We start from the raw sequence: 144179 nt of genomic DNA, 5'->3' as shown, positions 1-144179 counted from the left end.
TTGACCTCTCCATTCTGGACCTTTTTCTGGGTCTCTCAAGCTTCTAGTGCCCAGCATGTTTATAAGCTTTCCCCCATAAAAATCCATTCTTGAGAAATGGTGAAATGTACAGACTCATACTAAGATGTAAAGTATCAAAAAGTGTTGAAAGCATCAGCCCTCCTGAAGATGCCTACATGTTATAGGGACTTAAAAGCTTATGCTAAAGGGATGAAGTGGTGTATCAGTAGTCATCTACTGAGGAGAAACATTAGAGGTTGGGGACACCTAGGTGCACTCAAATCATACCACATCACCAGGAAGTAAGTTTTCCTTGAACTGTCACTTGACCCAATTAGAAAGTTAGAGGGTTTTTTGTTTTGTTTTGTTTTGCTCTGATTTGTTTTTTAATTAGGCCAATGGTTTAACCCCTGTGGTCTTCAACTTCCCCATAATAGAAAAAACAAAAAAACACAGAGGCAGTAATCAGACAACTCTTCTTGGTGATGCCTGTGGGCTGAGATGTTTGGGAGTACGTTTCTAAAGAGTTAGTAGTAAAGCAAACCAAATATATACTTCAATTGCCTCATTCTCTTCCCCAAGGAAAATCTAAGTTGTGCACCTGGCAATCCCCCAGTGTAAACTGGTTCCTCTGTCCACTCGCAGAAGGTACTAGCTCCATTCAGACTAGCCAATCTTGGGATAGGAAAAGTTGCTGATGAGTACACTTTTGAATGGAATGAGAATGGCATAAGAAAAAGGATGGACAAAATAAAAAGAGGATTTTTTTTTCTTAAAAAACAGTGAGGGAGAAATCACTCTTCCTGCTGTTAAGGCCTACTACATAGCTACAACAATCAAGACAGCTACATATGTGATGAAATTACATAAAACTATACACACACACACACACACACACACACACTAGAACACACACAAATGAGTACAACTATAACTGGTGAAATCTGAAAGAGTTCTGTGGATTGTACCAATGTCAATTTCATGGTTTTGCAAGATGATAACATTGGGGAAGGAGGGGTGAATACTGCATTGGACCTCCCTGTATATTTTTTGCAGCTTATTGAGAATCTATACATATTTCAAAATTTTTAATGTAAGGTGAAACCCCAATTTCAATACGGGGTGCTGCTGCCTTCCACTGTAGTATCCTGCCTTCTAAGCTCCAAGAAGTGTAAGACTGGCTACAGCAAGCATTAAGAAGACAAGTCCCTTTGCAGAGACCTGACCCTGGCCTCTCCCTAGGGGCTAGATGCTAACAGCAGGAGCTAGTCCTGGCCTTGGACTTTTTTCTTGCCTCTGCTAATGCTTTAGATCAGGGCCAAAAGCAATTGAATATAGGGGATTGAGCCTGATTTCCTTGGAGTCCTTGAAACAAGGAACCTGTCAGTGAGAGGAAAAATAGTAGATCTCCCAGAATACTGTGAGTGCTAAGAGCAGAATGAAAATGGATCTTGGGGGCAGGCAACAGGATGCCTCCCTGAAGAGAATCATAGCATTTGGCCATTGCCCTTTTCAAAGACCAAATTAAGAAAGGGGACAGAAGGAGCCTATCTTACTAAGTTGCTTTTAGACTGCAAAATTTTATGCCTGGTTGTTCTACTTGCTAGTTTTCTCTCCTGTGATGTGAAGAAGGAATGAGTTTTTGCTTCACTGAAGATTCTACTTCTAAGTTGTGTCCTTAAGGTATTACATGTTAACAAAATGTTGACAGATCAGACAGCATTTTTAAATGCTTCTTTTTTTAACTAAGATTTTTTTTCTTAAGCAGAAGTACTGCTAGCAGCACCTTCAGTGTTCATTTCATCAAATGACTCTCTAAACATATCGTATATTTATTGCATCTTTGGGAGTAATAATTTTCTTTCCAGCTTTCAAATTACTACATATTTGTTATTGCACCGCTGAGGGAGGAGATCATTTGTTATTAGTTCCTTGTCTGATGTGAAACATTTAATTTGAACTGAAACTACCACACAAGAAAATAAACAGTGCATTTCATATGCAAAGTGTCTGCTTCCCTCACTAGGAAGCAGTGGGAATCATTTTGACCGTATGGTGGGTATTTATCGTCTGATGGCTCATAAGCGGCTCTGCTGTCTGCCTCCCTTTTTCCCTCAGACCTGGGCACTGGCTCTTTTTCAAGAGCAAGTGTGGTCAGCTTGATCTTAGACAGAGATTCTAAACCCTGGGAGCTCATCAGAATCCTCAGGGGAGATTTTTTAAAATACCGATGACCAGGCCACATCACTCTCAGGTATGTTGCAAGGGTGGGACAGGTTGTGAAGTGGTTACTCTCTTGGGCTCTAAAGCCAGATTGCTTGAGTATGACACCTTTGCCACTTAAGACTGTGAGTTGGTAGGCAAGTTATTTAGTATCTCTGGGCCTCAGTTGCCTCAAATGAAAATGGAGGTAATAATATTACCTACATCACAGAGTTACAGTGAGAGAATTCATGTAAAGTGATTAAAACAAAGCCTGGTTCACAGGAAGTACCTGATAATGTTGGCTATGTCCTTTACTGATGAGCACCATGATTCTTTTTTTTTTTATTGAAGTATAGTTGATTTACAATGTTGTGTTTAATTTCTACTGTACAGCAAAGGGACTCAGTTATACATATATATATATATTCTTTTTCATATTTTTTTCCATTATGGTTCATCACAGGATATTGAATATAGTTTCCTGTGCTATACAGTAGGACCTTGTTGTTTATCTATCCTATATATACTAGTTTGCATCTGCTAATCCCAAACCCCCAGTCCTTCCCTCCCCCACCCACCTCCCCCTTGGCAACCACCAGTCTGTTCTCTATGTCTGTGATTCCATTTCTGTTTCATAGATAGGTTCATTTGTGTCATATTTTAGGTTCCACATATAAGTGATATCATATGGTATTTGCCTCTCTGACTTACTTCACTTAGTATGATAATATCTAGGTCCATCCATGTTGCTGCAAATGGCATTATTTCATTCTTTTTTATGGCTGAGTAGTATTCCATTGTGTATATGTACCACATCTTCTTTAACCATTCATCTGTGGATGGACATTTAGGTTGCTTCCATGTCTTGGCTATTGTAAATAGTGCTTCAGTGAACATTGGGATGCATGTATCTTTTCGATTTAGAGTTTTGTCTGGGTATATGCCCAGGAGTGGAATTGCTGGATCATATGGCAACCTTATTTTTAGTTTGTTGAGGAACCTTCATACTGTTTTCCATAGTGGTTGCACCAATTTACATTCCCACCAACAGTGTAAGAGAGTTCCCTTTCCAGCATTTACTATTTGTAGACATTTTAATGATGGCAATTCTAACTGAACACCACCATTCTTAACCTATAATAAGAAAGCTAGGATTTATCCTCCTATAAGTTGTTCTTACCCACTGAGTTTCTCCCCCAGATGCTTCACACACAAACATGCACGTGCACATGTGTGCGCACACACACACACACACACACACACACACATTCTACACAAGAAAGGGAAAAGCCCAGAGCCAGTTTCAAAGTAGGCCCGGTGCAAGGCAGATTGGATCCTTTGTTTTGCTTAGAATCAGAAATGTCAAAAACGGTGACAAAGCGATAAAGAGGCATGGACATATATACACTACCAAAAGTAAGGTAGTTAGCTAGTGGGAAGCAGCCGCATAGCACAGGGAGATCAGCTCGGTGCTTTGTGACCGCCTGGAGGGGTGGGATAGGGAGGGTGGGAGGGAGGGAGATGCAAGCGGGAAGAGATATGGGAATATATGTATATATATAACTGATTCATTTTGTTGTGAAGCTGAAACTAACATACCATTGTAAAGCAATTATACTCCAATAAAGATGTTTAAAAAAAAATGAGTGAAAAGAATCCTTTGAAGAAACCTGATGCTTTCTATTCAAAAAAAATTTAATACACACACACGTAAAATGCCAAAAAGCTTTGATATTCCAAACTTTATGTCTAAATATCTTTTACCATCTACACATTACTAAAATATCATGTACCAAGTGGGAGAAAAAAGACTCTATCACACAAATGATTAGAGCATTAAGTTATGAGACCATAGACACCTGAAAGAATACAGCAAACACCATAGCATCCCTTCTTATACTCAAACTCAGATCTGATAACTCTGGTTATTATGCATCTAGAAACTCACACACATTGCATTTCTGATGTCTTCTAGTCTTAGCCCTATAGGATGAGTCAGAGTCACAGGAGTGCTATTGTCTTGAAACATGTCCTTTGGGCTTCATAATTACATTCAGAGTTATGTGGCTCTTTAGGTTAAAATAATGTTTCTGTAAAGCAGTCTCTTTAGTCTGCCTTGATATTGCAGACTGCCACATGTTAATGAATTGTCAAAAATATAAAATATAAAGAGGATGTGAAGAAGAAGCATATTGGACACGGCTCTGAGGGCTGTCATTTTACGTGTAAGTTAATTATAAGCGCATTTTTTCTTCCCATAGCACCTAGCAGTGCTTTCCACAGAGTAGGTGGTCAATCAAGATTTTGTGGCTTTTGAGTAATATAAAATTTTCTGTACCTCCTGGAGCGTTTACATGTATTTAAGGTACAATGTGTAGTATTATTGTCAATCCCCTTGTTTTACTTTTTATTGCTTAAAAAATAAAAGTTAAAAATGTCTTCTTTCCAGAGACACGAAATGGGGAGTGATGAAACATCTTTTACTTACAGTAAGTTTGGATCTCTTCTGGTGATTGTTTATTTTTTTTCACCACTCATATTCATCTTCTTTTATTGATGCTCAGCTACAAATCATAGCACTGTATTTATCATGGCTTATTCATAACTCAGAATGAACCAGCATTTGATAAGCGGGCATGAATCACTAGCCTCTCTTATCTAAGTCTATCCCTCTACATATTTCTAGTGTCCATTAGCCTATCAGCCATAGGTACAAAGCTAAATATATTAAATATATTACCCTTCCCTGTTAGAGATAAGAATGACACTTTGGCACAAAGTTTAAGGACCCCCAAATCACATTTTTACAGTCATTTTCAAAATATGAATATATTGTATTAAATTTAACCCTCAGAATACATGACTTCAAGTGAAGCTGTTAAAGAAACTAGTTGTATTGTTAAAAGGCTCTGCTTTTTCCACTTCTGGGCACAATAGGAAGTTAACATAATGGAAAGTTACTAACACACAATATTCTTTTAGCACAACCCTCATATTATAATAAGGTTTTACTTTTAGATCTTTAAGCAATTTAACACAGTATGGATCTCATTATCTTAAGAGAACTATTGACCAAAAAAGAAGGTGGGGAGAGGAAAGGAAAAAAAAGCATATTACAATCAGGAGGCTAATGGCCTTATGTGAAAGGGAATTTTGCTAATGCTTTTCCTTTAAAGTGAAATTGGACAAAGGCCAGACTGATTGTTGAGGGAACAGTGCTGCCATGGTTAGGAGGAAGTGAGCTAATTGACCTGATAGGTTCTTTCCATATGTGATAGCCGTGATTCTATCATTCAATTCTTATGAATACATCCACAGACAAATGAACTGTGGTCTTTCCATGTGTACGGTACAAGGAAACATGTAACTATCTGAGCCTTGGGTCTCTCAACAAAAGAGTAATGCTGAAATTGACACATAGGAAGGTCTTTTTACTCAGAAGACAATGTGTACTCATTTGGCCTTTGCAGGTTCAAAGCCGCTAGACAAGAAACTATCCAGGAAGCAGTCTGGTGAGGTGACAAACTTCAGTCTCCAGTGCTCTGTTAATTTCCAGTCCATGCCACTTCCATCTGCTAAAAGCATAGCAGCCCCAGCTATGGCCCCCACACTCCACACTCCACATTAAGAGTTCTCTCTGGAAACAGGTTTCCCTTTTAAAGATGATCCATCAGACTCCATTATAATCTTCTCTCCTGTCATTTACTTTGTTACACTTTTTGTGCCAACAGATTGTGAGGCACCAAACATTTTAAGCAAAGCTCTGTAAAATTGCTAACATCTAGCAATAAATATTAATGCCTAACTGTTATATAACTAGAGGTGGATATAAAGTTGGCTAACATTTGACAATAGTGGCAAATCATTATCTGATATTCACTTTAACAAATGTGATCAAGAGTGAACTCATTACTAGGATAGGCATGAAATACAGTTTTATGAGTGATTCTATTATATTTTCCTTTCTAAAGGGAAAATTATAAAAGATGGCTGAATGAATAGCAAAGATACTTTATTATATTGTAGTTAGTTGGGCTGGAGAGATTGGGGACAGGGAGACTGAGTCTATACTTTCACACTCACAGGCACACACACACACACACACACACACACAGGGCACTGAAAAAATAAGTATTTCTCCTAATCCTTCAATATAGACTTTTCCCTCCTCTTACAGCCTCTAGAAGAATTTGTTTTTAGTGCCAGGAAACTAAGGTACAGAAAGATTAAGTAACTTGCCAAGCCTGAAATAGGCAGTAGACTGGATTTAAACTCTAGGCTGCATGAATCTAGAGATGACAGATTTAGCCACTATGCCATGCTGTTTCTTCCGCCAGGACAGAGTACCAGTTTTGAAAGGCTCTACAAAATGCTACTATGAAAGCAGCCTGCAGCACCAACACAAACTTAGCAGACCTTCTAGAGACATCAGGCCAGCAACATCTAAGAAACTGAGCAGCTAACTTAGGTGGCTTTCAGAGACCCTCACAGAGAAGCACATAGGTCCTGCAGTATGAACAAGCTACCAAATATCATAAAATGATATTAGCTGTTTGAAAGTAGCAAAAACAAAGGCTGGGAGTGGGAAGGTTACAACTTTGTTATTCTGTAAGATGGACTGTGTTCATGTACTTGGGTAATGTATTTTAAATACTTATTTGGAGAGCACTACATTACTGTAGCTAAGGACATGGGATGTGGAACCCTACAGTTGTTTCATCTGTAAGATGGGGTTTGTAATGTAATCTATCCTTTAGGGTTGTTAGAAAGGTGAAATGAAAGAAAATATGTCAAACTCTTAACACAAAGACTGGAACAGAGTAAGCACTCAATAACTGTCAACTCCTGCTGTTTTTGTTGTCTTACAGTTGATAATTTTTCTGTCTGTGCCTCCAGTTAGTCCATGAGTCTTTGAATGCAAAGACTCTTATTCCTCTTTGAAAGGCAGTAGAATGCAATAATTGAAAGAAGTCTTAGGAACCATACTACCTGGGTGTAAACCTGTCTCTGCACTTCCTGCCAATGAGATCTTGAACAGGTTATTAATCTCTCTGTGTCTTGGCTTCCTTACCTATAAAATGGACTTAAAGATAGAATTAACCTCATAAATGTGTCAGAAGGATAGAGTATAAGTTCCATGAGGACATTAATTTTTGTCTGTTTTGTTCAACCATATAAGCCCAGTGCCCAGAACATACCTGGCACACAATAAGTGCTCAGCACAAATATGCTGAAAGGTTAGACAAAATTCACCTCGAACAGATCCTGTACAGATATATAAAGGTTAGCTATTATTTACATCTCTACCATTGGAGCCTAGTATAATGCTTTGCACAGTTTAAGCCTTCAAGAAGTATTAGCAGAGTGAATGAATGAATGTTGTCCTTCTAGTCTGGGGCAGCCCTCTCTCATGAGAAACTGTGAAGTTATTGAAGTTTGACCTTTCATGCCCCTGGCCTCCTTTACCTACATCATATACATACATGTGTAAATACTTATAGTAATTAAGAAAAATTTCTGTGGAGCAAATGAAATAGAACGTTAGACATGTAAGAGAACTCAGATCTATAATTCAAGCCTTCCATTTTGCTGATTTATTTTATATTCACTCAATATTATTTTATTGAGTGCCTACAATGGTAAGCAAAATACTTAAGATCCCTGCCCTCGTAGAGCTATGGATCTTATAGCCTCATCATTTCCCTTCTCTGCAGTTCATTTTCCTCATCTGTAAAATTAGGGAGTTGAATGATCACTAAGGTACCTTTCAGCTAGGAAATAAAATGTAACATGCTGGTTAAAATCACAGGTTTTCAGATAAGGTTACTAGTATTTGAATCTCACTTCTGGTACTTGATAGCTGTTTGAACCTGAATCAAGTAAATGCTCTCCAAGCCTCAGTTTCCTCATCTGCAAAATGGGAATGATGATAATAGTAACTATCTTGCTATCGTGTAAGGTGGACTAAATGAGAATATATATATTTCATTTTGATGGTGCCTGGCACATAGTAAATACTCAACAAGTGGTGGTTAATATTATTCTATAATGTGCAATCTCTGAGGCCCCATGTGAGAAGCTGCTCCCTGTAAGGCTAGCTGTGTCTATAGAGGTCAGATAGGGCCAATTTGCATATAAGGACTCTTTTTTGAGATGTCTTTGGATTTCACCTACTTTTGATTATCAGATAAAACAATGAAAGCCCTCAGCCCCTGCAATGCTTTCTTACCTGTGTCACATTACCAGGCAGCATCTGTATAGTGGGTCAGATTGTGATAAATTATAAGAAAAATCAGGCAGGGAAAGGGGATAGTAAATGTCTAGGATGTTACTGAAATTTTAGTTAGGGCAGCCAGGGAAGGCCTCACTGGGAAGTGCCACCACAACTAAGTGGCAACCCAAGAATGTGTGTCTATTTCCTTGAGGTTTCCAAATGTGGGATTCTCATTCTTAAAGTGTCCCGGAAAGGAAGGTTTTCTGGTGCTCACTGCCTTCTGACTGAGGCTGCTTTTCTAATCACATGACTCTTTGGTTTATCAAAGCCAGATGCAGCTCCCTGACAAAGTGTTGGGAGAGACTTAAAACATCTTCAGCTGCCTTTGGAAACCTCAGAAGGGATTGATCCAGGCCAAATATTTGACCTATCATCTGAAAATAGTAAGTGAAAAACTACCATATGCTCAGATCAAGCAGCACCCAGGTGCCGTTTCTGGAGCCCAGCCCAGTCCTCAACATCACTCCCCACAGGGCCAGCCTGTTGCCAATGAGCATGACCCTCCCATATAGAACCTCACTAGTGAGTACTTTGTGCCAAACTGGCTATTTTTTTTCTATTTAAAATAACTTTTTTAAACCATCTTTATTGGAGTATAATTGCTTTACAACAAAGTGAAACAGCTATACATATACATATATCCCCATATCTCTTCCCTCTTGCATCTCCCTCCTTCCCACCCTCCCTACCCCACCCCTCTAGGTGGTCACCAGGCACCAAGCTGATCTCCCTGTGCTATGCGGCTGCTTCCCACTAGCTATTTTACATTTGGTAGTGTATATATAAGTCCATGCCACTCTCTCACTTCATCCCAGCTTACCCTTCACCCTCCCATGTCCTCAAGTCCATTCTCTACGTCTGTGTCTTTATTCCTGTCCTGCCCCTAGGTTCTTCAGAAACATTTTTTTTTTTTAGATTCCATACACATGTGTCAGCATACGGTGTTTGTTGTTCTCTTTCTGACGTATTTCACTCTGTATGACAGACTCTAGGTCCATCCGCCTCAATACAAATAACTCAATCTCATTTCTTTTTATGGCTGAGTAATATTCCATTGTATATATGTACCACATCTTCTTTATCCATTCATCTGTTAGTGGACACTTAGGTTGCTTCCATGTCCTGGCTATTGTAAATAGAGCTGCAATGAACATTGGGGTACACGACTCTTTATGAATTATGGTTTTCTCAGGGAATATGCACAGTAGTGGGAATGCTGGGTTATATGGTAGTTCTATTTTTAGTTTTTAAAAGAACCTCCATACTGTTCTGAATAGTGGCTGGATCAATTTACGTTCCCACTAACAGTGCAGGAGGGTTCTCTTTTCTCCACACCCCCTCCAGACTTTATCGTTTGCAGATTCTTTGAGGATGGCCATTCTGACTGGTGTGTGATGATACCTCATTGTAGATTTCATTTGCATTACTCTAATAATTAGTGATCTGGAGCATCCTTCCATGTGTTTGTTGGCAATCTGTATATCTTCTTTGGAGAAATGTCGATTTAGGTATTCTGCCCATTTGTGGATTGGGTTCTCTAATTTTTGATATTGAGCTGCATGAGCTGCTTGTAAATTTTGGAGATTAATCCTTTGTCAGATGCTTCATTTGCAAATATATTCTCCCATTATGACAGTGGCCTTTTCATCTTGTTTATGGTATCCTTTGCTGTGCAAGTTTTTAAGTTTCATTAGGTCCCATTTGTTTATTTTTGTTTTCATTTCCCTTTCTCTAGGAGGTGTGTCAAGAAGGATCTTGCTGTGATTTATATCATAGAGTGTTCTGCCTATGTTTGCCTCTAAGAGTTTTATAGTGTCTGGCATTATATTTAGGTCTTTAATCCATTTGGAGTTTATTTTTGTGTATGGTGTTACGAAGTGTTCTAATTTCATTCTTGTACATGTAGCTCTCCAGTTTTTCCAGCGCCACTTATTGAAGAGGCTATTCTCCATTGTGTATTCTTGCCTCCTTTATCAAAAATATGGTGACCAGATGTGCATGGGTTTATCCCTGGCCTTTCTATCCTGTTCCATTGATCTATATTTCTGTGTTTGTACCAGTACCATACTGTCTTGATTACTTTAGCTCTGTACTATAGTCTGGAGTCTGGGAGCCTCATTCCTCCAGCTCCGCTTTTCTTGCTCAAGATTGGTCTGGCTATTCGGAGTCTTATGTGTTTCCATACAAATTGTGAAATTTTTTGTTCTACTTCTGTGAAAAATGCCATTGGTAGTTTGATAGGGATTGCATTGAATCTGTAGATTCATTGGGTAGTATAGTCATTTTCACAATGTTGATTCTTCCAATCCAAAAACATGGCATACCTCTCCATCTGTTTGTATCCTCTTTAATTTCTTTCACCACTGTCTTATAGTTTTCTGCATACAGGTCTTTTGTCTCCTTAGGTAGGTTTATTCCTAGGTATTTTATGCTTTTTGCAGCAGTGGTAAATGGGAGTGTTTCCTTAATTGCTCTTTCAGATTTTTCATCACTAGTGTATAAGAATGCAAGAGAGTTCTCTGCATTAACTTTGTATTCTGCTACTTTACCAAATTCATTGATTAGCTCTAGTAGTTTTCTGGAAGCATCTTTAGGATTCTCTACGTATAGTATCATGTCATCTGCAAACAGTGACATCTTTACTTCTTTTCCGATTTGAATTCATTTTCTTTCTTTTTGTTCTCTGATTGCTGTGGCTAAAACTTCCAAAACTATGTTGAAAAATAGTGGTGAGAGTGGACAACCTTGTCTTGTTCCTGACCTTAGAGGAAATGGTTTCAGTTTTTCACCATTGAGAACGATGTTGGCTGTGGGTTTTTCATATATGGCCTTTATTATGTTGAGGAAAGTTCCCTCTATGCCTACTTTCTGGAGGGTTTTTATTATAAATGGTGCTGAATTTTGTCGAAAGATTTTTCTGCATCTACTGAGATGATCATATGGCTTTTCTCCTTCAATTTGTTAATACGGTTTATCACATTGATTGGTTTGCATATATTAAAGAATCCTTGCATTCCTGGGATAAACTCCACATGATCAGGGTGTATGATCCTTTTAATGTGTTGTTGGATTCTGTTTGCTAGTATTTTGTTGAGGACTTTTGCATCTATGTTCATCAGTGATATTGGTCTGTAGTTTTGTTTCTTTGTGACATCTTTGTCTGGTTTTTATATCAGGGTGATGGTGGCCTCATAGAAAGAGTTTGGGAGTGTTCCTCCCTCTGTTATATTTTGGAAGAGTTTGAGAAGGATAGGTGTTATCTCTTCCCTAATTTTTGATGGAATTCGCCTGTGAAGCCATCTGGTCCTGGGCTGTTGTTTGTAGGAAGATTTTTAATCACATTCTCAATTTCAGTGCTTGTGATTGGTTGGTTTATATTTTCTATTTCTTCCTGGTTCAGTCACAGAAGGTTGTGCTTTTCTCAGAATGTGTCCATTTCTTCCAGGTTGTCCATTTTATTGGCATATAGTTGCTTGTAGTAATCTCTCATGATCCTTTGTATTTCTGCACTGTCAGTTGTTACTTATCCTTTTTCATTTCTAATTCTATTGATTTGAGTCTTCTCCCTTTTTTTCTTGATGAGTCTAGCTAATAGCTTATCAATTTTTTTTTATCTTCTCAAAGAACCAGTTTTTAGCTTTACTGAACTTTGCTATCATTTTCTTCATTTCTTTTTCATTTATTTCTGACCTGATCTTTATGATTTCTTTCCTTCTTTTAACTTTGGGTTTTTTTGTTCTCCTTTCTCCAATTGCTCTAGGTGTAAGGTTAGGTTGTTTACTTGAGATGTTTCTTCTTTCTTGAGGCAGAATTGTATTGCTATAAACTTCCCTCTTAGAACTGCTTTTGCTGCATCCCATAGGTTTTGGGTCATCGTGTTTTCATTATCATTTGTTTCTAGGTATTTTTGATTTCCTTTTTGATTTCTTCAGTGATCCCTTGGTTATTTAGCAGTGTATTGTTTTGCCTTCATATGTTTGTATTTTTTCAGATTTTTTCCTGTAATTGATAGCTAGTCTCATAGCGTTGTGGTCAGAAAAGATACTTGATATGATTTCAATTTTCTTAAATTTACCAAGGCTTGATTTGTGACCCAAGATATGATCTATCCTGGAGAGTGTTCCATGGGCACTTGAGAAGAAAGTGTATTTTGTTGTTTTTGGATGGAATGTCCTATAAATATCAATTAAATCCATCTCATTTAATGTATCATTTAAAGTCTGTGTTTCCTTATTTATTTTGATTTTTGATGATCTGTCCATTGGTGAAAGTGGGGTGTTAAAGTCCCCTACAATGCTTGTGTTACTGTCAATTTACCATTTTATGGCTGTTAGCATTTTCCTTATGTCTTGAGGTGCTCCTAATTTGGGTGCATAAATATTTACAATTGTTATATCTTCTTCTTGGATCGATCCCTTGATCATTATGTATTGTCCTTCTTTGTCACTTGTAATAGTCTTTATTTAAAAGTTTATTTTTTCTGATATGAGAATTGCTCCTCCAGCTTTCTTTTCATTTCCATTTGCATGGAATGTCTTTTTCCATCTCCTCACTTCTGGTCTGTATGTGTCTCTAGGTCTGAAGTGGATCTTTTGTAGAGAGCATATATACGGGTCTTGTTTTTGTACCCATTTAGCCAGTCTATGTCTTTTGGTAGGAGCATTTAATGCATTTATATTTAAGGTAGTTATATGTATGTTCCTATTACCATTTTCTTTAATTGTTTTGGGTTTGTTATTGTAGGTCTTTTCCTTCTCTTGTGTTTCCTGCCTAGAGTAGTTCCTGTAGCATTTGTTGTAAAGCTGGTTTGATGGTGATGATTTCTCTTAGCTTTTGCTTGTCTGTAATGGTTTCAATTTCTCCATCGAATCTGAATGAGATCCTTGCTGGGCAGAGTAATCTTGGTTGTAGGTTTTTCCCTTTCATCACTTTAAATATGTCCTGCCACTCCCTTCTGGCTTGCTGAGTTTCTGCTGAAAAATCAGCTGTTATCCTTATGGGGATTCCCTTGTATGTTATTTGTTGTTTTTCCCTTGCTGCTTTATTTTTCTTTGTATTTAATTTTTTATAGTTTGGTTAGTATGTGTCTTGCTGTTTTTCCCCCTGGATTTATCCTCTGTGGGACTCTCTGTGCTTCCTGGACTTGACTGACTATTTCCTTTCCCATATTAGGGAAGTTTTCAACTATAATCTCTTCAAATACTTTCTCAGTCCCTTTGTTTTTCTCTTCTTCTTCTGAGACCCCCATAATTCCAATGTTGGTGTGCTTAATGTTGTCCCAGAGGTCTCGGAGACTGTCCTCAATTCTTTTCATTCTTTTTTCTTTATTCTTCTCTGCGGTAGTTAATTCCACTATCTTATCTTCCAGATCACTTATCTGTTCTTCTGTCTCAGTTATTCTGCTATTGATTCCTTCTAGAGAATTTTTAATTTCATTTATCATTTTGTTCATCATTGTTTTTTGCTCTTTAGTTCTTCTGTGTCCTTGATAAATGTTTCTTGTATTTTCTCCATTCTATTTCCAAGATTTTGGATCATCTTTACTATCATTACTCTGAATTCTTTTTCAGGTAGACTGCCTATTTCCTCTTCATTTGTTTGGTCTGGTGGGTTTTTACCTTACTCCTTCATCTGCTGTGTATTTGTCTTTCTTCTCATTTTTCTTAACTTAACTGTTTTTGGGGGTCTCCTTTTCCGAGGCTTCAGGTTCATAGTTCCCGTTGCTTTTGATGTCTGCCCTCAGTGGATAAGCTTGGTTCAGTGGGTTGTGTAGGCTTCCTGTTGGAGGGGACTGGTGCCTGTGTTCTGGTGGATGAGGCTGGATCTTGTCTTTCTGGTGGGCAGGACCCCATCTGCTGGTGTGTTTATGGTGTATGTTACCTTATTATGATTTTAGGCAGCTTCTCTGCTAATGGGTGAGGTTGTATTCCTGTCTTGCTAGTTGCTTGGCATAGGATGTTCAGCACGGTAGCTTGCTGGTCGTTGAGTGGAGCTGGGTCTTAGTACTGAGATGGAGATCTCTGGGAGAGATTTCGCCTTTTGATATTATGCAGAGACAGTAGGTACCTGGTGGACCAATATCCTGAGCTCAGCTCTCCCACCTCAGAGGCATAGGCCTGACACCCGGTCAGAGCACCAAGACCCTGTCAGGCACATGGCTCAGAAGAAAAGGGAGAAAAAAAGAAAGAAAGAATGAAGAGAGAAGGAGAGAAAGAAAAGAAAAGAAAGTTATTAAAATAATTTTTTAATTATTAAAAATAAAAAAATTAACAGGTAATTTAAAAAAAGGAAAGAAGGGAGCAACCAAACCCCAAAACAAATCCACCAATGATAACAAGCACTAAAAACGATACAAAAAAAAATGGGCAGACAGAGCCCAGGACAAATGGTAAAAGCAGAGCTATACAGACAAAATCACACAAAGAAGCATACACATACACACTCATGAAAAGAGAAAAAGGAAAATATATATATATATAAACAAAAGGAAGAGACCAACCAAATCAATTAACAAGTCTACCAATGGTAATAAACTGTAAATATTAAACTAAGATAAACATAAAACCAGAAACAAATTAGATGCAGAAAGCAAACTCCAAGTGTACAGTTGCTCCCAAAGTTCACCGCCTCAATTTTGGGATGATTCCTTGTCTATTCAGGTATTCCAGAGATGCAGGGTACATCAAGTTGATTTTGAAGATTTAATCCGCTGCTCCTGAGGCTGCTGGGGGAGATTTCCCTTTCTCTTCTTTGTTCGCACAGCTCCTGGGGTTCAGCTTTGGATTTGGCCCCGCCTCTGCATGTAGGTCACCTGAGAGCATCTGTTCTCGGCTCAGACAGGATGGGGTTAAAGGAGCAGCTGATTAAGGGGCTCTGCCTCACTCAAGCCAGGGGGAGGGAGGGGTACAGAATGCAGGGCGAGCCTGCAGTGGCAGAGGCTGGCGTGATGTTGCACCAGCCTGAGGCACGCCGTGTGTCCTCCTGGGGAAGTTGTCCCTGGATCATGGGACCCTGGCAGTGGCGGGCTGCACAGGTACCTGGGAGGGGAGGTATGGATAGTGATCCACAGGTTTCTTGGTGGCTTCAGCAGCAGTCAGCGTTTCATGCCTGCCTCTGGTGTCCACACTGATAGCTGAGGCTCACGCCCATCTCTGGAGCTCGTTTAGGCAGTGCTCTGAAGCCCCTCTCCTCACACACCCCAAAACAATGGTATCTTGCCTCTTCAGCAGCTGCAGACTTTTCCTGGACTCCCTCCCAGCTAGCCGTGGTGCACTATCCCCCTGCAGGCTGTGTTCATGCCGCCAACCCCAGTCCTCTCCCTGCGCTCCTACGGAAGCCCGAGCCTCAGCTCCCAGCCCCGCCCACCCCGGCGGGTGAGCAGATAAGCCTCTCGGGCTGGTGAGTGCTTGTCGGCACTGATCCTCTGTGCGGGAATCTCTCCACTTTGCCCTCCGCACCCTTGTTGCTGTGCTCTCCTCCGTGGCTCTGAAGCTTTCCCCCTCCACCACCCACTGTCTCCCACCCATGAAGGGGCTTCCTAGTGTGTGGAAACCTTTCCTCCTTCACAGCGCCCTCCCACTGCTGCAGGTCCCATCCCTATTCTTTTGTCTCTGTTTTTTCTTTTCTCTTTTGCCCTACCCAGGTATGTGGGGAGTTTCTTGCTTTTGGGGAAGTCTGAGGTCTTCTGCCAGCATTCAGTAGGTGTTCTGTAGGAGTTGTTCCACATGTAGATGTATTTCTGATGTATATGTGGGATGGACGGTCCTCTCCTCGTCTTACTCCTCCGCCATCTTGAAGGTCTCTCTAAACTGGCTATTTTGTAAGCCAAAGTATAACAGTGTTATCAGTTGGATCACTCTTTGGCAACAATTACTTATCAAAAGAAAGTAAACTTTTGTAGTTACTCCACCCTTCACTTACCCCATCCTAGAACCATCTAAGCACACTTCTCCAAACACACACACTCACATAATTATACTCACACACAAACACACAAATACACATATACACAGCTTTTTTGTCTCCAATGCAATCAAGTTTCAGGGATAAGAAAACTGAAGATGGTACAAAGTTAATTGTGACATTTTTTCCTATGAGAAGGCACTACTGTAAACTGTAAGGACCTTACATCTTTCAACAAAAAAAAGAGCTTGAACTTTTTTGTGTGTGTGTGGTACGCGGGCCTCTAACTGTTGTGGCCTCTCCCATTGCGGAGCACAGGCTCCAGACGCGCAGGCTCAGCGGCCATGGCTCACGGGCCCAGCCCCTCCGCGGCATGTGGGATCTTCCCAGACCGGGGCATGAATCCGTGTCCCCTGCATCGGCAGGCGGACTCTCAATCACTGCGCCACCAGGGAAGCCCAAGAGCTTAAACTTTTAAAAGTCAACATGCTGCAAAAAAAAAAGTGGTGAGTGAAAAACAACTACTTGCAAAGTAAATTACTTTTCCTATGGATTTTTACTGCTGAAATATAACAATGATCTCATGCTTCATCAAAAGAAAAAGAGGAAACACCCCAAGTAGAATGACTAAACTGAGCTGAAAACTTTGGGAAGAGAAAAGTTAACCATTAGATGCCAACCTCGTAACCTCTAGAGGGTTACACTCCACCAGCAGCTCAGGGCTTTGTACTTTTCCTTAGTAGATTTTTTCCTAATTCTAAAAGTTATCATTTTCCTTCTCTCTGCCCCTCGATGTTCTTCAGTCTGCAAAACTTGGAGATGTCTCCTATTTCTGGACCAGACTATACTCTGAATCTTCTGATTGCAGGGAAATTAAAATGTCAGCATTCCAAAAGACACAGTCTACCCAGGGTTCCAATTCTCCTTTATTCTCTGTGAAATATAAAGCTCAAGTGTACTGACAAGTATTCTCCTCAAAACTTGTGAAGTGTATAGGTAACATCATCTGAAAATTCAAGCTAATGTGCTATGAAACAAGAGTGTCTCTTTCTTCCTCTGAGTTGTGTTCTTTGAAAAGATTCATTTTGTGAAGTTGGCTTGGAGATTGAATTTATGTTAAACTGTGCTTTACCTGTCGTGTATATGTATGTACTTATTTTCATACATAGATGTGACCATTGTATATATTGAGAAAGAAAAAGAGAGAAAGAGATAGAATTTGTTTTGATTGATTGGGGTTTTTTCTCTCTTTAGTGATCGTGAAAATTATTTTCTAGCTCATTGCTTGCTAATCGAGGTTAGATAAACACTTCAGTTGTACTACGAGGGGAAGAAATGTAGAAAATAAGAAGTATGACATATAAAGGGGACACTGGTATGGAGCTTCTCAAGATCTGGGCCTATGGGTAAGGCACTGTATGATATGGAAATATCTCTAGTTAGAGCGCTTACTACTCGGGATTGGGGATGAGTTGCTCTGCATGTGAAAACTGGGGGATCTTTGGGGAATGCACAAAGTCCTGGGAATTGTAAACAGAAGTCTTGTACACACCACTACAACAGTAAAGTTTAGTAGTTGCAACAGAGATCATCCAGCCTACAAAGCCTAAAATATATACCATATGTTCCTTTACAGAAGAAGTTTGCTGATCATTGGCATACAGAGTTGAATAGAAAATATCTGAGTGCATTGCAGGTAACAAGGATAATTGTTTGTGGAATGCTTGTTTTAGTTATGTGTGTGTGTGATACTGAGTCATCATGCAAAATGCATTTCTTACTATGCGGAGCAATCCCCCCAGATTGAAAAGCACTCTTGTCCATATTAAGGAGTTTGGACTTCATCTTAAGAAAATCATTGACAGGTTTTAAGCAGAGTTGTGACTTAACCAGCATTTTGTTTTAGCACTGTCTTTCTGGCTACAGTGTGAAGAATGTGATAAATAGAGGCAGGGTGGATGAGAGGAGGCAAACTAGGAGACTATTTCAGCCATTCAGATGAGGGATGCTGTGGCCTGGATCACAGTGGTGGCAGAGGAAAGCTTATCAGATATTTGGGGAAAAGTTCCTCTGTATTAATTTGGGGACATAAAATGCCTCTGTCTTGGTCTCTGACACTCCATATTTTTCTGCTAAAAGGAAAAAAAATGAATGCTAGAACAGTGTTGGTAAAACATCTCCATGCATAGCATTCCCTGTAACTCAATTCTGACATCCTAAATCCTAAAGGACTATGTCCCAGACTAAGTTCTGGACCACTGAGGCAAACTGGACAAGATCATTTCAATAACAGGAATTTTAAAATAGGTTTGTCTTTAAATTCTTTATATCAAGGCCTCCTTTTGGGGAACCTGGTATATTCATTACCAGAAACTTCATGCATGTAATTGGGATCATTCCTCTCCTCCCTTCCCATTTTTCTTTGTCTGGCTTCACTTCCTAGTTTAGCTCCGTGTTAAGGCCCTTGCTGACTAAGAAGGACCAGATAAAGGGCCTTTGGGGGCCTATCAACACCTCTTCGACCCCACTTGAACAATGAGGCAGGCATGGGAACAAATTCCTAGGCCTCTGGTGGCCAAGTGTTCACAACTAGTGCAGCCACTTTTCTCAGCTAATTTTTTTGACTCCTTGACATCTTTCTTTGCAATAGCCTGGGTTTCAATTTCTTTTCAAGCATGCCACCCATCCCCACCCTCACTACCACCCTGTTTTAGCCTTCAACCTACCTCACTTTCAATCAACGTTTTGGACCTAAAAAAGTCACCAAGGCCTGTTGTGAACATATATTGGGATCGACTCCAGCTGTGCTGACCTGTAACACACATGAATACATCCTTGACAGATTGCTTGAAACCCAGAGAGACAGATGAACATAGGGTTACCAGACCTTCATTTCATGGGCTGTTTACTAGCTAGTGTGCACAGACTCTAAAAGGAGCCATAGTTGTGTCGTGCATGACTAATGCAACTTGAAAGGCAGGTACTGGCTATAGAAGGAGTAGGGAGTTGCCTATGAGGCTGATCAAAAGCCCCCAGCTTAAAAATCCCACTGCTGCAATCACTTCTTTGGACCATGACACTGAGTTCACAAAAATCTCAGTTAAAATGTCAATATGTTTTTCAGATGGATAAATGCCTTAAGATATTAGCATCCATTGTTATTACTCTAGTAAGGAAGAACTTACCAGGTTGATTATTTGTCCCTTAAGAGTAGTTGAGAAGAGTAATAATTTCTAAGTAGATAGACATGGTTTTGAATTGTAGCTATGCTACTTAGTAATTGTGTGACATTGGGGAAGTCTCCTAAGCTCTCTAAGCCTCAATTTATTTGTGTATAAAATGGAGATAGCATCATCTACTACATAAAGTTACTGTGAGGATAAAATGAGATGATGTTTGTAAAACATCTGATACATAATAGGTGCTCAATAAACATTTGACTCCCTTAAACACTAGCAGAAAAAAACCGTAGAAGAGATGGGATTCAGATAAATTTTAGAGATAAAGTAGAGAGGGAAGTAGGGAGACCCTTACAAGAGAGATGAGACCTCTGGTTGGGGAGATGGGGTATACTGGAAAACCTAGAGAGCTAAAAGAAATTCAGGCTTTGGGCACCTGAGGAAAGTCAAGACGCAAAAACACACAGAAAAGGAGAGTAGGGAAGTGTTGGGACCATTAGCCCAGCTCCCGCCTCACTTCTGGGCAGAAACAGCAGGTGTTCCTAACAGGGCCCAAAGGACTCCCTGCAGTGCACTGAGCCTTGAGAGAGTGGGATGGGGTTACGGCCAGTGAGCCAGGAATTGCATGTAATGGAGAGAATCTTGTATCACTTCCCACCTATCCTCCTTCTCCACCTCAAAAACACATGAAAGAATGCTCAACATCATTAATCATTAGGGAAATGCAAATCAAAACTACAATGAGATATCATCTCACACCAGTCAGAATGGCCATCATCAAAAAATCTAGAAACAATAAATTCTAGAGAGGGTGTGGAGAAAACGGAGCACTCCTGCACTGCTGGTGGGAATGTGAATTGGTGCAGCCATTATGGAGAACAGTATGGAGGTTCCTTAAAAACCTACAAATAGAACTACCATATGACCCAGCAATCCCACTACTGGGCATATACCCTGAGAAAACCAAAATTCAAAAAGAGTCATGTACCAAAATATTCATTGCAGCTCTATATACAATAGCTCGGTGATGGAAACAACCTAAGTGCCCACCATTGGATGAATGGATAAAGAAGATGTGGCACATATATACAATGGAATATTACTCAGCCATAAAAAGAAACGAAATTGAGCTATTTGTAATGAGATGGATAGACCTAGAGTCTGTCATACAGAGTGAAGTAAGTCAGAAAGAGACACACAAATACCGTATGCTAAGACATATATATGGAATTTAAGAAAAAAAATGTCATGAAGAACCTAGGGGTAAGACAGGACTAAAGACACAGACCTACTGGAGAACAGACTTGAGGATATGGGGAGGGGGAAGGGTGAGCTGTGACAAAGCGAGAGAGAGGCATGGACATATATACACTACCAAACGTAAGGTAGATAGCTAGTGGGAAGCAGCCGCATAGCACAGGTATATCAGCTCGGTGCTTTGTGACCGCCTGGAGGGGTGGGATAGGGAGGATGGGAGGGAGGGAGACGCAAGAGGGAAGAGATATGGGAACATATGTGTATGTATAACTGATTCACTTTGTTATAAAGCAGAAACTAACACGCCATTGTAAAGCAATTATACCCCAATAAAGATGTTAAGAAAAAAAAAAGCAGTACAAGAATGCAGTGTCAGACATGTGCAACTAGGTCATTTGCCAACATGAAGGAAGGTTAAGGACACAAAACTCTAAGAGGACACCTCTCTGCTTCCATCCTGGAGAATTTTGTTTTGGGGGTTAAGGGTCTGATCCACTTACAAGCCTTGGCAGTGCATCCAAGATGCTCCTCTCTCAGGCATATCTCTACCCCCAAACCAAAATAGTAAAAATGGTTAGTGCTATCTTTGTTCCTGGAGCAGCTGTCACCTCCTATCAGAAAACACCCTCTTAGGCATCAATTCCCAACATGATTTCTTGACTCCCAACACAGCAAACCAGTGACACATTTGAGGTAAGTCAAAAACACTCTGTTAACCAAAATGAAGAGGGGATTATTTTAATGATTTGTTTTATTGTGCTTTATAAATTTGAATAGTTTTGAGGTTACGCCTCTAATCTGGTCACTCTCCCATGTTAGGTAGAGGTACATAGTAGCGGTCCATGACCTTGGATATACCTATGTTGCATATGTGAATGCCCTTCATTACATGAGAATTTATTTACTTATTTATTTATTGCTCATTCTTTGAAGGATCTAATTTTAAAGGAGGAGTTTCCATTTCTTTGGGGACCAAAAAACAAAAGGTAGACGAAAGAGAGTCAAAAGATTTTTCTTTGCCCTCTTAGTGTGGACTAACCCAGAAGCACTCATAATGGCATTCTAAGACATAATGTCCTCCAAGCAAGTGACAGACCAGCCTCCCTCCAATACACGTTTATGAACATCTGTGAGTCTGTGTGAACATCTGCACCTATACCAGTGTATGTGATTTGCGTGTCCCCCCATGTCCATGTTTGCTTTCTGATGTAACACCTGCTAAACTGCAGCACCAAATAGCTGGCTATTGCAGCTTTAGGGCTAATTCTGGGAAATAAGATGCAATCTCAATTTAATACATGTTGGTAGCGATAACAGGAAGATGGAGATCCGGGGAAGCAGTGGATTTCCTTGAGATCATTTTTTTTTAATTGTCCAGAGATAGTAGGTCATGCTGAAGCAGCTTAGCCTTTAACCACTAAAGGCAGTATTTGGAAATGGTCTGCCATGCTCCCTTTTTTTCCTCTACTCTGATTTTTTTTTCCTGCCAGTTGCAGCCAGAATGAATACTTACAGCGCAAGTGCTAAATCTCAGAGAATAATAGTTTGGATAAAGAAAGCTTGTCAGGGCTTTCACTGCAGCCTTGTTATGTGGAAAGTCAAAGTCTCTCCTGTTGCTTCTTTCAAACCTGAAGGCATCAAAGGGGCAGCCAGGTCATCTTTGTTTTAAACTCTTTTTTCCCCCCTGCTGTCAGCCTCTACTATTTCTCACCTTTTTTAAAATTAATTCTTCAGAGAAGACCCACTGTGGAGTTGGCCTGAAATGGTTTATTTTAAAGAAGAGTTTTAGTGCTCTTGTGTAAAGTACCACCCAGGAAAGTTGTTTACCACTCTGGATATGAATGGGTCTCCCTCCTCAGAAAAAGGTATTGACTGGGGTGGGAAGGAGAGAGGTACTAAGGAAATGACTGGAGCCTGGCTGAAGGAAGAATCTCCTCTTAGTTGGAGAATTGGTGATCATGTGAAATGAAAAAGGCAAAAGAAATCCTTTGGGTCTGAACATCAGTGAGCCCACCAAGGGCTGGTTCCCTCCTGGGCCTTATAGTCACCCTCACACCCTAGCCAACCAACACCCTCCGAGACAGATTTCACCAAACAATCATTTTTCCATAATAGTCTTTAATACTAAAATGCATTAAATTTTTGAAGCAGAGAAAACACATTAAGGGGAAAACAGAGAACCACCAGATAAAAGGAAACAATGTGGCAGATAACACTGTCTAAAACATAACTGTAATAATTTAATAAAGCTGCTTTATCATCTTCATAAAATAGAGTGGTGATTCTTTTTTGTCTTTTTTCTTTTTACAATGATTCAATCACTGTGAAAATGTACATAACATACAGATCAGCATATACAACAATTTCATCTTCATATAGTCAGCAACAGAGACTGCTTAATGAGACATACTGTACTTGCATCCCTCTAAATTTCCACCCTGGTTTGACACGTAAACAGTAATAGTGTCATCAGGCTCATTCCCCTCACTAGAGGAGCGAAGGCGTAAGCCTTTTGCAACTAATACCTTAGCATTCAAATAGCACAGGAGGTATTTGTTGCTGAATTTCTAGCTCGAGCTAGTCTGGCTCTTGGTCATTAAAGTCTGTATCCTAGCCTTCCTCAGATGAACGCCAGCCAGTGCCAGTAAAAATCTACTTAACCAGTGCTGTAATGGTGTTAGCTGGTTTGTTTGCTAAGGTTGACAGCAACTTTCAGTTAGTAACAAGGTCATCTTTAATTGCCAACACAGCTGGAGCAACAATCAGCATCATCAGTTTTCCCTAATGACCTACAGTGCTTTCCAATCAAGATCAAGTTTTTGTGGGTTGTTCTTTACCAAGAGCGCCTTACGATATATATTTCAGACAAGGTGGTTGATTTTCTTTGTTTTACAAAAGCAATATGAGTTCTATTGGAAATTAATTCACTTTGCACAACATGTGACCCACAGGCCAATTCCAGCCTCACAAGAAAACAAAGAGAGCTGCAATAACTTCATTAGGACAATGTGTTTTGCTCTGGAATATTTCATATCAATATAAAGCCACCCAGTCCCAGCCCCACCCCCACACATCCCCTTTGAATATTACTTTGTTACATACTTAAACTAAAGAACAACATCTCAATACACTTCAGTGTCAGCAGATACAATTTGACTCATGAAATGACATCCCTAAATGTAATTTTACCAAGAAGGCAAACACTAGGACTGTATACAATGGACTTCTTAAGCTCATTTATGCCAGTTTTTCAAAGGCAGGTTCTTATTACCCTGGGTAAAGAGCCAAGTGGACCATACTTGTCAGGATGCTTTGGGGAACATTCAACATCAAAATGATCCCCATAAAGTGAATTGGAATCCCAGCCAGAACTTCTATTATGTACAATAATAATCCTTTTCCCACCCTGAATGCACAGTCAAGCTATCGCTACACCCTTGCCTCTCCCAGAACTGCCCTTTATCCTTGCTGCTTCAAGTGAACTGCTTTTGTTTTGCTTGTTAACACGATAGAGCTATACGAAAAGTTCAGCTGAATTCCCTTCAGACAATCAGTTGTATGCTGAAGTAACACTATTGGGATGACACTCTGGGTGGTTCCAATTTTCAGAGTTCTAAGTTGTATTCCTTTAATATTTTTGATTAGTGGTGAGAGGGTCACCGACTAATCAGTTTAAATGGGCACCTTAGGTGCAATTAGCTCTATTAGGCAGGTTCACACTGGAGCAGTGATACTCAAAGTGTGGTCCCTGGACCAGCTGCATCAGCATCACCTGGGAATTTTGAAATCAGCAAAGACTCAGGCCCCATTCCAGACCTACTGAACCAGAAACTCTAAGTGCGGGGCCCATCAACCCGTGCTTTAACTAGTCCTCAACCTTTAGTGGGCATCTGATCCATATGGATTGCTAGGTCCCACCTCCAGAGGTTCTGCTTCAGTTGGTCTGCGTGAGGATGGAGAGTTACCATTTCTAACAAGTTCCCAAGTGATGTTGGTGCTGCTGGTCCAGGGACTACACTTTGAAAATCAGGAACTGCGGGGTCCCTTGGCCCATTACCTATTTGGGCAATAAGGTGGGCCATAATTTACTCTGCTGGCTTTAAGAGAATCGAAGGGATGGTAAGTTTCCTTCTGAACAGGTTCATAGATTAGTCAGTATAGGGAAAAGAAAAAAGAGACTCCACACAGCATGGCTCCCTTCTTCCTATTCCTTGTATGTAGTGTATTCCCATATTTGGGGAGAAGCAATCAATCAATGCAAACTAAAACCTTCATATTGCATGAAGATGTTCATCTGCTCAGGGACGTGCCCAAAACAGTTATTAGTAAAGCAAGTCACGTCTCAACACCAACTCCTCCCCAAAAGGGGCATCAGAATAAATGGAATAGAACTCCCTACGATTTAGGAACTGAAATTGCTGCCTCATATTTAAATGTGTAACATGTTTAGAGAGGAAAAGAAGAGAATATTTGGCCCTCTGGCCTTTGTGGCTTTTCATCAGACATGCTCAAAAGAAGGGGAGAAAAACATGAGCCAAAAGAGAAATTTAGGATCCTTGCACAAAATTCCTATTTGCAGCCACAGCCTGCCTATAAAACCAGCTTACAAAGCCCTCCTAGGATGCACTTGTGCTTCTGGGAGGATGTATACATCAAACAACTGTAGAGGAGAAAAAAAAAGATATTTTCTTAATGAAGGGAATTCTCTGAACATGCTCAATAAAGGGTTTGGAAGCCAAAAAAAATGTCTGACTGCCCATTGTGAACAAGTATTTTGAGAAGGAAAAAGGATTGGTCTATCACTTAAAACTGAATTCTGGAAAAAAAATTGGAGGAAAATAAACACAAGAGAAAAGCAGAATCAATGTCACCCCTACACTAACATTTTAAACTTGGCTGGTTTAAAATGGTTAGTGTAAAGACATGGCAGCCAGTGGCCCCTCTGGCTCAATAGTCACATAACATTGAATGTTCCCACTTGCCACAATCTTTTCAGCTCCCTCATTCTGACTGAGCATAATAAGAAATACACCTATACAAAAACTGTCAAATCTGACTTGAAAGCGACCTTGAGGTGGTAGCCAACAACATGATATCAGGATGGATCAGGTGAGGAACAGTCTAAATTCTACAGGCAGCCATCATAACTTAAATGGAAAAAAATTAATTTTTAATGTGTTAATCAAATAGTCTATTCACTTGCAAACAGAAATAAATACCTAATTCAAAATCTACTACTAAAATGAAATGAATCAAAGGGGAAAAAAGCAAGAGAATAAAATGAGCCAAAATGAAGATGCTATGGTAATTGATTTCTAATTGTGTCAGTTTCAGAGGGAAATTTGCAGCCACACCAATATTTTGCATGAGGTAGTATTCATCACTGAATAAGAAATAAGGATGAATTTGTAGCTTCATTATAACTTCTTTTTCAGAAATATTCTCCCCTACGTAACCCCATCCCCACTGCCTTACCCACCCTCCCCAAAACCATCCCTCCTGCAAAAGAAAATATTCCTAGTAATGTATAAAGCCAGGAACTCAGGCAAAAAATAACTAAAACATTTAAAAGATCAGACTTATCTACCTAAATTTAAGAAAATAAATCCTCTTTTGCATTCTTAGTGCTCTAACCTCTAAGCCTTTTTTTGCTGGATACTCTTGAATTTCAAAAAATGAAACAAATGAGAACATAACCACAAAACTTGTTTCTCTAGAAACAACTCTTTTAAGACCAAGGCAGAGCAAAGGTGACATATTTGTCTATTTTTAAATAATGAACTCTTAGGCTGCAAGAATACTATGTTGGCTAGTGAATATTAATAGACAGTAAATAAACGGGAGTTCGAGGAATGTTAAACAAACAAAAAAAGAATGTGTGTAACAAACTTGTTAATAAAAAAGATGTATTCCTAGCCTACAGCAAAGAGTTAGCTAAATGTAATGCATTTTTGATAGTTTCCTGTTCACATTTTTAATTTAAAAAAAAGTGTTAGTCATAAAAAGACGAGTTCAAGTGTCCAAGTGTCTCCATTTAGAAGGCACAGTAATTGAATTAATGATGCTGTTACCTGTTACCTGTCTTTTCCTAAATGTACACTTTGTACTGCTTACTCTATCCCTATTTATAATCCTACGATACAGAGCAACATGGAGTTCTCAATTCCAGCCCATGACATGCTTTGCAGTCTAATTCTAATCATGACGGGGAAACACTGAATCAGGAAGTGTGTGTCTGAAAAGATGCTTATTTAGAACTCAAAATAGATTCAGTCTTTTTGAGTTTTAGATGATTGGAGATAAGGAATTTCTAAGCCTGGAAACTGATAACTTCAGGAGCAGCTTTCCTGTTCAGGGCCTGAAAATCAGAAAAATTGATCTCATAAAATTTTCAGCACAGTATTTCTGACAGCTGCAAATTAGATAGCAGAATATCCAAGAATGTCTTTCTGCAATGATCTATCATGGATCTGGGCAGAAGACTGAAAGTCAGGAAAAATACCCTGCAACGTGGTGAGCAACCACTCCGTGGGTAGACTCTGTGAGTGAGTATCCTCCAAGTACTCAATCTATATGTGTGGTGTTACTCATTCACTTGTTGTCTCAGTTGTTTGCACTTTGTTTTTATCTGTAGTTTTATTTTAGTTTTTTAAGAAAAAAACACCAACTTCTAAAAGCCTTTTGCCATCACCACACACGTAGCAATTTGCAATATCAAATATGACAATAGCACAGCTAGCAAAAGGGTTCTTAAAGCAGGGATGTCCACAGCAAAGTAGTGGCATTGGAAAGTACTCGAGCTTCAGAAACAACCATTTGGGGGCTTGATTTCACATCACTGAATCAATGAATAGTACACAATAAATGACCATTAACTTGTCTACACTACAAAACAGTGGCGAGCCTATTAAAGGTGTCCAGAGCTTTTTTTTTTTTGCTTTTTTAAAATGTAATCCTCCACAAACAATGGTAATTTTTATTATAATTTTGACATACAAAAATATATAAATCCAAACACTTAATACATAATACTTTTCACAACTGAATTTGTCTCTGCTTCCCCAACATCAAGGCCCCATGAACAACTCAAGCCAAAGCTAATTTGCTCCAACGGAACACCCCTGCTGCCTGTTGAAACGAGAGGGATTGTCACAGAATGATAGTCACTTATAAACAATACATTTAGGGAAAGCTCTGAAATACAGCCACTCAAGAACCAACCATTGGTGAGCAATTAAAACGATCAGCTCCTGCTTCTTTGCTAGCCAGCATGGTTTCTCTCTCTTCTTCCCCAAGACTGATTTAGAGAATGATATCCTTCAGACGCTTCACGCCAGGAGACTCTTTGTCTCGACCTTCCTTCAGAATAGGGCTGACCTCATGCACGACTTTCTCGCCATCAGCTCCACGGGGTTCAGCTTCAGAGGGACGAGAAGGGCCATTGTTGACATACTGCTCTAGATCGCGGGCCGGGGGCGCCAGGGCAACGGTGTAAGACACAGAAGGCTTAGTAGGCAGAGGGCTCTTGAGGTGCAGAGGGGAGGTGACAGGGCTAATAGCCTCACAGCCATTGCCTGCCTCCCGGATAGCGCCGTTGACTTTGGGGCTGCAGATGGTCACATCAACAGTCCTCCTGCCTTTCAGGGTGGGCCTCTCCTCAGCTGGGTGGTCGCTGACATCCTTTCCAAAGGTTGCAAAAGTCCGCTTGGTGGGGCCGCAGTCATCATAAGCTTCAACATCGGCAGCAGTAGCTTCAATGGACAGTGCAATGATGTTCCTCACATGCTCAGGGGACTTGGAGCGGGTGGGCATGGGGTTCCGGGGCATCCAGCACCTGTCAGAGTGGCCAAGAATCCGGCATTCTTCCCTGCAATGAAATCCTTCATTCTGATCTGTTTGGAGAAAATAAAATGTCAATTTCATCAGCTTTTCCCAGGAATCATTGTTAGTCCCCAGTGTTCTGGTTTCTTAGGTACCCACAGGCCCTTTTGGGAAATGATACTTTTAGATAGTCCTTTATTGCCTTTTGGAACAAGTGTGAAGAATTGGATTTTTAAAAAGCTGCAGATCTCTCCCTCAATACTCTCCCCTTCTTTTTTATTTTTATTTTTGTTGCTGTTCCCACTGCTGACAAAACTAAAAACCTAAAGGAAAACACAGTGTGATGAAAAAATATATTTTTAAGAAGTTTATCCTGACTGCAGAGGTGCTGAGAGTCAGCAATTTTATCAACAACTCCTGTTAAAAATCAACTGTGTTTGAAACTGGTTCCAGCAGAAGAGGGAGTGGAGGCAGAGCAGGGAATCCAACAGTCAGTATATCTGAGAAGTCTTGGCCATGTTTTTGAGCAGTATCACTGTCAACCACATTCCCACCCTACCTGTTAATGATATGCAACGCTTAATTTTAGATTAGTAACATGCTTTCTTTGAAAACCCAATCACGTCACTTCTTTTTGACCACCAGTCCCACCAGCCAATCTCCTCACTAAACCATTTACATAATTTCATTTCCCATCAGAAGGAATATATTGAGATCTCTTCCTTACATGTGACCCAGAAGGTTCAATTGGCCTTATGCACACATCACTCATAGATTGAACATCATTTAATTATACCCAACTAGCCATCCCTCCTTATCTTTCTTATCTGCAGTTTCATTAGGGTCATATTTCTTAAAATAATTCTTTCTTGGATTACCTTAACCCTATCATAGAAGATCTCAGCAAATAGAATTCATAATTATTGGCAAGACATGCTTTGCTCTTTTCATATCGGTTCATTTAGAGTTAAGGTTTTAATTTGGCTCTCAGAAAGGCTTTCTACAGGGGCTTCACTAAAGCATGGACCCAGGGTTAACATCTACCTGTCCACTGGAAAACTATTAATGTCTGGTTTACAGCTCTAGTTTTCCAGATCAATTTATATTTGTTACATTCTTGCATGAGGATGACCTAATGAAGGTTTTCATAACATTGCACAATGCATCAAAATATTAGCAGCTTAACATTTATAGAAATCTTTGGGGCAGGATCAGAGGAGGTGGGGAGACCACAAGAGATCGCAAGGACAAAAAAGTACATGTTAAAAAAAAGTTATAAATATGCGCTGTGACTGCTTTTTTTTTTTTGCAGGAAGAAGTCTGCAATTCAGGGTCTTGCCTGATATTAGTCTATATATAACACACTTTCCTTATACAATTGTATTTCTGTGTTTTAGTCTGTTTCTTGATTTTTTTAAAGAGTAAATGACGGAGCAAAGAGGCACTGCTCTGCCTCAATCATCAAAAGTTATTTTGGTAAAGGGGCAATTGGGAGGGGGCTCAAGAAATAATGGTTGAATTCGGTGTATACTTCATCATTTGGAGAAAAAGTGTTAGAAGCAGCTAAACATCAAGGCCTAATCCAGGCTGAGTCTAGATTTCAACACAACTCTGGAAATGGCCTTTAACCTAGTCTAAAGTATGGAAAGGCTAACCAAAGGTAAGATCTCCTTCAATGCACCTGGACACAATTTGCCGACTTATCTTTAAGATGGCCATTTTAAGCCCCCTTTCAGTACTGAAGAATGAAACTTTCAGAATTTTGCAGAGGTGCAACCAAATAGCAAATGAGCATTATCACCAAGAAGATAAGTGCCTTCCCCATACACAGGACAATGCTTCTGCAATCTCCAGCACAGTTCCATGTCAAGGTTGCCTGGCCACCTCTGCAAAATGAGGGTTTGTCAAAAGCCCTTTCTCTGCCTCTTCCCTGAAAACTCTCAGTGTTGCCATCTGATAACTTATCATTATTCAAAACACATATGTTCTTAGAGAGTGAAGTAAGTCAGAAAGAGAAAAACAAGTATTGCATATTAATGCATATATGTGGAATCTGAAAAAATGGTATAGACAATCTTATTTACAAAGCAGAAATAGAGCCACAGACGTAGAGAATAAATATATGGATACTAAAGGGGAAAGGGGGGGTGGGACAAATTGGGAGATTGGGACTGACATGTAAACATTATTGATACTATGTATAAAATAGATAACCTAATGAGAACCTACTGTGTAGCACAGGGAACTCTACTCAATGCTCTGTGGTGACCTAAATGGGAAGGAAATCCGAAAAAGAGGGGATATATGTATATGTATAGCTGATTCACTTTGCTGTACAGTAGAAACTAACACAACATTGTAAAGCAACTATACCCCAACAAATTTTTTTTTAAAAAAATACACATATGTTCCTGGGAGGCAGAAAGTATGAAAGTATGGGAAACATGTTGGGATATACTTGGGAAACACTTTGTGTAGACCCAAACATTATGAGTGGAAGAGTCTATAGATGATCCACCCACATTCAATTTCATCCAAATCTAGTGGATGACCCCAGTATCCCTCCAGTAGGACAGAGTTTCACACCTTCAGAGTTTCCCCAAAAGATGCTTCTTCCTCAACATTTCCTCTGAGGCTTATCTCATAACTCTCTAAGCAATAGCTCTAAAGAATTAGTTTGAGTGTTTGTTTGGAGGTGGGGAGTAAGGAGGTGCAAGTGGGGGAACAGTTCAATAACTAACTTCCATTTCTATAACTGAGTGAGCTCCCTGGAAGTCAGAAAAAAAAAGAAAAGAAAAAAATGTCTGGAAGGCTGTGGGATCCCTGTCCTTTTTGTCCACAATTTAGGGCACAGAGGCATAGAGGCCTTAACCTTTGAGCCATGGAACCACAGCCATATGACCAGCTATGAAGAGGAAATCCCAGCTGACCTTCAGACTGATATTACAGGTCACTTGCTCATATGCCCAGAGCAGAACAGTGATGAATGACAATCTAGTAGAATCTTCTCAATAGGCTCAACATAAAGCTCTCAAGTTTCTTTTAAGTTTTTAGTTTCAAGTAGCTATCTTAAAATTTGAAGAGGTACTTCTTTTCTCAACACAATTCATTAAGAGAACACCATTCATGTGTCACCCCAAATCCACATACAGTGCTCCTTCCCTATGGTAGGCTGCTTCAAATGAACAACATAAGGAGACATGGATCCCCAGCATACACAGAGGGCAGAGACCCCAGAGGTAGATACCTCTAAGATCTTATGAATTGACAAAGACCAGAGCAGGGAACTCAATCATCTCAGAAGCTTCTCTGCAAAGACAGTGCTTGCTTTCAGCTTTCAGCTTACCCACTGCCTAAGTGAATAGATCACTCTCTGGGAAGAGAAAAAGGTAAACTCACTCAGCACCCCCAGGAACGCAATCGGTCTAAGCCTACACACCAATCTCACTAAGCCCACCTCATTTACTCACAATGTCTCACTCCTGGTTTAGATCTGATCTCTTTATTTCCTTAAACCCTTAACAAGGGCAGTGACTTGCTGCTTATCATTTTAGTATCAAACAACACTCAGTGACATTTGTGTCCATACTATTGAAACAAAATCTAACCTAGCTTTAGTGTTTATAGACATATAAAATATGAAAGAAAATATGGAGAATATAGATGGACAGAAAGAATGTCTTCCCAGCCCAAGGTAACCTACATTCATAAATGCAATGCAGATGAATTACCTTTAAAAATCAAAACTTCAGTTTAGTAAGGAAACTAAGTGTGCTTTAAAAGTGAGAGGGGGGAACTTCAAGAAAGCGGAGGACTAAGACATGGAGATCACCTTCCTCCACACAAATACATCAAAAATATATCTACATGTGGAACAACTCTTACAGAACACCTACTAAATGCTGGCAGAAGACCTCAGACTTCCCAAAATGCAAGAAACTCCCCACGTACCTGGGTAGGGCAAAAGAGAAAAGGAAAAACAGGGCTTCCCTGGTGGCGCAGTGGTTGGGAGTCCGCCTGCCGATGCAGGGTACATAGGTTCGTGCCCCGGTCTGGGAAGATCCCACATGCCGCGGAGCGGCTGGGCCCGTGAGCCATGGCCGCTGAGCCTGCGCGTCCGGAGCCTGTGCTCCGCAACGGGAGAGGCCACAACAGTGAGAGGCCCACGTACTTCAAAAAAGGAAAAAAAAAAAAAAAGGAAAAACAGAGACAATAGAATAGGGATGGGACCTGCACCAGTGGGAGGGAGACAGGGGGGTGGGCAGATTCCCACACAGAGGATCCGTGCCCACCAGCACTCATCAGCCTGAGCAGGTTGTCTGTTCACCCGCTGGGGAAGGTGGGGGCTGCGAGCTGAGGCTCAGGTTTCAGAGGTCAGATCCCAGGGAGACGACCGGGGTTGGCTGTGTGAACACAGCCTGAAGGAGGCTAGAGCACCACAGCTAGCCGGGAGGGAGTCTGGGGAAAAGTCTGGACCTGACTAAGAAGCAAGAGACCATTGTTTCAGGGTGTGCGAGGAGAGGGGATTCAGAGCACCACCTAAATGAGCTCCAGAGGCAGGCGAGAGCCGCAGCTAACAGTGCGGACACCAGAGACGGGCATGAGGTGCTAAAGCTGCTGTTGCAACCACCAAGAAACCTGTGTACAAGCACAGACCACTATCCACACCTCCCTTCCCAGGAGGCTGTGCAGCCTGCCATCGCCAGGGTCCCGTGATACAGGGACAACTTCCTCAGGAGAACACACGGCGCGCCTCAGGCTGATGCAACATCATGCCGGCCTCTGCCAACACAGGTACGCCCCACATTCCATACCCCTCCCTCCCCCCGGCCTCAGTGAGCCAGAGCCCCCTAATCAGATGCTCCTTTAACCCCGTCCTGTCTGGGCAAAGAACAGACGCCCTCAGGTGACCTACATGCAGAGGTGGGGCCAAATCCAAAGCTGAACCCCAGGAGCTGTGCGAACAAAGAAGAGAAAGGGAAATTTCTCCCAGCAGCCTCAGGAGCAGTGGATTAAATCCCCACAATCAACTTGATGTACCCTGCATCTGTGGAATACCTGAAGAGACAACAAATCATCCCAAAATTGATGTTGTGGACTTTGGGAACAACTGTAAACTAGGGTTTTGCATTCTGCATCTAATTTGTATCTGGTTTTATGTTTATCTTAGTTTAGTATTTAGAGCTTATTATCATTGGTAGATTTGTTTATTGATTTGGTTTCTCTCTTCCTTTTTTTTGATGTGTGTGTGTGTGTGTGTGTGTGTGTGTGTGTGTGTGTGTGTGTGTATGTTTTCCTTTTCCTCTTTTTGTGGGTGTTTATGTGTATGCTTCCTGGTGTGAATTTGTCTGTATAGCTTTGCTTTTACCATTTGCCCTAGGGTTATTTCTGTCCAGATTTTGTTGGTTGGGTTTGTTTTGTTTTGGATTTTTTTTTTAGTATAGTTTTTAGCACTTGTTATCATGGGTGGAATTGTTTATTGGCTTGGTTGCTCTCTTCTTTCTTTCTTTCTTTTTTAATTACTTTTTAAAAATTTTTAATTTAATTTTTTATTGTAATAACTTTATTGCATTTTCTTTCTTTCCTTCTTTTTCTCTCTCTCTCTCTCTCTTTCTTTCTATCTTTCTTTCTTTCTTCCTTTTTCTCCCTTTTCTTCTGAGTCATGTGGCTGACAAGGCCTTGTTGCTCCAGCTGGCTGTCAGGCCTGAGCCTCTAAGATGGAAGAGCCGAGCTCAAGACATTGCTCCACCAGAGACCTCCCAGCCCCATGGAATATCAAATGGTGAAAGCTCTCCCAAAGATCTCCATCTCAACTTTATGACCCAGCTCCAATCAACGACCAGCAAGCTACAGTGCTGCACACACTATGCCAAAAAACTAGCAAGACAGGAACACAACCCCACCCATAAGCAAAGAGGCTGCCTAAAATCATAAGGTCACAGACACCCCAAAATGCAACACCATACATGGTCCTGCCCACCAGAAAGACAAGATCCAGCCTCATCCACCAGAACACAGGCACCAGTTCCCTCTGTCAGGAAGCCTACACAGCCCAATGAACCAAGCTTACCCACTGTGGGCAGACAGCAAAAACAACAGGAACTATGAACCTGAAGCCTGTGAAAAGGAAACCACAAACACAATAAGTTAAGCAAAAAGAGAAGACAGAGAAATTCACAGCAGATGATGGAGCAAGCTAAAAACCCAACAGACCAAGGAAATGAAGAGGAAACAGGCAGTTTACCTGAAAAAGAATTCAGAGGAATGATAGTACAGATGATTCAAAATCTTGGAAATACAATGGATAAAATACAAGAAACATTTAACAAGGACCTAGAAGAATGAAAGAGCAAGCAAAGAATGATGAACAACAAAATAAATGAAATTTAAAATTCTCTAGAAAGAATCAATAGCAGAATAACTGAGCCAGAAGAACAGATAAGAGACCTGGAAGATAAAATAGTGGAAATAACTACCACAGAGCAGAATAAAGAAAAAAGAATGAAAAGAATTGAGGACAGTTTCAGAGACCTCTGGGACAATATTAAACACACCAACATTTGACACAAAAACAAGACCCGTATATATGCTATCTACAAGAGAACCACTTCAGACCTAGGGACACATACAGACTGAAAGTGAGGGGATGGAAAAAGATATTCCATGCAAATGGAAATCAAAAGCAAGCAGGAGTAGCAATTCTCATATCAGAAAAAATAGACTTTAAAATAAAGACTATTACAAGAAACAAAGAAGGACAATACATAATGATCAAGGGATCAATCCAAGAAGAAGATATACGAATTGTAAGTATTTATGCACCCAACAAGGGAGCACATCAATACATAAGGCAAATGCTAACAGCCATAAAATGGGAAATCGACAGTAACACAATCACAGTAGGGGACTATAACACCCCACATTCACCAATGGACAGATCATCCAAAATGAAAATAAAAAACGAAATACAAGCTTTAAATGACACATTAAACAAGATGGACTTTATTGATATTTATAGGACACTCCATTCAAAAACAACAGAATACACTTTATTCTCAAGTGTTAATGGAACACCCTCCAGGATAGTTCATATCTTGGGTCACAAATCAAGCCTTGGTAAATTTAAGAAAATTGAAATTGTATCAAGTATCTTTTCCGAACACAACGCTATGAGACTAGATATCAATTACAGGAAAAGATCTGTAAAAAATACAAACACATGGAGGCTAAACAATTCACTACTTAATAACCAAGAGATCACTAAAGAAGTCAAAGAGGAAATCATAAAATACGTAGAAATAAATGACAATGAAAACACGACAATCCAAAACTCATGGGATGCAGCAAAAGTAGTTCTAAGAGGGAAGTTTATAACAATACAATCCTACCTCAAGAAACAAGAAACATCACAAATAAACAACCTAACATTACACCTAAAGCAATTAGAGAAAGAAGAACAAAAAAACCCCCAAAGTTAGCAGAAGGAAAGAAATCATAAAGATCAGATCAGAAATAAATGAAAAAGAAATGAAGGAAATGATAGCAAAGTTCAGTAAAGATAAAAGCTGATCCTTTGAGAAGATAAACAAAATTGATAAGCCATTAGCCAGACTCATCAAGAAAAAAAGGGAGAAGACTCAAATCAGTAGAATTAGAAATGAAAAAGAAGTAACAACTAACACTGCAGAAATACAAAGGATCATGAGAGATTACTACAAGCAACTATATGCCAATAAAATGGACAACCTGGAAGAAATGGACACATTCTTAGAAAATCACAAACTTATGAGTCTGAACCAGTAAGAAATAGAAAATATAAACAGAACAATCACAAGCACTAAATTTGAAACTGTGATTAAAAACATTCCAACAAACAAAAGCCCAGGACCAGATGGCTTCACAGGAAAATTCTACAAAACATTTAGAGAAAACCTAACACCTATCCTTCTCAAACTCCTCCAAAATATAGCAGAGGGAGGAACACTCCAAAACTCATTCTATGAGGCCAACATCACCCTGATACTAAAACCAGAAAAAGATGTCACAAAGAAAGAAAAGTACAGACCAATATCACGTATGAACATAGAAGCAAAAATCCTCAACAAAATACTAGCAAAGGAAATCCAACAACACATGAAAAGGATCATACACCATGATCAAGTGGGGTGTATCCCAGGAATGCAATGATTCTTCAATATATGAAAATCAATCAATGTGATACACCATATCAACAAATTGAAGGAGAAACCATATGGTCATCTCAAAAATGCACAGAGAGCTTTCGACAAAATTCAACACCCATTTATGATAAAAAAAAAAAACACCAGAAAGTAGGCATAGAGGGAACTTTCTTCAACATAATAAAGGCCATATATGACAAACCCACAGCCAAAATCGTCCTCAATGGTGAAAAACTGAAACCATTGCCACGAAGATCAGAAACAAGACAAGTTTGCCCACTCTTACCACTATTATTCAACACTGTTTTGGAAGTTTTAGCCACAGGAATCAGAGAAGAAAAGGAACCCAAATCAGAAAAGAAGTAAAGCTGTCACTGGTTGCAGATGACATGATACTATACATAGAATCCTAAAGATGCTACCAGAAAACTACTAGAGCTAATCAATGAATTTCATAAAGTAGCAGGATACAAAATTAATGCACAGAAATATCTTGCATTCCTATACACTAATGTTGAGAACTCTGAAAGTGAAGTTAAGAAAACACTCCTATTTACCACTGCAAGAAAAAGAATAAAATATCTAGGAAAAAACCTACCTAAGGTGACAAAACACCTGTATGCAGAAAATTATGAGACACTGATGAAAGAAATTAAAGATGATATAAATAGATGGAGAGATATACCATGTTATTGGATTGGAAGAATCAACAATGTGAAAATGACTCTACTACCCAAAGACTCTATCTACAGATTCAGAGCAATCCCTATCAAACTACCACTGGCACTTTTCACAGAACTAGAGCAAAAAATCTCACAATTTGTATGGAAACAAAAAAGACCCTGAATATCCAAAGAAATCTTGAGAAAGAAAAACGGAGCTGGAGGTATCAGTCTCCCTGATTTCAGACTATGCTTCAAAGCTACAGTAATCAAGACAGTATGATACTGGCACAGAAACAGAAATATAGATCAATGGAACAGGATAGAAAGCCCAGAGATAAACCCATGCACATATGGTCACCTTATCTTTGATAAAGGAGGCAGGAATATACAATGGATAAAAGACAGCCTCTTCAATAAGTGTTTCTGGGAAAACTGGACAGCTAAATGTAAAAGAATGAAATTAGAACACTTCCTAATCAACACACAAAGAGAAACTCAAAATGGATTAAAGACCTGAATTTAAGGCCAGACACTGTCAAACACTTAGAGGAAAACATAGGCAGAACACTCTATGACATAAATCACAGCAAGATCCTTTTTGATCCACCTCCTAGAGAAATGGAAATAAAAACAAAAATAAACAAATGGGACCTAATGAAACCTAAAAGCTTTTGCACAGCAAAGGAAACCATAAACAAGACCAAAAGACAACCCTCAGAATGGGAGAAAATATTTGCAAATGAAGCAACTGACAAAGGATTAATATCTAAAACTGACAAGCAGCTCATGCAGCTAAATATCAAAAAAACAAAAAACCCAATCCAAACATGGGCAGAAGACCTAAATAGACATTTCTCCAAAGAAGATACACAGATTGCCAACAAACACATGAAACAGTGCTCAACATCATTAATCATTAGAGAAATGCAAATCAAAACTACAATGAGATACCATCTCACAGCACTTAGAATGGCCATCATCAAAAAGTCTACAAACAATAAATGCTGGAAAGGATGTAGAGAAAAGGGAACCCTCTTGCACTGTTGGTAGGAATGTAAATTGATATAGCCACTATAGAGAACAGTATGGAGTTTCCTTAAAAAAACTAAAAATAGAACTACCATACGACCCAGCAAACCCACTACTAGACATATACCCTGAGAAAACCATAATTCAAAAAGAGTCATGTACCACAATGTTCATTGCAGCTCTATTTACAATAGCCAGGTCATGGAAGCAACCTAAGTGTCCATCAACAGATGAATGGATAAAGAAGATGGGGCACATATATACAATGGAATATTACTCAGCCATAAAAGGAAACGAAATTGAGTTATTTGTAGTGAGGTGGATGGACCTAGAGTCTGTCATACAGAGTGAAGTAAGTCAGAAAGAGAAAAGAAAATATCATATGCTAACACATATATATGGAATCTAAAAAAAAAAAGAAAAAAAAGGTCAGGAAGAACCTAGGTGCAGGACAGGAGTAAAGATGCAGAGCTACTAGAGAATGGTCTTGAGGATATGGGAGGGGGAAGGTAAGCTGGGACAAAGTGAGAGAGTGGCATGGACATATATACACTACCAAACATAAATAGATAGCTAGTGGGAAGCAGCCGCATAGCACAGGGAGATCAGCTTGGTGCTTTGTGACCACCTAGAGAGGTGAGATAGGGAGGGTGGGAGGGAGGGAGACACAAGAGGGAAGAGATATCGGGATATATGTATATGTATAACTGATTCACTTTGCTATAAAGCAGAAACTAACACACCATTGTAAAGCAATTATACTCTAATAAAGATGTTAAAAAAAGACACTGATGAAAGAAATTAAAGATGATGCAAACAGATGGAGAGATATACCATGTTCTTGGATTGGAAGAATCAACATTGTGAAAATGACTATACTACCCAAAGCAATCTACAGATTCAATGCAATTGCTACCGAACTACCAACGGCATTTTTCACAGAAGTAGAACAAAACATTTCACAATTGTATGGAACACAAAAGACCCTGAATAGCCAAAGCAATCTTGAGAATAAAAAACGGAGCTGGAGGAATCAGGCTCCCTGACTTCAGACTATACTGCAAAGCTACAGTAATCAAGGCAGTATGGTACTGGCACAAAAAACAGAAATATTGATCAATGGAATAGGATAGAAAGCCCAGAGGTAAACCCACACACATATGGTCACCTTATTTTTGATAAAGGAGGCAAGAATATACAATGGAGCAAAGACAGCCTCTTCAATAAGTGGTGCTGGGAAAACTGGACAGCTACATGTAAAATAATGAAATTAGAACACTCCCTAACACCATATACAAAAATAAACTCAAAATGGATTAAAGTCCTAAATAAAGGCCAGACACTATAAATCTCTTAGAGGAAAACATAGGCAGAACACTCTATGATATAAATCACAGCAAGATACTTCTTGACCCACCTCCTAGAGAAAGGGAAATAAAAACAAATATAAACAAATGGGACCTAATGAAACTTCAAAGCTTTTGTACAACAAAGGAAACCATAAACAAGACCAAAAGACAACCCTCAGAATGGGAGAAAATATTTGCCAACGAAGCAACTGACAAAGGATTAATTTCCAAAATATACAAGCAGCTCATGCAGCTCAATATCAGAAAAACAAACAACCCAATCCAAAAATGGGCAGAAGACCTAAATCGACATTTCTCCAAAGAAGATAGATTGCCAACAAACACATGAAAGGATGCTCAACATCATTAATCATTAGAGAAATGCAAATCAAAACTACAATGAGGTATCACCTTACACAAGTCAGAATGGCCATCATCAAAAAATGTACAAACAATAAATGCTGGAGACAGTGTGGAGAAAAGGGAACCCTCTTGCACTGTTGGTGGGAATGTAAGTTGATACAGCCACTATGGAGAACAGTGTGGATGTTCCTTAAAAATCTAAAAATAGAACTAGCATACTATCCAGCAATCCCACGACTGGGCATATATCCTGAGAATACTATAATTCAAAAAGAGTCATGTACCCCAATGTTCAGTGCTGCTCTATTTACAATAACCAGGAGATGGAAACAACCTAAGTGTCCACATCGGATGAATGGATAAAGAAGATGTGGCACATATATACAATGGAATATTACTCAGCCATAAAAAGAAACAAAATTGAGTTATTCGTAGTGAGGTGGATGGACCTAGAGTCTGTCATACAGAGTGAAGTAAGTCAGAAAGAGAAAAACAAATACCGTATGCTAACACATATATATGAATCTTAAAACAAAAAATGGTTCTGAAGAACCTAGGGGCAGGACGGGAATACAGATGCAGATGTAGAGAATGGACTTGAGGATACGGGGAGGGGGAAGGGTAAGCTGGGCCGAAGTGAGAGAGTGGCATCGACATATATACACTACCAAATGTAAAATAGCTAGCTAGTGGGAAGCAGCTGCATAGCACAGGGAGATCAGCTCGGTGCTTTGTGACCACCTAGAGGGGTGGGATAGGGAGGGTGGGAGGGAGGTTCAAGGGGGAGGGTATATGGGGATATATGTGTACATAAAGCTGATTCACTTTGTTATACAGCAGAAACTAACACAACACTGTAAAGCAATTATACTCCAATAAAGATGTTAAAAAAAAAACAAATGTTAGAAAGTCACAACACAAAGTCCCTTAAGAATAGCAATGATGACAAACCAGATGTAAAAAAGTAGAGACGACTTGTGGAATTGCCTAGAACTGTTAGAGATTATGTGCCTGCCATCATGTAGTTCTGTGGCTGGGGATGGAGCTATGCGACTAGACAGGAATCATTTTGTACTGTCACAAATTAACTGTCAAGATTCTGGCTCCAGCTGAAATAGAGGTAAGCTAACAATTCACTAATTCCCGGCTAAGATTCCTCTTATGAGCCTATCTGTGACTCTATACCTTGCTACATCTTTCTCTGAAAGCATTACCCTGAGACTAGGCAAAGCAAAATGTTAAGACTAAAATCCACACAAAGTTGTGGAAATTTAAACACACTAACATGTACAGATGAATAAAAGCAGGTGTCTTTAATTCAAATACACACATGATTACGGGTGAATGATGAATTTGCAAATTGGTTTTCCCTGCTTCTGAACTTGTTCCTAGGATTTGCAAATAAATAAATAAATAAATAAATGAAGAGAGTGCATGAGTTTGGAAGAGGACACAAATCTTGAGGCCATGGAACTCCTTAGTTCAAAACAGATCAGATTATTTTAGACAAAAAAATAAATAAAATATAGAGAAAAAATAAAGCTTCTTCAATCTAGGTAGTAATAAATATATTTTTGGTCACAATCTGTCATTAGGGACTTTTGTAAGAGACTCCCAAAACCTCTGGCCAAAAGAAAAATTAAATAAATCTTAATGCATCAGTCTTATGAGAACATGGGAGGCATAAGAGGCTGCAACGCCTAAGTCATGATGGATAAGGAAGTAATTCAAATAGAAAAAGAACAGAATATGTTACTTTGTGCAGATAATAGCAAAACTTTTTGCAGCAATTACTACCCTCCTCAGGACGTGAAACTGCTGTCTCTTCAGATGTGGGCAAACAATATGTTTCCACACACTAGAAAGAGCCTACCCAAGGTCCCAACCAAAGTAAAAAAAGAAAATGATGAAAACACCATCTCAGGCTTTGCTAAAACTTTCAAAGTCTTGGTATAATAGAAGGGTTGAGAGGCTCTGTTGGGTTTGTATAGATGTTCAGCCACAATGGATGTGTTCAATAATGCTGGCAGTTCTTTACCATGATTCAGAGTTTGGTGTATTAACTCAAAGATCCCAATGATCAGAGACAAAACTCCAACACTAAAATAGTTCAAGGTAAGAATTACAAGAGCAATGTGTTACCTCCTCAGAAGTGATCTGCAATCAATGAGGCAGAAAGGGAAAGTTAAAATGAGTTCCAGTTCCTGAGAGCTCAAGTAGTTAGCTACATCTAAGTAGCAGCAGTAACATAACTTAGATGCAAGTGATGTGTAAATCAGAAAAGCTTCCTGGATTGTACTCATATATATCCACTTAGCTTACCCTGCGTCATCCCATAAACAAAATAATCTAAGACCAAAGTGGGGCCATTTTTTGTAAGATACAATAGAAGGGATTGTGGCAAAGATTATGAAGAGGTTAAATGCTGTTAAAATTGATCACATGCACCTAATCAATAAAACATAATTGTCGAGAAGTGTCCCCTCTTGACTTAGCTAACTCCTACTCATCTGAAGCAGAAAAAACAAACTGCCTACCAAAATCCATATCTATTTTTTAACATCTTTATTGGAATATAATTGCTTTACAATGGTGTATTAGTTTCTGCTTTATAACAAAGTGAATCATTTAGAAACAGAACCCTGCTTCTGTTAGGACTGGCAATGTGCCAGCTAAAAAACTACATTTTCTAGTCTTTATAGATAGGAGTGGCCATGTAACTAAGAGTGGGTCAATGTTATGGAGGTAGGATGTCAAGAAATCTCCTTAAAAGAGGTGAGCTGACTTAACTGGGGGACCTTTGTCCTTATTTCTCCCTGCTTTGTCCTGTCTGGAATGGAGACATAATAGATGGAGCCACAGCATCCATCTTACTACCATGAGGCAACTCTGAGGATGGAAGCCATGTGCCTATGAATAGCAGAGTAAAAAAATATAAGGACTTTGGGATACTGAAGATATTGTAAACCTACCTCACTAGACATGAACTTTTTTTAAATAAGAGGAAAACTAAGCTTCTCTCTTATTTCATTCAGTGATTTATTTCCCTTAGTGAGGGAAGGGGATGTTTATTACCAGCAGTTTAACACTATTCATATCTGATACATTATCCCTAAAGTCTCAACTTAAATGTAACTTCCTCAGGGAATCCTTGCCTGATTCCTTAGATTAAGGTAGGTCCCATACCACCTCCTATATAGCACTCATCATACTTGTAGTTACTTGTTTAATATCTATATTCAATGCCAGCTTGTAAACTCTAAATGAGCAAAGATTATATCTGTTTTGTTCCCTCCCATGTCCACAGAACCTAGCAAAGGGCCCAGCAGAAAGCAGGTACTCAATAACAGTTTAATTTAACTGAATGAAAAAGGTACCCAAAAAAGTGATGGCAACAGAACAAAGAATCTTGGTCAACACACCAGATACTGTGCCACTAATACAACTCCTAAAAGTGGAAATAACTAGTATATTCTATTTAGTAGAAACACTAAGGAAACCTGCAAAGAAAACTATGTAGCTTTGCTGAAGGCAATAAAGTAAATGAACACTTGAGAAACATTGAAGTCAAACGTCATCTTGGCCTCTGAGTGGTTTCCTGCACACTATATACAGATCTTAAAGAGATCTATTATGCTCTGATGTCCAGTCGAAAATACATTTGCCATGTACCTTGGAGTTTTTAATTCTAACAATAGTTAATGGGGCCTGTACTCATAAGTTAACAACACGATAAGCAGAAGCGTCTGTTTTATGAAATTAATCTGTTGTCCAAATACCCACCACAGATGCTGACTCTTCCTGGCAAAACTAATTTAAATACCCATCAAGAGACTACTTCTCAAGTCAAATATGCCTGGGAATTACCAAAGGAAAGAATTATCCTGGAAATAATTCTTAAAAGCATTTTAAGGCCTGCAAAGAGTCAGGAGAAAGAACATCCATCCGTTATCTGTAACTTAACAATGCAAACGAGTAGCAATGGGCTCAGTGGAAAAGGGAGGGAGGGAAGGAAGAGGGAAGAAAGGAAAGAGAGCAGGAAGCACTATCTAGGCTTCAGATATTCCATCTTAGTTTTGATCTGATTGACATATTAAGGGCTAAGCTTCTTTTGGGTATTTAGATACCATTTGAGTATCTAGCAAAAATTCAATAAGGGCTCAGGACTTTGTAAAATCACAACTTCCCAAAGCCTTCCCCTCTTCCAGCTGTAATTCTGGGAGGAATTTACACTCACTTCCTAAAGGACCCAAAGTTTCAGCAAGTAAAGATTGAGTTCCATTTGTAAAATATTCAAGAGCGCACCAGTGAAGGCTGGGACATTTCTAGAGACTCGTGAACCAATGACACCAGGCTATTCTGCACCCATTCCAGTGTGACAAGAAGTAAATCACAAATTATGTACACTACAAACAGCTCCTTGTCTCTCATTCTCTTCTTCTCTTTCTTGCAGCATCTTCTGCCATTTTGGTTTCTCCTTCTTTCTGTTCTCCTGTTCCTTAGCATCCTGCTAGTTAGCAGCCCTACCTACAGCACTATGGCCAGGCAGACAACATGCAGAAGGGGTAGGACCAAAAACTGTGATTGGCATTCAAAACGCTTATGTGACAGATGCCAAAGAAGAAGTATACAAAAACCAACACTTGTAACGTGGAGAGAAATTCCCACATTTTTCATTCATCTGGATACAGGTATTAAAAGTCCCTGTTAAAATAAGAGGATCCACTATCAAACTGATATCAACAGATTTCCTTTGGTCATAGAGCAAAGCCCTGGGTAAAGGGTACCAGGAGAGGAGAGTTTGATGGGGGTAAGAAAGACTAGAAATGTCTGGAGGCAGAGATACCTCAGGAAAGGCAAGGTGGGGGATAGGATATAGGAACAGCGTTCCTGAGACTGCCAAAGGTATGTTGCCAAAAGAGAGGAGACAGAGAGAGAGAAAAGTCAGCCTTGATCAGCATAGGTTGGCATTTTCAGGATGGCTAACTAGTTAAACAGCAAGAATTCTGTGAAGTTTAGCTTTAGCTTGCAATAAAGAGGATGGCTGAAAAGACTGATGAATCCCAACCTTGTCCTAGACAATTTGACAGATCAGCATCAGTTAGCAAGTGCCACCCGATATTGGGCCTCTGTGATGCCAAATGGCACAAAGGTCTCTCCCCTCATTCATGGTCTATGCACGTGAAATTCACTTACTCCTGGTGCAACATGAAAATAGATTAAAAAGATGCCTCTTCCTGGGCTTCCCTGGTGGCGCAGTGGTTGAGAGTCCGCCTGCCGATGCAGGGGACACAGGTTCGTGCCCCGGTCCTGGAGGATCCCACATGCCACGGAGCGGCTGGGCCCGTGAGCCATGGCCGCTGAGCCTGTGCGTCCGGAGCCTGTGCTCTGCAACGGGAGAGGCCACAACAGTGAGAGGCCCGCGTACCAAAAAAAAAAGAAAAAAAAAAAGATGCCCCTTCCAGAATGCAAAGCAGTTGAATTATTTTCAATGGAATCTTCAGTGCTGAGTTGGTCGAAAAGATAAAGTTAAAACATATTAAAGTATAAGTGGTTGAGAATTTAATATTTATGATAGATGAGAGTATAGCGTGTACAGTCATACAATCTAAGTTGCAATTTGGGCAATCACAATAGTTCCTGGAGTTTTCATTTTTGTACTGGGGCTCAATTCAATTCAATCCATAAAGAAGAGATTTCAAGATGTTTATAAGTATAAATCATTTGTGCTGATGCATGGGGAGTAAAGAAATGAAGCTGGGGTTGCCTGGAAAATTGAGACTGATAAATAAGAGGCACTGACAGTGACTGAGATAAGCAGAGATTGGCTAGACTAGAATCTTTGTATTTTGGCTTCTATGTGGAGCAAATTACCTGACAAAGTTCTGGACTTCATAGAGGTGCTTCGAAACCATTTGAAAAAGCTTTACAACTAAACTATGAGGTGTCACAGAAGGCCACTGAACTATTCCCCCAAAGGAGGAACATTGAGATACTGCAACTCTGAGAAAAGAGAGTTTCATTCTACAATGTCCACAGAATTAAGTCCTTTAGCCTACATCCATTGGACACCTACAACACCTCATCACTTCTGTGAAGAGTTCGAACCAGCTGTTTAATTTTGTGTAGATGAAAAACAGACAGACCGTTTCACACATTCTACAGGTAGTTGTACCGCTGTGAAGACAAAGGCTTTAGATGATGCTTGCAAGTAGCACTGAACTTAATGTTATTGCCAATTTAGTTTCACTCTTTCCTTGAAACTAAGGAAATTGCTGACATATCATTAGCATGAGAAAAAAAGCCACTTTTATGCTGGTCATAAGTTTCTGGGTATTGGACATAATACGTAGTGAGGATGTCACAAATAAGGCTGGTATGGAAAGCAGGAGGGGCAGGGCACGTTAGCCAAGAAAAAAACCTTCCCTTTTTGAGTGAAAATTTAATGTTGGTGGGGAAAAAAAGGCGCACAGCAGCTGGTGTTCTTCTTAACAGGAACTGACACTTCCTTCACTCAAGTCCCAGGACATTCAGTTTTGTGGAACAGGCAATGCCATACATGAGTCAATGAAAAATGTTGCAGCTGTAACTTCTAAATTCTTTAAAGATTCTCGACTGCCAAAATGTTCTTGTTACTGGGTGGGGAGGCTAAGAAACAACATTAGTAATTCTCCAATCACTTACTTCCCATTTGAAAAATAAAGTGTTCAGTAAACCAATCACTGTTTCTTGCAATGATTCAAAAAGATAGTGTGTGTCATGTCATCAGATAGGTAAGAATCACTAGAAATAGTCACTGGAAGCAAATGAGTGTCGGAGGGATTAATATCTATTAACTACCTTAGGTTGGACTATTCATTACCAACAAAAGCCTCATAGAAAAGTCTAGCATTATCTTGATATTTCAGCATAACTTCAGCAACCATCTGGAATACTGTAATTGCAATGACACTGCTTCTGGGTACAGCAAACAGCACAATCATTAAAAAATATTCATTTCAAATATCTTCCTGGAAGCTAATAAATTTTACAGCAGTTTCAATCCTTCCACATAGCAACAAAGAAAAGCTTCGTTCCAGACAAATTAAAAGTAAATTGATTGCCTTAGGGGAATCTATTCAAATATCACTTTTCCATGTTAGAAATCTTTTTTCCTAAAACATTAGAGAGAGAGAGAGAGAGGCAGAGAGAGATAATGAATCTTGGACGGGGGAGTGAGATGGATGATGGAGATAGTGTGAAAGGGATAGAAGCCAGTATATGAAAAAGACAAAATTGCAGCAGAGGGAGAGTGAGAAATAACCATAATCATTAAATCCTTGTTTGCAAAACCAGGTAGAAATCAACTTAAAATAAATGCAAATATGTCACTGAGGTGCAGGCCTAACATTTGTGCTGGAATTTATGAATCATAACTATGAATAATGAATACCAAAATTGAAGGGATCAAACGCCACCTTCTATGTTTACTTGTCATTATCCATCTTTCACGGACAATGCTTAATTTTATTCTTTTGCTCTTTTCCTTAGAATTACTTAGAATTATTCTTTTTCCAGTTGTCCACTTAATCATACTAGTAGGAGAAAACAAGCTGTATTTTTCAGGGTGTTGCCTCAAAAGCAATTAGACAAATTCAGAAGCAAAGCCAATATGGGAGGTCAGCTTCTTTGAGGAAGCTTGATCATTTGAAAGCATGAGACGCTAGTTCTGCTGCTCATTTTAGGAAGAAAAAAATCCTTTACACCTTTAGCACATGGTGGTTCCAGTATGACCGCCTGACCTTCAGCTTGTCCAACTCTACTTGGAAAGAAAGAATGGCTGCTCCATCTGAAGCATTGAGGAAGTCTTAGAAACTCTTTGGGCCACAGCTGTGAGGGCTTTCTCTGAGTTGGCTTGAACTCTGAATACAGAAGTAGCAGAAGCTTTTCGGTTGAGATGACCTGAGTTCAGACATCCTGACATGGCTCTAGAAAAATCTATGTAAGAGCTGATGCATATTAATCCTAAATTATGGCCATAAAAAAAACTATCATGGACACACACACACTCACCAGCACCCCTATCAGTCCTCATCATCCTGAATACTCATCTCCATTCACAAGTTAAAACAATGGAGCATTATATATCAATCATATCTCAATAAAGCTGGAAAAAATCAAATGGAACAAATCAAAAGATTACTAAAAACCAGTCTGGTAAATTTAAATGCTCTGTCCATTTTGTACAGATCATGTATCTTTACACCCTTGGAATAATCTGTTTTTCCAAAACGTTGCCTCTTCTGAACTCCAATTTTATTGCATTTGCCCCTTGTTGGTTAATATGCCAATCTTTCATGACTGGGTCTGTGAAACATGGGGCTAATGAAGGAATGCCATGCTGTGGCTTAAGAAGCCCTGAGGAGTCTAGTTCTATGTTCAGAAAACAAGACAGCACTGGGAGTAGCGAATTTGATGCTTCAGCCAAGCCTGCATGATTTCTATTCTCTGAGATTCCAATTTGGCAGTTATAGAGAAGGAGGGTGTAGACTTGTTTAATATAAGATGTTGGACTCTAGCATAAAAATATTCTAAGAGTAAATTGAAATAATTAAAGAAAAAGACTTCTTTGGCCCTAGAGCTTTCTTATCCCCTTAATTCCACTTTGCAATCTTTTTTTCTTTGCTTCCCTCAGTTAGTGAACAGCAAATAATCTAGCTTGTTATTAAAACTGCAGATAAAATAATCAGCTTTGGCAAAATGCAAACGGTGACTAGCTGAAGAGCTAAGGATCATCATCTGCTCACATATGAAGACGTGACACAATTCTTTTAACTACCCTAATGGTCCTGGATTGGGGGCAGGGTTTAGAAAAGGGTTGGAAAGGAGAAAAGAACGGGGCAGATGCAGAATTATATTTTAATACTTCCTGCTGGCAATCAATGAGCTCTCTGCTGTTACTAATCACACACACATATACACACAACACAGAATTGTAATGCTGACATAGCTTCCTGGATGAGATACTTATAGGACAGTAACAAAGACATTGACACATGGTTTTATTCTCCTGAGGAATCTTTGTCCCCCTTCTTCCAGAGTTTATGCAAACTGAAAGGTTTATATGTTTAACACCCTGTTATCCATTCCAATATGGGAGGTCAGCGGTATTTCAACAAAGAAACCACTCATGAGTAATGATTTTACGGAGACAAGAGTGGGAAAACGAACGGTTTGAAATGAGTCTAATTCCTTGTGTGATGGCTAATAAAAAGAAACATGTGAACACAGTGCTTGAGAAGCATTTTTGTACTGTTCAACAGACTGAAAATAATAGCCGTTTTTCTGGTCTGCATTACCATTAATAACAGCCTTCCCTTCTGGTCATCTGTGTTTACAGAGGGAATAAAGATTGATACAAGAGCTCGCCTTTCTTCTGCACCACCCAACTAGACACAGACTGTCCAGATGATTTTTTTTAAAACACAAACCAAGTTTTATTTTCAAAAGTAACACTAATCAGGGTACCCAAGTGTTTCAGAAATTACTTAGGAACTGTGCGGAAGCCAAAGAATTGCCAAGATGGTTCTCAGAAAGGTTGTTTGGAGAGTAAAAGGGGACGTTGACATCTCGCCTTTGTTTAAAGAAGCTCTTGAACTGTCCTGAGAGGAAATCTTTCATCTGTTCTATTTACTTTCTTCTGACCACACCCCAAAGACTGTCCAAGGCAGGGAAAGAGTAGATTGATTATGCACCAGATAGAATATTCCAAGGTAGGTTGTCGGTTCCCCCATTGCATTTAAGATGGAATTGCCTTCACAAAATTTCTAACATATTCACAGGCATTACATAAAGGAAGGTTCCCCTGGAGTTCAATGGACCTTTTATTTCCACCTATAAATAATAAGTGCTCTCATGAATTAATTCTCATTCCTCTTTTCTCATCTCATTTCCTTTGTCTCCATTCCATAGTATTCAACACATCTCTGCCCTGCCCAAAACATCCTCTTTCTTACCATTCTGCTCAGACTTCATTTCTCTTCCTTTAGCTTTGTAGCCTTTCCTCATCACATCAAATCTTTCTGCCTAGAAACTCACACCTCCAGGGAAGCTACAGGGAGGCAATCAGAAATAACAGCAGTGGCCAAATCTCTGACAGAAAATCCCCCAATATGAAAAAGGCCTGTTCCCTGGGACATTTCCCACTTCCCACCAAGGAACCTTCAGAGTAAGCCTGATGGTTCTGTGGGGGCCCCTCCGAATATTAGAAACAGCTGTGTCTGGAAATTCCTTAGCCAGATATGTTACCAGAACCCCTTACAAGAAAAACTTGAGGAGAGGAATATTATCTGTACAACTACATAGTCTGCACACCCTATAAAAGAGCCCACATTTCCCTATTAGGAGAGTGAATGGTTAACATTTATTGTAAAACAAAATTTTAAGACAATTCCCTCAAATTCTAAAAAAGTTGCCGTGAATTTTATGTCTGCCAAAAAAAATCAGAAGGGTATTCAGTAAACCACTCAACTATTTGCTCACTGGAAACACAGTCTAATTTAACACTGGCCCTCTCCTGTCCTTCACGTTAGTATCACTGGGCCATCGGCCAAGGCCTAGAGAAGTGGTAAGCTTCATCTTGGTGAATTGGAATCTCTAGTGTCAGATATAGTCAGTCTGACTAAGGGGAACTACAGCTTGCCAAAATCTACAGTCTCCCTGTCTGTTCCACCCATCAAATATGCTTAGAAGTCCCAAGACCCAAGCCCAGCAGCCTACAGATCCCAATCAACTATCAATAGCTTAAGTGTAAGTGACTGTAGATGAAGTACAAGCCAAATGTGTTTCCTTTTTAGCTTCAGGAATTCCAGTGCTATTATGGCACCCATAATTCTCATACCTAATGATTCAGACACGTATCCAGGAGCTAAGTTTTATGGGATGCTCTGCGCATGCTACAATTACAGCATTCAGCATAACACTAATAGGCATCCCAGTCTCGAGTTCCAAGGGCACCACATGCACAGTATTGACAGGATTACCCCTCCCATCCCTGGTTAAATATGATGGAAGATGTAGGGGTTCTCATATGCCCTGCTGCTAGTCTGGAGGCCTGTTTCTGCCTCTTCAGACTCCCACAGCTAGTGAACAAAGGAATGCATGTGTATATGTTATAGCCTAGAACTCTCTAGTGGGTCTCTTATTTCCCTAACATCCTAATATTGCATCAAATGTTAATTTATTGAATTTTCCTTCCCTTTCTATTCTTGAACACTACCCATATGATTCAAACTCAATGCTCTATCAAATTATCTTTTCTTCTCAAACCAGAGGCTTCCCATCCTATAAAAGAATATTCCATCTCAGAGACACTACTTCAAAGTGAGCTGCTCAGGAAAACAGTTTTTCAATAGCTAGTTGTATCAGGAGTGAATCTAACTGAGTTATCCCTAAATGCAGCAGCATCCCAGTGCATTTAAAGGGTGCTGCTTTATTTTCTTCCTTGATCAGGACCATATCTTGACATTCATATCCAGAGGAAAGCCAACTGCCTTGTGTTAACTATCATTGACCCTCCTCCAAGAATAACCTGGAAAATCCAAGGCATGGAAACCTGGCATCTCTTCAGAAAGTCCATACCTTGGGGCTCAGGTATATGCATGCCCATGTGCCTCTTTAGAGGGATAGAACAATTACTAGGTCCCAGACTCTATTGAACTGAGCAGAGCCAACTTTGTACATAATTGTGGGTGGAGGGTGGGAATGGAAAAGTTGGATAATCCATAATATTTGTATTTGCTATGGGGAAACCACAGTTCCTTTCACAATAATAGTGATCATATATTAAAAGTCTTTAGCATTATTGAGCTAGTCATTATTTAAACAAATCTCAGGAATAAAACTGAGTCCAGATATCATAACAAATCAGTCCTTTCCAAAGGCAGTATTCTTCTGCCTTTGCTTCCAGTGAACATGGAGAGAATCAAACTGAATATAAATGCAGCTACAATTTCACTAGATATTTTCTTTTCACTGTCATATTTAATCTTTGAGGGTTCCTTATTTTGTCCAACATCTTCCATTTCTTTGTTTCCTAGCACCATAACTGGAACATATTTGAGGATGTGTCTTTAGATTTTCCTAACCTTTGCCTAGTTTTTATCTCCTACTGATAAGAAGCTATAAGACAATATAATTAACACCAGCTGCCCCATCTTCGCTTCTGACTCTAGGAGCTGAGCAAGCCAACCTCACAGGGTGTGGACTAGAGTGGGTAGAAAAATGTCTGGCTCCAGCCCAGCCATGGTGGGCCTCTCCCAAATTGCAATCCTCCTCTATTAGATAATACCTAAGTTCTTCAATCATGTTTACACAGCTGGAACTGTGCAGACCCTGAAAATCATGCAAAATGCAGACTGCTTAAGACTGCTGCCTGCTTCATTCTAGATTTAATCCTGTTTATCCAAAGAAGAATAAATGCATGTATTAAATTCCCAGCACTGGGGTAACGGCTACCAGGAAAGAAAACTCCCCTTCCTGCAGCATCCCACAGGTGTGAGGCTTTATGTCTGCTAGTAAGTAAGCAGCAGCCAATACAAGTTCAGTCCAGTAGGAAAAGCAGTAATAACAGGAAACACAATCATTCACATCAGAAAACAATTCACTGTGTGACTACACTGAAAAACTACTTCTAGTGGAGAGACTGGCACTACCTTAGTGAGGCACGGTTTCTAGCCATTCCGGCCCTTGAGAGTATGGGTGAGTCTGCTCTCCCCTTCACAGAGCCCCCACCCTGAGTTTGTCATGTTCCTGCTGGTCAACACCAAGGAAAACCCTCCACACAGCTCCATCAGCTCCAAAAGTAGAGAACAGATAGAGTGTAAGTTTGGTCCTAGGCATTTGACAACCATTCCTGCTGAGGACCTAAAGTCATAGGGACTGGTGAAGAAAATTTTTAGCATTGCTAATTTTGGGGTTACAGAAAAGCAAAGGCAAACCATGCTGATGCAGCAGTGTGTCCAAAGGCAAGCTTCTCTCCAGATAGAATGAGGTGTATGTAAGTCAGATCTACTGGAGCAACTCAAGACTTAATCTGCTCCTTGCCAAAGGGAAGCTTATCACCCTGCAGCACACCTGAAGCCAGCTTCTCTCAGTGAAGTGTGCATTTGAAAAAGGCACCATCCCTCTCTCCCAGAGGCAGTGTAGCATAGAGTGTAGACTGTAGGCTCTGGAGCAAGACTGCCTGGTTCAAGTCCCAGCTCTACCACTTAATAGCCCTATCGGGAAATTACTTAAAATTATTCTCTGTGTCTTAGTTTTTTTTCTTCTATCTGTAAAATAGGAATAACCCCACTGACCTCCTGGGGTTGTTGGGATGGTTAAAAGTAAAAATGCATGTAAACCAAGCTAAAGAGTACCTGGCACAAAGGAAGAACTCCATACATGTTTAGGTCAAGAAGCTCTAACTCTTTGGGATAGATGGAGTCCAAGCTGGCCTTATCCTTAGAACATGTAGCCATGTTCTACTGGTGGGATATAAAGGAAGGGATGCTGGGAAAGATCCCATGTTAAAGAGATCACCCTCATCAGGCTGCCTTGGTGGCCCAAATGCCACCATTAATTATTCCCTTGTATTATCATCACATTAAGATATCAAATGCTATATGGAAAGAGAGACCAATGAGTTTAGCAGATCCCTTGGAATAATTAGGACCTTGGGGAAATGGAACGTGAAACAGATAAGTTTATATGTGGGAAGTAGGAAACAAAGCCTGAGAATGCAGGGCCCTGAGTGGTGACAGAAACTAAGAAAACCCAAGGGGAATATTAGATGCCAGTGTTCCCAAATGGAGGGGAAGGAGAAGACAGATATAGTGGCACGATAGACACAATTTTGCCAAGGGCTCGCCCTCACATACTCCTTCTGAGAATGTGAGCAATGCTCTTTCCCTCTGTGCTTTTTTTTCCTCCTAGGCACAGAGCTAATTCTGACTCTCTGCTGCAGTAGAGCTCATCACTTAAGGGGAAAAAAAAAAACCACACACGCAGAATGCATTCAAATTTAAAAAATAGACCTCAGAAAGGAAATATTGACAAGATGCCTAATATGCTAAGTATGAGGAATTAAATTGAATGAGGCACTTGGGGCGGGAAAGCAAAAACAGGCTGCACCACACACATTTGGAACGACAGTACTAAACCGACAATACAAAACGCTTTCAGTTGATTAACAGGGAACATAATATGAGAGGGAAGATGGAGTGGAGTGGAGAAGCTGACTTGATATCTTAGATGTAAGGGCAAGCTATGATAAGTGCAATTCCCAACAGTTAACAGTGGAAGTGAGTCATCATAAAATTAAAGGCCAGAGGGGCAGATAACATCAAAGCACCTAGGGAAAAACAGCAATTCTTTCTAAAATACAGGTGTACATAAAAGTAAAACAAAAAAAACAATGGGCAAGAAGGTTTCTTAGGAATTGAAGTGGAGAATCTGTGAAATGGACAAATGAGAGCCATTTAATTCAGGGGAAAAGTATATTTAGGATCTTTCTTACCCTCTGTTTCTCCATCAAAACCACATTAGAGACATTGGCCTAGGTTCTCCTCATAGATGAATCAGTGTCTCAAAAGGCTGAACAACAGAATCACTGGAGATAATGAGGCAAATGGAGCTCTGAAAGATTACTAAATTCCCCATTTCATGTGAATTAAGACCCCCAAAGATTGAAAGGCACCAAAGGGAACAACTCTGGTCATCAGATTTGGGAGTTCCATCACCAGGAGATGGGCTAGTAGTCCTGAACTAATGAACAGCTAAGAAATTGAAAGAAAGAGCTAATCATTACATTTTGGGAAAGGCAGAGGCAGCTGCCAAAGCATCAGAGAGGGAACAGCTGTGTTCTTCAGTTAGGGGAAAGACCTAATTAAGTTGAAAATTGCAAACTATTCAGAAATCGATGATTCAGTAAGGGACAAGGAAGATGAGAACATGAATCGGGTGTAAAAAGGAAAGGAGGACCATTTTCACAAAAATGCACGCACTTGAAAGCAGAGTTAAGCTAAACACATGCAAGCAAAAGTCAAAGACAAGGAAGAAACTCAGAATGTTTAATACAAGCTATCTTCACCAATGTTTCACCCTAATTTCACTTGCCACGATGGAAGGATTTTTACAACCCAAAGTCCCATGACTGAGTCATATTTCCCATCCTGGCTTGGTCTTTAGAAATACAAAGGAAAATTCAGCCAACATGCCTTCTACTTCCCCAATAATCGTTTCATACTAAATGAAAATTAAAGAGTCATAAAATATCAGCAATAATGAGCCCTACAAATCATTCCAGTCCAAACTCTTCATTTACAGATGAGGAAACTGGGGCCCAAAATGAGGAAGTAAGTCACTTAAGATCATAAATGGAGTTAGTAACAGATCCAGGACTTGAATTCAGATGCCTGAATCAGGGCTTTTCCCCAAACAACAAAAACCACAATAAAAAGAAAAAAAATAGAAAACACCTTAATAAATACTGGGAAGTCCTCAAGTCCATTCTCTATGTCTGCATCTTTATTCCTGTCCTGCCCCTAGGTTCATTAGAACCTTTTTGTTTTTTTTTAGATTCCATATATATGTGTTAGCATATGGTATTTGTTTTTCTCTTTCTGACTTACTTCACTCTGTATGACAGACTCTAGTGAAGAATGATCACAGGGTGTTTTAACAATGTGGAAAATATTTTTTAAGTCATCTTTGAGAAATGACTGTCACCAAAATGCCCATACAGTATCACAAAGAACAAGCCAATCTAGAATGATTGGATCTCAGCAAGTTTGCAGTCCAATAAGTGAAAAAGAATGAAACCATATGATAAAACTTAGGACATTTATCTTAATGAAAACATTTGACCCAAAATAGCCCAGATCAGAGGAAATGATGAGGGGAACAGAAGCTAAAGATTTGAATTTCATCAGGCATTTTTTCAAGCCCCAATATGAGCAAGAAATCATCAAGGTCAGAGGGAAGGAAACTTCAAGAAGACTCAAGCTGTGATTCAATTGAAGTGTTGTGGTCAATGGAATTGCCAGTGAAACAGATTACACAGCAGACCAACTCAAAGAGTAAAATGTAAGAAACAAAGTGAAAGGCCAATATCTATATAGATATACTGTAGACACACCCAGGTACTATCAAACATGCCCCCTGGGCTAGTTAGGCACATTTCTTTCCTCCCATCTCATAGTAATGCTTCTAACTCCCTGATCTTTCTGGCTTCACTGCCATATTCGCTGCAATTTCCCTAAGCAACATATCTTCTAAACTGGAGGAGGTAGCCCTTTAATAACAGGAATGAAAATTTCCTGCCAGCCCAATAGCCTTTGAGATTTCAAATGGAAAAACAGAACAATGCCCTGGAGTCACATAACAAGTCCAGGAAACACAAACTCTCTTCTGATCCTTGCACTGTCTTAGAGTAAATCATTTCATCTCCGGCATCTGTAGAAAGGGGTGGATGAGAACTGCCCTGGGGATCAAACATTGGTGGCTGGCATCTGTTGTTTGGTAGTGTTCAGAGCAATGAACTAATCAACATTTGTTCACTAAGGGTCTTCTCTAGTCATAGGAGAGTGCTATGAGCTGTGTGGGAGGAGGGGAAAAGTAATAAAGAAGGCAACTCTACTAAATGAAAAGAAGCCATAAAAATCTCCCACAAAGGAACACTGAACCACTACAACCAAAAAAATTCTTACTCGATGTCATTGAAAACATCTCTGTTTTTCATAAAAATATAATGGTGAAAGAGAAGCTGCCCCTAGAAGAAAAGAGGATGGAATTAGGCTGAGTTTAAAAGGGGGAGGGTTGGAGAAAGAACTAAATAAGAAACATCAAAGGAAAAAGATGGGGGAGGGAAGAGGAGGAGGGGAAGGGAAAGGCTACAGTAAAGTGAGCAGTTTACAACTGACCCCATAGAAGAAAGTACACCAGATTTGGCTTAGAGTATTAGATTTTAAGAACAACAGATTGACTGTGAGAGGTGTGACATGGTAGCCAAGGAGGAGGAGTCTTAAACATTGTTTAAGGAAAATGAAGACAGTTATCAACTAGATATAGCCAACTTGCTTAGGAAAAGAGGAATGAACAGACATTCTAAGTTCATTGTGTCCTTAGACTTATTTGGCCTCTAATATTAGGGTGAAAAGCCCCTCCCTTGGTAGAACTTCACTGTTCCTTACTTTTTAACTGTAATTTTTCCTAAAATAGACAAGTGACCTGTTACTTCAGTTTGATTTTCACTCCATGCTTCATGACATTGCCATTGAGCAGTTTCTAAGAAAGGAACGCCAAAGGGAGAAAATTAAGATGAAAGAGCAATTACCCCTCAAAGCAAGCACACCATACCGTCTGTTAACTTGAGTATGGCACTCATTACAGATCCATTGGCAAATGGCTGTGTGCTCAGGAATCTAAAAAGATTGTGCCCAGAACCCAAAATGCAGAATAAAAAGAGCTTGGAAGTTGAAAGGTCCTAACAATTACCAACCCCCTCATTTTACATTTTAAAAAAATAGGTAAAATGCAAATTAATGTGATATAAACTGTGTATATAGTTGTTGAAGAGGTACTAAGTAAAGGAGAGATCAGTCAAGAATGGCTTCTTATAGGACTTAAATTTTACCCAAGAGGATTTTAAAGTAAGAAAGAGATATGGATAAGTGAAGAGGGGAAGTAAGCCAAGAAGGAGAATGATTTCATTAGCTTCATCTTACCACCATGATTCTTTGTGTGTCTACTATAAGAAAGGTACTTATCTAAGATTTTTACATGCATTATCTCATTTAATCCTTACAATCACCCTATAAGGTAGGTACTACCAATAGCCTCTGTTCTACAGATGAGAAACCCAAAGACTGGACAGGACAAGTAACTTGCATACAGTTGCACAGCTACGAATTTGTGGAATATAACGAGAACCAAAATCCCCTGACTCTCAGGTCAGTGTTTATCTGCTAAACTAGATTGTGCTGATAGTAAAGTGCTCAGGTCAAAAGGTCAAGCAGGAGACGGGCAGAGAAAAAAAATAGCTGATCACAATTATACTGTACCAAGAAAAAGTATTATACACATATAAATAGCACTTTGGTTATTGATCCTAGCAACATTATTGCAACATTGCTCATCAGCCTCTCTATAAATATATGAATTAAGATTTTGAGAGGTTAGTGACTTACCCAGGGCTCTGTGATGAATAAATAATAGAGTGAAAACTATAATTCTCTTTCCCCTGGGCAACATAGTATTAAATCATTTTAGGGCTATAATGATCTTTTTAGCATTTTGCAATATCATGTGGATTTGGATTTTTATAAAGGCAAAAATTATGCCCTTCCAGTTACACTGATCATAGAATGTTATGTTCAAGCTAGGGAAGTTTGGTTTTCTTTTTCAGAATCTGCCTTTTTTAAACACAGTGCGTGTTCCTGTGTTATAAGTCTTTTTTGCATATCCCTAATTCCACACTAGTCTCTGTATGTGTTCTCCCTCTCTCCCTCTCTCATTCTTTCTGTCTTTCTTGCTCTCTCCATCTCCATTTATTGGCAAACACAAGCATAAGGTCCCTTACAAGCCAAAGCATTTTATGTCACAAAACCACAGCCTGCCAGCTAAATTCAACACACTATAACCAGTGAAGATGAGCTACCTGACTTACCTTAATATAAGACAAACAGCTCTAAGCCAAGGCATGAGGAAAAAGAAAAAGAAAATTCATTTATCAACTGTGTATTTGAGTGGCTCTCTCCTGGCATTTATATAGAGAGGATTTTATAAGGGGCTTTGGCTGAGTATTTTTCTATCATTAACAAATTCATTTTTTTCATTACAAAAAAGAGGCAGAAATCCAAAGGCACATAAATTCCCATCATTGCTCAGATGACATTGTCCCCATGGACCTGCTGTGAGCTCATTCATATGACAAGGAGATATGACCTTTCAGGTAGGAGCTGGGCATTTTTCAGTCCATTGGCAGAAAAAAAGAATAGAAATGATCCTTTGCAGGGTGACTTCTAGAGGAGAACTAGAAATGAAAAATGTACCTCCTCATTTATTTTTTAATGAAAGTCTGGGCATGAGGTAGAAACAAACAAACAAAAAAGAATCAAAATGATGGCCCATTAGCCATTTAAGAGCAGTGAGGCAAGAGAAGGAGAGCAGGGAAGGATAAAGCCCCTGGGGGTTGGAACATGCACATTTTTGCAGAGGGAAAGCAAAGCAGAGTCAATGCCAACAGAAAAGAACTAGAACTTTGCTTGCCTCACCACAGGTGTTCAAGAATATGTGCATTTTGTAACATAGATTAACATGGACCTCTCTTTCAAATTCCACAATGAAACCAAGCAGGACACTGTGGGGCTCCTGGGCACAGCAGCCTTTCCATGTCCCCCATTTCTTGTTTGTAGGGAATAGAATCCAGCCTCCATGACCTTCCCTGAGTTTCAAAGGGCAGATTCTAACAGTTGCTAATCAGGGAAGGGAGGGGATGCAGAGACAAAGGAGGAGCAGCCAAGAAACAATAGTGCAGCCTTACGGCAGGGTCCTGGTTCCGCCTCAAGGATACACATAACAATATCTTTGAGCTCTGTAAAGAAATAAAACCCCCAACAAATGGAAGATTTTAGCATTCTTCATTCCAGAGAAGATCACAGTTTGAATATCTAGAGAAACTCATCAGGAGACCACCTGAAACCAGATTAAAGGAGTGCAGGCCCTGCACGCACCCTGATCCTCATCAGCAACCCCACTGTTGAACCATTGCTATAAAACTCCTCACCAAATCCTCCTGGGTTGGGACACACAGTTTTTGAGGCACGAGTCTGCTGTGTCCCCCTTTGCCTGGCAAAGCAACAAAGATATTCTTTTCTACTTCACCCAAAACTCTGTCTCGAAGATTCTATTTGGCACCTGTGCACCGAGGCCAAGATTTCAGCATGGATAAGAACCTTTAGTGGACATCCTTTAATTTCTCAAACCAAAGTCTGGGCTAATTCAGAAACATGATGTGATAGTGAAGGCAGCTTTTCAGCATTCAGATATTTCACAGCGAGTAAATCAAATAATTATCCAGCATTCATTTGGACATTGATAGCTGTGGGTGAACTCATGAGGTTGTCATCTTTGGCACTCCTTTTCTGTGCTTCCCTCCACCTGCTGAGACTCAGTCTTCAATATTCTAGAAACCACACACACACACACACACACACCAAATTCCAAACTTAGAAACAATCTAATAGTAGTCATTTACAACTTAGTGTGAATTTGAATAAATGCATTCCCTCTTCCCATGGGCTGCTTGAAATTTGAGCTATAATTGTAAAATGAAATGCCTGACCCTCTGTTAAAGGTATCATAGATAGCAGCAAGCAGATGAGAGGCTCTGGACAGTGGTGTCCCTGAAATCATGGAAAGTAGATATTTCACTGACTGAATCTCTGTAGTAATAACAGCACTTTTTATTCTTGAGCACTTACTATGTGCCAGGAAGTAACACTAAGTGCTTTACCTGGATTATCTCACAACCATCCTGATAAGTAATTTCTATGTTTACTCCTATTTCATAGATGAGAATATTGAGGGTTCCAAAAAATAAGTAATTTGAGTAAGGTTAATAGCTATTAAGAAGCAAAGATAAGCATGGAACTTAGATCTGTCTTATTCCAAAGTCTGTAGTCACTATGATGCTATGCTTGCCTTCAGATTTACAGGCAGACTAGTGGTGTCGATCTTGAAGAGAATGGAACAGGGTAGAAGTTGGACTTGCTTATACTAGTTGGAGCCTGAATTGATGGGACACTGTCTGTCTGGAAAACTCTAATGACAATTAGCATTCTCCGGTTTACCTATGAGGATTAGCTAGATAGTCTGTCTGGACTATGCCTCTCCTGTCCCTGCCAACCTTACTTTCAACCACAGATATTTGTATCTTATTTCATTTCTCTCAACTCTTCATTCTAACCTTGTCTACCTTTCTTAATCAGCTAAGATTCTGATTTTGAGTCTCATTTTAAATGGCTGTCACTCCTCTGTTAACTTTTTAAAATTCTACACTTGTCTTCCTCTCAGGGTTGCTGTAATAGATAAATGATATAACATGAACTCCCTTTCACGATGATTTTGGGGACTTTTCAGGACTTCAAACATTCTATGTTAAGTGGAAAATTAAGATACCAAAGGGGCCTCTAAGTAATGCTGCAGGTAGAATATTAGGTTCTGTGTCTGCATTTCTGGTATAGGTATTTTAATCTCTAAAGGATCCTACATAATTAACATTAGGCTTCTGGAAAAAGTACCACTTTTCTAAATTAAATAAAACAATGTCTAACTTTGCAAATCTCACTTATTTAATAGACAGCCAATTCCTCATCTAAAGGTTCTGTCCCCTAGGATCATGTAAGTTGTTCATTTTAGATAATTTTTCTTTACGACAATGAGAGAGAAATGAGGCAGTTAAAGGTGCTGTAGATGGATAAACAAAAGCACAGGATGAAGACATGAGTCCAATAGGTTTTGAACGCTTATCTCACAATGCTCCTTCCTCAGTGACACTTATTTCTGAGTGTGGAAACTATCAACAAGGCAGTGGGATGGGGGACAATAGCAGAAAGGAATGCTGCTCCTTCATCTTCATCATGCAGATGTAATCGTTTGAATGTTGGGTAGGCTCAGTTGATAACTATCATTTTTACTTAAACAGCTCTTTACATATAGAAGACTTCCCCCCTCCCGACAGTACAATTCTCATTCCTTGGCTCATCATCCTGCAGAAAATAAGCAAAACACACCTCTAACACCCTTAGGCAATCAAGAGGAATTTAGCTCAACGCAGAAGGCAGACGGGGAGTCTGGCAGACAGGGTTACAGCCTGGGAATGGGTACCTTCAGACCATCAACCTATAATGTTGGTAGAAACATCTGCCACCCACTTCAATACCACCAGAATCTGGAGAGCATTATAAATTATACCAACTACAGAAGCAACTTTTTCTGGCATTTTAATTGCTGGAACATTAGAGATTAATTAAGCAAACTTTACTTAAATGGCAAGTCAGTCATTTTCCTCCATGAGGGGCACCATACTAATGGAAGCCTTAAAGTAGACTGTGTTTCTTTGAAAACTGGATTTTAAACCAAAGATACAAAGCAGATTGTTTTATGAGTCTCTAATTAGCATCACAAAGGAAACACCAAAAGGTTAATAAGAGATGGTTAGTTTGGAATTGTGGTTTCCTGGTGCCAGCTCCAGCAGCTCAGTCTGTTTGCAAACTCATTAGCTGCCTAGATTGATTATCAGCTGAATTCAGGAAGTGCTCACTTGCTGTGTTAGCAGAAAGCTAGTGTGATTCGATACACCTACCCTACAGCTAACTAGGGCCCAACAGTAAGGTAACATTTTCTGCAGTCAAATAAGGCAGGTTTTCTTTGCCTTCAACTTCAGTTGACATCAATTATAAATCTGAAAGTGTTTGGTGAAGCTCTGAGAGGCATAATGAAACCTTCTAAGTTGACAGTTGGCACAAACAAAGGTCTGGCTCCAGGTCTTTAATATCCAATTTGTGCATCGACACCATATTTCTGAATTCTCATTTTGCTGCTAAGCAAAATCATCCAGTGTAAGAAAACCCAAACTTAATAGAGTACTCACAGATAATCACTCAACTTCTAAAATGTACAGTTTGATGGGCAGTGAGTCAAGCAAAAGAATTTGCACTTTGGGTTTCACTCTGGACTTTGCCATTGATTTGTGTTCTGATGTGAATAAAGTTTTCAAATTCTTGGGGCATCAGTTTTTCTTCCAGAAAAAAAATGGAACAGATATTTATACGAAGCATGTCTCTGCAATAAAATGGGTCCTTGAATTAAACGGACTAAATTTTCTAGCTAGTGATGATAATAATAATAGCTCCCCCAATTTAAAATAGTTCACATTTGCATATGAATCATGGTTCAGCTTCTGCATCTGACTTACTTTAGTTTATCAACAGTGGGCAACCTGACTCTTACAAGCTGGAGGCATTTTTTTTCCAATAAGCTGATTTTTAAATTAAATTAAAATCAAAACCATTCTTTTTGTTCACCTCCCAGATTAGAGCAACTGACAGCCTCATTAATGATTAAAAACAGCAGGTGGTGATGTCTTAGAACAGTTTGACCAGTCTGAGTATCTTGGAACCTCTACCATTCCTCTTTTCCCCCTTTTACACGTATTAAAAAGGAAAGATTCTATTGTTCACACAGGTTGGAAACTCCACAGGGTGAAAGAGGAGGGAAGAAAGCAAGTGGTCAAACATCTATTATTATGCAACCTAAGGACAGAAAGGAGAGACTATATGAGCTTAGAAGTGGCAAAAGCGGCCACACATTGGAAAAATGTATCTCTGACACTGGATTTGAATTTGCAAACTCATGGCTGGGAAGCTGCCTTGCTGTAATCAACTAAGATTACCAAGTTTCTCCAGGTGATTATAGTAGTGTTTGTTTACAGATATCTATTCAAAGGGAAGCAGTATAATAGGTTATGCTTTTATTTTAAACTAGATTACAATTGCACTCCTGCATGACTTAGAGTCTAGTTACTAAACCACAAATTAGAAAGAATCTAAGGCTTAGCTAACTGGGGTAGGGGGAGATGAATGTGTTTTTAAGGTTTATAACTTCTTCCAAACTGAAAATCTCCCCGTTCAACTAAGAAAGGAACATAAAGAGTCTCATTTGCCATGAAAATGGATATTAAAGATTTAAAAGAACTAACAATAAGATGGTGTCGTCTATTATTTCAGATTTAACAGTTTATAAGTTTGTTGTCTACACTGTTGTGAAGAATAATGGAGTAGAATTATTATTTCTGATAACAAGGAACCCACAAAAGACAAAGTGTCTCTCATGAGGCCACCTCAATGAGACAAAACTTTGAATGAATTCATCCAGAGTTCATTTTATGACAAACTCCTTTGGCCCCTTCTGAATTCAGTGCCTTTCAAATCACATCTGCTACCTACCATCTCACCTATTCCTCTAACTACAAGAGTAGATCTTTGGGGTGCACGTTTTGGGGTGAAGTCCAGTGTTCATCATAAAATCTAAAATCCCACAACACCCTTCTGACTTTGTCACTTGCACACAAATGTCTAGTCCCAAAGGATTTGCTCCAAAACAACTCTAGAGACTGGTATCTCACTGATAAACTTTATGAGAAGCCGTGGGGAACTGCTTTGTATTCTCTCTGCATGGCAGAATAACTAGTTGGCAGGGAGGGGGTTCCATTCTGCCCAATTGCAAAAGCATCTGTTTTGTCTACCCACTTTAAGCTGTGTGTAAGTCTCTAAAAAGTAACTTTTCTGATGGCTCTAAAGGCCAGTTCAAACCTTTTCCAATTTGGTGCCTGGTGATTTTTCCATGGTTGAAGTTTTATTGGGGGTAAGCCTTGGGGTAGGAATAGAAATTGAAAAGACTTTCTTGTCAAGCCACATTTCAAAAGTGGATGTGTCAAATTAGCTTTCCTTGGCCCAAAATGAACAAACAGGCAATGAGCCATCTGGTGAAGACAGAGACCAAAATACCTGGGGCAAAGACCTGATCCTGGATGACAAAAAGCATCTACAGTAAGAAAGGAAAGCCATCTCAGTATGTTGCCTACAGTGCAATAAAGGAATAATACATGATTTTGGTATTCTTGAAATTGCTTTTTAAATTATGACTCAATTCTTCATATTTATTTCATAATAAAAGGGTTAAAGGGAAGATGACAGAAAAAATACTTCATAAATATTTGAACAGAAAGTTCAGATTTATGTTTTCCCATCCTGATGGAGTTTATTTATGGTCCTTAACCACCTTATGATAGGACAGAAATAATGTTAAATAGATTGAGAGACCCAGAGAAAATAATGATCTTGACATTTCAATGGACTTTTTGAGTATGTGAATCAACCATATGATCTAGCCCTATACAACAACTTGATTTGCTTCTCATCTGTTGTCCTATTGGCAATGTCCCTACTTATCATGGCCTATAGAACTTGCTTCATCATGAAGCAATTGGGAAAAAATTCACCTAGCAAATCACATAGAGCATAATTTTATCTTGCATACTATGTCAGGGCCTGGCTTCCACTCTTCCTCCAAAGGGATCCCATTACACCAAACTGTCCTTTGAAATGCACTTTGCTTTCCAGCTCAAATAATCTTAATTAATTTCTTCACTGATCCTATGCAGTCTATTCCATACTGGACCATTTGTGCTATTGGATCATAAACTCCTAGAGAATGAAACTGCTAATTGTTCAGTGTGCTCCCTTTATATAGCCTCCATCCTCCAATGCTTTCCAAGTGTTCAGAAATATAGAAATTCTTAGTGCCAACCAGTAAAGAAAGCCCTTGGCATTTACTCTCGTGATGAGTAATGAATCCCATACTACAGGTAATTATTAATAATAATAAATTTTAAAATAGACAATGACTATGAGACAACTAAAAGTTCCAAGTGTATCAGGAAAACATTATTATATTAAGAAAAGGAATAGTGCAGATGAACAGAGCTGTCCTAAAAGAATTCTCTGACCAAAAGGCCCAGGCCAAAATAATGCTAGTAAACAACTGCTAAGAGCATGGATGTTTCCATTAGTTAAGGACAACATTTTATTCTAGCGGCTACCTTGCCAATAAAATGTAAATAATGCTTTGGAAGGAGTTCCATTATCTGGTGCAGCAATGTAGTTGAAATAAATAAAAGCATCCACCTGTCACTTCTCTTCCCACCTACCCAGCCATTGCTGAGACTGAGAACGGATAAAGGTCCTGGATGTCAGAATGAAAGGGAGACTGGGTATTGAGTATCACTGAGTACCTCTTAACCAGCAAGGTAACTGGGCATGTCAGAGATTAAACCAACCATCTTACAATGACAGTAACTAAAAGTAAGCAGGAAGTTCAATCTCAGAGTAGATGGATTTAAAAAGAAAATGTTTAATATTGTGACACTGTTCAAATTAGAACATCAAGAACCTTTCGTGATACTCTTACTAAAAATAAGATCTTGAGTGTAACAGTCTTCTTTTATTGTTTCTTTTGCTTTATTGGCACAATATTAAGAGTCCCAGGCTCTATTCTTATGATGATTTCTAAAATCAGAAAGAATTATTCATTTCATCATTGAGCTGACCTTGGTCACCCCAGTAAAACCCGGATAAGCATAGCTAAAAAGATAACTTTCACAGTCAATAACAGAAGTAGTTGACACATTCCCAGAGCCAGACATATAGTGGGCACTCCAAAATATTGCTGAATGAATGAATAATATATATCTGTGCATGGATTGTTCCTGTCTGGTTAGAATGCTGTATACCTAAGGCAAGATGAAAAAAACCTGCAAGTCATATATATAGAAACACTGTATACATATACATTACTGTGTTCAAGTAATTAAACATTTTACCTGGTATATTTTCAAGAGGCTAAACACACCTTTAAAAGATTCTATATGAGCAAAACCAGGGGAGAAATAACCACATGAATTGCAAAACAGTATATCTAGCCTGAAAGATGCTAATTCGGGTCCAGGGGGAGCTAATCAACCTCTTTGTTGAAGTAAAGATAAAACTTTTTGACAGCAAATGCTATTCTGATAAAATGGAATTTTCAATTACTCTATGAACATCTGGTTCATGCTACCATTTCTGGAGCCCAGCAGCACACTGCTTTGCAATGTCACAAAATATTCTCCATTGAGAACTCCCTATTTTGCTAAGAGATTAATTTAAATGAGTGTTTGGAAATTTAGTGAGGTGAGAGGTGAGTCGGGGGATAGGTAAGAGGATAAGGAAAGGATGTTTAGTCACTGAATCATAATTTCCTTAAAAGCCTAGAGGAAATTAAATTACACATTGTTGGTAGAGTGTTGAAAGTGTAAACGTCTTAATACACCTGTGGTTGAAACTAGAATATGCATAGTATGCAGTCTACAGAACATTTTCATGGCTAATTTGCAACAGTGGTTACATTAGACACAGATCAAGTTCTTCAAATCCATGTTTTACACAACAAACATGTTAAATGATATTCAGGCGATGAAACTAGCAAATAAACAAGTTTAGGAACATGCAGAAGAACCTACACTCCGAGAAATAAAGCAATCATTATATTGCATTTTGGTGATTTTAGATGTCAAAATCAGCTAGATGTTATCACAAATTTCTGTATGTTGCTTCCATTTGGTATCAATTAGCATGGGAGGGGAAACCAATTCAGTGTTGTAGTGAACTCCAAATTAGGTGCATATTACAGCAATTAGAGTCATCTTTTCAGCTGATGAATTTATAATCAATAATTAAAATCATAAGGTAAGAGATTGAGTGTGATTTGAAACAAATTAGTTGGGCTTGGGACTAGTATGTACGGTTCTAAGACATGAACCTATAAACTCTAATTTCATATCAGGACTACACATTTGAGTATGCATAATGGGATATCCAAGTCATCACAAATGGGCATGCAAAGAAGCAAGGAGACAAAAGCCTCTTAACCCAGCACTATTCAATCCAAAAATAACCCTGACAGGAAGAGATTCAAGCCCAGTGAAACCCCCAATTGTGCAACAAACCCATGAGCCTCTGGCATCTCTGACCACCCTACTTTTTGGCTATTCTTCTTAGAGATTGTCTGCAGAAATTGCATAGGGAGAAATTTTTGTCCCTGCCAGAAGGTGGTAATTTTACCAAATAACTCAAATTCACGGAGGGAAAACAATGGTTAAAAGATTTGAGTGCGACTCCCCAGCTCAGCTCCAAATCACATCAGGAACCAGATCAGGTGGTAAAATCTGCTGAGTGATAACACTTACTTGTTCTCAAGGCACTCTGAGAGCTATAGAGAGATAGCATTGCAAAAAAGTGCCATATGCCAGTAGAAGTACAGGATAAAGAATGTTCCATCACCTTCTTTTCTGGGAAGCCATGACAAGAGCTACAGTATGGGGGACAAGCTGAGACATATTAATTCAAAGGCACTGCAGATGATAAATGTAATTCAGTCACCTGGCAACCAGGAAATTCAGCTCAGCCAGTTCATCAACCCACTGACCTGGTTTTAGCCTTGTCGAGAGTGATACCAGGATTGATAATAATCCAGAAAGAAGAGATTCCTGCCATTCCATCATATCTCCACCCTGACCCAGCTCACAGATGTGTTTGGTTGGGGCAATCAAAATGCAATCAGTGATTGTCTTTCAACCACTGTGCCTTAGGATAAAATGAAAAACATTTATTATATGAATCCAAGTTTGAGAAAATGCTAGAAAATGTTAATTTTTGAATCATTGCTATTGTTTGAGGTAGCAATATTCAACCCAAGTAAACTGGAGACACCACCTATGTGGCTAGCCTAGAGTTGATTGGGGATACAATTAAGTACCATTATGGAAAGCTCAGTAGTACTGGGATATCATAAGGTAGAGCCAGAGATGTAAACAAGGCCTGAATTCCCTTTGTAACTAAACTTTAATGACTCAACCAAATTGAAAAGAACAAACTCGAGGGTTGGTTCAAGGTTTAGCCACTGCTAGAATAATGGAAAAAATGAAGATACATAGATAAGAATCGAATATTGAGAAACAAAATGTAAAAGTGTTGCCAAAACAGAAGAGCAAAAAACTGTGTGTGTGTGTGTGTGTGTGTGTGTGTGTGTGTGTGTGTGTGTGTGTAATCCCCATCTTAAACATAGGAGAGTCTTGGGATAATGCCACACATTTGCTTTAGAAGTCTCATTATTACAAATCTACAGTATCTATACACAATACATCCCTTTTGTAAGAAACACTCAGAAAAATTAGCTGCAGTCCACTGGTACTATTTTCCTAGAGACATGTGACAAAAAACTAAAACAAATGTTGTTCTAGCCAGGCACAAAGTGAGAATCAATTATGACTATTTCTTTTCCTGGAGTCATTTCATTTTAGAGAGCATCTAACTAAAACCCTTCCTGATACAAATGAAAAAGCATTTCTTTGAGACACAAGACTAGTAAATGATACATATCAGTCTGTATCCTGTGACACGCTGCTAATCCTCTGGGAATCAAATAGCCTCTGTTTCAGTTATATAAATGTTTGATTTTTTTCATCTTTAGTCTTAGTAAGATTACCCAGAAAGTATAGTATCTCTGCGGATGGCACCACTCACCAATGAGAGAAGGCAGCAGTGCATAATCGGTAGTGACATATATATTATAGACTTTGACACTTGGATCTGCTGGGGAGGGGATGGACTAAACAATTTAATAGAATCTACAGTGACTAACTTTTTCTCCATAGAAAACATTTTATTTTGTGGATCTTACATTTTTTTCCCCTTTGGATTCATTTACAAGACCAAAACAAAAGCATTTAATGATGTTTACAGTGAAATGAAACAGCTGAAGACCAGCACATAATCACCATATTTTGTTTTCTCATCTTTAAGTCTTTTAGCAGTGGGGCTTCCAGCTGAGCTTGCGTCTAGCTTCTCTCAAGACATAGCCAAGCATTCTGAACCTTCACTGAGCCTAAACACCAAGCTGAATTCATAGTTCTTAATTGAAAAAGACAGGCTGTTTGTCCAACATGTTTGCATCAGTAAAACACTGAAAATGACATTTGTGCTCAAGTCCATCTGAACATTCTGCCTTAGCTGAACTCTGCTAATGTTTTTATACCCTGGTTTATGCTTGGCTCCTCTTGCTAAAGCATGTGTGGCTGAGTTCCCAAAAATAGACTCTTCTTCATACATGAGGATGCCGTTCCTGACTTGTGCTTTGAGGCATTTTTGACATGCACAGAATGTTACATTAAGTCAGCCATGTTTTCTTACCCTGGTCTCTCCTATGAACAATGGCATGCATTTGCATGGTAGCTAGTGGGATTTGGCATCACAGCCCCATAGACAAAATGGGAAGTTTTGTACTCTCTCCTCAGTAAAGATTATGCAATCTGTGGTCAGAGAACAGAGTCTCTTTCTGGGTAAAGTTAACCAACTTGATATGGAAATAAAACTCACCCCTTTGGTGTCATAAGTGCTGTGCTCTCTGCAACTCAACTGATCAGTCCAATTCATGTACTAAAGCAAAAAGAGGCATTTATTCCTAGTGAGAAGGCATCTGTTAATTTCCTATGTGTGCAGTGCAGTTATGATCGATGAGTATGTATACAATATGTATAGGTAGTTGGCTTTTTAAATGCCTGAACGTTATATGATCATACGGGATCCACTCATGGAGGGTGAAGAAGAGTCTGGACAGGTGTCAGGACATCTCAAAACCCTGTAGGAAAATACACTCATTACAGTAAAGTAATGCAGTGAGCCTCCAAACATCCTGGGTTCTTTGGAATCTATGGTTGCAACTTACAGCCGATCAGCCCTTACCATGGTCAGGCATCTGAGATCCCATGGAGGTCACGCTGGTGTTCAGCACATCATTGACAGCAGTGTCACAATACAGGCTTCGCTGGACATCATGCTCACTGTCGGTCTGGTCACTCTCCTCATGGCCGCTATCCTTCAGGCTGTTGCCCTCTAAGTCCTTGAAGGTGGAGCTGCTGGGTTAAAGAAAGAATGATAATTTATAACTGTGATAGACCTGATTTTTAAAACTCTTTCAGAGCCAGGATGATGTCAGCTCTGTGGTGAGGCCAACAGCAACTGGATTGTCCAACAGGGCAGGAGGAAGAGAAATTTCTGTTTAAAGATCACGGAACTTAACATTGTAGAGAGGTTCCCACTACTGGATGCTGATGCAGCTAATACTTTCATTCACTTATCTTCATTGCATCATTACTGGCGAGGCGGAAGAAGCTACAACTCTGAAACAACCACCTGCAAAAAATATCATCATTTCAGAAGGTTTTTTTCTCTTCTTACATAATCAAATTAAAATAATAACAGCTAATGTTTACTGAGGGATTACTGTGCATGAGGCACTGTTCTAAGTGCTTGACATGAGTTAACTATTTTAATAATCACAACTCTATAAGAGACAGGTGCTATTAATATTCACATTTACAGGTGAAGAAAAGAGAGGCACATGGAAGTTAAATAACTTGTCCAAGGTCACATAGCTGGTTAAAATGTAGCAGATCTAAGACCAAACCCAGGCAGTCTAGCTGCAGAGCCTGGACCCTTAAACACTATGTATACTACCCCTCCAAAGATATCTACTAACCAACTGTGAAAATGAAAGTGGAAGAAATTGAGGTAATGCAATTCAAATAGAAAGGGTTATCAGGATCAGAGAACTCAGGTCAGTTTTAACTGAGAAAGGTTGAGGGACAGAGTCAAAGAAAAAGAGGAGAGGTAAGAGCTGAGAAGAAGATAGCCTTCGTGCATGGAAAGTAAGACAAAAGTGAGAACCAGAGAGTGAACTCTAAGGAAACTGTGAGTGTAGCTATGCTAAGAACATGGCAACTTGCAGCTCAAGACTTTGTGTGTAAATTTTTCTTGCACCTATTAAATCAATCCACCATTCAATGCACTAAGCATACTACCCAAAATCCCCACACCATTTCTCACGAAATAGAGAACAATACATTAGGTACATCCATAGAGACCCCATCTGCTATTTCTAATACTTTGTGTGTCCTGACAGAATCTGCAGCTGTGCTCCACCATGGACCATACATTATGCATCTGAAATACCTAGTGAATGGGGAATCCATTCCCTAGTCAGTGAGGAAGCTGCAAAGGCATACTCAAGAAAATGTGTTGTTGTCTCAACAAGGGAGAGTGGCACACTTGTGAATTAGGACAAGTCTCAACAGACCTACTCTATCTCTGAAAAGGGAGCCCTGTGGAGATGACACTGCAAACTCGCTTGATCTGCTCAACCTTGAACATCCACAGGCCTGGCTCTCTGAAGCTTTGATAAGAACATTCAGTACATACGATGAAGAGCTATGTCATGGACACAATGGCTACATTGTCAATCTCCACACTTGGTCAAAAGGAAATCACAGCAGATTTTTAACATATGACCAACCTAGATGTAGAATGCTTGCTGCCCTGAATATGAAAAGGAAAGGACCAAAAGGGCAGTAACTGGAAAGCCATAATTGTCAGAAAATGAAGGGCAGAAGGGGGTGAAGCATTGACCTGTTTGCTAATTATTTTCAGAAAGAATAACTGAGCATCAACTGTATTAAAACTAAAATCACTCAATAGGCCAACTCACTCAGCTCCTCCAAATTATGTCATGCAGCTACTCAGCCCTATGGACCCACCAGGATGCAGTCCTATTCAAAAATCAATCATCTTATGAGTCTTTTATGGTCATTAAGACCAAATGGAAACACATGCTTTAAAGTGTGTCACCACCTCTAGTTTTATGGCACAGATTTGGAGGCTTCCTGTAAATACTAATCACACAGCATGAACAGATTTAAAGTTTGTTTTTTAGAAAAAAATCTGGTCCTGCCCACATACACCCCTGCACCTCAGGAGAAAGGAAACCTGCCTGGATGGTATTACTAGTTCTTACATTTTTATAACAAATAATTTTTTGACCTGCATTTCTGCTATCTGAAGCATGTGAAAATTTCTTTAATCCACAATGCAAAATTGTTACCTTAAACCACAGAATTCAACCCTGAATTGACTGCATTTCAGCAGTTGCTAAAACTTGCTTGAGACATACGATGGTGAGGGGTGTAGAATAAGGACAATGCAATTAACCATTCCTTAGAGCAAGGTTCTCAACCTCGGCACCATTGATATTTTGGGATGCATAATTCTTGTTGTGGGTTGGGGGGGTGTCCTGTGCATTGTAGGATATTTAGCAGCATCCCTGGCCTCTACCCACTAGATGCCAGTAGTGCCCCTCCCAGAAGTTACAACCAAAAATGTCTCCAGACTTTGCCAAATCACTCCCAGGTGAGAACCACTGCTCTAGGTTCTTTAAACTCTATTCCTGTAGCATATTAGATTTCCTGACTGTAGTGAAAAGAGCATTGAACTTGGAGTCATTAGAACAAGTGATAATCCATAATCTGCCACTTCATCTATGGGAACCTGGGCCTGATAGCTAATGTCTTGGTGCCTAGACTTCCTTGTCTGTAAAATGCATTTGCTGGGAATTCCCTGGCGGTCCAGTGGTTAGGATTCCATGCTTTCACTGCCAAGGGCCCAGGTTCAATCCCTTGTTGGGAAACTAAGTACATCATTGTTAATCAACTATACTCCAATTTAAAAAGAAAAAACTTAAAAAAATAAAATAATAAAATGCATTTGCTAAAACCTCTTTCAAGAGGCCATTTTGAGGACTCAATGAGATAGTTCACATGAAGTACCAGGTATACACAAATGCTCAGTAAATGGTTATTGTTTAATATGATCATTACTCCCATATATGGTAATGCTTTCATTGAGTTACTATTAAATATTATGTCCATAGTCTTTTTATAGGATTGATATAGGAAATGTATATATAAATAATGTTTCTATATCTTCTATAAACTATAGTCAGACATTGTCCACTATGTTAATTTCTTCTAAAATTCAGGGACAGGAAAAAAATTCTCCTGTCAAATGTGTATCCTTCCTTTATTAAAAAATGAGAATGGCACGCTCTGGTATACTTACCTTTCTGTCTTGGCTTCTCAAAAGCTTCAAGGAAAATATAATGTTTAATTGCAGTGAGTTACATGCCAGGGATCTCTATTTAGCTTCTTGTAATTGGTTTTGGATCTGTCTTTTAAATTTTTGATCATCGTTTTTATATGCATCTAAATATTATAAACCACCTCGGAGCTTTTGATTTTTTAGGTAGAAAGAAGAGAAATAATAAAATAGTGAAGAATTGGCTACTAGGACTTAAGGGACTGGTAAGGAGAGAATAAGTCATATATTCTCTAAAGAAAAAGCAAAGAGTATTAACCCCCTCCCCCAAACCTTAGAATAGTTAACTTGTTTAAAGCTCAGTTTGCCCATCTGACAAACTAAGTACCACTTACTCTCTAAGTACCACTTTCTCTCTCTCATCCTGTAAGGACATTTAGTGGCTTAATGAATGGATTTCTGTAAGGCAGTTTAAGACAGTAAGTAAGATGCCGCAAATTGTAAAACAGCCTGGTAAATGGCCACTCACCCAAAACAAATAACAATTTATGCCAGGCATAAAAAATGCTGATTCCACTTGCTTTATTACCTGTGTACTTCTTGGTAGATGAACGACTTGTAAACCAACTTTTGTGGGACAATAAATTAGGGTTCTTTTTGCAATGGTATTGTAAATACAAATGTTTCTATTACTTGCTCTGGTGGCCAACAGAGGGACAAGTTTGTCTGAGAAAACTTAGAACAAGATTCTGCACACAATAATTACTCATAAAATTCTTGATGAATGATCATTAATAACATTCTGACCCGTATTTACCCTTTAAAATATTAGAAATCTTTCCAAAAGACAAAAAAAATCTGAAAGGAAACAGGTCTTATCTTCCTAGTAGGTCACACCACATACCCAGGAAATACCTTCTGAGAATGAGAAAAGAGTGAAAGTCAAAAGAGAAGGGAAACTATATTTAAGAAACATAAGGAAGATCCCAGAGTGGTTCCTAGACCACCTGTATCACAATCACCTTGGAAACCTGTGAAAACTGGAGATTCTCCAGGGATGGAGCTAGAGACTCTGCATTTAACAAGCCTCCCAGGAGATTCTAATGCACATAAAAGGACAGAAATTGCAGGTTTAAGGGAACATTTAATGCTAGTTTTCAATGGAAAAATGCTGAGGCGTTTTTTTCAACTTTTTCCCTCCATTCCTTCAATAAACATGTACCAGCATTTGTTATAGACAAGGCACCATACCAGGTGCTGCAAAACCCCAGGACAATTTGGGTGGAAAAGGAAAGCACTACGCATGGTTTAGGAGCCAATGCTCATTTTTTTCCCGACACTGCTTCAGTACCATGTTCATTTCCTGTTTTATTTTCTTTGAGCTATAGCCACATGCACTGCTTGATATTGCTCAAAAAGCACTGCAGAAGCAGGTATCAGACAGCAGCACAGAAAACTGGCATGAGGAAAGAGTGTTGCAGGAGGGACAAAGTAGCACTGCTGGCTTTCCTTGCTGAGATGACAGCAAGGAAACAAACATAGCAGGAAGGAAATCTATCCAGAAAAAAATCCTAACTGTCTTGGCTTGTTAATCTGGACTCTGACATAAACCTTGGGTATACCTGCAGGTTACAGGTGACGTTCTGAAAAAAAAAAACTACAGAAATATATTGCTAGATTACTCAGTGCAGAAGATTATGGGCAAATGTGCCATATATCTTCCGTTACCCTTCCAGATCTACTCTTCACCCTTCTCAACCTTGATTTGTGCTAGGAGAACCCCCTTGCCCTCTGGCTTTCCTTTGGTTTACCCTAGGTAGACAGATGAGAGAATAAAAGAAGTCTGAGTGTAAGACAGTTAACAACTGCTGGAGAATGCTAAAAAGAAGGGTCCAAGAAGCATCCTTGGATGGGTAGAAAGTGAATAGAGGAAGAAAAAATGGATAGGAAAAGAAGTTCTCAAGGTTGGCCTGAAATTGGATTGGCATTTAAAGAAACAAGGACTTGATAATAAAGTTAAACCTGATAATCAGATTCAGAATGTCCTGGTCAGGAGCTTTTTCCATGCATGTAAATGGATCCTCAAGAAACCACATACAGCGAAACGCCTTTCAAACATCACTGTGAGCTATTTGAACATGGTTTGTGTGGTTTTATCACCTAGTCACTACTCTCTTAACATTTTCCACACATTTTACATTTAAAATAGTCCCCCCAAAAGGCATAGCACACAAGATTCCCTGTGTCTTTCCAGGTATTGTGCTTTGTCTAAATTCAATTGATCCTATAAATTCCAAGGCCTTTGTGGTTTTCTAAAGCCCTCAGGGTTCCAAAAACAGAACCTGGCAAAAATGCATGTGTCCCTGAGCTTTCAGATGTTTCCTCTTAATCAAGGTTGTCCCTGGTAAAAAGCCACTATCTTTGATTTCAGGCAACATCAGGAGATTTTTCCACCGAGATCCTATTGAGTCCAGGTTGTGCCTTTTGTGTGTCTGTGTGTGCAAACAAAAACATATAAAGTAATTAATCAAAATCAGAAGTTCAAGTGAGTCCCAAAGCTGCTGTGGAAATGCATGTGTCCCGACAGCTAAATGTTCGAACATAAGTTTTCATCTCATCAGTTTGCCTTGTGTATTGGATATTCAGGTCTGACCTAAGACGGTGAGGGTCCCCAGGAGTCTTAGCTTTCTGCCATGCTATGAAAATCCGGCTTATGCTATTAGTTTAACCTGGTCGTAGAATCCCCGGGTACCCAGAGCTAGCCCAAGGGATCTATGAGGATAAGGTAAGTCACTGTTTTTACCAGAAGTTTAAAAAAGGAGCTATGAAATAACAGTTCTGAAGCAGAAAGAAAGCAAATTTCTGCTGTGGTTACTCTAATAAGTGCACAAAAAAGAGGGCTTTTTCCCTCCTAATAGATCAGTCGGATAATTTTGAATTCCTCCCCTTCTGCTTTTATTCTGTAGGCCAAGAAAATATTCAAAATGGATTCCTCCCAACCCCTCAAAAACTTCCAAACAATGCTATGACTGTTAATACTGGGCTATCCATTTTCAGATAATTAACGATCGACACTTAAGGTCACAAGCGATTCCAGACCAATACAGATAAACCTAGCATGTTTTCAGGGTTACTGCAGCATCGTGAATTAAATTAGATCTGAATTAAAGTTGTTTGTACAACAAACTAGTTTATTCCTCGAATCCTACACTTCTGGTGATGTAAATTTATGGAATTAGAGCCAGCAAATAATAGAATTTTCAGATCTTCTCTACTGCAGCTCTAACATACCCTGCTTGCTTCTCTATTTCATTTCTATTATTTTAACAATCACACACAGAGTTCAATTTTAGCTGCAGAATAACCACTGGACCATTCAAGAGGATATCTGCATCAAACAGTAATAAAGGCATCATCTGAATGGTCAGTACCAATTTTTCTGCACAAGTTCTCTCCTTAGAGGACTCCCTGAACCCCTTGTCTTGCCTGCCTTGGGCACCTCAGTGCCCACCGCACCAGATAGAAATCTTCCTTGGCAGTATTCAGCTCTGTATTCACATACGTTGTGGCTCCATGGATAACTGAGTTATGACCAACCATTCACACAAATCTCAACTTTGAACGCTTCATTTGAAATACTTCTATTTCAAGATTTACTGAATTAGGCAAATACCTTTTCTTTCCCTCTCTCATCTATAAAGTTTTTTAAAGATAAGGAATTAGTTTATCTGTCATTAAAATAGCCTTAAAATGATTTCAAAGTTGTCAAAATAACAGCCATGCTGAAATTCACTAGAAGTTCCACAGGAGAAAATTTTAATATTAGATTTCTTAATCATCACATAAAGCTGTATTTTAATATGACCCCAATTTTTTTTATTTTGTTAATTATTTCTGTATACAGTTATGTAAATAAACATGATAAAATGTCGACAGTGATTCTAGGTGGCGGAATTACCAGTGATTTTTACTTAGTTTTTTTTAATGCTTTTCTGAATTTTCCTAATTTTCTACAATAAACAGATAGGTATTTTCATTTCAAAATCTGAAAACGGCACCATTAAAAATACTTAATCTTTTTGCTTTTTATATTAAATCAAGCTTAGTTGTAGAAATAGGCAAGCAAACTAACATACCTTTTGATTAAATGGGCTCGGCTGTTCACGTAGTTGGAGTCAAAAGAATAGTTTTCAGTCTGCAGTGGGGGGAAAAAAAGATTTAAAAGGTTACAGAGATGACTCATGAAAAGAGCTAAACTCTCCTGCTTAGGAGGAATTTTTCTACTGGGCAAGAGGCAATGAATGAATCAGAAACCAAGGCCATAGTGGTGCAACAGCCTGACGAATGCCTGCCACCTCCTTGGGGCCCTGGGGGCTCTGTGGAGGCAGCTCTCCCAGGCAGATGAAGATGAACTTGACACAAACATCCCCTAGAATATGCCTGGCTACTGACCATGCAACCACTTAGGGAAGATACAGCATGACCCAAAATCTTTACAGAAACTAATTGCTTCCCATTCCCCAGTGGACACAATTCTGTGCCCATCAAATTGACTGGAAGTTCAAAGGTATTTTTATTAGTAGTAGATAATTAACATGTTAAAATATGTATTCCATAGATATGGAAATGCAAGCAAGGTAATCACTGTGGATTTAAACTGCACTTCCCTTTGTTTTAAGACATTTTGCTCCTCACTGGAAGGCCTTCGTTTTATCACAGACATAAAGGCAAACAAGTATTATGCCTAAAACGGGATGAAGGGCAGTCCACAGGGGGTGCCAAAGCCTTTCATGTGAAACATGAAGTTTGCAAGCAAACCTATCATAGCACGTTCCTATCATTAAAACACCACTGTCTAATCTGGTTACAGCAGACTGCCTGAACAATGGTTTTACAAAAGCAAATGCAGAATACCTGCCAGATGAAAGAGATGGGCTAACAGCTGATGAGCATCCAGAGGTTGGGGGTGGATTGAAGGGGGGGCAGCCTTAGAAGGGGGAACACAGGGAAAAGTCAACACTGAAGTAACTGAAAGTCCAGTAAAGTGGATCTTACCTCTAACACTAAAGTACTACTCTCCTTGAACCATTGTATAAACTGAAAAATGTCCAAACACATCTCCTCCACTCTCCTGCCAGTCTACCAGAAATTCTCACCATTCTCACCATTCCTTAGGGCCTTCTGAAATCACTTCAACTGAAAGTGCCTGGGAAAGGAAACACAATAGCTGTCGAGCTAACAAAATAGTACATTCCTTTCCGATGACTACTGTCGCTAGGCTCTTAGATGCAGCTTTATGTTTCAAGGAGCTCAGAATTTGGTAGAGGGGAAAACAGGACAGGTGATAGCAGATCTAACTACCACATGAGCACCAAACAGCCAATAGTCAGGATAGGGACCCTAAGTATCTAGAGTAAGTGGGGATGGGGGTGGCGAGTAGGTGAGAGAAAGAAGGAAGAACGTATGGAGAAGAAAACTAAATCCCATCACTGCCCTGTACTTACTCAGGCATGCCCATGCCCTCCACATGCCCCTTATTTGAAGATGAGCTGTATAATATCCACCCACACTGCTTTTATCTAGAGGATAAAATCCCCTTTAATGAAAACCACAAGTAAGTTTTTGTGCTGTTGGAAGGAATGGATTGGGAGAGTGAAAATCAAAAGGGTTAGTTCATTTCTAATTTGTTCATAAGAAAATGGAGGCTGAAATTGTTGCAAACATAATTACAGAAGGAGGAAGCAAACTTGAAGGTGCATGGGGAATACAATGCTGGAAGAGGTTGTCCATCAGTCAGTCAACCAACAAACACTTCTTGAACTGATTTTTATACAAACATAAAATGCAAAAATGGTGTTGGGTAAATGTGCTTTTCTATGATATTCAGTACAATATATAATTTAATAAGTGGAAATCTCCTAACCGCCCCCCCAAAAGCATTCTATCCAAATAAAACAGGGAATTGATTAAGCACTCAGCAGTTTAATTATTAGTTTGTACAACCGGGACAAATTACTTAATTTCTATGTGTCTCATTTTACTCCTCTATAAAATAGGCATAATGGAACACAAATCCAAAGGGGAATTTCAAGTGCATTTATCATGACTCATTGTGGGAATGATGGAAACCCTTATCCCCTGCTTTCTACAGAACCTGGATCCCTGAGTAGGAGCAGGGATTTGACCACATTCGGGCAATAAAAGAGTAACGTGCATACATTCCATCTCAGCCTCCAAACTTCCTAAATCATTTTTTCAAGAAAGTTAATAGATAGAGAAACAGATGTAAAAGAAAAGAGGATACTGGCTTTGCAGGGAAAGCATGAGCAACATCCCAAGATATTGTCATGTTAAAGAAGCCAGTTTTCAAGTAGAATATTTTACATAGACTTGCATATGAGGGTGTCCAATCTGTGTGCACTGTGCATCAAATATGGAGCCCTGTGGAGATGTGACCTCCAGGCACGGTGCCAGAACTCTGGGCAAATAAGTAAAACCATACAAATTTATCCCTGGTGACTGTACTACTTCTTGGTCCTAATGGAATAATATATCTCACCTTGAGGATTCCCACTCACAGGCACTGAGTTAAAAGAGGACACAGGTCTAAAAGGCTTGCTTATGGAAACCTTAACAATTCTCTTTCCCTTGCTGTGATATACAGATGGGTTAACCTGGGCAGAAAAGCCAGCCATGATCTGCCATTGTAGGTAGGAGAGTATCATTGAAGCTTATCACCTTCCTATCTTTCTCCTTTTTCTTAGTCTAAAAGAGTAAACCCCCCTCCCATTCTCGTGGGTCCTGGCCTTCAAATGTAAATACTCCATTCCCCAAACCAGCACCAACCATAATGGACAGATGGCCCATGCTGCATCCTCATGCAATTAGAAGTACTGTTCATGAGGCAGGTTACTAGAACTGATTTTCCCATAATGGATGGTACTATGCTGAGTCATCCATTGTCTTTTGCCTCTTTAATCAGTATCAGGTTTCTTTGTGAGGCAGCTTGGTTAGCGTTATGGAAACAACGTATGCAACAGAATTATTCTAATTGGGTAGGATACACTATTCTGGCCTCATTAGAACTATAATCCAAACAACTGAGCTAACTGGCCATAGATGGCCTTTTATGGGTCAGGGTATACTAACATCAAGTGTTCTTGCTCATACTGATTCAAGGCGTGTGCTCAAACCCAACTCCTGTGCACTGAAAGAGTAAATTTTTTTCACACTTCAGGTAGAGCAAACAATGAGACTCAGACCACCCTGAAGAAGGAAATAATCTTTTCTTAATGAATAGTTTGCATGCCTTAAGCTGGTGATTCTCAGCCCTAACTGCACATTAGAATCAACTAGGGAATTTTTTTTTTAATACTGTTGTGAAGGTCCCACTCCAAGAGATTCTGAGGTAATTGGCATGGAATGGGGCCCAGTCATTAGTATTTTTTTAAAAGCTTCCCAGGTAATTCTAACAGACATCCAGAGTGGAGAACTCTCCTGAGCAAAAGATGGGCCACAGGCTTTGACCTGATGTGCTGTGTTTTCTAAGGCAAGCTCAGCTGTTTAGAAGATGGATCTCTTTTGTCAGATTATCTGCCAAGGTGATCTCAATAGAAGATAAAGAATGACAACAGAAATACACTTTTTAAGAAATAATAGAAGAGCTTTTCTTTTTTGCATGAATGTATTGGCTCCTGGTTAGCCTTATTTAATCAAAATTTGCTTGACATTATTCCAATCCCCTCTCTAAGTATTCTAAATGGCAAATAACATAAAACATTTGAGAGGGGAAATTTTCTCTAAATGTCACATTAATTTCACTAGGAAATGTCCCCATCTCTAATGAGACAGCCAAGTTAACACAGGAACACAACAAAGAGACAAGAATATTTGTTTCTGAAAAACTTAAATTTTGACATTAGAAAAAAAAAATGGGTCTAGAGCAAACTTTTATTTTCTGTCTCAGTGGTAAATAAGAGTCACTTTCCTATCATTTAATATATTTCTCCCAAATCCCTTCTCTAATTAGAATTCCTTATCCTAGGATTCACTGAGAGCAGACTTCTCACTGTGTTTAGGTTTAATAAAATCTTGATTTTCTGAAAACCTAAAGAATAAATACTTCTGGATAGCAGAGGGTTTTTTTGGTTTTGTTTGTTTGTTTGTTTGTTTGTTTTTGCAGTACGCGGGCCTCTCACTGTTGTGGCTTCTCCCGTTGCAGAGCACAGGCTCCGGACGCGCATGCTCCGGACGCACAGGCTCCGCGGCCATGGCTCACAGGCCTAGCTGCTCCGCTGCATGTGGGATCCTCCCGGACCTGGGCACGAACCCGTGTCCCCTGCATTGGCAGGCAGATTCTCAACCACTGCGCCACCAGGGAAGCCTGGGAAGCCCCTGGATAGCACAGTTTTTTAGATAGCTTAGTGCTTTCTCCTCTAAGGACTAAAACTTTGATTTAAAATCCTACCCATTCTGCCTTCTTTTTGAACGTTATCACACAGTTCCTTATTGGTTCCTTAGAAGAAGCTTTCTAAACATAAATCACTGTACCGTGCAGGTTTTGCCTGTACACTCACTGACCCCAAAGCACTGTGTTTTTTGAGTTCTTACCTTTAATTTTTAACATATGTCTCCCACCAACTTGCTATAAAACACTCAATATTGTTACTTCTCAGTACTATTCGTATATCAAAAGCAGCTCCTCTTCTGTTTCAAGTTTGATATTTCCACTCTGCTGTCTTGGAAACTATATAATTATTAGAACAGTCTAGAAAATGAGAGTTAAGTTCTGGGTAGAGAGCTGAGATGTTTTTCTGAGAGGGAAATGACGTGATCTTTACTATAGGGACTTCTGTGTAATGTTTTGGGTTTTGTTGTTGTTTGTTTTTTTACCTGCTCAGGAGCCTTCTTTGCTAACTACTTTCTACTCGCAGCTCCTTTCTGGATATGGGAGGTTTCTAGAGAGACTTTGGGGTGGGTAGTATGTTATTATGTTAATGAGTCTGGCACATCTGAAGTCAAATACTTCCACTTTGTCAGGCCCCCAAGGTACCAGAATGCCCTACTTTAACTGTCATTTTGCATTACTTTCACAGTTCACTAAGTTGTGTCCTAGTCTCTGGAAGAGTGACTGCGACTCTCTCAGCACCACATTTATCACCAGGAGAGACTTCAGCCCTAAGGAGAAACAAGCCCAATAAATGCAGATATCCAGGACTAGAATATTTGCCCAGCGGCACAAATCCCCAGGTCATGCTACAAAGTTAAAAAAGGTTACAGATGCTGAGATGAAAACAAGAGATTCATCAAACCTTAAGGTTTTCATTTGAAAATGAACAGCCATTTTAAATTACACTTTAAAAGTCCCATCAAACTGAAAAGCATTATAACTGCGATCTGCTCACTAATTCTTTTTAATTTTTCACTCAGTCATCTTATCAAAACAAATAGGAAAACTGGAATACTAAATCAGATGCACAGCAAAATGACTTTTAAATGCTGGTTCTTGATCAATAATGATAAGATGCATAACCTTTTTCTAAAAGCGATTGCTGCTTTAGATGTTCAAATGGCATCTCCTCACAAAGGCGTTTTTAGAAAATGAATTGAAAAATGACTTTTTCCTCCTTACTATCCTCAACACATAAAAATTAAAATGTAAATTCTATATAAAAACAAAGTCAACATGCCTCCAGTTAGAATGTATATTCAAAGACATCCATCCAGACAACAAAAGCTGGAGGAGGAATTAGTAAAGATGGAATAAAAGGCACCATCCCCAGAGCTGCCATCACTAGAAAGCTCATATTTACCCTGAACTGGAAAACAAGCTAAATAAACTTCCACTAGCCATGCCTATGTACACACCAGCACTAATTCTCATGCACACACACACGCGGTTTGACGATAGTAAGCAAGGTGGTGTAGTGGGGTGACCTGAATTCCCTCCTCATGTTTGTCACTGACGCGTTGATGGCCTTGAATAAATCACTTGATTCCTCTTGAAGCCTTAATTTATCTATCTAGGAAATGAAGAGAATAACCCAAATGATGCCAATGTTCCCTTCGAGCCCCCTCAAATTGTAGGATTCTAAAACAAAATGGGTCTTGTTCACGCACTGATTCATCTATTCATTCATCCATTCAAAACACATGCACCAAACCCTGAGGATGAAAAAAAAGATATAGGCTGTACCGGTAAGGAGGTCACAAATTGATAGACCTCTTGCTGGGGATGGTTAAAATGTCAGCCATTCAGAAAAACATGAAACACACACACACAGAGGCACATACACCTGCAGACACATGCATATACTTGTACAGAGGCTATGGAGTGCAACTTTGGGAATTACACTGCAACTTTACGGAACTAAGTAGCATCCTAGTGGCTTGATGGTAGTAGGTGATGCACATAGGCGGATTTGGCCTTTATATTTGTTACATGTACAAACCCATATCACAAGTACAAACCACATCCCTCTCCTATCAAATGAGTTATAAAACTTATGAAGTTCTTAGAAATAGCATGTGTATACGTCCTTTTGGCTCTACTTCAACAGCTTTCATCACCTTGTGACACTACTTCTTCAGTTCCATTTGCCTTTTCCTCTAGCCCATTTTGCAAAACGTTATGTGGATAATATTCCTCACCCACTATTTTCATCACAGCATTTCTCTTTGCAAGGCCTCAAAGAACCCTTTCAGTGGTTCCCTGTTACATTTAGCACTAAATCTAAATTAAATCTTTAGCTAAGCAGTCATCCAACACAAGTCCTCTATTTCCCTCATATCTCATTTCCTTCATTTCTAATATGTCTACATCCCTGATCATCCTACATAGCTTAGCATGTTCTCAGCACTTAGTGTACAGACTGTGTGATGTAGTTATGAATTTCCTCAGGTTCTATGATTACTTCAGTGTGTAGCATGTCAGTTCATCCTCCAACTGGATTGGAAGCTTTCATTTGAAGTGTCACTGCCACAATGCTGGACACTTAGCAAGTACTCATGTAATGAATCCATCAATGAAAGACCAGAGAATAAATGGAAGAGGTTTAGAATGAAGCTTCTTATTGCAGTTAAAGCAGGTGACCAATTCTATTAGTCCAAGGTGGTCTTGTTTCTTCAGAAAGTATCTATTCTGCCCACTGTCTTCTGTAGTTACAGTTTGTTTTCTCTCCTCACTTTCAACTATGACCTTATAAATACACAGTAGTCTGGATATAACTGCCAAGGATAAGATGCCACAGTTAGGTGCTTCCTGCCCATCATCCATCAGTCCTGCCATATCTCTGGGAATGGAAGTAGTGACACATGATACTGTTTCCAAACCAGGGGTAGATAAAATTTCTGTGATAAGGCTTTGCCTTATCTGTAGACTTCTGAGCCACAGATTGACAGCGTGGCAGCTACTTTTCTGCATGTGGAAGGGAACTCTAGGATTCCAATGGCTTTCAGGACAGGGCTATCAGTGGTAAACACAGCCCATTTAGTTAACATCCAAGTCAAGTTGAAAGAGTTCCCCTCTTGGTGGCCTTTTGTCATCACTGCTAAAATTCCACTGGCACCATTGATGTGGTCAGACTACATAGAGGTGACAAAGGCAGCTTAGGGAAATCACTTTTCTCCACCCTCATCTTTTATTGGGTCAAAGTTGTGACTTTAGAAGAGCAACCCAGTGCAAATTTTACTACAAAGGCCTCCTTGAGAAACCTAGCAGCTTTCTTCAGGAATCCATGTAATTCAGAGGCAAAGAGCCTACTGAATGACCAGGCTAAGCACCACCCCATTATATAGATAAGAACAGGCTTCTGAATAAGGCTCTGGGACCATTTTCTAAGTCCTCTGTGGGGCACAGTGCACTTTAAAATAATATCTGCTTATAAAAAGCTCTGAGGAACCAGTTAATGCCTATTCTACACAGGAATGCAAAATCAACAAGACTTCGGTGTGGATACAAGTAGTTTAAATAAAATGACTAACCCAATCACATGAGTCATACTATCTCATCCCACATAAACAAAATTCAACCTGAGAAGTAAATAGCTATCAACCACATTCACCAATGGAACAAACCCTGAAGACCAATCACCATCCCCAAATATGTAACTACAACACATTAAAGCTATTTTGCAGGCTCAGAGTGCCTTTCATCCCCAAATATTAAAGTACTTTACAAGCAGGTGCCAATTGTTACTCTCCCCCTTAAACAGCCAAGAAAACAAACACACAGGTTAAGTGCTACAGCCACGTTAAATACTGACTCAGCTAGAACAAGTCACAAAAACAAGAAAAATCCCCAGGAACACTGTTCTTGGCATTACCTACTACTGAGATGGAAAGAAAACACAAGATGGAAACATCAGGGAAGTGATTAGCCGGCTTTATACCTATTTTTCTCTGAATGACTTTCTTGGCTACTTTCAGTGAGTGGGTCAGGAGAGTATAGTGTAGCAGATAGACAAAAGAAAAATTTGGCACACACTAACTGGAGAAAGTTCTCCAGACCTAGATGGAGGACCCAGTCACATAGCCCAAAGGATCCAGGAATGAGCCACTTTCTTCCCTGCAACCTTGGTGACCATTTCAATTGTCCTTTAGAGGCATTTACAACCATCTTTACAAGGTGACCTAAGATGACTAGTGATGACTTATGGGGTAGCTTCAACTTCAGAAGCTATGATTTGGTAAAGCTGGTCTAACTGACAGTTAGAAACCAATATAAGATGTCCCACAAGCAATGGCCCATGGATCCACCGTATGAGCTCTCCTGAATCCAGCCTATCTTTAAGCCCTCCTGGCTTAGAGAAGGTCCAGCACTCTGAGCTGGTACATTTCTGCTAAATTCTATTTCATTGGTCTCAATTCTCTGCTACTTAGCAGCTACAGAGCCTTGACTGCCTGCAGAGTACAATTTCTATTGAGCAAGCCTTGCCAGCTGAAAAACTTTCATAATATTTGGAGGGAAAGCAGTGTGTGGCCCTGTGCCTGTGGGCCAACAACACCCCCAAATCCAGTTCCAGCCCCAATCTCATTATTTATATTATACATCACTTAAAACCCGGTTGTCTCCACAAGCTTATTTAAGCGTGAAGGAGTAACAGCCTTTGGCATACCATTCTTAATTCATTTCCCTTGTATTGGCTTGTTGCTCAAGCCAGTAATGTGTGATCATGCTGACAAAAAACAACCGAGTTATATACCATCTTAGAAATAGTGAATGTGTTAGCTTCTAATATTAATGTTTTCTAATTAGATGCAACTCAATAGATCATTTTCTTGTTTGTCGTCAATGAAATCCTCCATAGTTCTCTTTTGGTGTAGCTATTTTGATTACCACCATGGCAAACACAGGGGTGTCTCAGTTCACTGGGATGCATAGAGGAAAGGGTGTGTACACACAGCATCCACTACCAAAATATAAACAGATTATTTATTTCTGATCTTAAGTACTAATTTCAAATTTAATGAGGCACAATAAACATTTCTCAAAATCAGACTCCATCGGTTGCTTAACATTGGCAACCCTCTAATTATGACTGGAGTTTAAATAAAGGCATTTGGTTTTGTTGAAATTATTAGGCACTGAAGGAAATCCACAGTAACCTCCAATTTCTAGTGACTTAAAACAAGCATTGCAGCAAATCAGTGTTGGAGACAAGACAGAGCTTACACTTCGGCATCACCTCATGAAGCATCAATGAGAAGCAATAGGAAGAGGACTGATTCAAGGAAGTAATGGAAATGTTTACTCATTCTTTCAAAACCCCTACCTGTTCTCCCAAATCCTAACAGACCTTCTTGTTTTATGCCAGGGTGGGGGTGGTGAGGGTAGGCTGGAATTTGACCTGATTTTTTAAACAGAGATTAATCAAAAGGCTACTATCTGACGTTAAGAACGCTGGCAACCATGCACAGTAAATCCATGATTACACCTTGAAAAGTGGCTAATATTATGAGCCATTTGAAATTGTCAGAGTATCAGAAATCTGTAATGTAGTTATGCAATGCACCAACAGAACAATACTAAAGCACCTTGCATGTATATGAAACCTTTTTCACAAAGAATTTCAGAAAGTTTAAAAAGAGTTTCAGGAGAGAGAAAAAAATGTACTTAACCTTTGAGAAACCATAAGATAGAGGAATATTCTTAGATGGGCAGAAAACAGACACCCAGGTTAGAAACTGGGCCTGAAGGTAGCTACATTTTCTACAGAGGTCATGGCACAGAATTTTGCTTCTCATCCATCCAGCAAGACTTCCAGGAGGTGCTTGATAAGTGCAATAGAGCAGGTGCCTCCTGTCAATATCATCCTGAAAGAATTAACATTTGGAAATGAACACGATACACAAAAACTTGCCCTTTTTTCTTTTTTTCCCTTTTAACCAACATTAACTAGTTAATTCTCCTGCTACTATAAGTTAAATAAATATTAGTAACCCCATTAACAGCACGACAAAACACGTTAAGAGACTTGCCCTCTGCTAAAGAGAAGCAGTGTCACATCTGCAACTAGAATTCAAGATTTCTCACTGCAGGTCCTGCACTCACACAACTAGGCCACACCTCATTAGGATTCTGGGAAATGCAATGAAATAGAAGTAATTAAGACTGGCTGACTGGATGTACTATTTGGGAGAAAAAAAATACCCTAGCCTGCTTGAACATGACAGGTTCAAGGGCAGTGAACACAACTAGAGCAATTTCCTCCTGCAGGAAGATTAAGAAATAATGAGGGGGAACACCTCACCTTCCCTCTCCCATCAGACTCTCAGCAGCAAAAACCAGGAACAATTCCAAAATTAACTGTCTAAAAAAAACTTAATGCTGTCAGAAACATAACACTGTACTGTGCCTGGGAGTCCTACCACTCAACCTGTACAAGTAACTTCTATGTTGCTTTCTCCACACAGTTCTTAGTGTCCTCCCTCCCCAGCTTTCTCCTGGCCAGTCTTCCAAATACTCTTTTTTTAAAAAATAAATAAATTTATTTATTTATTTTGGCTGCGTTGGTTTCTTTTTTTTTTAACATTTTTACTGGAGTATAATTGCTTTACAATGGTGTGTTAGTTTCTGCTTTATAACAAACTGAATCAGTTATACATATACATATGTCCCCATATCTCTTCCCTCTTGCATCTCCCTCCCTCCCACCCTCCCTATCCCACCCCTCTAGGTGGTCACAAAACACTGAGCTGATCTCCCTGTGCTATGAGGCTGCTTCCCACTAGCTATCTATTTTACACTTGGTAGTGTATATATGTCCATATATACACTACCACTCTCTCACTTCGTCCCCGCTTACCCTTCCCCCTTCCCGTGTCCTCAAGTCCATTCTCTACATCTCTGTCTTTATTCCTGTCCTGCCCCTAGGTTCTTCAGAACCTTTTTTTTTTTAATATTCCATATATATGTGTTAGCATACGGTATTTGTTTTTCTCTTTCTGACTTACTTCACTCTGTATGACAGACTCTAGGCCCATCCACCTCACTACAAATAACTCAATTTCGTTGCTTTTTATGGCTGAGTAATATTCCATTGTATATATGTGCCACATCTTCTTTATCCATTCATCTGTCAGTGGACACTTAGGTTGCTTCCAAGTCCTGGCTATTGTAAATAGAGCTGCAATGAACATTGTGGTACATGACTCTTTTTGAATTATGGTTTTCTCAGCTCTTTCTCCATTTCTAGCACACTCACTCCTCATCCTGGTCTGCCCAATACTTCTGTCTACTTGATAACAAAGAAAGATTTTGTTTGGGGTTCAACCAGTACAAACAGGTGCGGGCAGTCATATCTTCATTCATAACACACATACAGGTACACGCAGATTACATATAATTTTTGTGAGGGAAAGAGGGTTGTGTTTTTGTGTCTCCATATTAAAAAATGCTTGTTCCTGGTCGACACAGCTCAGTTAGGGCCATAAGTCACCCTGGTGATTGTTTCTTCAGGTTGTTTTAAGCTTAGAAAAGAACACAGACTATTCAAAGAAAAGTCCTAGAAACCCTCCAAATACAGAACCTTCAAGGTAAAAATAGCTGTGTGACCTTACAGAAATCACTGAACCTCTCTGATCTGCAATTTCTTAATCTATAAAATGGAAATAGCACCTGTCCTAACTATCTTACAGAGTTGTTATTAGGATCAAATAAAATAATAAATGTGCAGGTGCTTTCTAAAAGTGAACTTCCAGACAAATGACAGGTCATCTGATTATCAGGTTATAAACTTGATCTCTCTTGAATACTCATTTCTATTTGCAACTAAATTTCCATTCAACATCATGAATAGTTTTTTTCTGAGGTTTCCTACTAGGATATTTTATCTCATTCTCCCCTTAACTGTACTATCAGAAAAAGAAAGAATGCAGTGAACAGTCTTGTTTTCTGGCATGAGAGATAAAAATATATATACATGAACCCAACTTCTCTAATTGCTGATTCAACACCTTAGCTGGAGTGTGTGTGTGTGTGTGTGTGTGTGTGTGTGTGTGTGGAGAGAGAGAGAGAAAGACAACTCATCTAAAGAGAGTTGAAATGACCTCATAACATCTGAAATTATGTGAAAGGCAAGATTTGAGACACTTTAAAATCCTTTATAAACTAGTTTTCCTTCGCCCCATTTGCTTCCCCTGTTATGATTGAACTGTCATGGAATCTCTTTTTAAAAAGAAGGAAGGTATATAACTGATTCATTTTGTTGTGAAGCTGAAGCTAACATACCATTGTAAAGCAATTATACTCCAATAAAGATGTTAAAAAAAAAAAGGAAGGAAGGAAGAAAGAAAGAAAGAAAAAGAAAGAAAGAAAGGGAGGGAGGGAGGGAGGGAGGGAAAGGGAAGATGAAAGAAAGGAAGAAAAAAGAAAGAAAGAAAGAAAGAAAGAAAGAAAGAAAGAAAGAAAGAAAGAAAGAAAGAAAGAAAGAAAGAAAGAAAGAAAGAGAAAGAAAGAAAGAGAGAGAGGGAGGGAGGAAGAGGGGGAGGGAGGGAGGGGGGAAGGAAGGAAGGAGAAAAGAAAGAAAGAAAGAAAGAAAGAAAGGAAGGAAGGAAGGAAGGAAGGAAGGAAGGAAGGAAGGAAGGAAGGAAGGAAGGAAGGAAGAAAAAAAGAAAACCTCATCCCAGGATTAAGTAAAGCACATTAGCATGCATAATTCAGAGCAGTCAGCTGGAAAGGAGCCATTCAAAACCTAGTGTAGTGTGTGGATAGAAAAACATGGTTAAAGGGCTGGAGCAGCTTGACCAGGGCCTTCTAAGTTCCAAAGAAATGAGAGAGTTCAACTCAGGACCACCCTGGAGCCTACTGTGGGCTCATTCTACCATTCCTTAGAGCTGTGCTGTCCAATGGCATAGATACCATGTCCAATAGCACAAATATATGTAGTATTTAATTTAAATTAACAAAAATCAAGTTAAATTTTTAGTTCCTCAATCACAGTAGCCATCTTTCAAGTGCTCAGTAGGCAAATGTGGCTAGTGGCTCGCGTATTAAACAGCACAGATATAGATATTTCCATCATCCCTTAAAGTTCTATTGAATAGTGCTGCCTTAGAGAGACTGTTGGCCTGTGACTCAGGACTCTCCAGTTATGAAATGTGATGCCCTTGGTGACCTAACGAAATATAAGGAGTAGACTTACCTCTATCACATCATGTAATACATTTTATTACCTATATGTCAGCCCCATGAGACTGGAAACTCCTTGAAGGCAAGGACCATGTCTTTAGTGTCTGTATCTTCAGTGCCTGTCACCATTCCTGGAACAGAGCAGGTACTCACCCACTACATGCTAGTCAGCTAACAGCTGATGTTAGACCTGTCCATCAGATAGGAAGAGCTCATTTGTCTCTTCCATAGATGAAATGTAAGGATTTGCAAAATTCTTTTAAGAAAGGCTACTCTGCTTCCTAGACTTGTATTTGTTTCAACATTTCTCAAGAATTTAGATTGTAGGGAGGACTGGCTTAAGTTAAAACTACCCTTCTGTCTCCCACCCCTGTAAACCCATCTCTTTCATTCATCCAAAGAATCACTTGTGAACCTAAAAAATTAGAATGGTATGTTTATTAACATTAAGATGCCAGTGTATAATACACGTCATGATGAACATGATACAATCTACACATTTAAAGCAAGTTTTTACAATCTAATACAGTGAGAAACACCTGTAGGGATGTGTCTCTCAATGGCCCAATTAAAAAAAATTATTTTCTTAAATAGCACCTTGTTTCAGTATGGTGACTGTTTTTCACACAGCCTTTCTCTAAGCTCTTTTCCAATAACCACAACAGTCTTAAGAAGTACATAGGCAAGGTATTATTTTCCCTTTTTAACAGATGGAAAATATGAGGCCCAGAGAGTTTTTGAATCCAAAATCAATAGCCAATTTTTGGCAGAGTCAGAGCAAGAACCTGAGACTCTTGCTTCCCAGACCAGGGGACCTTCCACCCAGTCTAACTTTATAGACAGTAGGAAATGGAAACCCAGTTGGCCAGCACTGCTTTTGCTTTCAATCTATAGTCTCTTCTGAGTTCTTTCATAAATTACAAAGAAATACATCCTTTTATGCAATATTAATTATTTCTTCAGATCATGATAGAGCCCTCAGTTGCTTTTCTGCCAAATGTGGTCATTTGCAAAGGTTCTTGAAATCATTATTGCAGTCTGACCATGCTATGCCCTAGGCTTTGAAAAATTACCTTTTGGCCTCATGACCGTCACAGAATCAGATACTCAGAGAGCATTAAAGCTCAAAAAGATCTTAGAGAGTATCTAATCTCTCTCTGTCTCTCTTCCCTCGCTATCTCTCTGTTTCTCTGTCTCTTTGTCTCTGTCTCTCTCTCTCACACACACATGCACACACACACGCACACACAGTCAATATTTTTAAGACAAGGAAATGGGCCCAGGGAACCTCATCACCACCCTCAAAGCATCACAGCTGGTTATTAGAAACCCAGACATAAGTTTAGAACTCATCTCTTTGGGCACCCAGGCCAGGGCTCATCCCTTTCCACCTTCCCAGCTCCTTCCTCTTATTTCTTCTAAGAAGTCCCCAAAGAGTAAAACCTAATGCTGTAAATTCCATCAACAAAATTTCTAAAGGGAGGGAAAAGTAAAATTTAGTGCAAATGATGTTTGTAAATCATTTTTTGTCAATGTCCTATCGTTAAGAAAAGTAATTGTTCCTCAGGATACTGCAGAAAGAGGATGTATGATCCACCCAAGGAAACAGACTGTCTTTAGCTGAGTGATCCGAAAAAAGTCTAATGATAAAGCTCGATGAAATACAGCCTCATTCTAGCAAATGACTTGCTTTGTTGCCACTTAAATTGCTCATCTATAATTGCTAGAGATAAACTGCAATCAAAATACAGTATCTTCTATTAGTTTTGCCCACTGGGGATTGTTTGATCATATTGAAATTATTGAAAAGGTAAATTTGCTCATTTTTACTGCCTCAGTGGAAACTGGCATTAGACCACTGAGGGGGGCTAGACTGATAGCAAGTGTTGCTTCCTGGTGAGGGAGCTTCTCTCTTCTCTGAATAGGACTGAGGTCCTGCCTCTGTGACTAACAACTAAGCAGGAAAGGAGGAATCTGCTCTGCCCACTTCCTCAAAGCATCATTCTCAGGCTTACTTGCTTCACCGTGTTGGAGTCATACCTTTGTCGTTCAGATGTCACTAATTCACATTTGGTGATCATTCTGATAGAGCTAGGCTGCTGTATCTATTTTTTAAAACGTTTGCTGGGCAAATTATGGTGTAAACAAGATTACAAGGGAAGTGCTTAAACTACTCAAGAGAATAAATTGTTTTTAAGCACTTTAGAAGCAATTTACAAACAATAAATATGTTAATTGCACATCATTCTTATTTATTCATTAAAGAAGATCCAAGGACTTCTACTTGGCAAAACTTCCTGGCAAGGGCTTTGTTAGTCTACTTCTTATTGCTCTATGAACTTGAAAGTAATAAAATTGCATTTCATTTCTATCTATAATTCCGACTGGCCTTCCCTCAAGTTAGTCTCAATTAATCAGATTTGACTGTACTAAATAAAGGCTGAGTAAAATGACAAAGCCATCAGCCCCAGGTCAAAAGACAAAAAAGTCACAGAAAATCCAGCGCTATGTTTAAGACTTTTCTTTGCACAAACTATAAGCACCCAGCAGTGAAAAATGGTAGATGGGAGTAATGGGGGAGGGGGGATAGAGGGAAAAGCAAAAAGATCATTCAGAGCCTTCCCCACAATTGAAAAGAGTTGCCTCATGCTCCCTGGCTGTCCTTGACTGCTGTTTAGAACAAATGGAAGCAATACACAGCTCAGGCCTGAAATAATTTAATTCAATTCAACAAATACTATTAAAACTATGTGCCAGGACCCATAGTAGATGCTAAGTGTATGGAGATGTATCAGATTCCACTCCTGCCCTCAAGGAGTCCACATTTCTAGTGTTGGGGACATGTAAGTAAAGACAGAATTATAATGCCATGTTGTAAGTGCTATGACAAGGGTATATATGTGTGGGAGCACAGAGGAGAGAGCAACAGAGAAGAAGTTTCCTCTAGGTGACACTTGACATCAGAACTGCTTTCAGACACATTCAATCTAAGGTGGGGGATGGAACTAGGGAAATCATTTGTTTGGGGGGAAGAGTTTTCTTCTCTCTAGCTCTAATTCTTGATTTTGCAAGCTACGTGTGAGTGTCAGGTGTGAGAGAAAGAGAGCATAAGCCATGCTTAATAAAAGCAAGCAACTTCCCTACAGCCACAAATCCAACTGGATTTGGGTTGGCTCTTCTGTCAAGTTTGAAAGACAAGTTAAATTCAGTACAAGTGCTCAAAAAATCAATGTCCAAAGGGGTAGCTAATTAAACCACAGAGACTTATTTTTGAGCCAGGAAAGGTTTTCACCAGTGGTCAGATGTTCATGACCTTCAAATTCTTTTTTGCAGCCTTTGCATAAAGATGAGTCCCAAGACAAGTCGACCCTAGCTTGGATAATCTCTTAAAAGGTGCCCTAGTCCACTTGTCAGAGGTAGGAAAGAAGATGGAGCTCTTTCCTACAGCAGCCTGCAGGTGGAGACTTTCACTTTCCTTGCATGGCTGACCCACTTGCTCTCAGCCTTACAAGAGATTACCATAAAACTTGCACATTTGGTGGGGAGCAGAGTGAGCACTTTCTTTTCTCCTTTCATGGAATCTAAGAATGTGGATTTTATGCTTTTTCCATTCCTCTTCTGATTGCCTGACATTGTGCGTTTTTTCCAGAAGAAGCTGAAAGTTCTTGGGTCACCCTCTTGCCTTCCAGGTACTACTGGATCCCTAGTTCCTCCCTATCACCAGGTAACTGAGTGCCATCCCTGGAGCCCTGATCCCATCCAGTACCTCAAAGTGAGGGAAGGTCACAAGAGGAAACAAGGGAAATCTTGGCTTGTTCACAAACACTGTCTCTGCTCTGGATGACTCTCAAGCCAGACTCTTTCTGTCTACTACAGGCCTTAAGCCAACATGTACACATTGTGTTTCTGTGCAAACAAAAGATTACTTTTATCTCTTCCCTCACAAGTTTTCTCCCCTGTGCTTTAAAAAATAAATGAATAAGGCATGAGAAGATAGACAATTAATAAATAAAGGTATGAGTGACCTCTCCCTACGTGTTCTAAAAATAATGAGGATCCTATGGAGATCAAGCATTTCATAAAATTTGCCTTTTGAACATTTATTTTCATAAGTTAATATTTCTTCTGCCATTTGCGATGATGATGATGATGATTAGAAGTGTTTTTTAGAAAAAGAGCCTATAAACCAGAAAATCTCAAAATTTCCCACTACATGCTCACCTTCTCAATATTCCTAAGAGGAAAACAAACAACATTCAAGGTTATTCCAAGATACTAACTCCTTCCTAACTCCACTAAAACCACACCACTACAAAGCTGCAAAGGATGTCAAGATGGAAAACAGCATACTAGCAATCAGTCCATCCTTTCTAGGACCTTGCCTCTGGCAGTGGTGTTTTTTAAATGATGAGAATATTAAATATAGCACTCTACAAGAGGAAGGGAAATCCCCATGATCACCCAAGGATCCATGAGGTTTTAGCCTTATACCTGAGAACTGATCTTCCAGGCTGAGTACGTAAAGGCTGTTGTGCTGGTCGAACAATTAGCTAGTACTGGGTTCAAACAGTATATATTTTTACTCAAAGTAACTAATTCAAAGTTCAAACATTAGGAAGAAGAATGTTTTATACTTTTGTGACATTTTGGTTTCAGTATCTGCATTTCAACACATTTTCCCAGTGCAGACCAATGATAATGTTGGCTTCATGCAACTGACTTTTTGCCTCCATCATAATGAAGCAATAGAAATGTTGTTCCACAAATGACGTGGTTTCCTTGATCAGTTTCTTAACCTTCTTTGAAGCTTACTCTAGTCTGTCAGTGTCCTACTTAAAATAAGGCGATGCAGGATTGAACATAATACTCCAGATGTAATCTGAGCAGCAAAGAGTTCAGAGGAGCTAATCCTTTCTATAATCGGCAAACTATACTTCATTAATGAGGCCTAAGATCCTATCTGTTTTAGCAATCCACTTAACCTCAACTTGCTCTCCTCATAACATTTCTATCCTTCCTGAAGACTCCTTCCATTTTGGCATTACCAGTCCCACTCCAGATTGACATTGGGTTGGAACTTTAAAAAAAACCACCAGATAGGCAAGCAGAGCCACTGAAGAGTAGACCAAAAGGGAAAGTAACAGAACTCCCAAACAAAAGAAATTCTCCTGAAAAGGAAAGCGAACAGGCTAGCTAATAGGGTTACCAGCTAATAGGTTACCTAGATAAAGAGGACAATTGGAGACTGCCAGATTTGACGACATGGAGAAGAATGTCATAGCCTTGCCTGTTGCACTCCTCACTTGTAAACAGCTAATTACTCCTGCTCACTAAAGTAACACCACATGGACATAGAGATTATCATACTAAGTGAAGTAAGCCAGACAGAGAAAGACAAATATCGTATGATATCGCTTATATGTGGAATCTAAAATGTGATACAAATGAACTTATTTACAAAACAGAAACAGACTCACAGACATAGAAAACAAACTTATGGTTACCAAAGGGGAAGGGGGAAGGGATAAATTAGGAGTTTGGGATTAACATATACACACTACTATATATAAAATATTAGCCAACAAGGACCTACTGTATAGTACAGGGAACTATACTCAATATTTTGTAATAACTTATAAGGGAAAAGAATCTGAAAAAGAATACATATATATTATATATGTATAACTGAATCACTTTGCTGTACATCTGAAACTAACACAATATTGTAAATCAACTATGCTTCAATTTTTAAAAAATGAATTAGGGACTTCCCTGGTGGTCCAGTGGGTAAGACTCTGCGCTCCCAATGCAGGGGACCTGGGTTCAATCCCTGGTCAGGAAACTAGATCCCACGTGCCACAACTAAAGATCCCACATGTCGCAAACGAAGATCCCGCATGCAGCAATGAAGATCCTACATGCCGTAAGTAAGACCCAGTGCAGCCAAATAAATAAATAAATATTAAAAGAATAAATTGTACCAACAATGCAGGGAACATTAAAAAAAAAGTAACACCACATAGCACATAAAGGCAGAGATCAGCGTAAATAACCAAACTGTTGTCTACTTGAAGAATAAATGGAAAGAAAAAAAGTTAGCTAAACTATATTCCACAGATGTCAATTTAAAAGTCATAACTTTATTATAAGTCATGCTCTCCTGGACACACATTCCCCTCATGTCTCCTTTTGCTATTCTATTCTCCACCCACTAGCCTTTCTACACTATTAAGAATTTGGTAAATATAGTTAATTATTCTAAAGGTGCCCAAACTCTCATTTCAACTTGTTTCCCAGTTAATGTACCATAGCAGAGAATGAATCGCTATTACAAGGAACTGAAAATAAAAATGTTTCAGAGTCCGTAATTGGCTTGTCTTGTTGGTCTTTTTAGGGAGCCAAAGTACCAGTTCCAGGATATTAGCCCTTGGTTCATAGGAGAATAAAATATTTCATGAAAATACTTTGCTCTCCATGGTTTAAAAATAAAAAGGATGCATTTTATCCTACAATCTTTCATTTTAGGGGGTTTTGAATCTTTGCAGGCACAATGAAAGGAGAAGAAAAAATAAATAGGCACTCTGCTCCGAAAGTCAGCCATTACTTCATTAAAGCTTTCCCTCCTTTTAAGTTAGTTTATCTAGTAGCCCCACAAATTCACCACATCAAACAGTCATTAATTTGTTTTCCAGAAAAATACAGTCGTATATGTGTGTGTGTGTGTGTGTGTGTGTGTGTGTGTGTGTTTAAAATCAAATGCTAGTAATTATCTAGGATGGAGGCTGAAGGTATCTATATGCAATTATGGCAATCAGACATTTGAAATCACAAATTTGTGGATCCCTAGATACAACCAAAATCAAATGAGACTTGCTGTTTTATAATCATGTCATCATGGTCCTTCCTACTATAATCCAGTGAGATCAAATGTTCAGTGGTTTGTCTATGGCCTTTAGCCTCAGAGAGTTGGTAGCTGTGTCCTGGCCTCCATGTGTGGTACATGTTAGTACGCTGTACTGCTTTCCATCACACTTATCATGATTGCAAGTAATTATCTGCATAACCATTTTTTACTGTCTCCTGTACTATACTCTGGGCTCCATAAGGGTAGGAGAAATATCTGTTTTGTTCTTAAATGCATATCCCATGTAGGATACAAAGGTAGTAGGTAGGGTAGGTACTAATGAATGAATGAACTATGGGCCTGGCTGGAGAAGAGTCTGTGTGTGAAGTGAAAAGGAATAAAAATAGGTTTCACTGAAGCCTTACCTAACCACCCTATTTAAATTTGCAAAATTTCTCCAATACTCACAGTCCCTCTTTTCTGTCTTTCTCCATAACACCCATCTTCTAAAATATCATATATTTAACTTATTTATTTTGTTTATTATCTCTTTCCCCCTACTAGAATGTAAACTCCATGATCTTAGGAATTTTTGTCTGTTTTGTTCACCGCTCTTCCTGGAACCCTGAAAACACTGCCTTGCGTGAAGTAGGTATTCAATAGCTACTTGTTGAATGAATTAATGTTCTTTATGGACTAGGCAAATGACAAAAAAAATTTTCATAGTAAATGTGTGATACTCATTCTAAATTTTGTAAGGGCACACCAGAGAAATGGGCCTACACTAGCCCCCTTTGTCAGTTTTCGGCTTCCTAAGATGTCAGAACATGGTCCTGTTTTACTAGAGGACCCCACCCACCTCCATTTCCCATGTGTCCTATGTCTTCCAAGCATCACCAAGCCACTTCAGGCAACACAACGCCTTTCTTTCCTAACAGGGCAGTTGTAAGTAAAATAGAGAAGGAAACTGCCTTTTCCTGGTAATGAGATTCCGTTGCGACATGGGAAGAAAGTGCTGTGGTCATTTCTAAAGTATTAGCCTAATGCTCTCTACTAAAAGTTTTTCCTAGAATCGTCCCCCAACTCAAATTTTATGAGTCAGCCAGAATGCTGCCCCCTGTCCTAGAAGTCTCAATTGCCAAAGAGGCAGAGAAGCAAATTCCAGATGTCAAAGAGGGATCTGGAATTTGTACTAGAACTACTAGAAGCCTCTCGCTTTTCTGGAAAACTCTGCTAGCTTTCTGCAGAAGAAAGGACTCTGGATCAGAGAGACTTGGGTTCAAGTCCTGATATATATGTGACCTCAGGAAAATTACTTAACCTTTAAATACTTCAGTTTCTTCATCTGTAGAAATAGGATAATACTGTTTGCAGTCTCAAAGGGCTGTTGTGACTATCGTTAGTTAATATAAGAAAGGATCAAGCCCAAGAACTGATTCAGTGATTCAATTGATTCAGTGTCCAATTAATGTCCTCAGTTCCCTTCCCTCCTTGGATCCCTTCTCCTTGTTTTATGGGAAAAACAGGGGGAAATCGATTTGCTATTCAAAAGCACTATAAAAAATCTTGAATTCTTGTTGCGCACAATGGTATCCTCTGAAAGGATGATCTCATTGGGGAAAACTGGTTTCATTTTTAACGTCTCCCTTTGTCTTTTCTTTGCACTATAATAAGGAAAACAACTTAATATGCTGAGATGCACAGAGAAGAAACTTGGACTTTTTCCCCTTACTCTTCCAGGAGAAAGCTCTTCAGAGCTAGCCCCTTTTCCTTTCTTTGAAAAAAGAACAAACCACCACCAGGCAATGTTAGATAGTCCCCAAGGCATTAAATTTAAAAAAGGCCTCCAACAAAACTAAAACTTGGAAAACCTCAGAGGGGCAACTTCCTTGTGAGGGAAAAATAAGAAAACCAATACAATGGACAGGCTAGAGAGCAAGGCAAGAAAGTTCTAGATGAGAAAGAAAACAAAGCAGGGCTCTGCCAAAAGTGGAAGCCAGAGGGATGGTCCTTTGGGGGCTCTCACAGGTGACTAAAAGGAAAGCAGCAGCCTCAGGGAAGCTCCTCTTTTTAACTACATTTTTTTCCAGTGTGGCTTGTGCTTGCTGGCTCTGAAACCTCCAAAAGCAAGAGAAGATTCCCTAAAATAAGGGTTTCTCTAGGGGAGCCACCTTTGGAGGCTGGGTGGTTTTCATTGATTTAAAAAGTAGCTTTCTTAGAAGAAAGCTTTATGAAAGAAACAGGGGGAAATCGATTTTGCCTTCCAGAAAACAAACCTTTTTTAAAATTTTACCTCTCCCCTTTTCATAATGCATAGGCAATACCTTGGGAAAAGGGGGCCAAATAACAGTTATTAATTACCCTAATTAACGCAATTCATGAGACATATTTGTATGGCTGTCATGACAACTGCTTTGACTAACTTGCCAAGAATAGCTTAGCTGTCCATTCAAATAAATCCCTGATAATTACCCGTCTAGTTTACTGGGCTTCTGTGATAATAATAATTAGTGCTACTGTGCAAAAGGTCACACTAAACAATTTATGAATGATGCATTTTGCATGGTGATTATGTGAGTCACAGGCAATGTACAGAATGTTCACCATTGTGCTATTAATGTGGAAGGAGGTGGCCAAATTTGAGGCAGTGAATGACTCTATGGTCTTTATCGCTAAAAAGGAGCAACAGGGGGAAAGTGGTAACTGTACTATGAACTAAGACCTGTCCAAAGAATGGCAGGGTACACTGTAACCGACTCTTCCTCTGAATCCATAACCCATAAGTGATGGTCACAGTCTTGGATTCAAAAGGGGATGAAATATGAAATAGTTGAGTTATGGAAGTACATACCCTGGTAAGAGGGTTTGAGAGGGTAGGTATGCTGTGTTACACGTAGTAGGAGCTCAGTAAAGCCTCAGGAACAGTGTTCAGGGATAATAAAGTCTGCGTCCAGATGTGCATGTTAAGCCCTATGCAATAAGGACAAACCTCAGAAAAGTCCCCTTAACAACTGGTGATGACCTTGGTCAAGTAAGGAGGTAAGGCATTTCAGTTGAAAGATCAATGTTTTATTATTCTAATGAAACACTGTTATGGTCCACATGTTTGAAAAGTAACACATCTTTGAAAAATGAGTTCTGAATGTCGCTGTCACTTTTCCATACTAGTAAAATGTCTTTATACTCCACAATTAGAATAGGAAATACAGATATCATACTCTGGGTTTTAGATGCACTATAAATTTGACTAGTTAGAAAAGATTGAGTCAATTGCAAAAACATTGGTCCTGCCTCCTCTTTCTACTTTGCCTTACTTTTGTTTCCCTCTCTTCCAGGGATTTTTTTAAATGGCACAATATTTTGGTGTCAAAGAAAAAAAATTAGACCAAAGTTTTGTTTTTTGTTTCATTCCTATATCAAATAATTATATTTATTAGCTAGGTCTTTTTCTAAACTGCATTCCTTCTGAGATCACTGTCATTTCAGGCTTCAGACTGTGCTCTAAGTACTGTTCACATCAAATTAGAAATTTGGCGTTAATGAAGCGCTCTGGTTGAGTTGGCAGAGATACAAAACACATCCCTTTGTTGCCAGTAAACTTGGATTTTTTTATCGACAGCAAATGCAGAGAAGGTTCATTTATGGTGAGCAATTACTAAGATGCTGCAATGAAGCGCTTGGAACCGTGCCTGGCATGTGGTGAGTGTTCAAGGAATGAGGAGCTACACGAAGAAGGAATTAGGTAATATTTACACTAATGTGGGACACAGATTGTGATTTTGCCACCAGGTTGAGACTCTTGAGCATTAAGATCACAATTGGTAACACCTGTCCCCTTGCTGATGCTTGTGGGAAACCATGACTGACTCCATTTTCCATTCCTTTTGGTTCCCTCCCTTCCAGGGATGAATTAAATTGTATATATTTGGGTGTCAAAAGAAAAAGATATAGACCCTAGTCTGTATGTAATGTCAAGGCCTATTAGAGAGTAATCTACATATGAATTTTTATTACTCTATGCCTGATGGGAATCTCTTAGAATCACATGAGTTCTAATATCATACTAGGTACATATGCAAGCAGGATTGAGTGTGTTAAGAGACCCCAGAGTTTTATCGCAATTCTGTCAATACCTGCAGTGGAACCCAGTAAAATGTCCATATTTCACTCAATTGTGCTTCATAATTTTTTTTTCATTATGGAACAGAGTGGTGGCAATAATGGCATTATAAGTAACAAGTTGCCTTCTAAGGTGCTTTAATTAGGCCAAATATAAACTGTTACTAGGGAAGTGGTAAAACCAACACTTACTCTTCATGCACATAGTTTTTCATCTTATGTACTGCCCTGTCCTAGCCCCGCCCAGTAGACTGTAAACTCCTTGAAGGCAAGGATTATTCCCCACTCACTTTTGCAGACTCTGCAGCCTCGAGCACAGACTGATGCACAGGTGTTCAATACCACACAGCTGAATTGAACCAAACCCGTGAGCAGATAGGGCTGCCTGAGGCACTGAAGTGTGCAGTCAGAGCTCATGGAGAGCTGTACATTAAAGAAGGTTCAAGAGAAATGAATCTGCAAGTGTGTAATTAACAACTCAGTGACTGCTGATGGGAAAGAAAATTCAATACTACACAGCACCAAACACAACTTAACAAGCAGCGACCCATGTAAGGGAACTTAATACTCTCCACATTGTGGGGAGGAAAATCCTGCTAGGCAGTGAGGTGTAAGGGAATCTAATCTACTATGAATGGATGGCAGCCTAATAGGGTTTGATGTGATTGGAAATCCAATGTACTGGAGTAGAAGGAAACCCAATACGGAATAGTAGGGAACAGGGAATAAGCACAGTGATTAACCAAACTGGTCACTGGAAGTTTCCCTTGTTCCAAAGACACAAAACCAAGCCGGATAAGTATTCAACACAGGATTGCAAGTCTATTGAGAAAGGGCAGGAATGACCCTGACTATACAAACACTTTTTTTTAAGTTGTTCATTTATAGCACACAAACCAAGGAGTAGTAGCCTAGGCCTGACTCCTAATCTTGCTCCCATCATACGGAAGCCATCCAAGAGAGAGCAAGCTGGCAGCACCACTCACTCCATCAGTAACAGTTACTGTGTTAAATGCCCTTTGTGTTTAAAGTATTAGTGTTTTGCTGGTATAGAAAAGAAGAATACTTCTACTGGGCTCATAAGCTAACATGCAATCTACCCACGTGGATCTTAGAAACAAGGGGGGCAGCCCAGAGCCCCAAGGGGAAAAGCTGAAAAGCATTTTATTGGGAAATCATTCTGCTTTTTAAATAACCTGTTCTTCAACACAGCTCTTTTCCAAACTCGCTAACAGTCAGAAAATTTACATGGAAAATGGCCTTTCAGAGCTATCGCTATTATTTATGAGAAAGCTATAACTGTGCCTGGTGCTTCACAATAGGCAGAACATGCTAAACTAAACCTTGTTCATTGCTCGTGTGGAGTTATTACAAAACTAGTTAGTTATAAAGCTCCCTGCACTTGTATCAATGTGCTAGCCAGTATAACTACCCCCGGCCAAGCAATTCTTTGTGACACCAGAATCATTTGAGCAAAGCAGAACAAAAGTCAGGTTAAGACATCAGAAGGAGATTGGCACTAGGAGCAGATGAACGTGAAGTGCGTGGGCTTTTGTCAGAAGTTGGTACTAAGCTGCACACCTCCTCACTCCCTGCAGCTGGGCTGTGGATGTCTTCTCCGATTATGTCATTGACACAAACAAGTCTCCACCTTCGTCAGCACTGCCATGCCAAGACATCTTCAGAGGAGCTTAAACTAGCTCTCCTCTGCCTCTCACACATCACACACAGAACTGTCACAGGCATATGTGGTTTGCTTTCTATGGCCAGTGATGTTGGAGGCAGACAGGCTCCAGCTGGATTCTCTGACCTTGGGCAGAGTGAACAGAGCACACGGTTAAAAGGAGACAATCCTCTTTGGACTTCAGCAAGGAGCAAACTCAATGAAGAGGTCATATTTGGGGAAGAAGGTGAATCTCTCCCTGGCCATATCATCCTCATTATTAAGACATGTCAGGAAGCAGGGCAGCTGCTATGAGGACAACAACCCAGGGAAAGCAAAGAAGAGGAGCCCAGACATTCTGCCTTGTTATTGGCAAAATGAGTCCTTCCCAAATGAGTCACAGAGGGTACCAGCAATTCTGAGATCTGTCACAGTTGCACACACACACACACACACACACACACACACACACACACACACACACACAATATGCTCCCAGATCTCAGGAATACAATCCAGTTCTCTCTTTTTTTAAAAAAATGTAGACAGTAGCTTTTTCCCACCTTTACAAAATAGGTGGGGAAATGGTTACCCTTGATGAAAATATTAAAAGAGAAAAGGCCAAGATGCATCCCTATCTCTGAGGAATGTAAAGATGAAGAGATAAAGACAATGAAATTACTGTGGCCAGAGGAATAAAGGCTGCATTTTAGTGCATTTGTGCGCCCTCTACTGGCTATTGGGCAGAACTTCACAGAAAAAGAAGAAGGAACAGAAAGGGAAGAGAGAAAAAGAAGTCGAGACATAGGGGAAGAAAGAGTTCTTTCTTCTCTGGGGCCTGCTGTTTATTTATCCAGAGGGAAGATGAAAAGGAGGAATTCTTTGCCTTCTTCTCTATCAAGAGCAGCCGGGAAAGAAGATAAAATCATAAATAATGCCTCGACACTACTGATTCATGTTGTAAATGTAACTTGATAAGCCTGCAGTGTGCCACAAACACTATGTCACAGAGCTCATCAGTACACCACTCACTAATGTGTCTGGATGCAGCATGAACACAAAAGGCCATCGAGCAGAGTGGGCTTGAACTACAAACCATCCATCTGAATCTGGCTGCAGGATGCTTCTTTCTCTACGTTAAAATCGATCCTTTCCATGGCTACTTCTCTGAAATGAATTTGTTTTCTGCAGAATTCACAGTAGACTCTGTGCACCACCCTCCTGCCTCAACCCCTTTTCCCTTTTTCAGCCAACCGCTATGTGTGGGATTCCAGACGTCAGCATTCAGATTCACACCACCTGGGGGGAAAGAACAACTTCCTGAAATTCAGCCAAGGGTTTCATTCCAGATCCACACCTCACCAGCCACAGCATGTGATGTTTTCCCACTTACCCATCTGCTTTGATTTCCCTGGCCCTCTCACTCCGGCTCCAGCAAGCTCTTTCCCACCTAAGGGTCTTCATACAAGCTACTCCTTTTCTCAGCTTTCAACTATCACCCCATCTCCACACCTTTTTGCATCACCAACTCTTGTTCATCTTTCAAGTGTCAACTCAAATATGACTTCCCTAATCCCCCAGACTAGCTCAGGTTCTCCCATTTTCTTTCATAATAACATGATCCTTCTTTCATAGCACTATGACCTTATATTGGGGTTTTTGTCTCCCAACTCCACAAAGGCAGGGATTATGTCAGTTTTGGTCACCGCTCTTTAACCAGTATCTAGAACACTAAGAAAACACTGGGGAAAAAGTATAGAATAAAATAAATGAGTATATCCATAGCAAAGCAAGCTAAACTATGCAAGAAAAGGATTTTCTAATATTGACATAAGCCTTAAAAAGCATTTTGGAACACTTCCCCCAAAATCTCTGTTCTTTGGTTCTTATTCCTCCCAAACACCCAGATATACTTAGTTACATCAAGAAATGCTGGCAGAACCCTTATGCCACAGCCTGCTTTCTGCTTCAATTACCTTTAATTCTGTTTTCAAATTCCAAATCAAAATCCTGTTCCCTGCTACAACTTACCACTCCAAGTGCTTATGCTATGTTTATTTAATTTTGCAAACCAAGGAATCAATAAAACATATTGATAACATAATTTCATTGTATCCTGCAAACAGGCCATCAGTTGATGCTTAACCAATTAATATTGAACTCTATGTATTCTCATTTGATCTAATAGTCACATACAGTATTTACATAGTCCATTATTCAGCAATAAAAAGGCCTAGAATCATTTGATCTATTTCTGACTTTTATGTTCTAAGAAATCTTTTTTTTCCACTTTGAAATATTATCTATACAGCCTTTCACCAAATTATACTCTGTATGCAGTATATAAAGTCCATGGCCAAAGACAAATGTTATTTTAAAAAAATCCTTCCTACTAATAGATGAGTATACATGACCTATTACCTAGTCTTCAAATGTTTAACATTGGTAAGAAAATGCCAGAAGGTCTTAGCTTAGTGGAATTTCACCTACCTGACTTAAAGATGGGTTAATGCAATCCACCAACAGAGACATTTTAAAGTCTTCTGTATGGCATACATTTACCATCACAAAAGACAGCATAATCTGACAAACTGAAACCCCGGTAAAACCAGTGAGTGATTTGTATCCAAGCTTCTTGTCGTCATTGAAAGCAGATTTTTTCTTCCTCTTCCACTCAGCCATAGGGAAATCAAATTTCATTTGGGGTTAATGCTTACTTGATTTGATGTAGAGGGAATTTTTCTCCCCCTTGGTTCTTGCACCAAGAGAAACTACATCCCATAGAATGTTTTAGGTAGACTGTCAAGGTTATGGAGCACAATGTATATGATACACTTCTCTCTGCTACATTGTTATCAATCATTAAATTACATTGTGCCTGAACAAGAAAGCAAGAGCAAAGGGGGGAATCTGCTTTGTGCAGGGAATCACTTCTAAAATTACATTAAAAGGAACTATCCACCTGAAATGAATCATCAGATAAGCTTTGTATTTTGCACAGTTCACAATGGTTAGGATGATGTAATATGGGCAATTACACACAAGCAACAAGAAACTTGTAGTCCAAAATAGCTACAGCACAGCTGAGGTTTACGCTGGGTCTGTGGTTTACAGCAAAGCAACAACCTTCCTTACGCACAAAAGCCACTACAAATTCGCAGGAAACCCTGAGCTGTATGTGGATATTATTTTAATTGTATGCACATGGATTACAACTCTATAAGCTAGAAAGGAAAACAAAAGAAAAAAAGATCAGCCTGTATTTAAATAAACAGAAAGTGATTGATACTCAACTTCTGACTCTATAGGGAACAATATCTAGTCATTTAAAAAAGCAAACTAGTGTATCAGGACTACGTACAACCTGATTAGGAAATAGTGGCACCCAGCTACCTATTGTTTTGTTGGCATCAATCAATGAGTGAGACCATGCTTGCCACGGTTCACACTTTCCATTCAGGTGAAATATATTCACTCAGAGTAAAGCCATGTTTGCCAGGTTCACACTTCTCATTCACATTAAATATTATACTAGAGAATCAAGCTTTGTTCTCCCTTCCTACTCCCACTCCCACTAACTTCCTGGCATTTCCCTGAAACTCCCAAAAGTATAAAATGGTCCCCAAGTGGCCAAAGTAGAATTGGAGCCCCTGTCCTAGGCCCTTATCTTCCTTCCCAAAAGTTGAGAAAAGAGTATAAAGTATCCCTCAAAAAGAGACACCAGGAACTGGTTTCCTGGGTGGAAGGAAGGCATGTCTGGCACAGAGCACAGTCCTGGGAACGTGAGCTCAAAATTTCCTCACCATGAACTGGCTATTTAAAATTCATTTGTAAGTCACTTGCATGAAAGAGAGAAGAAAAAGCAGTGGGCCTCAAACAGAGCCCAGGTCTGCGGAAGCAGCAGGTCACAGGAGAAGAAAGGCTTGGGGCAGTATTTATTGAAGTGCAAGTCACAACCCCAAGCCAGTGGTCCATGAAATTGCCATCTCTAGAGCTTCCTAGCTAATGGAGATGCCCAGCACAGAGTCACGCAGGAGAAAGGTTGAAAAATGCCAGATTAAGGCCTAAATTGATATCCACTGACTTTGAAAAGAAAATACAAGGAGATAACATCAGAGAAGAGCTTTTTGCTCTCCTGCCAGCACAACTAGCTAACTCTGATACGTGTAGGACCTCCTGCAACTTCACAGTTGAACTAGAGATGAGTATCATAGTAAAGAGCAATGAGAAACCTTGAAGGAGCCGCTAATGAAAAAACTAAATATTGTCATGCAAAAGGGACTTCATGTAACTAATAGAAAAAAACGTATGCTGGGGTGGAATTTATTTGTAATAATTAAATAGAGGCAAATGGAAGTTTTCCTTAATTTCAAAATTGGACTGTGTTGCCCTCTACAGTACATGGTTAGGGACATGAGATTCTGATTGCTTCCTTTCAAATAGAGAGGTACAAATTAGATACCTTCTTAGGCATAAAGAGATGATGATAATAATAATAGCTACTTGATATTTATGAAAGGCTTACTATGTGCCAGGTACTTGAATACTCACAAAAATCTATGAAGTAGGTTGTATTATTCTCATTTTCAATGGAGGAAGCTGAGGCTCAGAGAGTAACTTCCCTTAAAGTCACTGGCTAAAGACTAGCGTGGTTAGAATTCTTATAGTCTGCATCCAGAATCCAAGCTCTTTCCACTATCCTGCCTATTCTATGCCTAGATGTATAAGTCCAAGCCCTGCCTTTTTGTCTCCACAAAAGGAACTTTTCACCCAAGTGAAAACCATGTCTAAAAAAAAAAAAGCTGATACAAAATATAGCTGCAAAATAGCTACAAATGTCAAGAGCTCTCCTACATACTCTACCAGCTTTCCAATTAGGAAATGTAATGGGGAGGATAGAAAGCCCAGAGATAAACCCACGCACATATGGTCACTTTATCTTTGATAAAAGAGGCAGGAATGTACAGTGGAGAAAGGACAGCCTCTTCAGTAAGTGGTGCTGGGAGAACTGGACAGGTATATGTAAAAGTATGAGATTAGATCACTCTCTAACACCATACACAAAAATAAGCTCAAAATGGATTAAAGACTTAAATGTAAGGCCAGAAACTATCAAACTCTTAGAGGAAAACATAGGCAGAACACTATATGACATAAATCACAGCAAGATCCTTTTTGACCCACCTCCTAGAGAAATGAAAATAAAAACAAAAAGAAACAAATGGGACCTAATGAAACTTCAAAGCTTTTGCACAGCAAAGGAAACCATAAACAAGACCAAAAGACAACCCTCAGAATGAGAGAAAATATTTGCAAATGAAGCAACTGACAAAGCATTAATCTCCAAAATTTACAAGCAGCTCAATAACAAAAAAACAAAAACCCAATCCAAAAATGGGTAGAAGACCGAAATAGACATTTCTCCAAAGAAGATATACAGACTGCCAACAAACATATGAAAGAATGCTCAACATTATTAATCACTAGAGAAATGCAAATCAAAACTACAATGAGATATTACCTCACACCGGTCAGAATGGCCATCATCAAAAAATCTAGAAACAATAAATGCTGGAGAGGGTGTGGAGAAAACGGAATACTCTTGCACTGCTGGTGGGAATGTGAATTGGTACAGCCACTATGGAGAACAGTATGGAGGTTCCTTAAAAAACTACAAATAGAACTACCATATGACCCAGCAGTCCCACTACTGGGCATATACCCTGAGAAAACCAAAATTCAAAAAGAGTCATGTACCAAAATGTTCATTGCAGCTCTATTTACAATAGCCCGGAGATGGAAACAACCTAAGTGCCCATCATCAGATGAATGGATAAGGAAGATGTGGCACATATATACAATGGAATATTACTCAGCCCTAAAAAGAAACGAAATTGAGCTATTTGTAATGAGGTGGATGGACCTAGAGTCTGTCATGCGGAGTGAAGTGAGTCGGAAGGAAAAAGACAAATACCGTATGCTAACACATATATATGGAATTTAAGAAAAACAATATCATGAAGAACCTAGGGGTAAGGCAGGAATAAAGACACAGACCTCCTAGAGAACGGACTTGAGGTTATGGGGAGGGGGAAGGGTGAGCTGTGACAGGGCGAGAGAGAGTCATGGACATATACACACTAACAAACGTAGTAAGGTAGATAGCTAGTGGGAAGCAGCTGCATGGCACAGGGATATTGGCTCGGTGCTTTGTGACAGCCTGGAGGGGTGGGATAGGGAGTGTGGGAGGGAGTGAGACGCAAGAGGGAAGACATATGGGAACATATGTTTATGTATGACTGATTCACTTTGTTGTAAAGCAGAAACTAGCACACCATTGTAAAGCAATTATTCCCCAATAAAGATGTTAAAAAAAAAGTCATGTGGCATGACATTTATTTGAAAACATAGAAAATAAAGATGAGTAACAATATTAAAAAAAAAAAGAGTCATGTACCAAAATGTTCATTGCAGCTCTATTTACAATAGCCAGGAGATGGAAACAACCTAAGTGTCCATCATCGGATGTATGGATAAAGAAGATGTGGCACATATATACAGCGGAAAATTACTCAGGCATAAAAAGAAATGAAATTGAGCTATTTGTAATGAGGTGGATAGACCTAGAGTCTGTCATACAGAGTGAAGTAAGTCAGAAAGAGAAAGACAAATACCGTATGCTAACACATATATATGGAATCCAAGAAAAAAAATATCGTGAAGAACCTAGGGGTAAGACAGGAATAAAGACACAGACCTACTAGACAATGGACTTGAGGATAAGGGGAGGGGGAAGGTTAAGCTCGGACAAAGTGAGAGAGTGGCATGAACATATATCCACTACCAAACATAAAATAGATAGCTAGTGGGAAGCAGCCTCATAGCACAGGGAGATCAGCTCAGTGTTTTGTGACCACCTAGAGGGGTGGGATAGGGAGGGTGGGGGGGAGGGAGACGCAAGAGGGAAGAGCTATGGAAACATATGTATATGTATAACTGATTCACTTTGTTATAAAGCAGAAACTAACACACCACTGTAAAGCAATTATACTCCAATAAAGATGTAAAAAAAAAAGAAGATGTGGCACATATATATATAATGGAATATTACTCAGCCATAAAAAGGAATGATATTTAGTTATTTGTAGTGAGGTGGATGGACCTAGAGTCTGTCATACAGAGTGAAGTAAGTCAGAAAGAGAAAAACAAATACCATGTGCTAACATATATATATGGAATCAAAAAAAAAATTGCTTCTGAAGAACCTAGGGGCAGGACAGGAATAAAGACGCAGATGTAGAGAATGGACTTGAGGACACAAAGAGGGGGAAGGGTAAGCTGAGATGAAGTGAGAGAGTGGCATGGACATATATACACTACCAAATGTAAAATAGATAGCTAGTGGAAAGCAGCCGCATAGCACAGGGAGATCAGCTCGGTGCCTTGTGACCACCTAGAACAGTGGGATAGGGAGGGTGGGAGGGAGAGACAAGAGGGAAGAGATATGGGGATATATGTATATGTATAGCTGATTCACTTTGTTATAAAGCAGAAACTAACACACCATTGTAAAGCAATTATACTCCAATAAAGATGTTAAAAAAAAAAAAGAAAATGTAATGGGGAAAAGAGCCCCCTCAAAATAACAGCAAAACTATAAAGTAGCTGGAAATAAGGTTAACAAGAAATGTAAGGAGAACTGTATAAATTTAATGATGACAATGGAATGAAACATGACTAAATGAAAAGATATCATGTTCCTATAAAAAGGTATTAAACACTATATGTACATCAGTTCTTCCTAAATTTATGTCCAATTAAAATCCCAACATAATCATTTTTAAATTTAACATGATTCCAACGTTTATCTGAAAAAAATACAGAAAAACTAAAAGTTTTTTTTGAAAAGATAAATAAGGAGAAACAAATCCTACTATTTATTAAAATTTATTATAAAGTATCAGTGATTAAATCAGTGTGGTATTAGTACAAAAGTAGAGAAACTGGTCAATGGGAAAAAATGAACAATTCAGGTAAGTTCCTAGTATATATAAAAACTTAATATATGATGTTTTTAAGAAGCAACAGAAAGCAGTGGAGATGGAGGAGAAATAAACAATAAATGATACAAAGTCAACCAACTAACCATCTAGAAAAATATTTTTTTACAGTCACCTCCAACCACATGCCACAATAAATTCCTAATGAATTTAAAATGTAATGAAAAAATGAATTCATAAGAATATTGGAAAATGTGATATATATATATGCAGATTTGACCAACCACAGATGAACAATATTTGAAAAAAATCCAGAAATTTCCAAAAAGCAAAGCTTGAATTTGCCACATGTTGGCAACTATTTACATGGCATTTACTTTACTAGGTATTATAAATAACCTAGAGATGATTTAAAGTATACGGGAGGATGTGTAGGTTATATGCAAATACTGTGACATATAAAGAGACTTGAGCATCCACGGAAACAATCTCCTACAGATACTGAGGGACAACTGTATATATATAATCTCGGGGTTGGAAGAAAGTTTCATAGCTTAAAAGGAACAAAAGATATCACAGACTAAAAGGCTGATATATTTTTCTATATAATGATTCCAAAACACTGTAAATAAAAAATAAGCATAAACAGAGTTAAAAGTCATACAACGCACTGAAAAAAAGTCTTTGCAACAAATTATAAGGGAGATTTTTTTTTGAAAAATCAAAGAAATACAAATTTAAACTAAAATTAGATACCCATTTTCATCTATGGAACTAATAATTTTTCCTCCCATTCCTGTGCCCTATACTCTCATTTGCCATTTTCCCAACAGGTACCCATTCTAATTAATTTCCTGTTTATCGTTTCATACAATTTCATGCATATATAAAACAATAAAATGTACATTTTTTCTCTCCTTTTTCACACAAATGATAGTGTGCTTACATATTTTCCTGAATCTTCCTTTTGTTAACAATATATTTAGAGATCTTTCACTATCAATACATAAAACATTCATTTTTGAAAGGGTTATATTGCTTGACATACATATTGTTTTAATTTTTGCTATATCGAATAATACATTAACGAATAATCTTGTATTTACATAATTTTGCACATGGTCAAGCATATCTATAGGATGAATACCCTAAAAACATAATTGCTGGGTCAAAATATATCATTTGCAAGTTTGAAGAACGCTGTCAAATTGTCCTCCGTGGGATTGGTACCAATTTATACACCCAACAACAATGTATGAGACTGTCTGGTTCCCTATGGTTTCATCAGATTGGTGATGATATTTTATAATAATGCTTTGTGAGTACAGTGAAATGGGTTCTTATACACTGTTGGTGGGACTGTACATTGGTACTTTTCTGGGAGAAATATATATATCAAAAGTCTTAAAAATATATAAGCCTTCAGATAAAACAATTTCACCTCTAGGGAATTTATTCTAAGGAAACAATCAGAGATAACAAGGAGATTTATACATAAAGATATCTATTACAGTGCTATTTATAATATGACAAAAATTTAAATAACTTAAAAGATCCACATTAAAAGTTATTTGAGTAAAATAAATCCTATCTATAGAAAAGAATACAATTCAACCACTAAAAAAATCTTGCTTATAAATATTTTCTACTGATATAGAAAAAAACTCTTATGATATAATGTAAAGATGGGAAAAGAAACAGAATGATCTCAACTAAAGTGATTCCAATTTTAAAACAGTAAAACCGTGGAAGTTTTTTCATTAATTCACTAACTTTTATTGAGCATTTATTTTGTGTCAGGCACTGAACAGAAAGTTAATGGTGGTTGCCCCTGAGTGGTAGAATTATGGATGATTTTCCAACTTCCTCAAATATTTCTGTTATTTTCCATTGTTTTCACAATGAAAATGAATTGATTTTGTAATGAGTAACCAATAAGAACAATAATAAAAAAGACACTGGGGGAATTCCCTGGCAGTCCAGTGGTTGGGACTCTGCGCCTCCACTGCAGGGGGCATGGGTTTGATCCTTCGTCAGGGAACAAAGGTACCACAAGCCCTGTGGCCCCAGACTACTTTTCCCCCAGAGAGCAACAGGTTTCTTAATAATTGTCAAGTTAAAGTCAGCTAGTATAGTACATTCACTCAGGACATTAACAGATGTGTCTTTAAAGATACTAACCTGTGAGATTACCATTTGTGGCAGGGGGCTTTTGTGTGCCTATATCTCCCTACATGGCTCAATCTCCCTCATAATTGCACTAGTAAACAAGAACTTCTCAGCCACAAAGTCTAATCAATTCTGTTCTTGGGCCCTAGGCAACAACAGTGTGGAAAGTGGAGGGTAGGGAGAACTTCAAGGCCTTTAGACCTATCCATGGCCCATAGGCAAGTTCAGAATCAGAACTTCACACACATACTAGGCAGCAGCATGTGTTTAGTAGGGCCTTCTTCAGAGCCAGTACCAAACCCCCACAGATAGGCAACCGCCAATAGGATCAGAATTCAGTAAACAAAATTCCTTGCTTTCAATCTTCTTATCACCTTCTGGAGATTTACACTCTAGTGGTGATACGAATTTACATAGTATTACATTTTATTTTTTCAGGTAGAACACTCTGCTTTATCACATTAACTTCTTTCAATTAAATATTTTAATTTCCTGGGAATTCTTTTCTAATCCAAACAACCTCATCTTCAAGCCATATGAAGGAAAAATGTGAATCTTTTTTAAGTTGCCTCATAATCGTTTCAAGCATTTTCAATATTTCTTTAAATGAGGACTTTTTCATTAAAGATCTAAGATAGAAAAGAGGAGGGCTGAGAGGAAGGTAATGGTGTTTCCTTTAATTGCCCTTAATTTTTAGTCCCTTCTTCCTGTGACCACACTCACAAAAAAGAAACAGCTATTAAAAAAAAAAAGAAACAGCTATTTATTTCTATCAAATACTCCATGTTATAACATGAAAAACACAATTTGAATAGAAACTCATCTAGTTAAATGACTACACATATAAGAAATACAGTTCTACTGAAGTCCATAGTCTCCATTTATCCAAGGGACAGACTACAGAATTAGGCCACAGATGTTTTCCCATAGCTGGCAAACACTTCATCTACAATCAGGGTGACATTGTACAGATGACATTCTCATCTATTAGCTATGGTGGCGGGTGGTGGGGTGAGCATCTGTTTGTTTGTTTGTTTGTAATGAGAATTTTCTTTACAATATCTAAATAGTTCTGCTATCTACACAGGGCCACTGAATAGTCATTTTACATACTAAGTGCAGTACTTAGTATGTGAGAAGTTTACACAGCCATCATTTAAAAGGTGTCCCAATGGATACTGGGTTTTGTAGTATTTATGCTGTTTAAGTTAGGCTACTAGATGGGGAGGCAATCAAATAAATGAGCATTTCTTTAAAAGGATTGAACTCATTCAATTTTGGGGGGAAAAAACAGTGCATTTAGTCAAGGCTGAAATTTGAAATTTTGAGTATCTCAGTGACCACCAACTCATCAACTCCCTCATTTTTATTGTTTCAAATTGTCAGGGCTATCCTATGTCTTAGAGCCAACAAACCCAAACATGAAATCAAATACTGAGGAGTATAAAAAAGTTCTCCTTTGAATTGGCTATTTGGTCCTGAAGAGGGCACTGAAAAATATATTTTGTGAAAACTGGCCCTTAGAAAAAGTCTACACCATTTTTATAGTATTAAAAATCTGTATGGATTAAAGTTAAATGTTACTATTTCAAAATCCCTCATTCTAAAAATAAATTTTGTGAACCAGATGTCTAACACTGGTGAAATAAATCTACTTTTGCAAGAGTATACATATGGGTAAGAAGAATGAAGGAGGAAAATATATTTTTCATAACATTATTTCTCACACTTAAAATGTAAACTGTAAAGACAAGGGTTATTTTTAAATATAAACCTTCATACCTGTTATCATCTGAGAGAGACCTCCAAAAAAGGAAAAATAAGAAGAAAAATTCAGAAGGTATAATCTGACTGAAAAATGAAATTGAAAAGAATAATTGATCTGTCCCTCCTCATAATAACTTACAATCCTGTTTATGCCACCTCTTTGTTCCTTAATAGTTACTGTGTAATATAGTAGTTAACTTTTTAAAGTAACTGCTTTCCAATGTCAAAGATAATACATGTTCAATGTAGAAAAATAGGGAAATTAGAAAAGTATATTTAAAAAGTATAAAAAGTAAAAATCACCTGATTTCCTGAACTTGAGATAACTATTAACACTTTGGTAATTTACCTTCCAGTGTATTTTCTCTGCATATGTATTTTAAACAACTGGAATCAATCTATACATGCTGTTTTGTTTACGTATTTTTTTCAATTAATGTAAAACATGAGCATTTTCCTGTGTCACTAAATATTCCTCAAAATATTACATTAATGGTTTCATAGAATTCTAGCAATATATGTACCATGATATATTTAGTCATTCACATATTGATGATATTTAGGATATTTCCTATATTTTATTTCTATAATCTATGCTGATTTGACACCCTTGAACATAAATTTCTAAGCAAATCTAAAGTTATTTCCTTAGGATAACTTCCAGAAGAAGAAACACTACATATTCAAGGACATTTTTTTTTTTTTTTGGTACGCGGGCCTCTCACTGTTGTAGCCTCTCCCGTTGCGGAGCACAGGCTCCGGACGCGCAGGCTCAGCAGCCATGGCTCACGGGCCTAGCTGCTCCACAGCATGTGGGATCTTCTCGGACTGGGGCACGAACCCGTGTCCCCTGCATCGGCAGGCGGACTCTCAACCACTGCGCCACCAGGGAAGCCCTCAAGGACATTTAAATATCGACAAATTGCACCCCAAGAAAGATTATATTAATTTCAGTTCTATCAATTATACTCCACGTATGATAACCACACTCTTGCCAATGCTCAGTATATTTTTTTTAATCTTTCCTAATTTGATAAGTAAAAAATGACATCTTGCACATCAAATTATTGTCTGTGGTTCCCCTGAGGTAATGGATGGGTGAGAAGAGAGTTGTGAAGACTTCAATTCTATTTTGTACACTCCTGTACTGCTTGACTTTTTAATAAGTATATATAGTGTCCATAATTAAAAGTTAATAATGGCATTCCATTGTTATTATTTGGTTATTAAGATTGAAATATTTTCATATACTGGTCATTTGTACAGCTTCTTTATGAATTACCTATTTGTGCCCTTTGCATAATTTTTTAATTAATTAATTTATTTATTTTTGGCTGTGTTGGGTCTTTGTTGCTGCGCACAGTCTTTCTCTAGTTGCAGCAAGTGGGGGCTACTCTTCGTTGCAGTGCACTGGCTTCTCATTGAGGTGGCTTCTCCTGTTGCAGAGCACAGGCTCTAGGCACATGGGCTTCAGTAGTTGTGGCACGTGGGTTCAGTAGTTGTGCCTCACAGGCTCTAGAGTGCAGGCTCAGTAGTTGTGGCGCACGGGCTTCACTGCTCCGCAGCATGTGGGATCTTCCCAGACCAGGGCTCAAACCCGTGTCCCCTGCATTGGCAGGCAGATTCTTAACCACTGCACCACCAGGGAAGTCCCATAAATTTTATATTGTAGTATTTGTCTTATTGATTTGTAAGAGCTCTTTATATTTGAAGGGCATTGCTTAAATGTCCCCTTATCCAAGATGTCTTCCCTGACCTCCCAGAGAACCTTCATTCCTGGCAGAGCATGTGCCCTTTACCATTCCTTATTTTTCTACATATCACCACCTAACATATTATATATTTATTTGTTTATTATTTGTACCCATAAAAATATAAACTCAATGGGGACAGAGACTTTGTTTTGTTCACTGTTGCATCCCCAGCACTTTGAATAGTGATAAGCACACAGTAAGCACTCTATAAATATTTGTAGAAATAATAAATATAGGTTCTTTGCTATATAAATTGAAAATATTTCCTGGCTTATAGTTTATTTTTTATTTAGCTTTTGATATTTTGGGACATACAGACATTTCTAAATTTTACTTAGCCAGAGCTGCTGGTATTTTTCTTTGCATTCATTTACACTGCTTTTACGCTTCTGAAGTCCTATTCAGTTTCAAGGTTAGATGGATATTTATTTGTTTTCTTTTAATAATTGTATTATTTGAATTTTCATCTTAAAGTTTTAACTCTTTAAGCCATGTGGAATTTATTTTGACATATAGTGGGAAATTAAAACTTTTTTTAATTGTTAATCAATTACATGTCACCACTTAGTGAATAATCCTTAGTTTCCCCATTGACTTTTTAAAATGTTTAACTTCTCAGTTTGTCTCCTCAATGACAATATAAGCTATGAGGGTAGGCACTGCTTATACTTGCTCTATGTCCCTCAGAGCTGAGTACTGGCTGGTCAATAAAGAATGATCTACAAATATTTGGTGGATGGACGAATGGGTGAATATTTTCAAACCAAAATATCTTTTTGAAAAAAAGTCTAACTAATTAAACAGGAAGTCCATTCACTAAAGTCTGGAAGTAATCCACATAGAGGGCCAGGCTTTACCTAGAATAAATGAATACCCTTTAAGATCAGGGCACAATAACCACCACAGAAACTATATAACTCACGAGTAACAAAACACAATAACACCTGACACTGTACACAAGGAATTGCACAGAATTGGCCCTGCCTTCAAGGAGCCCCTGAAAAATATTCTTTAGGGGGCTTAAAAGTAAAACAGAGCTTCCCAAAAGCTCCCCTACTGACCTCTCCTTTCCCTGAAATAGCAGTTTACTCTCTGAAAGAAGTAGATTGCTTTGTTACAGATAGTGCCCCAAATCCTGCTAAATGCAATCCGCCAGCCTCCAACATGCATTGAGTTTAATAATTCTGGAATCAAATCTACTTTAAAAGAAAATCTACCTCATTTTTGATTCTCAAGAAAAACCCCAAGTGTCCCCTATATATTGATTCTGTAGGGCTCAGTTAGCCTCCTATGGCCTGAAATTTAAAAATAACAGCAAAAACAAAAATACATGTTTTTTTTGAATTCTGGATCTTTGCTGATTATCTATAGCAAACAGCAAAATAAGCAAAGCCATGGTGAACTGCCTCTCATGCCAACAAATGCTACCAAAAAAATGGACAATCACGGAAATATATTGTTAAGCATGAATAGTAGCTAAAAAATATTTATCTCTGTTGCAAGGTATTAAAATGAGAAAACTTTCAAAGTTGAAGCTTCAAGCAATTGCATTAGAAGTTGCATAATTTAGTTAGACTGACCTTAGAATGGAATAAAAAGCTGCTTATTTCCATAATGTTGGCCTTCAAAAGTATGAAAGGTTAGATAATTTATCATGATATACAAAACAGTTCTCAAGAATATCTAACTTAAAAAGGAGGTCTTGGTGACTTACAGCCCTGTGAATTTTTTGGTAGCATGATAATCAACATAATTTATACTTAAGTGAATTTGTGTTCTTCTGAAAGGTCTAGCTGGCCAGGCAAGAGAAGTGTATCTCCTACTCATCCCTAGAGCAAGTACAGACCAACTGAAGCCAGGTTAATGTACTCATTGCTGCCTTTATGACAGAACTCACATTGGACAAGGAGACCCATTTGAATAGGGAGGCTACTGACTTTTGACGTACATACAACTCACATTAGACACAGAATATCTTGCCCTCATGTAAAAGCTAAAGGGCCGTATCTATTGTGTCACCTGTCATAGCTAAGTTCCTTAGTCTCAATACCACCATTGTGGTAGCCATTGTAGCAGCCATTGTCATCATAGACTCAAACCTTAATGCAGTTATATGAAACCCTTCAAACCAATACTGCAAAATTCAAATTATACTCAGAACTGCAAAAGAACTTGGAGATCCCCTGACCCAGTCTCCTTATATGTTTGTTCCAGGATTGGTGCCGTTTGGCATCTGTTTGGATTTTTCAGAATTCTCAATGTCTTGGAGTCTGCTTTCCTAAGTAATAATAGATTTCAATAAATTAAAGCTCTTCTTTTATGAGGTTTTTAATTCTGTTTCACCTGTTTTGCTAGTGACCTCCTCCTCCCCTATCCCAGAATTATAGATTTCTAGATTATCTTTGGGAATACAGTGACTAGGGGTGACACACACATTAGGGATAACTGTCCCAATGGAGCTTTCTAGGCTCAAAGGGTGAGGAAAACAAGGTATTGCAAGTGTCACACACATATTTGACTCCAAATATGACACCATGCACAGCCACAAACCTTTGCAGTTCCGGATGAACCCTTGCAGTTCAGTTTCTCTCCACCTTCCATGATCACTTCTTGAGGGCGCTAGATGATCAGATGTGCAAACACCAAGCTTTACCAGTTTTATAAGATTTTGCTCTATCAGGCCCCTACATAGAGTTCGTGCAAAAGCAGTTTAACTTTCTTTCCATTTCAGGCATTTCCTTATTGTATTTCTTGCTGCAACAAAGCACACACCTTTTTCTGTTTCTAAAGAATTACCAGTAGAGGCAAAATTAGAAAGAGTGACCTAGAGATGTAAGGACACACATCCCATTAGCAGGCTCACAAGCCACACAAAAAATTGGTGTTTCATATATAGCATTTGAGATTTGTTTCTAAAGAGTCATAACTATCATAAATTGTTTTGCAATTAAAAATCAGGCAAAATCTCACTATGAAAAGGACATTATTTAATACTAATGCCATCCTGTTCTCTCCCCTAAGGTCTTAGGAACAAATGTTGCCATTAGCATACTCCATCACTTGAAAGTCCATACTTGAGAAAACAGAAATGCACTAATTAAAGAAATGACCAGGATGGCAAGATCAGAGTCAGTGACAGTCTTCTGAGGGCAGCATGCCTGTGTCCTCACCATGGCCTCTGTGCCTGGCAGCACAGAGAAGGGAATCAGTCTTCCAACAAGTCATTCAACATTACCTACAGCTAGATGCCTCTGCTTGTCCCTGCATTTCCAGAGCCCTGTATCCCTCAAGCATGTCAAGCTTCAAATATGAATGCTAGATTACAGGCATCTTTAGTTATAAAAAAAAAGTTGCTTAAAGGTTAAGTCAATCCCTATGAATGCAGTCTGATCTAGTCTCCCTACTCATACATCTCACTCAGAAAAGATATGGTTTTATAGCAAAGTACCTATACACATAGGCAGCCCAAACCAGATTTCCTTGAGCCAAGTGAATTAAAGAGGAAGACTTTAAATAGAATTATGCCCAAAAAAGACAGAAAGAGAAACTGAGACTCAGAAAATCATTTCCAAGGAACTGAGATTCCCTGTAAGGTTTTCTTAAGCTAGGTTGTATGCACAGCAATGTTTATTTGACTGCTTCCTACTCAGAGCTCTCAATTAAAAATAGTCCCCAGGATATCTGTCCCTGGGCTATATCAAATTGGGGTGCCCTGGACTCACATTTGGGGGATCACATCCTGCTGTGATGAGGTTTATAAGCATTCCTCAGGGAGATAACCAGCAGAGTGTCACAGTGGGGAGGGGAGCTCTGAGAAGCTAAGCTCATAGATATGTATACAATCAGGCCAGCTCATAAAGGCTCCATCACCTCAGAGGCAGAATAAGTGGGTGAGACAAGTAGATATGTCCTTTCTCTCTCTCCTCTCTCTCTCTCTCTCTCTCTCTCTCTCTCTCTCTCTCACACACACACACACACACACACACGCACACGCACACACACACACACACACACTCCCCTAAAGGGAGAGTCTGGCCTTTGTATTGAACTTATCTTCCCACCAGCTTACACAGGGAATCCATTTTGTTCAGAAGAGCAAACTACACAATCTGAGATGAAGTGCCCTTCATGCTCTGGAAATCAAATTTACAAGCAAAAATAATCCAGAAAGCAGAGACTGCCAAAACCAGTGCTGGTGGCAGTGAGGGAGAGCAGCTTGCCACAGAACAGTGGCCAGATGGGGCCCGGTGGGAGAAGCTGAAAACTGGCCACCCTGGCATTCGGAGACTTAATGGAGCATCCGAAGACTATGCACATCAAGGCAGTGCTTAAGCATCTGACATGGAGAAGCCCCAGTGCTAGTCCATGTACACTGAGCTCAAGGAGAATGCAGGCTTCACACCAAGCTTCTTGCCTGCTTCAATCCCAAATGGTCTGCTTAAAACTCAAGATAGCTGCCCCTGACACCTGTCTGTCTGTCAGTCTGTCTAACTCTCACTCTCACTTATTTTCTTTCCAAAAAGTAATTTTCTCCCTCCCCAAAGGCTGAAATTTTTTTAACATCTTTATATACTACCAAAGGCTGAATTTAAAGCAAGCTTAAGAGAGCGTTTTCATTTTCCAAAGTAATTCCCAGGCTCTACTCAATCCAGGAGACCCATATTAACTTGGGGAGCTTTTAGGACCTGGGGCTGCAAAATGAGAGCCATCTCTTTCAGAAGCAAGCTCATGAGGCTAAGACAAAACGCACCAAAAACACTCCTGATGGGTTGCTGTTCTTCCAGCTACAGACTTACAAAGAATGGATAGAGGGAGAGGAATAGAATGGGAAGAGGATAGCTGTAACCTTTAATTTTTTTAAATCTGGAGCAAATATGAAATGTTAACATTTGTTAAATCTGGGAGATATTATCTGTCTTCTCTGGACACCATGTATTTTAGATATTACATAATTACATTTTGTAATTAAGTGAGATTCAACCAGGAAGGCTAAACAGTGAGAAGTCAAGGGAATAATGAATTGGCCTACCTTTCAAAGGCTTTGTAAATCTTGCCAATGTGAGGAATTGCACTTTAAGCAAACAAGATATGTGAAAAATCCAGATTTACAAAGGAAATCGGTAAGGAGTTGATTACTCACATTACACAAGGGTTCTTTCCTTTATGAAGGAATCCGCCACAGTGTTTCTATACGGAATGCCACTACTGTGGTTAACAGGGGGTCTAATTTACAAAACAAACACTTCCTGCTGCACAACTTTTCAGGAACACAACTAAGGGCCAAAGGTATAGCCACAGGTCTTCTTGTGGAATCCAGTCAAGTTTTCTGTTACGTGACAGAAAGCACTTGGAAACTGCAACAGAGGAACTGCTATCGATCCAAAGGGACCCAGTTTGGCCCCAAATGATGTGTGCCTGGGCAACTCATCTGCCTTCTCTGCAACTCCATTTTCATGATTATAGAGTAGAAATACTGGTCCCTTCTGACACCTCTTCCAGGAGTGCTGTGGCGCCGTGTGGTCCTAACCAGTATCCTGAATGCTGCTGAATGATGGCAAATGAGATTTCCTCATGGGACCCCAAGTTCCTAGAGCTGGCAGAGCTGTTATCCAGTTTCAGGCTGCAGTACTTTCCTCCTGGTTTTCTGGGGGGACATACGAAGGCACTAGCAGCCTGGGTACACCCACTGGAAGCAGAGTGACCCTCACCATGCAGCCCACACAAAAACCACTCCTAACTACACAACAGCCAAAGAGGAAATGTAACTTGAAGAGCATTTCCCTCTACAAACAACTGATCCTCTGGGACTTTTCACTTCAAGCCTATCAATTGTTCGAAGTAAATGAGGCTCACATTAAAGGCCAGCCAGTCACACATCAAGAAATCAAGCCTCCTCTCAGTGGGGGAAAATGGCTGCTCCAGAGCCAGCCTCCCGCCTCTTATACACAGGCCTTTTGTACAAATGGCTTCATTTACCCACATCTGAGACACTTGATCCAGCCAAGCTTGGCCTCCCCTAAGCCCTAGAAGCTGAGATACACATGCAGAGGGGTCAACATCTCAAACTCCAAGCAGACGCCTCAGATCCACTGCAGCACCATAATTGAAAGACTCCAGCTTTGCCAGGAGGTGACTTCATCCTCTTTCAGTCTTCCAATTCCGAGCAAGAAATCCCCCAACCCTACTGCTTCAGCCTCAGGGCATGGTATACCAAAGCCACAGCAAAGACTAGGGCAAGGTTAGGGGAGGAGAGGTCTGCAGCTCCTCCCACTTTATAAATCTGACTGACAGAGAAAAACCAGGTAGGGTGACTGGGACCCAAAGCAAGTGGTCCTCTGATAAGAGGAATTCCAAAGGCTCAGAATCCTCTATGGAAAATGTCCTGCCTCCAGTCCCCTAGGGAGAGAAATCTCAGGATCATTAGCAAGCTCTCTGGCTGAGCTCAACTTTAGTGAAGGTGTATGGGGAGAGAGGTGATCTCTAAGGTAACCAGTTAATTGCCAATAAGGAATGATAATAATAAATTAGCAAATACTAATGTAAACTAACTCAGTTCTGCAGCAGTTGCATGGAGATGACAGAGGAACAGTTTATTCTGGAACACATCTTGCAAGCGGATCCCCATGGGAAACGCACTGCTTAGACTAGATGTGAAACGGGCCAATAAGATGCAATGTAGGCAATGGGTGGCCCTAGACTGTCTCTCAGTAAAAGTGGAGCCTTTGATTTTTAAGAAAACTGGAGTGAGCCTTGAAAATACGTGGGCTGCACTGTTTTGCATTGCTTCCTTCTGAAGCCTGAGGGGTACTTTTGACCCTTAGGGATAAGACTCAGATGGTTCCAAGACCCTGTCAAAACAAGGAAATTACAATAAAATTGCTTCCTGAAGCGTTTGTTGGTTTGTTTTAATTGGAGGGGGTGATTTGTGTCATTACCTTGCTATCCTAACCAGCCTCATTGTACCTATTAATTTTCTAGTGACTTCTGAACCTGACACCTGATAGGTTTGTGGCTGCTTTTCTAGCTCCTTAGCTCAGAGTTTCACTCAGATCACTGCAAATCCCTAACTTTTAAAACTCTTTTTAGGGACCAAAGCATGCTATTTCTTTCTTATTTTTCTTCAAAGCCTAACTGATGTTTTAGTTTCATTATTTGCACTAAGATAACACGCACTGAGACTTTCAGTAGGATAATTGGAAGCATTCAATTTGGTCTGCCACATACATCCTTGTCCTGCAAACTCATCCACTGCTACCGCGCTGCTACTTATGAAACTGCTCCGTGAGTGACCATAGCAGACCACGCACACACCCTGAGGATGTCTTATATCAAAGATGTTACAGTTTGCTAGTGAAAGAAGGAAAAATAAAAAGAGAGAGCTCAAGATGGAGTCTGAAACCAAAATTAAATCCCTATGCACCCTATGACTAGAATTCTGGAAGCTCTTGCCCACTATCACTCTCTTAGAATTGTCAGCTCTGAAACATTCAATATTTAAAAACTCAAATTAAAAATATCTCACCAAAGAGACTAGATGTTTGGCCATTTCACCCCTCCTGAAGGCAGGAAGAGGTCCCACCCAAGTCTCCATTACCAGCAGAAGAAATGAGTTTCATTTTCTTCCTTCAACAATGACCATGGCCTGGGTGACAAAAAGGGTAATGCAGGAATGCTGATGTACAAAGTAGTAATACTTTGTAGCATACAGAGACACCCAGAAGGCATGCCACCATTCCATAAGATTGGAAGAAAAATTATTTGCCGTACTGAGGAGGCTCTAAAAAAACTGGACTAGGGCTTCCCTGGTGGCGCAGTGATAGAGAGTCCGCCTGCCCATGCAGGGGACATGGGTTCGTGCCCCGGTCCGGGAAGATCCCACATGCCGCGGAGCGGCTGGACCCGTGAGCCATGGCCGCTGAGCCTGCGCGTCCGGAGCCTGCGCTCCGCAATGGGAGAGGCCACAACAGTGAGAGGCCCGTGTATCGAAAAATTAATAATAATAAAAAAAACTGGACTAAGTTTAGAAAAATCTTAGCAAACTGGCAAAACTACTTACTTTCTTCTCCATTATCTATTTTTTCAACCTCCTTTCCCCTCTCTTCACTATCCCCCCACCCCATACACCCATATGCATGTGCACACACACACACACATTCACTTACATATACACTAAATCTATGGACTAAATAAACCAGGATGCCAAAGAATGCAAATCTCACCTTCAATTTAAAATATTTAAGAGATACTTGACATCACTAATCCTACAAAAGTCTTCTGTAAACAGCAAAAGCATCCTCCACGTTCCCTCATCAAATTTGTGTACAAAACCACAAAATCCACACAGCTGACCTCCTGACCAACATCAGAGGACAGGTAAATGAAGACAAAGAATTCCAGGCAAGGGCTTCCCTGGTGGCGCAGTGGTTGAGAGTCCACCTGCCGATGCAGGGGACCCGGGTTCGTGCCCCGGTCTGGGAAGATCCCACATGCCGCGGAGCGGCTAGGCCCGTGAGCCATGGCCACTGAGCCTGCGCATCCGGAGCCTGTGCTCCACAATGGGAGAGGCCACAACAGTGAGAGGCCCGCGTACCGCAAAAAAAAAACAAACAAAAAAAGAATTCCAGACAAGATGGTCTCCATAATTCTAAAGGCTGAGTTCCAATGCAACTCATTTCTTCTGCTGGTAATTAATAGAGACTTGGGTGGGACCTCTTCCTGCCTTCAGGAGGGGTGAAATGGCCAAACATCCAGTCTCTTTGGTGAGGCATTTTTTAATTTGAGTTTTTTAATATTGAATGTTTCAGTGCTCCATTCCCTTTGCCTTTTCCTACCTAACTGCCTTTAAAGTCACGTTCCCTTCAGTTTCTAGAGCCAACAATATTCAAATGTGGCTAGGTCTGCACACTGATGCAAAAGTTACCCTCACATCAGCACCAAACTTGAGAGCTCAACAGTAAATCTACATATAAATGATGGCTGCGCTGCCAGGGAAGGAGTAGCAGGAGAGTACTAAGCAGGCTGCAAAGTGACTGGAGGTTAGAAACCCTTTTGTGTTGCTTACAGGGAAATCATGTGGGTGATCTTAGCTCCCCAACCAAACTATGAACTCTGAAGGCAGATGCTACATCTTATATTTATTTGGGATCCCCATGGTACCTGCCACACAGCTGAGCACACAGTGGACACTCAAACAATGTTTAGTGATTTGATTTAATGCCATGGTGATAAACTTTAAAGTGTGATGCAGCGCTGTGAGGGAAGCAATTCTCACTCCTCTGTAATGCCATTGCCAGTAAGCCCTGTAACCGACGCTGCAGCTAATGAAGGGAGTGAGTTTGTCCACAAGGTAGCCCAGCAAAGGAACCTAATGCGTAGTGACCTTTGGTCCCAGTCTGGTGAGTAAGAATGTAATATGTGCTCAGTAAAGAGATGTTCTCCTGAACTGAAATGACCTATTTACTTGTCTGTCTCCCCGTAAGCTCCCTGGGGTCAAGGATCAAGTGTTTTATTTTTGTATCCTTGGCAAGTTATACAGTGTCTGGCATGTTCTAAGTGTGCAATAAATGCTCCTGGGTTGAGTTAATGAATAAAAAAATGGTTTAATGAAATAATATAGAGAAAAATGTACATGACATAATAAGATTTAATACAGAAATTTCCACAGAATCTTATATGTATCACATGGTAGCACTTAACACTCTGTGCTATAATTGCTTAATAATTGTTGGTTTCTTAGATGGATCAATTAATTAATTAGGAAAAATATAAAGAAAAGGTAGGAAATACATTATGATATTATTATCCTAGTAATGGAGACTATCCCATTGTACCTGATAGTAGCATCTATCACTCCATACCGCAAATCACCTATTTGCTTATCTCCCTCACTAGAATGTGCATTCTTTGAGATCAGAGGACATCTTTTTCATTTCTCTAACACCAGAGCCTACAACAGAACCTTACAAAGAATAGACACACAACAAATATTAGTTGAATGTATGAATCAATCATCCCTACACCTCTACAGATTTCACTGTACCTAAGTATTCTACCTAGTCCATGTTCAAGGGCCTCTGGTATGGGAAGAAAAGAAGTGTCATTTTCTCCATGCAGGACTTTGTGACAGATGCAGGTTTAAATGGCCTGATTCATGCTCTGCTGTGAGTGAGTCTCTCTCCTTCTGAATGGGTTTGTCAGTTGAACTCTCCGGGACTGCATATTAGAAATACACAACCTCACCATGCCTAATATATGCTGTCTTGGCCCTGACTAGCCCTAGACGCTAGGTCTTTATGACTTTGTTAAATAAGAGAGTATCTTGCTTTGTGAGTCAGAGATAGGATCAGAATTCAGACTTTCAATGGCTTTTCTAAATAACTGAAGCAATACTTTGTTTAATTTTGTCCACAGGAGAATCTCAGAAAGAACACCAAGATCTCAAGTAAACCATGCAGATATAGTCATATATCTCTTGCCCCCTCAAAGCATCCCATAGACACCAGGGCTTATGTTTCTCTACTACTTTGAATTGATTGCATAGTCACCAAGCCCTCAGGATTCAATTCTTTTGTCCATCTCCACTGGCAGCAGCAGTCAGCACCTAACCCAAAACCTTGGCATTTTTTACCTCCATTATTTAAAAGTCCAGTATGAATACGGTAACCGCACCACTTTGTAGATCTTCTCTATACAGAACCAGCCTAAATTCCTCTTTGGTTATAAGTGCCTAGGGAGTTACACTCAGGTATGCAGGCCATTACAATAGTCACTCTTCAATTATTGTCTGGTGAAGAGACCTACGATTCAGGGGGTACCTATGTGTCAGTCCCCTTACATTACATAATGCCATATTATTCCTTGGACCAACCTTGCATGACAGATGTACCCATTTTGTAGATGAGGAAACAGAGATTCAGAGGGATACCATAGCAAGACATGTCCCCCAGATTCAAAATCATGGTCTATCTGATTCCACTACATAGCACTACCTCTCCCTCTCCGTTGTTGAACTCTTGGTGGTCCATGAGTAGTCCTCCAGAAAGTCTATGGTCTAGTCCCTAGTAGTATCCACTGACATTCATAATTATAACTGAGCCTACCTAGCATAATACTGGATTTTCAATAAATCCTTACTTATAGATTGACAATATTGGTGTCTCTGTTGCTAGAAGAAAATCATCAGTTTCTAAGGAAAAGCACTGCTTTTTGGCCCCATTAATTCTGATGAGAAATATTTTTCAGGAACTAGGAGGAGCAGTCAATAAAAGTGATCCTAAAACCCTTTGCCCTATGAAATTGATATAAATACTATCAGGCCATTTTATATGCATCCCAGCCCAGGTATGTTAGGCTGAATTATTTCTGAGGCAGGGAAGTGTCACTGAAACAGCACTCGCCAGAATTATAGAGCCCTGCAATCTAGTCCTTCCTCTCTCTCTCTCTTGATATCCCTGCCCAGTGAGTCTGAACAAGTCCCTTAGCATCTCTGGACCTCCTTTCATCATCTGCTGAAGGGCAACCTATTAAGATACCTGACTGTAAGGATCAAAGAAGACAAAGGTTGTGAAGTGCTCTCCAAGTATGTAGTATTCCTTTCATTAGTGGCCTGGAAGAGGGCATATGCCTCCCAGTGCATTAAATTTCCAACCAAAGAGGGACTTAAGCAATTCAAGGAAAAATGAAATTAACTTAAGAGCTGTTATTTATAGCCTTCCACCCAGCCACCAACCTACCATCATCCACGTTACTACCCTGAAAAATTTCAATAGACAGCAAACACCGGACCACGTAGTGTCTAAAAAAAAAAATGCTTCCATTTGAAAACATTCATTCCTGGTAAAGAGAAACAGAGCTAACTCAAATACATAGTTAATTCCTGAAATTTTCATTATTAGTGACAGTTTCAACCTCCTCATTTGTCAAATGTCACCATAAGAACTATTAAGAAACAGCAATGTGGCTTTTTTATATTTTTGTTTGCCTCCCTTTAACCGGCCCATCCATATTCTCAGCAAAGCACGTATATGACCAAAGAAAAAGCAAAAGGGGGCTTCAGAAGGCTGAATCACTCTCACACTAGGAAACTGGCCCCCGAGCATTCTAGGGCTCATCTATCTTTAAGACTACTTGTTGATTCTTAGCCACTTTAACTGTTGTACTGGTACAACAGGCTGGCAAGCGTACTGTATTTGCAACAGGTGGTACAATTCATATTACGCCAAAATACCATATAGGTATTTCAAAGGCTCAGACCTTGAGCTCCTACTCCCAACATCCACCCCTACAAAGGCTCAATATGTTGGGTTACCCTCTGCCCCAAGAAGCACTGGTAGCAAACCCTGACTTTGGAAATGGGCTTAGGCAGAGAAGTTCTCCCACCCCTGCCAGGGAATGTGCCACCATAGAGGCTGATGGGGTCCAGCGAGCAGCATGGGAAAGAGGCCTGGGAGGACCTCACAGAGCTGCTTAGCTGCACTCACCTCGGGCAGAGGCACACCGTTGATGATCAGGTCTGGTTGCTGGGGGCCCTGGCTGTTGAAAGAGTGATGGTAGATGTGGTTGGCGCTGGTATTGCGGGTATTCTGGTTCTCCACATTCAAGAAAGTGCTCTCAGAGCGGCGGCAGCCCAGAGGAAGGGTCTGCTGGTGGTAGTCGAAATAGTTGAGGGACGAGGTCAGGGAGGAGCAACTGACAACGTTCATCTTGTCTGTCTCCTCCACATCCCGGGGTACCAGGCGGATGTCATTCTTATTGATTTTTTTCTTCTTGCTTGATTTCTTTTGATGCCCATAGGAGTACTCAGCGATTCTATGTGACAGAAAAGGCAGCATGTATCGCTAACGCCCTCCCAAACCACGCATCGATTAATAAACATTAAGCACCCCAGAGGGTTGCACCCCATCTCCGCTCCAGCTTCTTATTCTGGTGCATTACATCATCAGGTTTCTCCCTGTGCTTTCTACATGTGAAACCAAGCTGAGGGCTGTAAAGTTTTTATATTAAACATAGTAACTTCCCACTACCCCTCCCCAAAGTTTCTATACTTTAGATTTGGAATTCCTCATTGTGAGTGACCATTTAACAAGGGTGTGGGGACGGGGAAAGTTGAGCCTATGGGAGAGAAAGCATGAAAATGCTCAAATCAGGAGCTTTTCTGGAAGCCAAAGGAACTCCTGGGTGAAATAAGAAGCTAGTTCTAATTTAACAGAAGAGGAGATAGAAAGAAGTAAAAACTAATCCCCTTTCCAGTTCCTCCAAGCAATTGCCATGTGACGAACACCCTCAATCAGGTTCCTTGGTGATAGAACTGATCGATTTTGAACGGGAGCAAATCAGACCCTGTCCTTTGACAAATTCTCAGCTCCTCTCCTCCACACCCTCGTTCCCACTGCCCTAGCCCTGCTCCCCCCTACTCCCCACCCCACCCCCACCTCTCCTCAGGAAATCTGATAGCCAAACCCATTTGAACGAGGGGAAAAGACTTTTTACCTCTTTCCCCTTAGGCTCACTTTCTCCTCAGCCTTTTTGTCTTGCTCCTTGCTAATGGGAGAAACCAAGATGCAATGCAGACACTTGCTGTTTTGTCCTTTTTTAAAACAGCCGAGGAGACAAATGATGGTTAAACAATTACTGCAAAGGAATTTAAAGGTTAGTGCATTCAGCATCCCTCTCCATTCAGGTGTACCTACAAGCAGCTGTGCTGGAACATAAAGAGCTCAATTTAATTAACACTGACACAGACCCAGCAACGCGCACCAAAGACACCAAGCATTAAGAGACTTGTCAAAAGAAATACATTTAAATGTAGCCAGATTCTCAAAGTCATTTATTACTTTGCACACAATGATTCAGCTTATTGTCTGGAAATTCCATTTCTGAGCAATAATCAGCAAAACAATAGGGTTAATAAATAATACAGGTTGATCTTTACAAGGGAAAGACTGTGCCTGTATTCTCCCTCGACAAAGCTAATTGTCTGAATACAAAAAGGGAGCCCAATTCAAACAGCAAGTGCAGATCATCTCGCAAGTATCATAAACGAATGCATTTCAGGAAGAGGCTCTGCAGAGGCTGAGAACAAGAAACCTCTGCTTAATACACGGAAAGACAAGCTCTTAAACTTTAGGTTTCTAAAAAGTGATCAGACCAGGAGATTGCCTATCTCCAGAGGCACATTCTTGCTATGTCCCAGGGATCTTCCTAGAGCTGAGCAGTTGCCTTCCCCTCACCCTTTCTCTCTGTGCTCAGGCAGACTTGCAGTGAGGGCAAGCTGATGCTATTGGGGCTTGGGAGCAGATAAAATCCCAAAGACCCCAGGACTGGGGTTGATTTTCTTTTCTAATCGTTTAGAATCAATGAGAAGTTCTAATCATTTTGTTTACCCACGATGGGTAAGTTTGGCAATGCCCCGTCCAATTATTCAGCTGAGGCATTCATTGCACAGCCCTTTCTGTATCGAGCAATTATTTAATTAAACTGTACTTCATTAATCCCAAACCAGCGCAGGAAACAGAGCTCTTTACAAAATACACATATGAGTGAAGTTGGAGAGCACTGAGATTCACTTTTTTGTTTTTTTTTCTTTTCATTTCAAATGCTCTCCTCCCTGTTTAATGATCTCCCTGGCAAGCTCTCAGAAAGAGCTCTCACTTTGAGTCATACATCACCAAGAGGTGGCAAAGCCTTCAATATCTTTATTTCAACCTGATTTCTTTTCATCAAGGAAAGGGTCTTATGCATTTACTTTATGCTGAGGAAATGGCTTAAGAGTCCCCTCTATCATTATCTCCATATAAATAAAATTTTATAGACTCCTCATTTTTCTCCTATAAAAAATGCCACTGGCAGTCACAGGTTTCAAAGGTAAGAGTAATATTAATTTCCATTTCTCCCATCTGAAATGACTCGGAGCTGAAGGAAAGAAAAGTCATGGCCATTTCACTAGCAACAGGATTAAAGCATTTATGAGGCATTGCAGCTGCTCTTTTATGGCACCTGATTGATATTCATGTGTGGTTAGCATTTGTCTACTAACTTGTGTAACGCAGAGAATAGTAAAAGGGAAACAATAATTGCATGGCTGTTACATATTCAGGGGGCTCTGATTCACAGAAGTGTGCATTTCAGTTGATGTCAAATACAAATTGGACCTACAGGAACATATTTTGACTGATTAACATGCAAGCACAGATGGCACAAAAGACACACTGGATGTGTAGGTGTGTTGAAAGCACACACACACCTTGGTTGGAAATAGCAGCATCATTCATTTTCAGCAAACTAAAGAAACAACTTTTTTTTTCAACCGTTTCAATGAGACACTGCTGAAAAAAAATTACATGTATTATCCTAAATTGGATATTGTAAGGAAGGGCTTCAGTAAGACCCTCCAAAGTGCTTATCAGGAAATCTTTTTCTAAAAAAATTACTACGTGTCATTCCAGTTTCCACATTTCTATTCCCCCTCCCTCCCTCCCTCTCTCTCTCTCTCTCTCTATCTCCCTCCCTCCCTCCCTCCTTCCCCCACCTCCCTCTCTCTCAGGCATACCACACACATATTCTGCACACATTTCAAGGGAAACTGTAACACCACAGCCCATAGTGACATCCACTGGTAAGGACCAGCTCTTAGGGCCACAGCAGAGTTCCACATTAGAGGAAAGAACCATCAACTCCAGAAGATTGCTACTTTTAGTGAAACATCTGGATGCAAAAGTCCTGTTCCTCATTGGGATGTTTGGTCTCTACCCAATAACCAGATATTTGAAAACATATAGATGACTAGTAGAATCTCACTTCACATAGCCAGATGTTTGGGGACTGGATACAAAATAAGCCAAGAACACACTAAAAAACTCTAATCGCCTGCTTCCCCACACACTTCTGTTCTCTCTTCCCCCAACTTTGTTTCCTACCTTAGACTCCCACTCACAGGCTTTCTTCAGAGGTTCTCTCTACAACAGGACAGGGCAGCTGCCAGTACTCCCTTTCCTTTCAGTACCTGTCCCCAAAACACTACAGCCCCCAAATCAAGTTGTGGTACTTCAAGGTTCTGCTAAAAATCAATCAATCTTTCTCTCTCTCTCATATTAATTTTTTTCTGCCATAACTTCATGGAGACAGCTGTGCAAATTTTAAAATGATAATTGCTATTCTGCTCATCATCATTATGTGACAGAATCCATTCGAACAGTAAATGACTGTCTTCCAGAAAACTGTCAGTTCAAAAGAATTGATCAACTTGGGCTGACATAAACTCCCCCCTCCCTCCAAAAAGAAGCGCTGTAAGTAGGGTGCATGTATTTAAATAGGAAACAAAAGCACTGGGGTTTTCACACAGAGACACAGATACACATTATTCACCCAAGACAAAGAAGGAAAGAAAGAAAAGTTGGCTCTACCTGCAGTTGTAGGTCCGGATTTCTTTGTTGTCTCTCTTGCACTTGATCGCCACAAAGATCATAGTGACAAAGAGGATGCCAGCAATGGAGCCCAGGGCGATAATGAAAATCAAGGACAAGTTCACCGAACCCATCGACTCTTGGGCGTCGAGAGCAGGGGATAGGTAGATTAGGACGAGCGCAGAGGCGGAGAGAGATGTCTTGCCGTGGTCGTGGGCCACCACAATAAGCTCGTAGGAAGCTTTGGAGCTCTCGCTGAAGGTGCGAGTGGTTCTGACCTCGCCATTGACCTGGTCTATTTCAAAGAAGCCGCGGTCGCCCTCTGTCATGTCATAGGTGACCCGGCCATTCTCGCCCTCATCGTAGTCGTCTGCTTTGACAACGGTCACCAGGTAGCCTATGCCCGAGTTGCGGGGTATGTAGACTTCAGCGGTGCCGTTGATCAGGGGTGGGGCGGTGATGACTGGGGTATTGTCATTGACGTCGAGGATGATGACCCGAACAGTGGAGTTGCTCTGCAGCGAGGGCAGGCCGCCGTCCTTGGCCAGCACCTTGAATTCAAATGCCTTGGTCTGCTCGTGGTTGAAGGATCGCAGCGCATAGATGTCACCCGAGTTGGGGTTGATGGAGACATAGGTGAAGACAGGCATGTCCCGCACCTGCGACGGCACGATCTGGTAGGAAACACTGCCATTGAGACCCAGGTCGGGGTCTCGGGCCGACACAGAGAGCAGATAGGCACCGGGAGTGTTGTTCTCCTGCACAATGACCTGGTAGTAGGGCTTGGAGAAGTGCGGGTGGTTGTCGTTCTCGTCGGTGATGCGCACGGTAAAGGACTTGGAGCTCTGCAGCATGGGCACGCCGCTGTCGCGCGCCTGGATCGTGAGATTGTACTGGTCGTGCTGCTCGCGGTCCAGTCGTCCGTCCACCAGGATAGTGGAGAAGCTTTCATACTCCTGCAGACGAAAGGGCACGTTGCCCAGCAAACGGCACTGCACGCGCCCATTGAGGCCGGAGTCTCGATCAGACACCCGCACCAGTGCAATCACGTAGCCCGGTGGGGCGCTCTCGCTCACCTCCACCAGCTCGCTGTTGACCGACAGCAGGTTGATGACCGGCGGGTTGTCATTGGTGTCCAGAACGCTGACGGTGACCTTGCAGTGTGCCGGGATGGAGTTGGGCCCCAGGTCCTTGGCCTGCACATCCAGTTCGTACACATGGCCCTCTTCATAGTCTAGGGCACCAGTGACCGTGACCAGGCCGCTGTGCGGGTCGATCTGGAAGAGTTCTCGAGTGCGGTCGTTGACGTAGCCATAGAAGGAGTAGACCACCTGGCCATTGGTGCCTTCGTCTGGGTCACTGGCGTTGAGACGGATGACAGGCGTGTTGGGAGGTGAGTTCTCTGGCACGGTCACTAAATAGGTGGACTCGCCAAACACAGGGTTGTTGTCATTGGAGTCGGTCACCTTGATGCTGAGGCTAACAGTGCCCAGGTGCGGCGGGTCGCCGCCGTCGAGTGCAGTGATGCGAAAGCTGTAGTGCGACTGCGTCTCCCGGTCCAGACTCTTCTCCACCACGAGTTCTGCGAAGCGCGAGCCGTCGCCGCGCGTCTTGATCTCCAGGCCAAATAGCTCGTTAGGCGTGAGCTCGTACGTCTGCACGCCGAAGCTGCCCGAGTCCGGGTCATAGGCGCTGTCCAGCGGGATGCGCGTCCCAGGGCTGGCCGCCTCTGAGATCTCCAGCTCAATCTGTGCCGCCGGGAAGCTGGGCGCGTTGTCATTCAGGTCCTTGATCTCCACCTTAATCACGCAGATCTCCATTGAGCTGGACATGACCTCAAGCGAGATGATGCACTTGGGGCTCTGGCGGCACAACAAGTCACGGTCGATCTTCTGCTTGGTGACCAACAGGCCCGAGCTGGGGTTGATGTCCACCAGGTGCGGAGCGGAGTTGGACACCACACGAAAGGCAGAGGCCTGCCGTGGGTCCAGTGCAAAGCCCGCCTCGCGCGCGTCCTTGGCCACGTTGGCGATCACCGTCCCGGCGCGCTGCTCCTCTTCTACCGAGTACTTGAGGTTAATGAGGGCGGCCGCCTGTGTCCACAGTACAGCCAACAGCAGCAGCACCGGCAGCAGGAGCGACTCCATGGCTGCGCGGGGCTCTGCCTGGCCTCGCCTCTCCACACCCCTCCGAGGCCGACGCCGCCGGCGCTCCAGCTTCCCGCCGACTCGGGCCGCCTGTTGCGCGCGCCCCGGGGCCCCGGAGGCCGCCGGAGGAGTCTCGCCCAGGGCGGCCCGGCGGCGCGGGGGGGACACCCGCGCCGGCTCCAATGCTGAGGTTGCGGCGGACCGGGCGGGGGCTCGCGGGGGACCCGGGGGCTCCGGGGGGCCGAGGGAGCGCCGCGCGGCCCCGAGCCCCCTCCCTCCAGCCCGGCTACTCAGTTTTCCCCCTTCAAAGTTAGCCGGGCTCGACTGGCCGCAGCGGCGCAGGGCTGCGGGTCGGACGGCGTCTGAGCGGCCGGGTCGACGCGCTGCTGAGTCCTGACCGCGCTTGAGGCGAAGGCGGGGAGTGCAGTGAGGGTACAGCCTCTCAGGCAGTGCCCGGCCCGCCGCGGCGCACCTGCACTGGGGCTGGCTATCGCGTAGTCTGTGCACCTGGCATGCGCAAGGACCTCCCCCCAGTGCTCCTGGATCACTGCGGAGACAGGACCCGCCTGGAACGCGCCCTCCGGGGTCCGGGGGGGTCACGCTGGCCTTTTCGAGGCCTGTTGGGGAGAAAGGGGGGTCGCAGGAGGGAGTCTGAGTTGCTGTCAAGCGCCGCAGCCGCCAGAGTATCCGGCTGAGCGGGATGGCTCTCCCCGGGCCGGCAGAAGAAGGGGGAGGGGAGAGAGGCTGCCGAGACGAGAACGCGCTCCCTTGCACTGTGGTTGGCTTCAGAAGGCTTGAGGGGCGCGTGTGTCCAGGATCGGAGATGGGCACGGAGCCACCCCCACAGAGCAGTTGGACTGCGGGCGTTTTCGTCTCGAAAATCACAGTTACCAACGCAGCCCGAGCCTCCACGTCAAGTTTGCGAAAGCTGGCCGATGGCAATTTGTCCAAGAAAATAGAAGTCCGGGTCTTTCCAATGGCCCGGGGGACGGGGAATGGGGAGGAGGGGAGGCAAAGCGACAACAGTACCGGCCAGGAGAGGCGGGGCCGACGCCGCAGGTACCAGGGGCTTCTCCTCCTCCCTCAGTCTGGGCTGGGGTGTCGCTCCGAGGGCCGCCGCCGCCGCCGCCGCCGCCGCCGCCGCGGTAGGAAGCCCTCCTAGCTCAGTTGCATGTCGCTGGGGTCCGCCTCAGCAGCTGCCACGGTCGACGGTTATGTCGCCGCCAAAGTTTACTTGCGGGAGCGTCTTGATTCCATCCTCCTGGAGAGGCGCTGGCCGCGCTGCGTTGGGCTCACTCCCTCCCGGGCGCTCCAGCACTCGGAGGTCTATCTCGCAGTCTCTTTCTGTCTCGGGCTGTGGGTAAATGTGTGAGAGAAAGGAAGAGTGAGTGTGTGGTGTGGGGAGTGTGAGTGGGGAGTGTGAGCGAGCAGGGGTGGGAGGTTTCGGATCGCCGATAAATCCGCTCAGCCAGAATGCCGCGGAGCGTAACGCGCCAAGGGCCCGTGCCAGGCTAGGGACGCGGGTGCCAGTGTCCCCCGGGCAACCGGGGCATGGCGCGCGGGAGCCGTGCTACCGTCTGTGCCCGCTCGTCAGTCTACCCACTGCGCCCACCGCCGCCGCTAGTGCTGCTGCTGCTCCTGCCGATGCCGCAAACTACTGGCCGTGGAGTCTGGAGAGAGCCAGAGAAAGCCCGAGCTGCCTAGCCCGGCTACGCCAGGCGTTAGCCAATCAGCGCGCAGCCCAGCGGGCTCCGGGCTTGGGGAGGGGCCAATGCGCTGGAGGGGGCGGGGCGGGGCCAGCCGGAAACTTACACACTGGCGGGACCAAGTGGTACCCCAGCCAGCGGAGCCGCAGCAGGAGTCAGGGGAGGCCAGGCGGGCAGGCCCAGCCAGGGCAAGAAGGCAGGGTGGAGCAAGGAGAGCGGCGTGCTGGCTCTGCAACTTAGCCTCCCCAGGAACTGCGCGCCTCTCATGTTTGTAGAGATTGCAGGATTTGATTCTCTCGGCGTGTTTATCTCCCTCACATATCTTCATGTCTTGAATATAATATTCATATTCATATTTTTTTCTCCTCCTCCCCCCTCCCTCTTTGTCTCTTCGCCCTGGGTTTGTCAGTCAGTTTCTCTGTCTTTCTCTCTTCTCCTTCTCGGGTAGTGGAAGGAAGAACGGATAGGAGAAAGCGCCCCAGAGGTGGTCATTCATCCGGCTCTTGGCCGGTGACTCTTCACTTCAGCTAAGAACCACGGCAGCCATCCTCCTGGACCGTCATCCCTCTCCCTCCTTCCCCGGCAGACGCAGCACCACGCTCCCCCTCCACCCCCGGCCCAAGCAGGGCCCCTGACCCGGTTCGGTTAGCTCTTGTCTGTTGCTTGTTAATCAAATGAAATCTGTGGCGCAGGGAGTGAGCCGCCGAGAGGGCTGGACACATTTCGTTGCCCCTCACCCCACCCCGTTGGAGAATTTAGCTCCTTATAAATAAACCGTACGTTTGAGAAGAGCTGGTGGAGCGGACGCCGCCGCGCCGCGCCGCGCCGCGCCAAGCCGGGAGAGCCCCGAGTCCAGCGGGAGCTGCGGAGCTGGCGCGCAGTCCACATAGGTCGCTGGCAGCTGGAGCCGGCGCCGGTGTGCTGGGCGCCCCAGCCTTCCTGCGGGGCCTCGGTCCTAGGGGGCTGCCAGCTTCGCTCGGGCGGTGGTGGCGACAGTGGCTGGTGTGTGCCAGTGCTGAGAAGCGGGAGGCCAGCGTGGCTGGGGCTATCAAACTCGGCTTGCCTTCTGGACTGAAGGCGCCCTGGGGACAGAGGGGACTCCTCCCCGCCCCGTTCTGAGTCTCTTAATTAAGGTCACTGGCGGGAAGAATAAAAAGCACTTCGCCGAACAAGTTGGAGTGTTTTTTTCATCACAGATTGGGGGTGGAGGGAACCGGCTTCTGAATTCAGAATTCTTGGAAGAGTAAACCTCCCTTCTGAGTGAGTCGTCTCGGATATTTGGGAATCTTGGGTGAGCAAAGTCATAATTAGCCCAGCGACGTTGGCCCGAGTCTGTTTGTTTAAAATGAGACTCACTTTTGCCCTTTAAAAAACATTAAACAAGAAAAGGGAAAAAGGCATTTGAACACATAATAGGTTTTCTCAAAACTGCCATCTTCTTGCAGAGAGCAACCCAGCTGCTTTAAAAAATATATTTCTCTTTCCAAAAGGAGCTAGTTTAGCAGCCTTTACCTTGGAAGGGGAAGAAGACAGCTTCCTCCTACAGAAAGGAATTATTTCGGGAGTGAGGCTGAGACCCCCTAAACGTGCATCTGAGACCAAGCGGAGGGCGCGGAGAGCTTGATCCGCTTTCCGCGTGGGGGTCGTTTCACTCTCTCACATTAGGATGCAATTCAGCCCAGAAGATGTAGGAGAAAATCGAAGCATCTGCAATAAGTATCATTTAATTTGGTCGTTTAGAGATGCGGGTGAACAGCAGAGCGTGGCTCGAGGGAGCCCCGCGGCCCGCCCGGTTTTCTGCAGACCCTTCTGGAGGAGAGTGACAACATGGCAGGCAACGCGGGCGCACCTCACGCGCTCCGTAAAGAGAAGGGCTCCATTTGATTTATCACAGTTATTTACCTTTGATGTCAGCGAGTGGGAATGAAGTGCATCTTTGTCTAATTAAAAAGGCCTAAAAAGGCATTTGAAATGGGTTTGCTATCTGATCACGGGATATGAGTTCGGCGTTTGGCAGCTTTCTAAAATATTGCTTGGACTATTTAAACAGAACAATTAGCAGCATACTAAAATGTTTGCATGCTCTGCTTAGAAGCTTTTAGCTGTAAACTTTAAGGCGATCTGTTCCCCTTTAAGTTAAAAAAGGATGATGCTGCTTCCTTGTGGCAAAGGCTGTCAGGAACCCGCTGATCAATAAAAGTAAACTGGCGCCTCCACGGCTTGACTGAGCGGGAGCAAAGAGTCTGAGAAGTAGTCTCGGCCATTAACAATCCCCCAGGTAACAAGAAATGGAAGAATTACTCAGGTAAAATGATTAATATTGCCGTGGCATCTGAAAAGATGCACACAACAAGATAAGAGGGCTGAGGACCTCTTACCTTGGGGAGTGCTAATAGAATGTCTATATTCTGCTGTCTTTTAAAGATAAATAGGAGAATTCAATTCATGTACAATGTCATTACCTTTGTAAGTGCAATCACATTGTAAAGACCTGTTCTGCATTTGCAAAGACAAATACTCTCTTAGCTAAGGAGATCACACGTGGTCCCCTGGGTCCTGTTCCCCGTTCACACTCAATGCGCCCCTCCTTTCCAAGTAGAGCACCCCAAGTACTCCCAGCTATACTAAACCGCTTTATGGAAGCCAGGTATGGAGAGAGGCAGGGGCGGGTGCCTCTGCTTTCCTACCTTCCCATCACCCCCAAGATCAAAGTGATAGTGACACCTCCCTTCCAAAAAAATAGTTCTTCCATCCCCCACAATCAACTTCTACAGATAACCCTAAGGCCGCCGTCCTTTGCTCTCAGAATGTATTTTTTGCAAATAGACGCGCTTTATCATTATACTCCACCAATGTTTGCTCATAGACACACTTGATCATTGTACTGCAACAATGTTATTGACTCAGTGAGTAGCCGAAAACACCTTCATGCTCAGGAATTTATTAATTAATTGAATAAAACCGTTCTGGGTGTAGATAATAAAAACAAAAAGAAAGTTCCCTCAGTCTTAGCTTCCCTTTACTTCAATCCTGAAGGGAGCCCCCCCCCCTCAGCCTCTTTAGAGACACAAGAGGGACATCTAGTGACCATCCTCAGTATTTTTGATCCAACTTTGCTGAGAAACACTAGGCCCCCCTAGGTATCAACTACAGTGCTGTGCAGCCCAGGCCAGCTCTCTGGACTAAGACAGCTCTTGGTTCTGAGGCCAGAATCAAATTGGTAAGATACTTTTATCTTTAAAATTTCAGCCATGCCACTGAAATAATGCTGAATGGCAATGGGAGAACTAGAATGAGGTATACCATGTTGACATCTTCCTGAAATTCTGTCCCTTCTGCCCAAAGTGATTGCCCAATTTCTAGTTAACAACCCCCAGCACACACACACACACACACACACACACACACACACATATACAGACACACACACTCCCAGGCATCACAAGGAAAGGCCTTAAGAGAAGCAGCCAGGGATGTAGGCCTGCTGGGCAGGGGTGGGGTGATTTTTCACCATCCTGGATGCTGTTTATGACACTTTTGAAATACCAGGAAGATAAGGGAAGGGGTACAAGGCAAGTCTTTGAGTCCCTTTTACTTTTTCCTCTCTTCCTCCCAAGCCCCACCCCCAATCCCACCCTGTGACAAAGGATAATAATGACAGCCAGAGAGCTGTAGCAGGAAAAACAAAGAGTAGAGAAAAAATTGTTCATCATGACCCTGATGCTTGCCTTTTCCAAGAAACACAGAGAGGTAGGGAACAGTGGTGAAAAAGAGACGGAAAGCTATTAATCAGTCCACGTCTTCCCATTTTGACAAGACCAGCATTCCTGAACAGATTATGCCCAAGTCCTTTCCATGCTTAACCCCTCTCATTAGGAATGGCACTTCCCAAAGGGCCAAATCCCTGCTGCTACAAAACTCATAACTTGTCCCTACATAAACACACATCATGGGGACTATTTAATTAGCAAAAGCTAAATCAGCAGATACATTTCAATAAATGACACTGCTCTCTAACACCTTCTGTACTATCCTGCAGTGACTACCTGTGATGTTTTGACAGCACCATTTGAGCTCATGGCATTATTGCCTGAACCTTTTCATGTGAATTCTCTCCAAGTGGATCCCAAACGCTATTTTCCTAGGTGCAAACTCATACCAACTGTTATTGTTCCCCACCACCAGCACTTCTGAAAACAGAAAGCTCTCCCTTCAAAGGCACTCTGATCAGATCATGCCCATCCTTCCCACTGCTGCTTCTCTCATCCCAAGGAGGAGGGTAAGAGTGACATTCCACACCCCCACTACCACCAGAAGAAATGCTTTCTTGACAACTTGGGAAAAAATCATCACCAAATAAGACCTCAAAAACCAACTGAAATATAAACTGAATGCTAAAAAGAAGAGACAATTGAAAGTGTACAGACTAGGGATGCTCTCTTTTAGGCCAATCCATTTTTTTGCACTGCTATCCCCACATTTTAGTACTGCAACCTAGTAAGTGGATTCTAGGGGCCCCTATACCATGTGTAACTGCCTAGATTAGAGCTCCAGACACGGCTGGCTTTTGACTCCCAGCCTCGACTTCTCTCAAAGTCTCTTCTGCTATTTCTGGAGTTGTTCAAGCGGAGCAGGAAAAGATGCAGAAATATCATTGAAAGGAATGGTTGATGGTGCTGAAAGATCCCTTACCAAAATATCAGCCTTACAGGATGGACCTTGAAGATTAGTTTTCTAAACTAAAAAAAAAATATCTATCTGGTTGCCTGGTTTTATAGGAGGCTGGATTCTTTTTGGAGATGTCCACAGGACTGGAAAAAACAAATCAGATCTTTTAAGGCTTTGAGATATACAGTGATGGAGCTGGGGTAAGTGTGTGAACTCCACCTAGAGCAGCCCTTTGCCTTAAGTTCAAATAGACAATAATAGCCAAAGAGCTGGTGAAAAGAGGAACACAAAAATCAATCTGATCAGCCAGCTTCCTGGGCTTCTCTAGATATCTTGGGCAAAAGATGATTTCAGTGAGGACCCCCGACCTGTTGTATACTCTTTTGTCCTAGGTGACCAGGCTGGGCCTAGGTTTGCTCTTGGTTCCTCCAAAGCTTCTCCCAAAACTCAGGAGAGGCCTTGTGTAGCTCCCTGGGAGTTCCAGCTGCTCCACTGACTGATTTGTCACTGAACTAGGAAAATTACTAGTTGGTTTAATGTCAACTTAAGAAGGAAAGAAAGAAAACTAATAAACATGAAGAACTACCAGTTTGACAGCTACAGTTACAGTACCTGGGCTAGCAATGTAAGTACCAAAGGCATGTCATGTATGCCACTAACAGCACAATGCACCATATCTGTTCAGGTTGACAAGCCCTGGGGCAGTGGAGAATAAACTGAAAGATGGAGATCCCAGAAGTAGACAGAGAGAGTACCATGAAGGGGACAGATAGAGCAGAAGTGACAGAAAAATCATCTTAGCAGCAGAGAAATTATGCACCCTTTTTGAATGAGAAGAAAACAATGGCTTGCCAGCTGGGAAAACATCCCGATTTGGGGTCCAAGAGTCTGCATATCGGTGTACTGGACGTGGGGAGGGAACGCATATTAATTTGTGTCTGTTGCCTGCAGCTGAGGCCAGAATGGCCAGAGAGAACCAAAGACCTTTCTTCCAAAAGCTGGGACTTTGGAGGAGTAAAGAAAGAGGGTATCCTGAATCACAGAAGAAACCAGCTGGGCTGAGCGTGTCTGGTCCCTTTCAGCAAAGATCACAAAATGCAATGACATCAGTACCAGGCAATATCTACTCAGGGATACCAGGCTAGGCAGCAGTGATCAGATTAAGCCTTGTGCCTAATGATAGGCTGGTAAGAGAACCAACAGTCTTAGAGGAGAGCTGGCCCAGCTTGAGGCCCAGGCAGCTCTGCGTGTTCTCTGCCCTGGGAAACAGTAGAACTTGAAAAAGCCTTGCCATCTGGCTGTGCAGTTTCATTTGGGGGAAGAGGCAATCAGTTCTGGAAGGCTGACCGAAAAGAGTGGACAGGAGATAGCTCAAAATGAGAGCCATCAATGACTTCGTTGCAGCCCCAGCCAAACAATCAAAAGTAAATAGTCAGCTTCTAAAATCAATGTTTTATGAAATGATGAGCCAGCCAGTGGAGTTCATG

General features: G+C 40.5%; 1 protein-coding gene across 3 annotated transcripts; it reads right to left on the bottom strand.

Moving 5' to 3' along the window:
* Positions 1-28119: 28119 nt before the first annotated feature.
* PCDH19 (protocadherin 19) lies at positions 28120-136318 on the bottom strand. Of its 3 annotated transcripts, XM_060138181.1 has the most exons (6): positions 134172-136318; positions 131260-131400; positions 130251-130578; positions 77963-78021; positions 70644-70816; positions 28120-28709 (listed from the first exon to the last, which is right to left on the bottom strand). In XM_060138181.1, exons 1-6 carry the CDS (start codon positions 136316-136318, stop codon positions 28120-28122), a joined length of 3438 nt encoding a protein of 1145 aa, XP_059994164.1. The 3 variants fall into 3 exon arrangements, with proteins under 3 accessions (XP_059994164.1, XP_059994166.1, XP_059994167.1); XM_060138183.1 differs by lacking the exon at positions 131260-131400; XM_060138184.1 differs by lacking the exon at positions 131260-131400 and having other exon boundaries at positions 70644-70813.
* Between the last annotated feature and the right edge of the window lie 7861 nt (positions 136319-144179).

The sequence above is a fragment of the Lagenorhynchus albirostris genome, chromosome X (genome assembly GCF_949774975.1).
Source record: "Lagenorhynchus albirostris chromosome X, mLagAlb1.1, whole genome shotgun sequence".
In the NCBI taxonomy this organism is placed as follows: Eukaryota; Metazoa; Chordata; class Mammalia; order Artiodactyla; family Delphinidae; genus Lagenorhynchus; species Lagenorhynchus albirostris.
The sequence above is the reverse complement of the archived record's forward strand: the minus strand, read 5'-3'. Positions and strand labels throughout refer to the sequence as shown.

Excerpts from the sequence above, each read along its gene's own strand:
- PCDH19 (XM_060138181.1), bottom strand. The coding sequence starts at position 136,318 with ATGGAGTCGCTCCTGCTGCCGGTGCTGCTGCTGTTGGCTGTACTGTGG. Across the intron at positions 131,401-134,171 it reads ATCCGGACCTACAACTGCAG|TAATTGTTTAACCATCATTT; the intron begins GTAGAGCCAACT and ends ATTCCTTTGCAG. Across the intron at positions 130,579-131,259 it reads GTGAGCCTAAGGGGAAAGAG|AATCGCTGAGTACTCCTATG; the intron begins GTAAAAAGTCTT and ends TCTGTCACATAG.